At 48.6% G+C, this 142,812-nt stretch overlaps 3 protein-coding genes and 2 non-coding genes across 9 annotated transcripts in view; 3 read left to right on the forward strand and 2 right to left on the reverse strand.

Moving 5' to 3' along the window:
- Positions 1-8,994: 8,994 nt before the first annotated feature.
- On the reverse strand, positions 8,995-90,372 carry ARRB1 (arrestin beta 1). 5 transcript variants are annotated; one of them, XM_037840687.1, is made up of 17 exons: positions 90,230-90,372; positions 37,980-38,010; positions 36,019-36,079; positions 32,856-32,900; positions 31,845-32,041; positions 29,033-29,092; positions 28,112-28,179; positions 25,813-25,948; positions 24,706-24,790; positions 24,202-24,274; positions 22,333-22,470; positions 21,167-21,250; positions 20,007-20,030; positions 17,717-17,787; positions 16,728-16,779; positions 16,513-16,581; positions 8,995-15,386 (listed from the first exon to the last, which is right to left on the reverse strand). In XM_037840687.1, the coding sequence occupies exons 1-16, from the start codon at positions 90,247-90,249 to the stop codon at positions 16,560-16,562; spliced, it is 1,167 nt and encodes a 388-aa protein (XP_037696615.1). In that variant the 5' UTR covers positions 90,250-90,372; the 3' UTR covers positions 8,995-15,386; positions 16,513-16,559. The 5 variants fall into 5 exon arrangements, with proteins under 5 accessions (XP_037696615.1, XP_037696614.1, XP_037696611.1 ...); XM_037840686.1 differs by having other exon boundaries at positions 16,513-16,633; XM_037840683.1 differs by lacking the exon at positions 16,513-16,581.
- A 35,281-nt stretch (positions 90,373-125,653) lies between these two features.
- On the forward strand, positions 125,654-130,685 carry RPS3 (ribosomal protein S3). The gene is made up of 7 exons (XM_037840714.1): positions 125,654-125,717; positions 126,873-127,003; positions 127,202-127,295; positions 127,809-127,903; positions 129,313-129,500; positions 129,917-130,113; positions 130,591-130,685. Exons 1-6 carry the CDS (start codon positions 125,688-125,690, stop codon positions 130,108-130,110), a joined length of 732 nt encoding a protein of 243 aa, XP_037696642.1. The 5' UTR covers positions 125,654-125,687; the 3' UTR covers positions 130,111-130,113; positions 130,591-130,685.
- LOC119538909 lies at positions 126,573-126,721 on the forward strand. Its single transcript, XR_005217692.1, has one exon. It is a non-coding gene; the product is annotated as a small nucleolar RNA SNORD15 (small nucleolar RNA).
- Positions 129,663-129,808, forward strand: LOC119538907. The gene has a single exon (XR_005217691.1). It is a non-coding gene; the product is annotated as a small nucleolar RNA SNORD15 (small nucleolar RNA).
- Positions 130,686-139,625: 8,940 nt separating the features above from the next.
- Positions 139,626-142,812, reverse strand: part of KLHL35 (kelch like family member 35) — an 8,176-nt gene continuing 4,989 nt past the window's right edge. The window contains exons 4-6 of the mRNA XM_037839955.1: positions 142,586-142,774; positions 140,893-141,081; positions 139,626-139,964 (exon numbers count right to left, since the gene is read on the reverse strand). Of these exons, the coding sequence (XP_037695883.1) occupies positions 139,776-139,964; positions 140,893-141,081; positions 142,586-142,774 (567 nt within the window). The 3' untranslated portion in view covers positions 139,626-139,775. The remainder of the gene's footprint in view (positions 139,965-140,892; positions 141,082-142,585; positions 142,775-142,812) is intronic.

A 142,812-nucleotide genomic window follows, 5' to 3' on the forward strand; every position in this document is an offset into this window, starting at 1 on the left:
CCTTCACAGAGTTGGAGACAGTGTCTGAGTCTCCATATATTCTCCTAGCAAATTCCACCCCCCCTTCTCTTTCCTTTTGGGAAAGGGTTAAATCCTCTTGAAGCATTTCCATCTGTTAGTAACCTTCAAAGGGGGCCCTACCAATCCCTCTAGGACAAAAAGGCGATGAGCTCTCTAACCCAAGGTCACCTCCTGAGTTGCAAAGACATGCCCTCTGGTAATGTAGCCTAAGACTGCAATAGGTTCTGGCAAATAAAACATGCTATTAGCTGTGGGTTTGCGGTCAGCAAAAATCTTTGAGGTTTTTATATGTGAGCTGCTGCTAAGAATTAGTGGCCTTGGGCCTTATGGGACCATCAACAGGTTCCCGGGGGCCCTGAGCCTTGCCTCCTTTGCAAATCCAGCCATTCATTCAGCCTTTGCTGAACACAAACTCTGCCAGTCCTAGAGAAGCTAATGATCCAGGAGAGAAATCATATTTAATCAAGGTCTAGAGAAAAGAAAAAGGGCCTCTGACCCAGCCTAGGGAGACTTACTGGAGGAAGTCATGTTTGAGCTGGGTTTTGAAGAATGAGTAGGAGTTTGCCAAGCAAAGATCAAAAGGCTCAGCTTGTGCAGTGGCCTAGAGGCAGGAAGGTATTGTTAGTCTGAGGATTGGAGAAGACCAGCAATGGTGGGGGGCAGGGAGGAGGATGTGCATGTGGGTGAGATGGAGCTACATTCTCCACATTCTGCTCTGCTCTGCAGGGGGAGGAGAAGTTATGAAGTGGAGAGGTGGGATATGGGAGTCAGGAAAGCTGCACTGTGCCTCTTACCTGCAGAGCCTGGTTGTTGCTTCCTTCTCCCATCCACTTTGTGCCAGTGTTCATGCTAGACTCGGGAGATGTAGAGTGGAATGAGACCATGGAAGGGACCACTATGGGAGCTCAGAAGAGACCTTGGAGGTAAAGGTAAGATGAGGTCCAGCTGGGCCTGCCCTGACTCCCTGATGCCACCCACCCACTCTGCAGTGCCAAGGCCCCGCTGAATGGCCAGCCTCTCCTTCTGATCAGGATGGGTCGGGGCCCAGAGACGTGGGGCCACAGTAACCAAGTGCCGGGGGGAAAATCTACCTACAGGATGCCCGTTTAAAGAGCAAGGATGGTAGAGAGCAGGAGAGGGAGGGAAGGGCGTGTGACTATCAAAATGTGATAGACAGGAAACCAGCTACAAACTTTGAGAAGCACGTCAGACTTCCCAGGGTTCTGTGACCCTGTAAAAATTGTGAAATTTCTTTCCTTCTGAGTTAGAAACCCAAAACAAAAGGAAGCCATAAGGGCTGTCTTGAGAAACCTCTTGCCTCCATGATACCTGTGATCTGGGGTGGGAACGGGGAGGGCTCAGCTGGAGCCTGGAGGCTTTGGTCCTAGGTCCGTCAGCATTACCGGTGGAGTCTGTACTGTGCATTGGGTGCTGGGGATTCAGAGCCAGCTCCTCCCCTCATGGCCCCTGTCCTACCCCGTGACCCTGGACAGCTGCCTGCCTCTCTCTGGCTTCAGGTTCCTCTTCAGTCCAGGCTGGGGACTGGTGTCATGACCTCCAAAGGCACTGCCTGCTCTGACTGAAGTCTATCTCCTTCTTCATTAAGTCTCTGCCTGGCAGGCTTGAGGCCCTAATTGATGGGCATGGCCTTTTCCTGGCCTGGGAGAAGTGACAGGAGCAGTTAATATTCCTGTGGTAATGCACTTGGCTGCCTTCAGAGTCCCCCACCCCCATCCCTCACCACCCCCTCACAGCCTCTGCCCTCTTCCCTCAGCCCTGCCTCAGGGCAATTAGCCTGAAGATGGCCAGCCCCATGGAGACCACTCTCAACTAACCCTTAGTTGTACTAGTGAGACGATGGAGGCCCAGAGAGTCCAGAAGCCCATCTAGTTCATGCATGTTGTCAGGAGCAGAGCAGACCCAGAGCCCAGGGTGCCACTCAGGCTGTCCCTTCTCTGCTCTGGTTCTGAGTATTGGGCAGGGCACCCCCACCTCCTAAATTTGTATCTTCGCCCCTATAGGCACTACCTCCGGTAGCCAGGCTTTACCCTGGAGATGAAGAAAAGAAAGTGAACAATGACATGTGGGGATTGTAGGCTGGGGGGTATTGGGGGATTCTTCAGCCTCCATCGGCAGCTACTAGCAGGACTTGGAAATCCCAGCCTCTTGAACGCAGCAACCCTGCTGGGGGAACTTTCTCAAAAGAAGGGACATATCTACCCCTCCCTGAGAGGAGAAACGGGCTTGTTCTGGACTCCCGGGTTCAAGGTCCCCAGTCATTCAGTTCATTCTTCCTGAGCCTCTACTCCCTGCTAAGCCCTTGCTGTGCCCAGGGCACACACAAATGCACCGGATCCTGCTCCTGTCCTCAGTGAAGACAGTGACCACTCAGGGTCACTGTGATAACGGGAATCACAGGGGACCCAAGGAGGCCCCTAACTGTAGTGTCCATTTAATTTGTCATCCAAACTGGGAAAGGTTAGGGAGTGAAAGGGGGCACTATGAGTAATTACACTGGGACAAGAATAATCTGGGACTGGACCAGGCTAGTAGGCCCTGAACTCCACTAAGGCTGGTCAGTGACTTTTGACAAAACCTGAAGGGGAAAGAAAGATGTTCTAGACTAGCTAGTCAACCGAACCTAGAGAGCTAATGCCCTCCCCTGCTTGAACCCTGTTTTCCTGCCGTGCTAACCTACTCAGATGTTAGGGACTGTGCCCAGCTACTTCACGTCCCTGTGCCTTTGCTCAGGCTGCACCCTCTGCCTGGGGTGCCTTCCCCAACCCGGAGAACAGTGAAGACAGCTCCAGACTCCCCTCTCCTTTCCTGACCTCCTGAGGAAGAAATGATCTCACCCTCTTTCTCCCGCTGATGTGCCATCCAGTCCTTTATGCTCCCACAGAATTACAAAACCCTGGGAAAGAGGCCTCAGCAGGTGCCGGGGCCTCCCTCAGCTGCACGTGCTGCACATCAGATGCTCTCGTCCTTTGACTCCCACTTCACTGAACTGAGGTTGCAGTTACACAGGATGCCTGGATGGCCAGCTCTGGTGATTACTGTTACAGAAAATGACTCAAGAGGAAGAAAATTCAGTTTTAGGATGTGTGATGCAAACATAATTTTTGTTTCTTGACTTTGTAACACAATCATACCTTTCTGGCTCTCCATTCAAGATTCTTGTCCAGGGTCTTATCTGGACCACGCCCGCCATCAGCTCCGCCTGTCACAGGCTTTGGCTCCTAGCCCCAGCATGCTGCAGCGACATCTGTTGGCCAATATGTATTGGAGCAGGGCCAGCTTTTCTTAGCATATATGCGCCATCTGCTGGCAAGGATGGGGAAATGCCTGCCTTCATGCAGCCACCTCTTCAAGTACAGTATTAAGTGCCTGCCGTGGGCCAAGCACTATGCTAGAAAGAAGCTGGGGATACAGTACTGAAGACAAATGACAGGGTCCCTGACTTTGTAAAATTATAATAATAGTAGCAAACACTTAAATAGGGCTTACTATGTGCCAGGGGTTGCAATTGGCACATTAACTCATTTTATCCTGGCGAGAACTCTATGATGTAGGTATTATTATTATCTCTCCTTTAAAGATGAAGAAACTAAGGCACACAGAGATGAATAACTTGCTCAAAGTCATACAGCTAATAAGAGGCCAAGTTGGGCCTAGAACTCTGCAGTCTGCTCCAATGCCTGTGTTCTAATTCCACAGTAGGCAATAAATAAACAAGATACTTTTTATGAGGGAAATAAACAAGGAGATGCGAGAGTGATGGGGAGGGGCCTCCTTTGAACATAATAAGGAAGACCTCTCTGAGAAGGCGAACTACCCTGAAGAATAGGAAGGAACAAGCTATGTAAAAAACCTAGGAAAGGTCAACCCAGCAGAAGCAGCAGTGAGTATAAAAGTGCTGAGAATTCAGCTATCAGATGGGAGACAAGTTCTGCCTTTCTACCCCTAAATACCTTTCCAATATATCCTTCCTCTCCATCCCCTCTGGTTCCAGCCTCCACGTCTCTTAGCTAGATCCCCACCTCATCTTCCCTGGTCCCCCTGCCTCCTGACTCCCCCTCCAGTCTGTCCTCTGCATCACAGAGCGGTCCTGAAAATGCATGAACCTGATGCCTCTCACGCCTCTGCTTAAAACCTGTCCTGCTGTCTTCAGGATAAAAGCTAAGTTCTTTGGGCTGATATTGCTTGTAACTACCCTTCCCCATGGCCATGGTCTGCTCCCATCTCCTGCCAGCTCCCCAGGCTCCCTTCACTCCAGCCACACAAAGGCCTTTCAGTTCCCAGAAGTTTCTAGGTTATCTCACCCCCTTGAGGCTACCCATGTGCTGTCCCTTCTACCTGGAATGTTCACAGCCCTATCTTACCTACCTAACTCCTTTTCATCCTTCAAAACTTAGTTCTCGGATTTCCTCCTCTGGGAAGCCTGCCTAATTCACCATCCAACTACCCCAGCTGATCGTGGAGTGTCCTTTCTAGTGCTCCCGTGGTGGGCTGTATGTGTGGACCCCTCTTTCCCATATCTCTCTGCTGCAGTTCTAAACCTCTGTCATCATGCCTATTCCCCCCATGAATCTGTGAGCTCCTTGAAGGAAGGACTGTCATTCATTTCTGTGTCTTCAGGGGCCAGCACAAGCACCAACAAATGGACATGCAGCTTGTGAAAGATAAATTGCTCAGATTTTTTTATTTCTTTTTTTTAATGAGGTATATAATTTGCATATAGTAAAATGTACTCTTTTTTGGTGTATAGTTATGTGAGTTTTGACCAAAGTACAGGACAGTTCCACCATGCCCCCCTCCCCAAATCCTTCCTGCTGCCCCTTTGTAGCCAACCCTCCCCCTAGCCCCAGTTGCTGTCACCTACTGATCTGTCTCCTGTCCCAACGTTTAGCCTTTTCCAGAATGTCACATAAATAGAACCATACATGTGTGTCCTTTGGTGTCTGGCTTCTTTCACTCAGCATAATGCATTTGAGATTCATTCATGTTGTCATATGTATTGGTAGTTCACTCATTTTTTTTTAGCTGTTCTTTATTTGCTTTTATTTTTAAACTATTTCTCATGGGCAAACACTTTGGGATCTGCTGGTTTCATTTTTTTTTTTTCTGTTACTTTTTTTTTGCATTCCATTTTATGGGCTGTACAACAGCTTATCCATTCACTGTTGAAGGACATTTGGGTTGTTTCCAGTTTTTGACAATTATGAATAAAAGCCCTGTAAATATTCACATACAGATTTTTTGTAGGAACCTAACTTTTCATTTCTTTTGGGAGTAGAACTGCTGAGTCTTTTGGTGTGCTTACATTTATGAGAAACTGCCAAACTGTTTTCCAGTGTGTCCTTACCATTTTACCCTCCTGCCAGCACTGACTGAGAGTTCTGGTTCCTGCAGATCTTCGCCAGCACTATTTGTTGAAAACACAACTAAATACTTTTACGCCTTTGTCAAAAATCAATCAAGCACATATGTGCAGATCTATTTCTGGATTTCCTGTTCTGATCCATTGGTGTAGGTGTCTATCCTTTCACCACTATCATTCTGCCTTAATTACTGTAGCTTTACATATGTTTTGAGAGAAAGTAGTAGGATTCCTCCAACTTTGGTCTTCTTTTTTTAAAATTGTTTGGCTATTCTAGTTCCTTTACCTTCCCATATAAATTTTAGAATGAGCTTGTCTATAGCTACAGAAAAAAGAAAAGGAAAATCCTGCGGAGAATCTGTGGCAGTTTTAGGAGAAATGACATCATAACAATATTGCATCTTCCAATGAACACTTAGTTGTCAGAGCTGCTATCATAAATACCACACAATTGGTTGGCTTAACTAATGCGAATTTATTGGCTCATCGTTTCAGAGGCTAGAAGCACAAAATAAGGCATTGACTAGACCATGCTTTCTCCCCCCAAACTAGCATTCTGGTACTGGCTTGCCACAATCCTTGGGGTTCCGTGGCTTTCATCTCCGCTTCACGTCACATGTGATGGTCTCTCCTTTCTGCTTTTCAGGATTCCACTAACTTCTGGCTCCTGGCTCTTTATAAGGTCTCCAGTAATGCAGAATAATACCCATCCTCATTCAGTTGGGGCACACCCTAACTAAAAATAACTTCCTCAAGAGACCCTATTTTCACTGGGTTCAGACGCACAGGAATGTGGATTAAGATTAAGCTCATGTCTAAATCAAGACACATAATCCAATCTATCCCAACACAATGTATCTCTCTATTTGTCTACTTGGATTTCTTTCATCAGTAGTTTGTACTTTTCAGCATAGAAATCCAGCACATAGTTTGTTAGACTTATACCCAAGTATTTCAGTTTTGGGGTGCTATTATAAATAGTTTTGTCTTTCATTTCAATTTCCAATAATTCATTTATGCATATTGATCTTGTATCCTGAAACCTAACTCACTTTTTAATTCAAGTAGCTTTTTTTGTAGATTCCTTGGGATTTTCTCTGTTGTCTGTGAATACAATTTTATCTCTTCCTTCACAGTCTGTAGGGCTTGTATAGCTTTCTCTGGCCTTATTGCCCTACCTACAACCTTCAGTGTGATGTTGAACAGGAGCGGTGAGAGTGATCACCCTTGCCTTATTCCTGATCATCAAGCAAAAGCATTCAGCCTTTCACCATTAAGTATGATGGTAGGGGTTTGATAAGCTTCTTAATTCTGTTATTTTGTCTTTCACCAAACTTGGGATTTGAGAGTCATAATTTCCTCAAATATTTTTTCTGCACCAATCTCCCCTCTCCTTTCCCTCTGGAAGTCCAAAGACATGAACCATATATTGTTCCACGGGCCCCTGAGGGCTCTGTTAATCTTTTTTCTATCTTTTTTTCTGTCTGTTTTTTCAGAATGAAATGTTTCTCTTGATCTATCTTCAAGTTCATTGATTCTTTCCTCTGTCATCTCCATTCTGCTATCAACCCTAACGTGATTTTTTTTTCAAATACTGTATTTTTCAGTTCTAAAATTTTCATTTGATTTGTTTTAATAATTTTTAAACATCTGTTGAATTATCTCCATCTATTTCAAGTTACAGCAACTATTTCAAAATCTTTTCTAATAATTCCAATATCTGGTCATCTCAGAGTTAGCATCTGTCGATTGTATTTTCCCTTGAGAACTGGTCACATTTTTCTGGTTCATTTTATGTTGAGTAATTTTGGATTGGATCCTGGACATTGTGAATATTTTATTATGTATATGCTAGTTCCAGTAACAATCCTCTATAGAATGTTGATTTTATTGTTGTCATTTGAGGAGGTAATCAACCCATGTACGTTCAGACTCTAAGTTCTGTCTCACCTTCTGGTCATGGTGGTTCTAATCTTGGGCAAAACCACAAGAGAAAAGAGGAGAATAAAGCAAAATTCACCCCATACATCTTGCTTCTCCAAATTTTGACTCCCATGCACTGTCTGACTGATTTTATTTAATTTTCAAAATCACTGAGTAGTTGCTTTCTTTATTTTTGCACAGAGATTTTAGGTGTAAATCCCTGGGAAAGATAGGTTTTAGTGGACTTATTCCATCTGGGCCAAAATTTGAGCCTCTTGCTCGGTTTCTTCTGATTTGCTGGAGTTTAGCCATGAAGCTCCAAACCACAATGAAGACAGTGACAGCAGAAGATAAACTGAAAAGTTGAAAGCTAGGAGGCAGCAGCAAATGCCTCTCCCATACTTAGAACTCCGTTCAAATGTCAGAGCATTCCTAAACTGCGATAGAATATGTGAATATTTCTATTTGTAAGATGAGAAGACTAAGGAAAAGCTGGTCATTTGCCTATTTGGTCTCAGATCCATTCCCTGCCCTTCTCCTGCTCTGTATTGCAGAGCCCTGGCCACTGCCAACTACTATTTCCCAAGATTCTTTGAGAGAAGCTTTTAATTAGATTCTGCCAGGAGGCGGCACTGGCATGAAACTGGAGGGACGGAGGAGAGGAAAAGCCAGAGTATTTCTCCCGCTCCCTGTGCTTTAGGCAGCAGCCCTGGCAATGGCTGTGCTTCTTCTAGGTTCTGGCTTCCTCAGATTCCACCTCCCCTCCCGGTGCTCTTGCGGGGCTGCCCTGGTCCCCAGCTCTGGGAACACCACCTCTCCTCCTTGTCCCTCCACCCCAGGGGTGGCAGTGGTTTCCCATTTACCCTTTTTTCTCTTCCAACATTTTTATAACCAATTACTCAAATTAAATTCCTGCCATTGAAATGATGGCATGGGCTCTGTTTGTCTAGAGTCTGAGACAGTCCAAGTAAGAGAGCAGCAGAACAAAAACTCTGACTCAAGTCCCCTGACTTATTGCTAATGTCCTCCCACTGTCCCACCCTGGTTGGAAGGGAACATCAGAGGGAAGAGACCACCTTCTGGCCAACATTTTGACCTAAGTTACACAATTTCATATACAATACGTTCTCTATGAAAGTCATCTTGCATTCATAGGCTTCTTCCTTATGTGTCAATACAGACATTAGCTATTAGAATTTTGAATCTTTCTCATGTGTACATATCTCTGCCCCTCCAAAGTGTTCTACTGCTACAAGCATCAGGTAACTCTTAGAAAATCCGAGCGGGAGATGAGAACTGAACAAGAACCAGGGCTGGGGATATGGTGAGGACTCCACCGGATGTGGTCATTGGTGCCAAAGATTGAAGATGGCATGGCTTCACCCAGAAGCAAACTAAAGGTCATGGAACCCAGTGGTATCTGATAGGGATCAGAGATTTGACAGCTTTCCCAAGGCCATATAAGTGGCAGGGGGTGGCAGTAGGGGAGAGGGACAAAGATTTGCAGCAGTCTCCAGAAGGGATGTAAGGACCAGGTTGGAGTTGAAAGGAAGAAAACACCTGATCCAGCCATGTTCCCCATTCATCAGTCAAGGGCAAAGAGGGTGGCATTTCCTGATCTGTGTCATGCCATGGGCCCATGAGACAAAAATAAAAGCACAGTCAGCATCCTCTGTCACAAAAGACCTTTAATGGTGTCATTATGGTTCTTTTATTCATTTGTCCTGTTAGAGTTGAATAAACTATAATAACTTATTTGACATAAGGAAGCCACAGGTATGACATATAAACCTGGCAAGTGGCCAAGAAATGAGGAGTGTCACAAAATAATCACTTAACAGAAGAGCCACAGACTTAGTGCAGGCAGACCTTGGTTGGCCCAGAGACCTGCCCCAGCCACCCCTCACCTCCCATGGCCAGGACACGCACATGGTCACCGTGCAAGGTGGAGCTCTGGCTTCCACTCAGTGGGAAGAGGCTGGCCCCACACAGCAGCTGTGGCTAGACCTTAACACTAAGCAAAGATGCCCCAGGAATGTGGTGCATCCTCCACTCATCCCCAGGCTGCTCTGCTGATTTCACAAGCAGGCCATGACCGCACCCTGAGTTTGTGAAGCACCGTGGACTTCTCACACACATCTCTCAAGTGATCCTTGCAGTAATCCCTGTGAGGTGGGCACAATCTGACATTAGCCCTATTTTTATACATGGGGAAACTGAGGCCAGTGGTATTCCCACAGTCACACTCAAAGTTAAACACCAGTTGGCCCTCTTTCTCCTATGCCATGTGGCTTGCTGTGCCTGAGTGAGAGCCTCACTTTTCACCTAGAATGTCCCAGGTGGAGTGCCAGACAGGATTCTGTGCCAAGGACTGGCCCAGGTCTCACCAAAGTGCCCACGGCATAGCCAGTCCTGGTGGCAGGTGTGGGCAGAGGGCCAGGCAGGCAGGGAGGAAATTTGGGGACTGCAGGGGAGGGCAGTAGCCAGTCTTCAGGCACCCCTTGTTGCCCACACATTTAGTTGTCCACAAATGTGGGAGCAGAATCCCATTAGAATTACTCGAGGGAAGTTGCTGTGTAAAAGGTCTCTGGGGGGATCCTACCCTCAGAGAAGGGGCTTTGATCATGAAGTCCACTTCCATGTGTCTTTTAAGGAAACCTGGATTTCACTCATCTGGCTAGATGTGGAGAAGAACCTGACTCTAGGTTTTGCTTCTCCCATTGCACTGCTCTGTCTGTTGTTCCACGGGCCTGGAGTAAGGAAATGGGGTGTCACCTGGGGGTGCAGACACAAATCTCAGGATGAGATTGGGCCTGCTTCCTTGCTCCACAGTTTTCCAACACTGCATGGACTAATATCAGGGTCAAGAGTCATCCTCACTGAGTGCCAGACTTAACCCAAATCAAACCCCGGCCACAGCTTCAGGGTGGGTTGGCCAGAAAACCATCAAATGTGTGCAGATACGTGTTCCTGTGTGTATACATGTCCATGCATATGTGTGTGCATGTATAGCATAAGTTCAAGCAAATGCTTGGGCCTGGGTCTGTGACCCAAGTTCCAATACATAGACACTTTGTCTTGGAATGTTGGAGCCATTCCAACAGGAAAACCAAGAATAGAACCTGGGGAATGAGGAATGCTGTGCTTGCTGGTCTAAGATCAAACCTCAGAATGTTGGTTTGAAGAAGTCTTTCTTCCAAAGAAAGTCTGAAGGTGAAAGCTCATAGGCAAGACAGGTAAAAGGAGAGCTGTTCCAGTGGAAGTGGGAATGGAGGGAGGGCTGGAGACCTTCCTTTGCCTCCACCCCATCTTCCTACCTTAGCAGCTTCCGGCAGAGCTCTGTGGAACACCAGGGGTTCCACAGCACCTGGTTTGAAAGCCTGTGTTAGAGTAGATCCTGGGTCCTTGGGGACCTGTGCTTTGACTTCCCTTTGGGGTGAAGAGTTGGGAGAGAGGAATGGGGGAGCATACCCCCTTCAGCAGGGCTTCTCTTTGAAGCCATTGTGCAGTGACCTGCAGATGGGTGGGAGAGGGCAAGGATTCTGCCCGCCAGGAGGCCATTTCAGTCCAGTAGAGCAGGAAAAACTAAAGTGGTGCCCAGACCAGCAGGGCACACGCCAGGCCCAATGCAGGCCGTATGCATGAGGGTGGGGGCATCTGTTTTGGTCCTCGTTCAGTTTAAAAAGAAAAACATCAGAACAGGCATAGGCCTATGTCCATGAGACCCCATAAGAGTACACAATTGGGGTCTAACCTCCTCCTCCAGGATGAGTGGAGAGTGTCCAGTCCCCAGCCCCTGGCAGGAGAGAAGCTGCCTTTCTGGGCTGCTAAGACCATTGGGGAAGTGATTGGCTGGGACTCGGCTCCAGGGTAAGAAGCCTGGGGTTTCCCTGGGCCCACATCCCTCCTGAGTGTTTCTAGGAAGTTCTGGCAACTCCCATTGATCCTGGATGGAGCTTTATACTTTGAGGGGAAGGAGCAGACAAATTTCTATTTCACCTCACCCTTGGATTTCTTTGATGGTGCAGTGGTGGGTTCAGCCTTCTCTGAGCCTGAGGGCTGGTGGTTCTCTCTAATCTGGGATCAAATCCAAGGCTTCTTGGCCTCCGGGGACTGAGAAATGGGAGATGTGGGTGACACCAGGCCTGAGAGGGCCCAAGATGCCCCCTCCAATCACTGACAATATCTGTGTCTTCCATCTCCATCCAATTCCTGGGACCACTAGCCCCTGAGTGTGGGATTTCTGAATACTGCCTGAATTTTCCTCTCAACTGGTCACCAGAGTCAGGTTGGCTGCATCTCATTCTGATTGACAATCATCTAAGTGAAGTGAGAAGGGGGTCAAGAGATGCAGACTGCTGAGAGGAGGGCTCAGCCCACAGCAAACTTCCTTTGCAACCTTGGGCAACTCCCCTGCCCAACTCCCCTGTACAGGCCTGTGCAGCCATTTGCAACTTTCAGAGCACTGTCCACTGACTATTCACAACAATTGCTTGAATCGGGCAGGGGAGGGGTAACTATCCCATTTTATAGTTAGGGAAACTGAGCCCAAGAGGTTGAATGACTTGCTGAAGGTCACTCAGCTGATTGGTGACAGCCAGGACTGAGAACCAGCTGGAGTTCTCTTCACAGCACCACGTGGGAACCAGGGTGACAGCAACACTTCCAATGAATTAACACCCCAGGTGAGTCCACCCTAACCTGTCTTGGTCTCAACGCCAAGGAGGCCAATGGAGTCTAGCCAAATAATTCAGTTCTTATCTTCACAGGGACTGTACTCTTCCCTTGGTTGGCATGCTGAGGAAGTCCAGCCTCTGCCTCAGGACTTTTCACCCAGGGACATGTCCTTCCTTCATGCCCAGACACATGGCCCACTGGGAAGTCCCAGCACAGAGCTGCTTGATCAGCAGCAGCCCTGAACGCTTGGCAAAGAAACAGCTAACATCGTGGCTGAGACTCCCCTTCCCCCAGTTTCTCTCCAGGGTCAACCTGGACAGGTTGACTCCAGAATGGGGAAGACCCTGCAAGGAAGCAGTCTTGCTGGGCATGGGGTGGGGTCTGGAGGTGACCAGAAGGATGGAAAGATGATCTGGGCCTTCCTCTTCAGGGAGACACCAGAGGAAACACTTTGGCCTGCATGTCCCACTGGGCTGCAGCATACGGCTGTGAAGGTTGCTTTCTGCACGAGGGTAACGGGCTAAGGGGCAACTGGGGCTAAAATCCATCCTGGGCGCCATTCATAAGGCTGTGCATTCTAGTGGGGGGCTGAATCCACTTGGAAGGGCACCATTTCCTAACTCACACCAAGGCACTATATGGGCTAGCAGCAGTTAGGGAGCCCTGAATGCAATGGCCCCCTACAACTTTCCCCTGACCATGACCTTCCTGAGGACAGGGGCTGGGACTGATCCATCACTGTGTCTCCAGGGCTCACCACAGAGCAGAGAAGTTGCTGGCAAAGGATGGATAAGCTGAATTCAACTGAGCTTGTCCACTTCCCTTCTGCAAGTCCTGGGCTCAATGACAAAAAGGACAGATGGGGCTTCCCTGCAGCTGGAGAAATAACTAAACAACCTGGGATAAACCCAAAGGGGTGAGCATAAGATTGAGGTGGAGGACGCTCAAGAAAGCAGCCTGAAAAATCTTTTGTGTGCACTCATTGGGGGACGGGGAGGAGGTTTGTAGGGCAGTGATTACCCCACATCCTAAGGGGTCTTCTTATATCAGTCCCAAAGATTTCAAAGGAAGACATTGGAGAGCATATTCATACCATGAGTTGTTCCAGCATTTCATCAACTCTTATAGCTGCCCAGATGGGGCACAAACTTCCCAGAATGATCTGGTAGGGGCTGGATGCCTGGGACACCTGTGGCTGGGACCCAGAACTGGACAGGGGAGGGTGACTGCCACAAACTGACGTGGTTCCATCTGTTGGGTCTTCAAGAGATTCAGAAGGGAAGGGTTGGGGGTATATAGTGCCAGACATGTGAACTGGGTAATTTCACCACAGGAAAAGGAGGCATAGCCCACCCCAGCAGGGGCTGAACTGAAAAGGGTTGAGACCCAACTTGTATAATAAAACGTTGTCTCCCTTTTCAGGCAGGTATGGGATAGCAGTGAAAAGGAGTAGGAATTGAAAGATTCTCCTTGCCCTGCCAATAAATAAAGCATAGGGTGGCTGCGTCCACAGTGAACAGTGAGGTACTGGGGCTCCTATCACAAGCTCCCCACCCAAGCCCCAGCAAATGCAAGCTCTGTCCCTCCCAGTAACACCCAGAACCTAAGGCAGAGCAGCTCACGCTTGCTAGGGCCATAGCTAAGGTGCAGAGTTTGACATCAAATGACCCTTCAGAGGCCCAAGAAGAGCCCTTCCCAGGCTTGGGATTGGGTATGGGGTGGTCAAGTTGGTCTCTAGGGCCCTGCCAACTCTGGGGTTCAATGAATCCCTTCTAAAGGCAGACAGACCAAGGTCAGAGGTTCCTGACCCACACACCAGAATATTCTAATATTCACAACTTCTCAGGAAGCCAGAGCTGGACGGACCCCTTGTGATCATCTGGTCAAACCCCATGGTTTTCCAGTAACTGAGGCCCAGAGAGGTGAAGGAACTTGCCCAAGGTCACACAGCAAGTTGGCCTCAAAGGCCAGATGAGGACAGATACCTTTTAACATTTTCTCTGAAATGCCCCAGGTCCCAAACTCATCAACACCAACCCATGAGTACTGGGTACCCATGACACTTGTTGCTGCTGGGGGTCACCAGCTCTCCAAGGAAACAAGCTACTTTGTTTACTGGTAGCTTCCTTGCTACCCAGAATCCTCATTCCCTTTGGGTGAGGCAGGCGAAGGGCCACTTTGACTGTGGACACGGTGACCCCAGGAGTTCTCTCCCAGACTGCAGAAGGGAGCAGGAGGACGCTGGTGGCACTGGCCCACTCTGGACCTCCAGCCTTGCTGCCTGTGTTATCACTGTTAAGTCCACCAAGGAAGGGACATAGGGAAGACTCTCATCTTCCGGCCCCCTGCCCCGTCTCTGTGAGCGCCCTCTCAGGAAACCTCTTCAGCAGCTCCAGCGCATTCTGCCACCTCTGGGTGTTTTCTGAAGACTCCCTCCCTCTCTCCCTCTGTGCACACACACATATATACAGGTGGGTAGATAGGTAGATCCACACGTGTAAGATACAAGGTAGCTAAGATGTTACATCCTGACAATACTGAAATATACTTGGGCTAGTTCACACAGCTTGCCTTAGATAAGTAACTGCTGGTAGGAAAGTCAGTCTAGTTGCTTTTCTCCACTCCTGAGGTCTACCAGCTGTCATCAGTGCCACTGTCAGACACAGAGGGACATGGGGCAGGATTTAGGGTGGAAGGGGAGAGGTCTTTGGAGGGTCCAAATTGCAAAAAGGTATTGAGAATCTGTCCATGGGTATGACCCTCCCAGCCAGACTCCCAAGCCCTGGTTCCTCCAGAGAACCATTCTGGAGAGGGGTGAACTTCAGTGTGGTCATCTTTTAGCTGCCAGAACTGTGCTGACCACCTGGGACTGTGGACATCCTCTCGTGTATCTTCAGCCCTCATCCCCACCTCCCCCAAGTTCCCTGCCCACTCATGCCCCATCCTCCCCTTTCTGCTCCCCATCTCAAGTCAAATTCCGAGGCCAGGGCTGTGGTGGCCTTTCTGGGGGATCAGTGTGAAAAGGAGGGGGGATGGAGAGGTGACTGAAGGGGTAGAGGGTTACGGTGGTACACTGTGGTCCCGGTGGCACAGCGACGTGGGGCCAGTCCCGAGGCCAGGGGCTCATCACCATGACCTCGAAGCGCACTGGAGCCCCCTGGTAGAAATCGGAAGAACAAAGGGGAGGGGGAATCGGAATAGAAAGAAGATGAATAAGCATCCTAGTGCACGAGAGTGGACCTGGAGCTGCCCGAGGGACGGCCTGGCCCCAGTCTATCTGTCGTTGAGCTGTGGCGAGCTGGTCCCATCCTCTTCTTCCTCCTTGTCGTCCTTCATACCTTTCAGTCTCTGGCGGGCAAAGTCCTCAAATACAATGTCGTCATCACTGGTGGGAGACAAGGGAAACGGGGTGTGTTTGCAGGGACAGGGAGGGTAGGCATATCCAGAGGGAACGTGCTTCCCCACCCCCTGGACCTCTCCAAGGTCTCTGGCCCCAGAGGCTGGCGGGGGGAGAGAGTCCTGCCATGTGGGCATATCCGGACGCCCACTGCTGGGGGGCGGGATGGTCATATCTGGCCTCTGGCCAGCTGTGGAACTCCAGAGGGGGCATGAGTTTGGCACTCATGTTGTCAGAGTCCAAGGGCTAGAAAAGTGAGCTGTTTTTGAGGAGTTGGTGGGAGGGGGTGTCAAATGGGGGCAGCAGCGTGGCTCCGTGGCTGGGCTGGGGCATCAGAGGAAAAAACGATGCCCACTGCGAGACAGTGAAGACTACCAGTGGCTTCACAGCATATCCTGAAACCCCCAGACAGGCTCAAGCAGTGCCCTCCGCCCTCAGCCCACACCCCACACCCCCACCCCTCGGGCAGCGTTCCTGTTTGTGAACAGAAAGCAGTGGGCCTTTCTCCTGGGAGGAGACACCCCACATTCCACCCTGAGCGATCCTGGATGGGAGAAGGGTGGGGCAAATCTCAAGGGGTGCAGAGGTGGAGGGGTGGGTGGGGAAAGGGGGTACCTGAGTGGGGTTTCAGGACTCCTTCTAAGGACAGAGTTCCCGTCTCCCATAAAACGTGTCCACTTAGCACCACACAGTGGCCCACCCAGCCCTCTGCACCCCGCAGTTCAGCCAGCCGCCTGGAGTCTCCTCATGGGGTGCTCTGACACCCCACAGCCCAGATCTCTCTTGTGGGACAAGGGAAGGGTGGCTTGGGAGCTGGAGCAAGAAAGCCGCTGGGCCCTGGAGGCGTCCGTGTGGCCGAACCAGGTCCTCCCCCTCTGGCCAGGGTCCGGTGAGGCGGGGCCTTTGGCCGCAGGGAAATCCGCCTTGGTCCTCAGGAGGCAGAAACAACAGGATCCCCGGAACCTCCTCCACCCCCCACCCCCACCCCGGCCTGACCCCACCGGGGAGTGGGCGGGGCTGGAGAGCCGGAGCCGGAGCCCAGATGCCCGGCGGGCGCTGGGGACGGACCAAGGACTGACGGACGGACGTGCAAGGGCCAGGGAGGAAGACAGACCAAATCAAGGCAGGAGGAGGAGGAACAGGCACGGAGGGTCCTTCAAGTCACATGCAGGCAAGCGGGCTGCTGAAGAGGCGAGCAGAGGTGGCTCTCAGCAGACGGGGTTAGACCAGCTGCTCTTCAGGGGTTAATAAGCATATATGCAAATGACCCCTCCACCCCGCCCGCCCGAGGCCCGCCCCCCGGACGTCTGCAGGCAGCGTTCGGCTTACTTGGTGTCAAGTTCTATGAGATTGGTATCTACTGGCGCCTCGTTTTCTGGAACTGAACACAGGGTGGGCGGGGCGCCCAGGGGTTAGTGAGTGGGTGGGCGTGAGGTCGGTGGGCACAGGTCCCCACCCGGGGAAATCAGGCTAAGGTTGGGAGGGCATTGGAAGAATGGCACTGGGGAAGGGGCTCGACCCTGATCTCAGAAATATCCCAAAGCATCCTAAAGCCAGGCAGGAACATCCAGGGAGAGACCCAGATGCCCACTGCGGCTCTGGAAGAATAGAAAAGCCCCTCAGCCTTGGCTCCTTTTGACAAGATTTCCAGCACGACTCAGGTTAATGTCTTGTATCCATGACTTTCACTAACTCTATTTTTCCCCCCAACTCCATTTTTTCACACTTTAACATCTCTGAACCTGGGATGTGTTTTACAGTCAATGGCATGTCATAGTTTAATATGGGACATTGTTCTTCCTTTGTGATAGCTTATGATGTTCTCTTTCAATTGGAATTGTCATGGATTCAGTGAAATATGATCAGACAATCTGGAATCATTTGGAAAAATTATGAGATGGTGTGTCCAGGGGCCGTCTTATCCATATAGCCCCTTCTCCCTACTTCCAAACAGGACCTAGCTCCATGCCTGGTTGCAGACTAGGGGCTCAAAGTATGGCCCGTGAGCTCCCTCCCCCACACCCAGTCTCCCTCTCCCAAGGGCTGAGGGTGTGGGGGTGCGGGGTGGGGGGAGGTGTGGTGGGAGAAGGGAGGAGAGCGGAGGAACAGGAGCCAGGCCTCTCTGTCTCCTGGTGGGGTCAGATGCAAATAGGGGTTGTGAGTCCCACGAACACTCTGGGGAGCTTGGGAAAAGGGGTGACACTGGGCTGAAGGCTAACTCAGAGGGAGGTGGGGTGATGGGGTAACATGACAGCTGGTGGAGAAGGTGGTCTGCTATCTGGAAACTCCCACCCCAGTGACCCACCAGCCCTGCTCACCTTCTCGATGTGGGGGCTCCTCCTGGGGCTTGGGGTGCATCAGGGTGAAGGGTAGTTCAACAGCCACATCGCTGAAACAGAGACCCAGACTCCGTGAGCCTCAAGCTGAATCTCAGGCTATGAGACTCAGTGCCCTGTTAGTCTGAGGATGTGGGAAGCTTTCCTTGTCAGAGACGGTAGCTCTGGGCTGGCCATCAGAAATTGGCCTCAAGCCCCAGTTGTGCTACAATCTGAGCCCACTTCCTCTAAGAGTTGAACTAGCCAAACTCTTCTCCTGGTTCCAAAAGAAAATGGAAGCTTCCTCCTTCCTGAGAAGGACCCTGGATTCCTACGGGCTGAGAGGAGGTATAGTGGTGGGAAAAGGATTGCCCAGGGCAGTGTGCACCTTGGTCCCTGGGTGGCTCAAAGGTGCCCTGGTCCCCTGCCTGCCTCACTCAGCCTTCCTGAGGCAGCCCGTCCCTACTTCCTGGTTGGAAATGCTCCCACCTTCACTCCATCCCACCTCCCAACATCTTCAGGAGTCCAGTGTAAAAATGTTCGGATGATCCTAGTCCCCTGCTGTGTGGATGAAGATCATTATATTAGTTTAGTCAAATTCAGGTTGGAGGGTGTCCCAGGCCCTGGGCTGTCTACACTGAGCATGGAGACTTCAACCCTTGTGGGGGACGGAGACCGGGGACAGTATTGGAAAATGGGGGAGATGCTGCCACCAGCCAGTGCTTCAGCTCAGACCTTCTCTCCACTTGACCCTGACGGACAAAATAGTAAAAGAAATACTTACAGGGTGCTTACTCTGTCGTCAAAAACTTTTCTAAGCCCCTTCTATAGAGTAATTGATTTCATCATCATAACAACCATATAATTATATCCAATGTATAGACTGGGAAATTGAGGCACAAGGAGATTAAATTCTCTTGTCTGGGGCCATCAGCTATTAATGATAGACCTAGGATTCTGGCTCCATAATTCACTCCCTTCACCACTATGTGATAAAGCACAGAATTGAGAAGGTGGTTCCCATCCACCCTCCACTCTACACACTGTCAAAAGCAGCCCTGAAGGCTCTTCCTCTCAGCTGGGAGCAGTATCTTCAGGGGGCCCTTCCCACTGTGAGCACCTCGAGGCCCTGAGGTCGGTGCCCAGGGCCCAGTGATGGGGAGGTGGGGAGGAAGGGGCAGTGCAGTGGACGTCAGGGGCACAGAAAGATCTGTCCCATCAACCCTACCACTTGCCAGCAGAGCACTTTACATCCTTGAGTCTCGCTGAGCTCGTCTGGAAAATGGGGATAACAACACACACCTTCTGGAATCCCTGGAACTTCTGAAAGATGCTGTAGGTACACGTCCTGGTTAAAGTGTGAAGCTTGGGTCTGGTGGTGTCATTAATTCCCCTTGATAGGAACATGGAGTTTATAAAGCTGTCAAAAATGGTGTGTGTTTGTTTGTTTGTTAATTTTCCTTTTTACTTCCAAACAGGATGGCTTCTCCAGGTTCACTTGGATGAGTGACATATCAGAATGGAAGCTGGTGGAAGAGTGGTTTTGCTAACCTTCACTACAGCCATAGGTGGAAGAATCAAAAGCTTACACTTCTACTGGACCGTGAGCGATCAAGGGCAGGGGTCGTGCCTGATTCCTCAGTGCTCTTGGCACCCAGCCCAAGGCTAGACACGAGGCTGGACTCAGGATATCTTTGCTGAATTACACCGAAATGAACTGAATTAATTTCACCTCTCAAACTGGACTGATTTCTTGGGATGAGCAATATTGCCATCTTGTGACAGGAGGAGGCAAAACTCCTGCCTCTGGGGCACATGCATTTTTGAAAGCAAATGGATCTAGCTGACAAGGGAACCATGTCTACAAAAGCAAATCTCCTAAGGACCTCCCCTTAACGACATTTCATCAGCAGTTAATTCTCATTAGTAGAAGTTTAAAAGCCAAGGAAGCCAGCATTTCTCTAAAACCCCCTATAATTCAGATCCTCAGTAATTCAGACTGCCCCCTTGGCGGCCACTCCCCAGGTTAATGAGGTTGGACTCTGCTGTCAGCCATGGTCCTTGTCACTTGGGTGGGATGAGAGAGCAAAGCAAGGTTTTTTCTTTAAGGGAAGACGGCATCTTCCTAGTCCCCCTGAAGAGGGTTCTAGTCCTACATATACCTGAGCCTGGCAATCTAAAATGACTGCTAAGATTTCTTTCAACCCAGTGCCTACAGTTCTAGGTCACTCAGGCCAATGGCCTCTGGGCCTTCCAGGAAAGTGACTGACCAGGTCAAAGAGAGGGACTTTACCTGCATGCAAGGTCTCCCAGCAGGCTGGGTGGGTCAGAGGAGGCGGGAGAAGTAGTCAGGAGAGTTTAGAGAGGAAGAAAACAGAAAGCACGTTCATTCACCACTTCTGTTGCTCATTGGGATAGATAAGACCCCCCAGAACATACTCCCACCACCCCTTGTGCGGCTCAGGCATGGCATTAGCCCTGCCTGGGGGTACTGAGATCAGACAAATCTCCTGTGTGGGCTCTCTGAGCCCCAGAATCCTCACATGCAAAGAAGATATAGAATCTGCTGCCAGCCCCATGGGAAGCTGGAATACCAAAGGCAGAAGGGAGCACTTTGGAATTCATTGAGGAGCACGAGGAAAACCGCAAAAGTCACAGGACATGAGATTTGGGATTTTGAGATGTCCTGTAATATGTGGTCAGTCTCACTGCCACCTGCATGAGGCCATATTCTAATTGTAAAGGGGACTCTGTCAATGTTTTTAAGCTTTGCAATCTTTTCATAGTAATTATGAACTAAATTAGAACACAGAATCCCTCTCACAAATCATAAACCACAATTCTAGGTTTATAGCAACGTATAGGTTCAGTATATTGGAAAACTCTTTTTGTTTGTTTGTTCTTTCTGAGGCTCCTCCAGACTGTGCTCCTGAGCAGGGGATATGTCTTGCCATTTTCTGTGTCCCTGGTACTGAGATTAGAGGAGGAGATTTCATGGAACTGTTCAGACCTCTGTTTCCCTATCTGTAAAATGGGAAAGTCAGAGCAGAATCCCCCTCAGAATCTAATCCTGGAATTTGGAACCCCATTAGCTGGTTCACCCAGCAGATCAGCAGGGGCATGACGGGGGTGGTGCTGTGTCCGGGAGGTGTGACGAGGGCATGACACCCACTGGGGGCCCCACAGGAAGGAAGCCCTCCACCCTGCACCCCCAACCTGGGGCAGGGGGAGAAGGAAGATGGGAGGACAGGGCAGGGTCTGAGGTCCTCTGAAGGAGGAGAAGGAAAGGGTGGGGAGTGGAGGAAGAGGAAAAGGAAGGCAGAAGAGAAGGGGCAGAAGCCTCCAACAGGTCCATCTTCTGGAAGCAGAAGCAGCTTAGAGTCCCCGCAAACAGGCGGAAAAGAGCAGCTGGCAGTGGGTCTTTGGGACCCGGGGCTGGGCTAGGGCGCTCACCCGCCCCGAGACACCACCAGCTTCACTTTCACTTTGTAGGAGACAATGATCCCCAGGATCTCCCGGTTGGCGCCGTCCCTCAGCCTGCAAGGCAATGTTAGGGAGGCTGGTTAGGGGAGTCTGCTGGGTAGGAGAGACAGGGCAGGGTGGGGGTACAGTGGGGGCAGTGGCACCAGGTCCGAGCAGAGCCTGGCTGAGGTGAGAAAGGTGAGCTCTGCCCTCGAGGAGCAGGAACTAGGAGCCCTGGACTCCCAATCTGGCTGTGTGACCCTGCTAAGTCCCCTTCCCTCTCTGGGCCTATGTCCTGGCAGTGTGATGAGGGGCAGGGCTCCTCCTACTTCTGATTCTAATTCTCTGGCACAAAATTTTATGCTCAGTAACTGGTGAGACACAAAAGGCCAGACTGGGACTGCAGAGAAGTTGAGGGCAGTTGGGAGGGTAGGGGTGGTCAGGGAAGACTTCTCGGGAGAGAAGTTTCAACTGTATTGTATAGATGGGTAGGATTTGAACCAGGGTGAAGAGGGCAAAGGCTTGGAGGTAAGTGGGTAGCATGAGCAGGGGGCAGTGAAAACGCCATCCGGCTGAGTGGTGGGCAGGGGAGGAGGCTGCAGAGGCAGGTCAAGGCCCACCAAAGGGCCAGGCCTCAGCAGGTAGGACCAGGTAGGTTCCCCATGCCCCAGCTCTCTGCTACAGCAGTGGGGGCCTCGGAGAAAGTCAGTGGTAACTGGGACAGGAGTGAGCAGATGACCTGAGATTCCTGCCTTTGACGGACACTCTCATCTCTGGCCTAGCCCAGGCCCCTGCCCCAACTTCCTCCTGATTCATTCTTTCCCACCAGAACCGTTCCAGAAGCCCCTCCCCTCCTCCTAGCCTTGCTCTGCCTGAGGGACACAGCCTTCTGCTTGAAAACACTAGGGATCACAAGCTGCTGCCTCTTGCAGGAAGCCTTTCTGGATTGCCCTCCCCTAGGCAAGTTGAGTGGTTCAGCTTGTTCTTTGGGTCATCCCTGGGTAGAGAAGGGAATGGAGAACAGGCCCTGGACAAGGCTAGGGGAAGCGGGTAACCCAGGTCTTGTCCTGGCACTGGTGGGAGGGGTGGGTGTCCGAGAGCTTGCGTCTAGGGAGAGCGAGCGAAAGGGTCAGAGGAGGAGGCAGGCAGGTACTCACAGCGTGCTGGAGGCCAGGTTTGTGTCTTCATGCTTGAGCTTCCCGTCCAGGGCAAGGCCCCGCTTCTCTCGGTTGTTGGCCAGGAAGGGGGTAAGTGTGTAGACTTTGCAGAACGTTGAGCTGGGTGCCACTGTGTCACTGGGAAGAAGGAAGGCAGCTGTGGAGGTGGCCCTCCTACAGACAATCCCAGCCCGAGGATGTCTAGCCTGGTCCTGCTTCAAAGGAGGTGGCCAGAGCCCCTCCCAGCCTCCCTCCACCCGTGGCAGGGACCACTTGGGCCAGGCCCCACTCTGGCAGGGAGACCACTGCCACCCAGAAAAGGCAGAGCTGCATTCGACACGCAAACAGGAGTAACTCCGGGTTGACCCAGTGCTTCCTGCATGATCCAAAGCTCCAAGCAACTGCAACTTTTTAAAAATTAAGTGTACTGCCTTGCACTTTGTGCTGGTTTTAGTGGAGAGAGCATGGACTTTATTTTTCCCTAACATCTGATTATGAAACATTTTCAAATATACAGAAAAGCTAAAAGAATTGGGCGGCAAACACTCATATACCCACCACCTAGATTTGACAATTAAAACTTTACTTGCTATATCACAAATTTATCCATCACATATGGGGTGTTTTGATTGTTCAGATTTTACTTGTTTTTTCTCCATCCCCAACCCCCATTTCAAAAGTAAGATAGCTGGCATGTGGCAGAAAGTGCACAAGTCTTGGAGTCAGATGACCTGGGTTGGAGCCCCAGCTCTGCCAGTGTCAGCTCTGTGATGCTGAGCAACTCACATCGCCCAGAACCCACTTCCTCACTTACATACTAGGGACAGCAGCAACCCCAACCCCAGAGGGCTTTGTGAGGACAAACAAGACTCTGAGTGTAAACACTGGCACAGCCGTGTGGGCTGACGGTGGTTATGTGCTAGTACTACGTGCTGGGCTTGGGGATTTCCCCTGCTTGGGGATTGTACGCTATTCTGCCTCTCGATTCACTTCATTCTGCGCCCCAGCCCTCATCAGGAATCTATGCATCACAGCTTTGATTTTTTTAATCCAACAATTGATATAAGAAATGTCCAACAATGGGGGAATATTTTATCCAATTATAGCATGCTCATCTCTAGGACGTTAAAAATTGTCTCAAAGACCGTGTAGTAACGTTTTAAAAATGTTTTTAAGTTGCAAAAATACTGACTGAAATTACATGTAAACAAACATATACATATGTGAAAAATTGGTACAAAATACAATTGTACCCCAAATTATTTGCATGGTCAGAAGAAAAATGTGTGTCTATATCCTTAAAGTAAGGAAAGATGTTTCACCTCAGATCTTTCCTCTTGCCTTAGGTGCTAAAAACTTGGGACAATGTTCCATTCTCAACTAGGCTTTCCTTAAGCCTAGTTTTGTTTTGTGTGCTTCATTTCCTTTTTGTTTTTGTCTATTCTCCACCCTTCCACACACAACCCCTTTTATCCAGTGAACTGGATTATTCTTTATCAGACACGAAAAGCTATGTACTTAGGGCCTTTCTCCTTTTGCCTTGCCTGCCAGGAAGCTCAGGGCAAAGTCTCTCCCCTCAACCTAGGGTAATTATTCTCTCCACAACCCCAGTCCTCTTAGCTCTTGTTTCAGCTGTCTAGTTTTAATGTTTTTCTCCTTGATTGTGGCATACATCAGGTGGGTGGTTTCTAAAAGGCTGCCCTGAATCATCTACTCTGAGCGGCAAGGAAGCCTGAGACCTGTCCTCTGCCAGGTAAAGAAGAGACACCTGAGCCTGCAACTGGACCCAGAGCTTCTCCTCCCCCCACCCTCACCCCCTAGGCCTCAGGCACTGCCCACCCGTCCAAGGCCAGGGTTGTGCTCACTTACTCAGCCTCCTCCATGGCCACAGGGCATTTGTACTGGGCCGTGTTGAAAAGGCAGATGTCCGCATACTGACGCACTGGGGTGAGAGAGGCAGACAAGGTGGCCTGAGCCAGGAATGCAGCGCCCAGAGGCACCCCAGGCTCCCTGCACAATGCCTAGTATCTGCTGGGGGCTTCTGGGGGAGACCACTGTCCTCCTCCACCTGAAGGGCAGCCCCAAACACACCACCCTCTTCCATAACCAAAAGTCTTCCCCTCAAGGACATCTCTGCCCAGAACCCGGGAAACCCAGGAGAAGGGGCAGCTTAAAGGATAAATACATTACCTGGCCAATAAGCAGCCTGTATTATCAGCCTCCAAAGCCTTACCCTTTGGCTGAGACCAGGCCCTGGGCTTCACCCTGGGCCAGTAGCTATTTATGAGGCTGCTGAGGGGGTCCCTTCAGCCACCCCCAACCCTTGGGAGGACTCCCTCTTGCCTGTGCCCCCCGACCCTCCCCCTGGGGTACCCGAGATCTTGATCTTCTTCACTGTCTTATTGGTGTTGTTGGTGACGTGAACATTGACACTGATGGGTTCTCCATGGTAATAGATCTGGGAGGCATTAGAAGGGAGAAGGGTTAGATGGGACAAGGATACCAAAGTTCTAGATAAGGGGCAGGGAGAAAAGACCCCACATGAATTGCCTGGGTTTCCCAAACCTTGGCCATTCTGTCACTCAACCCAAGTTCATTGGCTACTTCCCTAGGCTAAGGGGACACTGAAGTCACCAAGCATGTTAGATTCCTTTCTCTTGTGGGACCCTTGAAAGATAATTGAATTAGAAGGTGATATTCCTGGGCTCCAGTCCTGATTCGGTCACAAGTAATATTGACAACAATAATGATGGTGATGATGATGGTGATGATAGTGATGTGACCTTGAACAGGTTATTTAAGCCTCTGATTCCCCATCTGTGTAACGAAGGGGTTAGACCATGTGATGTCTCAAGTCCCTGGGCTCTGATTGCTAGAGATTTTGGACACTGGAGGATCCAGAATGTACAGAGGGAAAGCTGGGGAAGGGCTGACAAGCTCATTGAAGGAACTAGCTCTGAATCTTCACCCAAGGGCCTCAACTCACATCCTGCCCCAGACACTTGCCTTCAGCCGCCTCCCCAAGAGGGGGAGTGGGCGAACCCCTCGGGAAGAGGCCTGCCTCAGTGGTATTGTTCAGCTGGTTTTAATTCAAAGCTTCAGGGGGAAGGAGAAAACTCTCACAGTCCCCTTCCTTCAGCAGGCTTTGTTGCCTTACAGCTCAGGGTTTGGCAGAGATTTCACACCTCTTTTGAGCTGGGTGGTGTGGTCCTCTTACAACAATGGGCCTGAAGCAGGCAGTGGAGAGGTTGGGGAGATTGAGGCTTCTGGAGTCAATCACATCCTTTGAGCTCATGCCCCCCTCTGCCACTCCCCTCAAGTCCCCCAAGGATGGTCTCAGATTTCCTGTGCCCCTGTAGTCCTAGGGCTGCAAGGAGAAGCTCTTATCAGGGAGTCCACCAGAGGCCACAAGAGAGCTGAGATCTGAGGTCCAGACCCTGGTAGAGTAGCCCCATCCCCTTCCCGGTCTGAGCCTCCTACCTCCTTATCCAGGGAGGCCTCTAGGTGCAAGGGCTTGTCCGACATGAGGAACTGCCTGGTGGTCTCAGCTGTGGGCTGGGGGCCAGGCCTCTCTGGGGCATATTGAACCTTCCGGATGACCAGGCGCACAGAATTCCTGAGGGAGATGGGCAGGGTGAAGGATGACAAGAGCCACCTGCCTCCATCCCCTTTCCTTGACATCCTTACATCCCTCTCCTGCTCAAGAGGCTGCCATGGCTCCCCATTGCGTTAGGATCCAGTCCCATCTTGTCCCCAACCTCACTATCATATATTCCTGTCCCTGGCTACCTCCAGTTCCTCGTCACCCTTTATGGTGACACTGTGCTTGCAGCACTGGGCTCCCCTGCATAGAATACCTTCTTCCCACTTCTGCCCAAGTCTGCTTCCTTCTTCAAGGCCCAGTGAAACACTCCCTCTTCCAGGAAGCCTTCCTGGACCTGCCCACCCTGATCTTCTCCTGGCCTGAACTCCCACAACACCAGCGACATCAGAGGCTGAGCCACTGCGGCTGCACTTCATTTGGATCCATGTCTTGGTACCCAGCAGGATGGTAAGGAAGGGACTGTATTCTTACTTCCTGCAGCCCATATGCCACCTAATAGTGTAAGCTCCCAAAAGACAGATATTTGTGTCTAAAGTGTTCACTGCTGTATTCTCATCACTATGATAGTGCCTGGGATATAAGAGATGCCTATTAAATATTCATTAAGTAAATATATATGGAGGGGACAGGGCTTTATGAAGAAATGGGGCTCTGAGTGGTAATGGGGTTTTTAGAGGGGATGAAGATTCATTAAGAGGGTGCAGGCCAGTGAAGAGGATAAAGAATCAGAGGGGTTGGAGGCCCAGAGACAAGACAGGGGCTCAGGGAGGAAACAAGGACCCAGGATTTGGTGAGTGGATGGGGACTTGGTGAGCAGTCTCCATGCATGCTGGGGGTGCCATCATCCCCATTTCTCAGATAAGCCACCTCCAGTCTCTGGAACTGCATAGTCAGGGCTCAAGTCCTAGCTCCCCTCTTACTAACTACATAGCCATGATCAAGTTAACGTCCCTCTGCCTCAGTTTCCTCATCTGTAAAAAGGCAACATAGGAGGACCTAACTCTTAGTGTTGCTGCAAGGATTCAATTAGTTCATACACATCCAGCACTTTGAACAGTGCCTGGCACATAATAAGCCCTTGATAAGTGAGAGCTGCTATATCGTTATTAGTAGTAGCTCTTGGGCACGGACTTAAAATGTTCCACTGGTGGCAGAGTAAAAGTGGTGGCTCTCTGTGTTGCCTCCTCGTCCTTGCTCAGGCCCCCTCCCACAGCCCACGGCCCCCTTCTTTTCACCTGATCACAGCTCTTTAGAGGAGAAGAGGGGCAGGGAAGCAGGGGAGAAAGTGTCCCATCTTCCCCCACACATTAACGCTGCCCAGGCTGGAGATGGAGATGCCTGCAATACCAACCATAGCCACCAGGTGGAACACTTAGCCCGCTCCCTAAAGAGGGAGCTGCCCCCTTGGCCACCTGGGTCTAGGAACTGTCTCAGGGTGCAGCATGCATCAGAGTTGGGGGCTGAAGCCAGCCAAGCCAGGAGAGCGGGCAAGGCTTGACCCCAGGAAGGGAAGGCATGAGAAGGGGGCTGGGTAGCCTGCCAAGAAGTCAGGGCCAGCTGCTTCTGGCTACCTGCATGGACCTTTCCGTCTGCTATGGGCTGTGCCTCTCCAGGAGACCTTATCTCCTCTCTGAGATATGGGACTGACCTCCCCCCAATTCTCCCCTGAGTGTGTTCACTTTCTCATTTCCCTCCCTTGCTCAGAAGCCTTCACTGACACCCTGCCCTCCACCACTGCCTGCTGATCGTCTCCCAGAAGGAGAACTGGGAAATGGGGGTCTGGGGTGTGTGGGAAACATCTTACTCACTATTTAACCTTTTAACAATGTGAAATTAGTTGTTTCCAAAAAAAAAAAAAAGAAAAAGAAAAAATGCATTCTGGGGGTGGTGAGACTAGAAGCAGGAAAATGAGGGAGGAAGCTGGTACAGTGGTGCAAAGGCAGTGATGCCGAGGTCTGAGCCAACGTAGTTGAGGCCACCTCCCCCAGGAAGCCCTCCATGACCTGCAAGCCTTCCAGAGTGCCCTTCTCAGAGCAGCCAAGGCTGGAATGCAGAGCCACTCCTTGCACACTTCCAGGTATTGTTACTTATCTCTCTGGACTTTGCCCATCCTGTGTCCCTCCCTCTCCCAGTCAGCTGCCCATACCCGGGGCCGGAAGCTGCCGCTCTGCTCACCGCTTGTGGATCTTCTCCTCCAGATTCTCTGCACAAAAGGCTTTGACCTCGTAGTCCACACCGCAGGCCTGTGGAAAGGGGAAGGCTTGACCACAGGGCATTGGGAGCACTAAGCTCCCACAGACCATGCTGAAAGGGCCAGGCCCAGCCTCCCTTCTGCTGAGTCTGAGGCCCTGTGTCCAGTCCTGGGCCGTGCCGCCTCTCTCCACAGCTGCCTCCCCCATCAGAGCTGCTCCTCAATTTCCCCTAACATAGGACATCCCAAACCACCCCCAAATGGGCCCTGCTCTTTGGACTCCTTGTTTTGGTCTGGGTGGCCAATCTCATCAAGGCAGGGGGCTCAGAAATAACAACAGCACCTCAGCAGCACTGCTTTGGGAGCACCACTGGGTGCAGGTGCACTGGGCCCACTGCTTTAGTGTTTCACGTGACCCTCTCAAACCCCCGAGGAGGCAAAACCTAGGATCTCCACTTTGCAGATGAGGATGCTGAAGCTCCAATCTGGGGCCTGGGTGTGAATCGTAGCTCTGCCACTCACTAGTGGTGTCACTTCTCTCCCAGCTTCAGTTTCCCACCTGTGAAATGGCTATGACCACACCTCCAGATAGGGCTGCTGGGGGTTGAAGGCCATATCCTGAGAACACCGTGGTTATGTTGCATCCACCACCAGGAGCAATGAGAGTGACTCAGGAGGGCGTCAGGATGCATGACTGAATGTGGGAGTGAGGGCTGATACCATATCCATGGCCCTGCCTCAGAAGAGACTGGCTCCCTGCGATGGCAATCAGCCTGGCCAGGATACAAGGGAGCTTCGACACGGAGGGTGGGCCCAGGCATTCAGCACTTCCCAGGGAGAAAGCCAGGGACATGGGGACACAGGTATTCTGGACCCAGAGAGACACTCCCTTTGGGCTGACCCACCTTCCCTGTGTCTTCAGGCCCCGGCTGCAGTGTCACAGAGCATGGGAGATTAGTAGGGATCTGTTAAGAAGAGGACAGACAGAGAATAAGCCACCTTCACATCTACCACTGTCCCCTCCCATATACTCTCACACACATACATCAGTCCCACAGCTCTGAGGACAGGCCATGCCTCGCCATCAGACTCTGAGTTCCAGAGGATAGGCCACATATCCTCCATCAGACTCTGAGTTCCAGAGGACAGGCTGTGTCTCCTCCAGCAGACCATGCCGATCCATACCCCATGTTGGGCCAGAGCACCTCCAGTAAAGCCCAAGATTTTTTTTTTTTTCCCCTTTATCTGAAGGTCTTAGCCCAGCCCAGTCCTCACATAGCAATGGCAGAACAAGGTCTTTCCATGATGTAGAGGGCATCACAAGGCCCCCAAAGATGTCCACAGCCCAATCCCCAAAACCTGTGGCTAGGTTTCCTTCCATGGCAAAAGAGACTGCAGGTGTGCTTAAAATAAGGACCTCGGGGTGGGGAGATTTTCCTGCATTATCCAGGTAAGGCCAATGTAATCACAAGGGTCCTTAAAAGTGGAAGTGGAAGGCAGCACAGTGTCAAAGTGATGTAGCATTACAAAGACTCAACCAGCTGCTGCTGGCGATGGAGGAAGCCACAAGCCAAGGGTTGCAGGTAGCCTCTCGAAGTTGGAAAACACAAGGACACAGATGCTCCCCTAGAGCTTCCACGCAGCCCCACCAACACCTTGATTTTAGCCCAGGGGGACCCATTTTGGACTTCTGTCCTGCAAAAGATAATAAATTTGTGTTGTTTTAGGCCACTGGTTTATGGCAAATTGTTACAGCAGCAATAGGAATCAAATACACCTACACTAGAAAAGAAAATTCCGTACCCTCTCTCCAGCCTCTAACCCTCACAGAAAGGCAGGGTGATTTCACTGAAACACAGAATCACAGGTTCTTAGAAACATGAAATTTAAAAATCTAGAATCTTGGAATCTTGGAGGCAAAAGGTGGCAGAGCAGGGAAATCAGTTATGTATCATCTCTCATTTGTGGGTCAGGTTGAAGCCAAGCCAGTGGGCAGTTGGTCTTTGTGTCTGTTGAGGGTGGTGGGGCCCAGAAAAGAGGGGCTGCAGATGAGCCTCATGCTTTGTAGCTGTGCAGTTCCCACCCTGCAGGCTGCATGGTTTTCCTCACCCCACCTGCTGGGGGCCTCCTGTCTGTCTGCCATTAATGAGAAGCTGTCAGCGCCCAGGGCCAGACTCCGAGCCCCTCCAGGCTTGCCCCTTCGCTTCTGCCTGCATCCTGGTGGGCTTTTAGCTTCTGCACTGGTCTCCCAGCACCTCCCCTCTGAACTGCAGGCCAGGAGACCTTCCAGACGCAAGTCTTAGACTCACTCCTGCTCAAAACCCTTCTAGGGACCACTGATTCCCCACCCCCTACCACCATAAGCCCACACATCTTAACCCTGCATCTGGGCCTAGCTGAACCTCCTTGTCCCTAAACCACACCCCTGCAGTTCAGGAACCCCATACACTGGCCAAGCCAGCTGAATCCTTATCAGGAGGCACCATCCTGACCCTATACTTGGCTCCTTCAGCTGCCCCCCCAGCCCTGAAATCCCTCCTACCCACCTGCCAAGGCCCATGCCAGGCAGCCCCTCCTCCAGGGAAGGACTCCTGATACCCCCAGCAAACCGTGGTCTCCCTCCTGGGCTCCCCTCCAGGCCCTGGTCCAACTCACAGCTGTGGCTGGTGGGGCTGCCCAGTCTTCATTTGATCCAGACGCCGACTGTGGAGCCAGCCCTCTGCCATGCCAGTCCCCAGGCTGAGGACACAGACCCAACCGGGCCCAACCTTCCTGCCAAGGGACCCCGGCCCCATGGCAGGGATGGGCATGGAAACAGCAGCAACCCAACCATAGGATGGGAGCTGGGGGTGGGGGAGACCAGGAGGCTGTGAGAGCCTGGGGCGGGGGTGGGGGGGTGCACCTGGAAAGTCAGGAAAATTAGAGCTGAGTGCTGGTCATGAAGGGAATCACATTCCAGCAAAGGGAAGGGTGGGTTGAAGGCTCAGACAGAAGAAAGCCCTGGTCATTCAAGTTGCTGAAAGAAGTTCCTCGTGCCCAGAGGCAGGGGGAAGATCAGAGTGACTAAGGGTTGCAGGCAGAGGGGCTGCTGGGCCTGCAAGCTTTGCAAGCTGTTAGAGTTTGGCTCCCATCCTGAGGGCACTGGGGAGGTTTTAAACAGTGACATGATTAGCTCTGCATTTTAGAGATATCACTCCCCCTACCGGCAGGGAGGTCACACTGCAGCCTGCTGCGGGTATTTGGGCAAGAGATGGCCCCTGAGTTGGTGCTTAATAAATGCTGGGCATTTATTATCCCAGCTCATTGCATTCTGGTGAACTGAAAGGTTGAGATGCTCAAGAGGACAGGATTGCTGAGCCCTGGAGAGAGGGGCACACTTGGCTTTACCCAGGAGCCCTCACCTGATGGAGGAGACAGCCTTGGAGTGACCCAGAAGCAAAAAAGGGTTTCTTTTTTCTCTGCAGCAACCCCCCTGGCTTCCGTCTCTCCCACCCATGACCTGCACCCAGGAGGGTCAAGGAGGTAAGGGGTGACGCCCCTGGTAGTGGCCAGAGAAGACGCAGTTACCACGTAGTCTGAGTGACTGCCCCAGGTCCCAACGTACACTGGGAAACTGGGAGACACAGAGCTGCTGCCCCAGCTGCCCCTCTGCCACCCTAGAGGGCTTCCTGGAGATGGTGCTTCCTAGAGGTGACCCAGGGCGTGGTAGTTCCTGACCTCAAAGGTGAAAGGGTAGGCGTGCTCGCCCAGCTTCTTGATGAGGCGCTCCTGCAGCCGCGTCAGGGGCTTCCTGTCCTCGGAGGTGGGCGGGAAGGACTGCACGTTGGCCACAAACAGGTCCTTGCGAAAGGTCAGGCCCAGCACATCCAGGTCCTCCCGGCCATAGCGGAAGGCGCAGGTCAGTGTCACGTAGACTGTAGGGAGCAGGAGGCACTGAGGAGGGCTTGGGAGAGCAGCAAACACCACCACACACACACACCCCTGCCCCTGGAGTGCCAGGTGCAGCCCTGGAGACCACAGGTCTGTCCTAAAGCTCCTGCTGGGGAGGGCTGTGCTGCCCCCCTTTGGGGAGGGACAGTTGCCATCTGTGCTGGCGGACCTGAAAGAGCTGCCAGGGGGCTGGCCCCAGGGAGGGGGTGGGCACTGACTTCCGGGTCAGTTCTGTGCTTCTCCACCTCCTACTCCAACCCCGGGGATATGAGCAGGAAGAGAGGAAAGGGTCTGACTGGTCCGTGGGGGCTGGAGAAAGCTGGCAGGCCTGGGGGTGGGCCCTGGGGAAGGGGCAGTGTTGGAGAGAGGGGAGGCAGGGACAACAGCACCGGGTGGTGTCGGGAAGGCATGGGGTCTTGTCCCAGCCCAGCTCCTGTCTTCCTGCTGACCTTGGACAATCCCTTCACCTCCCCCGGGATCAGTTTTCTCTAGTGTAAAAGGAGTCACTAATCTTGCCCTGTTTGTACCCCCAGTTCATGATAGTCATTGGATACTGATGTGAAAAGTTCTCCCAAAGCAGGGAGGGGCAGGGCTGCCCTGGGCTGGAGGGGGCCGTGGAACCCGCTGTGGGGTGTTCCCTGGGGCTGTCTGGGATGGACAGGGAGAGGCAACAAGGTTAGCCGATGTCCTGCCCAGGACCCGGGGAGATCGGGGCCCTGGAGGTGGGCTGGAAGGCAGTGGAGGAAGAGGAGGCGCTTGACAGGCTGTGGGGGGTGGGGACAGGTGGGAGAGCCTCACCTCTCCTCTCCTTGAGATACTCAGGATCCACCAGGACCACACCGTCTGGGAGAAGGACAGAGAGTGAGCAGACCCTCCCAAATTACATTGAAACACCCCCAAGCCCCGGACCCCGAACACCCACCTAAATCCAAATCTAATGGTCTGTCTGTCCAGAAGCATCATGACAGAAATGGGAAAGATACTGCCTATCTTGCAGCCCCATCTCCACCATGCCCCCCAGCCTAGGCTGGCCTTGAGACCACAGTCCTTTCACCCCAGACCTTGATCTTAAGAGGGCAGTGGGGTGCAGTGGTGAAGAGCCTGGACTCTGGACCAGATGGCCTGGGTTCAAGTCCTGCCTCTGCCACTTCCCACGAGGTGACTTGGGGTGGGTTACTTAACTTCCCTGTTTTTTCATCTATTAATAAGTATAATAAAAAAGTCTGAAAGCCCTGACCCAGGTATACTTTGAAATTTAGAAATTTGGATTTATAGAAAGCTAATATGGTGCATCTTCTGTATGTTCTATAACATCCACTGCAGGATCTGGGACAGTGCCCCACAAGCAAGTCCTTTGATTCCTCTGCGAGGAAACCCCAAGAAGGTAAAGAAAGGGCATGAATAGCCTCACATCAGTTCAGGTCAGGTTTTGTCACTTACATGAGTTTTGCATCAAACTTATGAATAATTTTATATTTTCAGAGTTTTCTGGCTCTGGGATTGGTGGATCAGGGTCTAGTGATCCTGCAACCCCTACCTTATAGGGCACCTGTGAGGATTAAATGACTTCCTATGCGTGAGGCACTCAGACCACTCCTGGCACAAGCAAATGCCCCGAGGCCAGTCCTGGGAAGTGTAGAATGCAGCTGGACAAGAGGCGTTTTCTCTGCCCCGCACCTCCGGAGGCCTGGAGCGCTGGCTTGGGGTCCCTCCTTGCCTGCCGTCCCCAGTTCATCTCTGGCCAAACCTTCCCCAACCTTCCCCACTGGACACCGCTGACTCCAGGTGAGGCTCTCTCCCTTCCTGCCCAAAGCCACCCCACGGCTACTCCACAGCTGCCCCGGCCCATCTTGGGGACCCTCGGAGGCCTTGTCTGGAAGCGAGTGCCCCAGCCCTAGTCCCGGGCAGGTCACAGGAACAGCCGGTCCAGGGAGTGCCCTAAACTGTCCCCAGAACCTGCTCGTGTGTCTTCCTTCCTTTTTATTGTGGTGTCTCCTTTGTGCCACATCCTGCACAGGGCACCCCATCTAACCAGGGCATCAGGGACAAGTAAGGGCAATTAACTAGATGACTAAGGAGAGGGCCAAGGCAGGCAGTGGGGACAGCATGGCCCTGGGACTTGGGAGAACGGACTCTGGAGGCCGGGAGAGGAAGAGGGCAAGGAGAGGAAGCCAGGCCTCATCTTAAATGTCCTGTCTGCCAGGCTAGGGAGCTTGGACGTACCCCTGGGTCTGATAGGGAACTATGGGGAGTATTTAAACATAGATACATCTAACATTTAATATCTATATTTAAACACAGATAGACTCATAATCAGATCAAGTTAGAGCATGATGTCATGATGGAAAAAGCATTTCTCACTGCAGGTCATTCAAGCAGCTCTGGACATGCCCCAGAGCTCTCTAGGACCCCTGGTGCCTGGCACAGGGCCTGGCACTAAGTAGGTGCTCTGTGAGCACTTCCTGCACAGCTCTCACCCTCTCCCAGCCTCTGCGCCACCTCTGCTGCTGCCCCTCACAGGCCCATGGGTGTGGCCTCAGAGAACCCAGCGGAATCTGCAACTTCAAGCAGCCCACAGGTGAACTTGGGATGCTGGCTCATCGCCCCTGAGGGGCCAGTTCAGGGAGAAGATGCAAATGGTTGGGGGCAAAGACAGAGCTGGGGAGGAAAAGTGGGGTCCTGCTCTCCCCGGCCACAGCATCCCTGCTCCAGGCTGGAAGTGCTCAGACCCTGGACCCCAGAGTGGGCAGGGCCTGGACTAAGCGGGCCTCTGCAGCTGGGCCTGTTCACACCCCTGCAGCCCAGGGACCCCAGGATTCTCCAGTTCTCCTGCCCCAACTCTGCAAAGGTCTCCCCACTAGCGAGCTGACACCTGCCGCTGGGGTCTGCTACGCCCTGACGCTGCAACCGTGCAGATCACTCCTGTCCTCCTGGCCCCAGGACAGCCCCTGGGACGCTGAGAGAGACCATGTTCTCTGAGATTTTCCCCCAAGCAACACTCCCCAGTTCTTTCACCTGGACTTGGTTTCCAGTCCCCATTCCTCACAACCTGTCATCTTCTTTGGCTTCACTTTGGTTTGTTTATGACACTCTTTAAAAAAATCATTTAACTTCTGTAAGCCTCACTATCCCTGTTTGTAAAATAGGGGTAATTCTAGACCTCCTGCCCTCAAAGAGCCACAGGAAAAGGCAACAAGACTGAGGCTTTTCCAACAAGAGCAGTGGTTCTTCACCAGGGTGATTTTGTCTCTAGGGGACATTTGACAATATCTGGAGACATTTTTAAGTGTCACAACCAGGGTGGGGGGTACTCCCGGCATCTAGTGGGTAGAGGACAGGTATGTTGCTAAACATCCTACAGTGCACAGGACAGCCCCCGTGACAAAGAATCATCTGGTCCAAATGTCAGTGGAGCCAAGGCTGAGAAACCCTGAACTAGAACAAGACTGTGGACTGTGCCTTCCATCACGCCCCAAACCCCTGGTAAGGGAAGACAGCTCCTATTTCACAAGCTCCAAGAAGGATTTCCCTTCCGTCTCCCATTCCTGTGCCTCCCATCCTTTGCCTGGCTTTGAATCCAGGCTCCTCCACCCACTAGCTCTGTGACCTGGAGCAGGTCACTTAACCTCTCTGTGCCTCCTTCTCCCTCGTCTACAGCAGGGATAACTATAGAGGCTACCCTCAATGTGTGGTACATAATAACAGGTGGTAGCTGCTGTCACCGTCACCATCAGGACCACTTCCCCTTTTCTAACCCTGCTCCTTCCCGTGATTCCTTCTCCCATGGACCTTGGCTGAGTGGGCAAGTAGCTGCTCAGAAAATGACTGACGCAGGACGCCATTCACCACCTGCTCTTAGTGTCGGCCCCTCTGCAGCCCTGAAAGCGATTCCTGGGCGGCTTCCACACGCCCTCCCCTGGAAGGGGCCCGGCCAGCCCCTCCCCCCGGCTCAGGGACTCACCCACAGGGTCCACGAGGTTGATGTGGTCCACAAAGTCCCGCTTTCCCAGGTAGACGGTGAGCTGGGAGAGGAGAGGCACAGGGGACGTTAGCAGCTGCGGGCCCAGAAGGCCCATGCCTGAAAAAACCACTGGCCACTGCCCCGGGGGAAACCCTGGGAACTGCCCTCTAGAACCCCTAGACCCCTGTCCTCCTGCTTATCTAAATTTTAACCTGCAGCCCTAATACTAAGAATAACAAACCCTTGTAAAACGTTAAAAGCACTTGTTTATCTCAAAATCGTATGTAGGTGTTATTGTTTCCATTTTACAGTTGAGGACACTGAGGCCTGGAGAGATGAAGGACACGGGGCAGCAGCGGCAAAAACGTGTGCTGAGCATGTGCTGGGAGCTTCCAGGGAAGGAGAGGGACACAGACCAGGGCCGGAGGCTCGGGGAGTTCTGGGTGTTCTGAACACTGGCCTCTGCTTGTCCATGAGCGTCACCCCTGCACAGTCTGGCAGGGACCCGCTTATGCAAGCACTTGTCCTCTGAGGCAGGAGGAATCGGGGAGCTGTGCCCCACTCAGTAGCCAGAATTCAGGAAAGAACTCCCAAAACAGGATTCCAGGAACTCAAAGCTAAACCCAGGGTGTTAGCCGAGAAACGTCCTGCTCCCCTAACCATCCCCAGATCTTGATGATTTCACCTCCATCACATTTCTCAAATCTGTCCCCCCCTCCATACCCTCAGCGGCTCGTGCCTGAACTCCTGTAACACTCACCACTCCAGGCCGTTCTCCCTCCTTAGACAGACCGGTCACCTCAAACTGCAGACCTAACCACGCTACTCCCCCTCTGAAAACTCTTTAATGGTTCCTCCGTGCCCAGGGGTAAGAATGACAAATGGGTTTCATTCCGAGTGCCAACTCTGATGGATCGGGAGCCCTGCCTGGAGCTCTGGGCTGAGAGGGAATCTAAGGCCGGTCCCGGCTCAGTGGGAAAGGGTGACACGGCCGATTGGTGATGTCTGCTGTGGGCACAGATGGGAGTTGTGGAAGCACAGGTGGTGCTATTCACCAACCCAGCCAGGAGCCCAAGCTCCTAAGCCCACCTACAAGCCCCTCCAACCTTGTTCAACCTCCCCAGCCTCAGCTCCCCCCACCTTCTGCCTGCCTCTTGGCACTCCAATATTGAACTGCCGGTGATCCCCTCACCACCTTACAATTTTGTGCCTAGAATGCCCCCTTTTCACCTTGCCTTGCCTGGAAACACAGCCCTCCTATGGGAAGCCACCCCCGACCACCCAGGGCCCTTCCTCTGTGCTCCTGTGGGCCCTGGGCACCCCTTGACTTCACACTTGCTCCTCCGTATTGAAATGATTGATTTCTGTGTCTGTCTCCCCCATTTGGCTGTGTGTGGCATGGGCTGTGACTTATTCATCTCAGTACACCCCACTGGGCTCAGCTCAGACCTGGCATGGAATGATGTCAGTAATAACTATTTGCTGCACAGAGAGGAAAGCAGGATGGAGCCTGGGGCCTGTGAGAAAAGAAAGGGGGGCAGGCACCGGGAGCTGCCCTGGATTCCTAGGTGATCCCCTGGGCTTCAGCACGAGAGGCTCCAGGGGCCTCCTACCCAGGGGGAAGCTGTCCCTGGGCCTCCACACCTACTGAATCTGCTTGTGCTGTATTTACCACACTCTCACCCAAGTCTCTGCCACACCAGGGCACAGGTTTCCTAAGGTCCAGGGGAGCTATGCCTCCTCCCCCAGACAGGAAGTTTCCTGGGTCAGCCCTCCCGCCCCTCTTCGGGCTGAGGACGCCTCTGGACAGGGTTGTCTCTCCCTCAGACAGGGAGCAGCACCTCCTCCTTCCCATGGGATGCTGCACGGTCAGTAGACATCCCATTTCCTCACCATCCCAAGGGACGACAACAAGCATTTGGGGTCAGGGAGGGGCTGGGGTGCGGCTCCCACAGACTCACCTTTCCATTGGGGCTTGCCTTCTTGAACACTCTGTAGACAGAAAGAGAGGGAAGGCGGGAGTTAGCTCTGCAGCTGACTGAGGCAGGACCATGGACAGGGGGCCTGAGGTTCGGCCTGGAGTAGCTCACAGGCACCTTCAGGCCTGAGCAGATCTCACCACCTCCAGGGCAACCCTGCCCAAGCGGCTGTGAGCGCTCCCTGAGTGAGGGCAGCAGCCCCTGCAGTCTGTTCTTCACCCAGCCAGAAGAGGGAGTGTTTCAAAATGTCACGGGACCATGTCACTCCTTTGCTTCTAGCTTGCACTTAAGAAAAGCCTTGAGTACTCTCCAGCAGTGCTTCCTGCACTCTCTCCCCAGCTGGGACTGGGGGGCCTGGGATCCCCTCATTTATGCCTGATTATCTGGCCCCAAAATTTCTCAGAGTAATTGTGGGGAGGAGGGAAGAAAAGTAAAAGATAAAGGCAGAGGCCTAGAGATGAGAGATGTTGGGGAAGAGAGAGGAGAGGAAAGGGACATGGCCCTAGAGGTGTGAACATAATGGGTGGGGGGAAAATTGAAGACAGGGAGAGAGAAACAGACACAAAGAGATGGGATGGCACCCACACACGGCTGAGAGGTGTCCAGGCCACCCAAAGCCTTCCCTGGGGACAGGAGGTCCAGCAGGCACCCAGGTGGGCAAGGCAGGGTGAGGCTCCCCGATGTCACAGAGACAGGTCATCTGAGAAGGGGAGTGGGTGGTGGATCTGCACTTGCTCCCTAGCTCCTGCTCAGCTCACCCAGCCCCCTCACTTCTGGGGCCCCCGGGGACCACTGATGGGGCTGAGCTTTGTTGGCAAAGAAGGGCCTGGCACATCCCTTCCCCATCTCCCCTAGGAGTCTGAGCTTTCCTCCGGCTCATAAATATTTATCAGCGTTTGGAGTGTGAAGATGCCACAGTCGGCTGGGGTGTGATAATTGCCAAAGTGGGAAAAAAATATAGATCACACGGTTTGAACCAGCAGCTTCCTGGCTGGGGCTGGACCCGCAGGGAAGACCCAAGAAGTGGCACAGGCCACAGGGACCAAAACTGCTGCCCAAAGCCTCCCAGGAGCCCTGGGTCTGAGGGAAAGGAGAGAGCAGACTTGCAGGGATGCCAGGGCATGCCTCAGGCCACAGATAACTGAGTCAGGGAAAGCCACTCCAGCGACCCCTGAGAGAAGGGAGGCCTGCCCTGGTCCCAGAGCGGGACTGGGGGCTGTACTAGGGACGAGCAATAATCAAGCAGGAGAAAGAGAGAAGGAAATAGCATTTATTGAGTGCCTAATTTTTCTCACAACAGCACTGAGGTGGATATTATACCCCATTTTATAGATAATTAACTTGAGGCTCAGAGAAATGCAGTCATTTGCCCAGAACACACAGCAAGCAAGGGGCCAGGTGAGGATTCAGACCCAATTTTGTCCATCTGCTTCCAGAAGCATTCCATCCAACCCCACTACCTTCCTAAAGGAGATGTTTTTATCAACATCAGGAATAACAGGGAAGAGAGGAAATGAGGACAAAGCGGCGGGGGTGGGGGGGAGTGGACGAAGGGTGAGTAAAGGTGACAAGGGCCAGGAAGCCTGGCCAGCAGTGGGGGATGTCCAGCCACTCACCACATCGGCACCGGCACCAGGGCCACCTCCTTCAGGAAGCCGAAGACGCTAATGGCTTCCTTAAACAACAACAGCTGTGCTGCATTCCCCAAGAGCATGTCATGCCTTAGACTTATCTCTGGGCATTTTCCCCAGAACACTGCTGATTCTTGCATCGATCCCATTTCAGAGATGAGGAAACTGAGGCTCAGAGAGGCAAACTGGGGCCTGCCTGTTTCCAGAGCCCATGTCCTTCCCACTCTGTCACGCACCCAAGCCCTCCCTGAAACCACTCTGCTGGCTTCCCTGACTCCGAAGCTTTGGGAGTGTTTCCAGTTTAGGGGTGCATGAGCAGCACCACGCACATGGCTCCCAGGGCTTCTGCCTCTCCACTTAAACAGTGAGAACAAACTGTGGTCAAAGCCAAACTTCCCCAATGTGGGGAGGGCTGGGTTTGCCCTCTTCCCCAAGTCCTGTCCATGTCCCACAAACCTGATCCTCAGAACCAAGGCTGGGTCCTCATGAAGAAATGCCATCACTGTTCTAGCTGATTAAGGCTCATGGCAAACAAGGAACAGAAACCCACCCAGGCTAGCTCAAGAAAAGTACAGAGACAAAAATCTCACGGGAAGCAGATGCAGGCAGGACGCAGGGGGGCTGGATGCAGGAATGGGGAAGCCATCAGCTGCTCAGGCGGTGGCTCTCTCTCCCCACCTGTCCCTCTGGGGTTGCATGTTCTCCCGTCTGCGCTGCTCTCTGTACAGCGGTGGCATCCTCCCTGTCTGTGGACCAGCTCTCTGCTTACTCAGGGCTTTTCTGCTCCTCCATCCTTCTGGCTTGCATGTGGCTCTCACTTCCACCCTGTTTCTACTCTGCCTCTAGCTCAGCTTCACACTGCTAACCAGCTGAACGGCCCAATTTCAAATTCCCAGGAGAGGAATTTGATTGGTCAGCTTTGGTCAGGTGTCCCGTTTGTGGGCCAATCAGCCACATGCAGGGTGTGCCATGTGGTCCACGAGGCTTGAGCAGAAGAGGGTCTCCAGAGCAGTGTTTTTCCAACCAGGAGTCACAACCCATTAGCTGGTAATGAAATCAACCTAAGGACTGCGACCAGCATTTTTTTTTGTTTTCTAATGGAATGGAGTAGAACAGAAAATAAATGCATGCATTGCAGGTAGCAAAGGTATTGTAGATATTACAATATTTATCAGAATCCGGTTGCCCCCAAAAGCTGGGCAAATGGGAGAATCACACACTGTGTCAGTTTGAAACTGTTAAGTACCTCCGGAAAGGCCATGTTCTTTTAATCCAGTCTTGTGGATGCGGACTTATTGTGGGTGGGACCTTTTGATTAGGTTGTTTCCATGGAGATGTGACCCCACCCAACTGTGAGTGAGAACTTTTGCTTAGATTATTTCCATGGAGGGGTGACCCCACCCATTCAGGGTGGGTATTAATTAGATCACTGGAGTCCTTAAGAGAGCTGAGAGCCCGCACAGACCCAGATGCTGGGAGACATTGGGAGATGCAGAGAGAAGGACATTTGTAGATGCTAAGTAAGTGAAGCCCAGAGTGTGCCCCCAGAGAAGGTAAGAGAGGAACCCCAGAGGCTTAAAGAGAAACACCCTGGGAGAACAAGGGAGATGCATAGAGGCTAAGAGAGAGAAGCTAAGAGAGACAGAAGCCCAGAGACATTTTGGAGAGAGCCATTTTGAAACCAGAACCCAGGAGCAAAGGACCAGCAGACACCAGCAATGTGCCTTCCCAGCTGACAGAAGTATTCCGGATGCCACTGGCCTTTCTTCAGTGAAGGTATCCTCTTGATGCCTTAGTTTGGACACTTTTATGGCTGTAGAACTGTAAATTTGTAACCTAATAAATCTTTATAAAAGCCAATCCATTTCCGGTATTTTGTATAATGGCAGCTTTAGCAAACTGGAACACATGCCTCCAGTCCTATGAAGTTAGGCAGGCCCATGTGGCTTGCTCTGGCCTATGAAGGATGAGCAGAAGCGCCAGGAGTCACTTCCAGGCAGAAGCAGTTAAGGGCTGGTGTGTGAGTCCCCTTCTCCTCGCTATTAGTTTTCTAGGGCTGCTATAGCAAATAGCACAAACAAATAACCACAAACTGAGTGGCATAAAACAACACAAATGTATTATCTGACAGTTCTGTTGTCCAGAAGTCCAACATGGGTCTCAGTGGGCCAGAGTCAAGGTATCAGCAGAGGTTTGTTCCTCTCTGGAGGCTTAAGGGCTGCATTTATTTCCTAAATTTCCATAAAAATTTACCACAAATGGAATGATGTAAAACAACAGAAATGTATTCTCTCACAGTTCAGGAGACCAGAGGTCCAAAATCAAGGTGTCAGCTGAGTTGCTTCGTTCTGGGGGCTCTGATGGAGAAACTGTCCTTGTCTCTCTACTAGTTTCTGGTAGTTGCTGGCAATCCTTGGCATTCTTTGGCTGGTGAACACATTACTCCACTCTCCACCTCCATCTTCACATCACCTTCTTCTCCGTGTCTGTGTGTCCTTTACTGTCTCTTATAAGGACACTCTCATTGGATTTAGGGCCCAGACTAATCCAGTATGAACTCATCTTGATCTTGCCTTAGTTACATCTGCAAAGACCCTATGTCCAAATGAGGTTCCAAATAAATGTGGACATTTATTTTGGGGACATACTATTCAACCCACTACAAGGGACAAATTTGTTTCCTTGCCCTTTCCAGCTTCTAAAGGCCCCACCCACATTCCTTGGACCATGGTCCTCTTCCTCTATCTTCAAAGCCAGCAACGGCAGGTTGAGTTTTTAATCACATCACATCATTCTGATTTCTTCTGGCACCCTCTTCCATTTTTAAAGAACCTCGTGATTGCCTTGGGTTCCCCTGTATAATCCAGGATAATCTCCATGTTTTAAGGGCAGCTAATTAGCAAACTTGATTCCATCTGCAACCTTAATTCCCCTTTGCCATGTAAGGTAACATGTTCACAGTTTCCAGGGATTAGGACACAGTGTCCTGTGGGGGAGGAGGACATTGTATTGTCTGCCTACTGCACCCCCCTTCCTCTGCCACTGCTGTGAGCAATGACCAGGACAGTGGGGTCTCCATCAGTCTGGGTCCCCAAGCTCTCCTGCTACATGACTGATGTGTAGCTTGAGCATGAAAGAAAGCTTTTAAACAACTAGGATTTGGGGGTTGTTTGTTACTGCAGCAAAACCTGTCTTCTCCTGACTGACACAAAAGAGAAATAATATTTAGTGACACTTTTGTTTTAGATATGCATATGCCCTGAATTATGATGTAAAATGAATTCCAAGCCAGGAATTTACAAGTGCTTATTTTAAAAATACACAAGCTGGATACAAACTTGCTGGCTGTTGTTTTCCGGTTCCGTTCCATCAGATTGATGCTGCAGGTAGATAGGAAGGTCATTAATCACACTGTTGGCTGCACCAATGAACCCACCCTTCACCTGCAGCATGAGGGACCTATTGATCAACTTTGACACTAATATTCTTCAGCTCTTCTGTGAGCCATCAGTTCTCCAAGCACCCATTTGTGTCAGGGCCGGACACCCACCTGTCAGAGGGGGGCCATAGGGAGAGGACTGCACCACAAGGGCCCCAGAATGAAGTTCATTCCAAAACAGATTACCCAACAGCCAAGCTTTATAATTCTGTGTGGTAAAGCCATACAATAGGATGCTTCATTTTCCTGACTGCTGAAGCAAATACCATGCAACAGCTTGGCTTAAACAACAGGAATTAATTGGCTCACAGTTTTGAGGATAAAAGAAGTCCCAAATCAAGGCACCATCATGGCAATGCTTTCTCCCAGAAGACTGTGGCATTCTGGGGCCAGCTGCAGTGAGCTTTGGTCCTTGGCTTTCCTGTCACATGGCAGTGCACACGGCAGCCTCTCCTGGCTTCTCGCTTCTCTTCCAGGTTCTGCTGGCTTTCAACTTCTGGCTGCTCCCTGTGGCTTTCTCTGTCTGACTTTTACTCTGCATATAAAGGTCTTCAGTCATCTGGATCAGAAGCCCAACCTAATTCATTTGGGCCACACCTTAACTGAAGTAACATCTTGAAGAGATCTGATTTACAATGGATCCACACCCATAGGAATGGATTAAGTTGAAGAACATGTTTTTCTGGGGGACACAGCTCCAAATCATCACAGGATATTATATAGCATTGAAATTATGCTTGTATCTTTCATAAAAGGGAAATATCTATGATAGAATATCAAGTAGAATAAATTAGGAATCAAAACAGCATATTTGGCATGAGCACAACATTGTACTCGGTAAATATCCAAAAGAAAGCATGGGAAGACTTAATTGATCTATGTATTCAATGCAATCCCTATCAAAATCCCAGTTGGCTTTTTTTTTTTTTTGCAGAAATTGGCAAGTTGACGCTAAAATTCATATAGAAATGAATGGGACTCAGAATAGCCAAAACAATATTGAAAAAGAACAGAGTTGGAGATCTCCTACTTCCCGACTTAAAAGCTTACTATAAATCTACAGTAATCAAGACTGTAGGGTACTGGCATAAAGATAGACATATAGATCAGTGGAATAGAATTGAGAGTCTACAAATCAATTTATACATTTATGGTCAATTGATTTTCAACAAGGGTACCAAGACCATTCAATGGGGGAAAGAGCAGTCTTTTCAACAATTGCTGCTGGGGTAACTGAATATTCACATGTAAAAAAATGAAGCTGAATCCTTACCTCATACTATATACAAACATTAACTCAAAATGGATCAAAGACCTAAACGTAAGAGCTGAAACTATAAAACCCTTATAAGAAAATATAGGTGCAAATCTTCATGACCCTGTGTTAGACAATGTTTTACATAAGCAACTAAAGAAAAAATAGATACATTGGACTTTGAAATTAAAAACCTTTGTCCTTCAAAGATCCCTATCAAGAAAGTGAAAAGACAACCCAAGAATAAAGAAAATATTTTCAAATCATGTATCTGATAAGGATCCAGTATTCAGCATATATAAAGATCTATTACAATCCAACAACAAAAGACAAATAACCCAACTGAGAAATGGGCAATGGATTTGAATAGACATTTCTCCAAAGATATACATACAAATGGCCAATAACTACATGAAAAGATGCTCAACATCATTAGTCAGGGAAATGCAAATCAAAACAATGACAAGCTACTTCACAGCCACTAGGATGGCTAGAATCAATAAGTGCTGGTGAGGATATAGAGAAAATTCATGTTACCACATGGATGAATCTTGTAGACATTATGCTAAGTTAAAGAAGCCACATGCAAAAGGACAAATATTGTATGATTCCATTTATCTGAAATGTCCAGAACAGGCAAATCCATAGAGACAGGGGCTGGTGGCAGGGGGAACTGGGGAGTGACTGCTAATGGGTACAGGGTTTCTTTTGGAGGTGATGTAATGTTCTGGAATTACATAGCAGTGATAGTTGTACAACTTTGTGACTATACTAAAACCACTTGATTGTACAATCAAAAGTTGAGTATTATGGTATGTGAATTATGTCTCAATTAAAAAAATAAAACTGATCTCTTTTTTGATTCAAAGTGTGCTACATTCCAAAAGTAAAAATTTTAACCCTCTTCTGAGAAGAACAAGTCATTAGTAAGAAAAAATTCTCCAATTCTAAAAAAATGAAATAAAATTTTTAAAAATGAAGGAATGAAAGCAAAGGAAATGTGCCTAAATATTAACAGATGTTAAGGATGACCCCCCCGACACACTTCTTGATACCTCTTGTTTTTCCATGTTGTACAATGAGCATAAATTACTTTACAAAGATTCTGGCACTTTCCTAACAAGATTTGACTCAAGACTTGGTGAACAGAGAATTTGGAAAAAAAATAATTTGGAAAATATTTGGATCCTAAGACTCTGGATCCTTTGATGTAAGAATCTTTGCCTCTGTGATTTTACAATCCAGAGTCCATATCTTTGTGATTACTGAGCTCCCTCCCCAGGCCTGCTGTGTCAGCTGTTGTAACTGCTGTGCTGCATCTTACACTCCTCTCTCTTCCTCCAGGAAGCCTTCCCTGACTTCCCCCAGTATAAGCCTGGCCCATGGCACACAGTAGGTGCTCAATACATAAATACCAGTTGAATATTGTTGAATGAATAATCTAAGAGATGTAGTTATGAGTGAGGATGAAGTTTAAAAAGATGGTGGGGATGATTGTTTTTTTGTGGGTGAGTGGACTCCAGGGATTTAGTCTTCTATCTATACTTCTCTTCATTGTCAAAACCAGTAGTCATGAATCTAGATCCGGCATTGAGGGATGGAGAACATCTTCTTGACCAAAAGGGGGATGTGAAATGAAATGAAATAAGCTTCAGTGGCAGAGAGATTCCAAAAGGAGCCGAGAGGTCACTCTGGTGGGCACTCTTATGCACAACATAGACAACACTTTTTAGGTTCTAATGAATTGGAATAGCTAGCAGCAAATATCTGAAACTATCCATCTACAACCCAGAACCCTTGAATCTTGAAGACAATTGTATAAAAATGTAGCTTATGAAGGGTGACAATGTGATTGGGAAAGACCTATGGACCACATTCCCCTTTGTCCAGAGTATGGATGGATGAGTAGAAAAATGGGGGCAAAAAAAAAAAAAAAAGGGGCCCAGTGTTCTTTTTTACTTTAATTGTTCTTTTTCACTTTAATTTTTAATCTTATTACTTTTGTGTGTGTGGTAATGAAAATGTTCAAAAATTAATTTTGGTGATGAATGCACAACTATACATAATAGTACTGTGAACAATTGAATGTACGCTTTGTATGACTGCATGGTATGTATGGTATGTGAATATATCTCAATAAAATTGAATTTAAAAAAAAAAACAACCAATAGTCATAGGGATTAGAAAAGGCTAACAGGGGCAGAGTCCCAGCCACCATCAGGCTGAGCCCGGCCTGCAACTGATACACCAAAATGAGCTCTGCTCAGCTTTGGCCAACAGCTACCCCATTTATTCACTCACTTACCCACCAAACAGTTACACGGCCCCCACTAGTGCCCCACTCTGGGGGCACTAAAATGAACAACTCATGGTCCCTGCTGACCACAAGACCACGATATAGTCAAGTTAGACAAACCCACCAAGGACAATGGCCACTGTGCATCCAGTTCTCCCCATGAGCCATGCACTGTGCTAAGCACATCACATATGCTGTTATATGATTTTTATATTATTTATATATATATATATATGTATATATGCAATATTTAAGAGGAGAAACCTGAGACTCAGAGGCTCTAAATAACTTGCCCAACATCACACAGTATCAGAAAACACATACAGGAGAGAAGCCCAATCAATGGAATACCTGTGAAAAATCATTTCAACAAAGCACATGTGTTATTCAACACCAGAAAACTGATTCTGGAGAGGCTCTCTGTGAATGCAAATTCACTATCAGGGAATTGAGAGCGCCCGGGTAACAATTCATTCCTTTGTGAGTGGCAGAAAAGCCACGTTAAAGAAGAATGTTACAAATGCAGTGAATGTGGGAAGACTTTCAGTCATTACTCAATCTGCAATCAACATCAGAAAACTCATCCAGGACAGAAACCAAGTTCCGGCTACTGCTCTAAGTGTGTCACAGGTATTAACTCATCTCCTCCTCCAAGAACCCTACAAGGAGGTACTACTGCCATCCCCATTCCACAGAAGAGGAAACTGAGACACAGAGAGGTTAATTAACTTGTCCAAGGTAGCACAGCCATTAAAGAGGAAAGCAAGATATTGGAACCCAAGTCATCTGGCCCCAGAGACCATGTTTTAACCACTCACAATACTGCCTGGAAGAGATGGGATTGTGTGGCTCTGACTGGGGAATGGGGAAAGGCTTCAAGGGAGGCAGTAGCAAATGAGAAGGACCCTGGAGAATACCCAGAGGTGACAGCATTGCAGGAGGAGGCCTGGAGGGGGCGACTGAGTCCACAGGTGCTTGGGAGATGACAGGCTGCAGTGCGTCCTGATGCCTGGGAGGAGCCCCAGGTGGCGAGGCTGGAGGGAGAATGGCCCCTCACTCCTCATGCAGTCAGTGCCTCTGTGCCGGGCCCATCAAGGAGGTGGTGATGGGCCTCAAAGGCCAGGCTAAGGGACTTGGACTGTATCCAGAAGGCAATGTGAGCCACGGGCATTTGGGGGGAGGAGGAATGACCGACCAGGGCCCCAACCGCGTAACTTTTCCCAGCAGCCGTGGCTCAGGGGGGTGGGGCTGGGCACTGTGCAAGGGGGAGTTAACTGTCAGGTGCAGCCGCCCTACATTCTGACCCACTTTCCTGGGTGTGAGAACAGCCATCAGGGAGCAGGGAGGCGTGAGGAGCAGGTGGCTGTGGCAGCAAAGAGGTTTCTAGGGCCCTTATCACGTTCTCCCCAGTAGCAGAGTTATTTGTGTACAGGCTTGTCTGCTCTGCCAGAATTAAACAACCCTCCCCGGGTCAGAACACTGCCCGCCTGTTCACCGCCACGAGTGCAGCTGGTTCTCAGGACAGCCCAGGAGGGAGGTGTGGAGGCAGGGAGACAAGAAATGTCACCCCCATTGCACAGATTTAGGGAGACAGAAGGAGCCTCAGCACCCCCTCCCTCATTGCCCAGATGGAGAAATCAAACCCCAAGTGAGAGAAGAGGCTGGCATCAGAGCCCGGAACCTCGGGCTCAGAGCACTCAGCTGGTGAGCCCAGAGTGAGCACCCCAGGCTCCAGAGCTCCCGCCTCCCACTGTACCCCTGCCCACAGCCCCACCACACTCCCTGGGGCCTCGGCACGGTGGCCGGGGGGTGGCTGGCGGAGTCGGGCTCCTGGGCTCTGGGCTTCCCAGAGGCTTCAAGGCAGACAGCAATTCCTCCAGCTTCCTGCCCACATCTACGTGTTTGTTTTCCTGGCCCTGATCCCTATTTGTGAGGATTTTCAGGGGGTGAGGAGCAAGAAAGGAGGGGAGCCACCAGGTGGCCCTGGACAGAGGGACGGTCTCTTAAAGGCGCTTGGACCATCTCTGGTGACCCATGAAACTGGAGATCTGAAAATCAGAGGTAAATAAAAATGTCATTGAGTGGGCTGGCAGCTGGATCCCAAACAGTCCACAGGCCACACCTGATGGCTCTCCCCTCCTCCCGACCACAGGCAGGGGAAGGCTGCCGGCAGAGGGAAGAGCAGGGCCCAGCCCGAGTCCTCTGTGGCCTTGGGGGAATTTTGCATCCTCTGTGAGGCTCAGTTTCCCTGGTCTGGAAAATAGAGGCGATATTCACCCTGTAGGCTGGGGATATATAGATAAAAGACTGTAGGGATTCAACAAGGGGAAGTCGAGGTTGTTGATATTATAATTATTATTATCATCATTACCCTGGTCAGCTCTCTGCCCCATAACACCCCCTCCCCTTGTCTCCAGAGGACAGTTCTAGGCCTTGGGAGTGGGAAGAGATGGTCATGTTTCCCATGCTGGAGAGAGAGAAGTTTTTTTAGTTGTCTGTCTTCCTCCCTGTCTCAGATGGAAACAACAGTTTATGATGTCCTCTCCCAGTTCAGAGCCCCACATCCCAAAAATTTCCAGAGATATATGCTGCTATTCCCTTTTTGGACTACCCTTCCCATCAGTTCTCCTATTGTGATCCTTCCCAATGCCACCTCCTCCAAGGAGCCTTCCCTGACTACTGCAGCTTAAAGCGCTCTTACCCTGGCCCCATCTTGGGGCTTTACTTATTCCCCCACCCTCCCTTCCTTCCTTCTTTCCACCCCTCCATCTTTCCTTCTCATCCTTTGTGCTTTCATTTATTTTCCAAAACTCTGGGCCTGGCACTGTTTTGCTTCCAGGAGATACAAGCCTCAGGACATGTACCCTCTGGAGTGGGAAGACAGATACTACACAAATAAAAAGCCTCCCTGAAAAGCATGGGGTGGGGGTGTGAAATGAGGCGGCATGTATGATGTGCCCGGCTCAGCTCTGGGCACAGAGCGGCACCCAGCGCCTGCTGTCACATTTCCCCCCGTCCTGCCCCACTGCCCCCAGCCTCCACAGGGGCCTGCACGTCGCCCCCACACCCTTGGAACTGAAACGAATGACAACCTCTAGAGAGCAGGACTGCATCCTTCAGTCATTTATTCACCTCGGTACACAGTAGTGCTTAATAAATATTTCGAATGAATGAACGAACAAATGAGAGCCACGCCCCAAGCTCAAAGCTGGGAAAAAATGGGACCTGGGCCCAGCCAGGAGGAAGGCGGGCGGCCTCGCCACCAGGCTGAAATGCGGACCTGCTCGGCCTCATCAGGAGCCCGGTAGAGACGCAGCGGCCCCAGGCACAGAACTGACCGTTATTTTCTAGTCCGTGTCTTAGTTAAAGTTGTTTTTTGATTGTCTGTTTTTACCAATTTGAATGTATGAACTTTAAAGGATATAGAATAGCACATTATGTTAAAATAAGATACTAATCCAGAAACATTACTTTTTTCTCATTCTCATGTTTCATAAAATATCAGAACAGACCCGGTATGGTGGTGCATCTCTGAGCTTTGCGTGGACTACTCCATGGATCAAAGCCAGGTTGCTAAGAGAGCCCTCTGAGCGAGGGGCCCTGATGGACAGAGAGCTAAGGCCTAAGGTGGTGTCACTTTCCTGAGAAAGAATTTGGGGGAGAAAATACATATGGTTTATATATATTTATCTTAATATATATAAACCATATATTTAGCCAGATATGGTGCCCTTGGTGTGCTGGAGGCTCATAATAGCCGATCCTCAAGTTTTCAGAAATGAGCAGGTTGTTAAACCTGTTTCCTGAGCAGGCTGTTAAACACACCATCACCAGCAGTACTCAACCAGGCGTGAATCTGTCCCCCGGAGACATCTATGGTTGTCACAACTGGGGGAGGGGGTGCCACCGGCATCTGGTGGGTAGCGGCCAGGCGTGCAGCTGACACAGCGCACAGGACATCCCCACGACAGAATTACCCAGCCCAAAATGTTAGCAATGCTGAGGTTAATCCCGATACAAACTTACACTAAACAGATTCTATTAAAATCAAGAGGAACACATAGTCAAAACTCATTGCTTACTAATTATCTCACTACCGTTTGCTCTTTTGCTCTTGAGGTTACTTATGCGACTGCATCTGTATGGCGGGAATACCATAAAGTGGTGTCCTGCTGGGTATCTCTTCCCAACTCCATGTTCACTGACATCACGTAGGTGGCGTGAAATCCGTGGTGCGAGAGTTTACACCGCAGAAATCGGCAAGCTCTACAACCCCTGCCCCACTTTTTTCCCTGGAAGACCTGCTGTTAAACATTTAGCAGCGGGTTATGCCACTGGGTGCAATCCTAAGTAGAGAACAGGAATTCAGGAGCCTGGAGGATCCTTCCAGTTTCCAGCCCACGCAGATGCCTCAGCACTGACAAGCTCTACAGCAGAAGAAGAACCTGACTGCGGCCACATGCACAAACTCTATGCACACACATGCAACACATGCACACGACCTATAGCACATCCACAGAACCACACACCACACACACAACCACACATACCATGCGTATACACAGAGATAGCAGACAAACCACACAGACACACTCCCAGGCTCACACCACAAACAATTCAGATGCACACACACACAGCACACACATTAGCCACATACTCATATACCACAAACACCTTACACAGCATATACATACCACGTGCACACACATGCATATCCCAGACATGCATACCCAGATACATGCATGCACACACCACATATCACAGGTACACCACCCACCACACAGACACCACACTCAATATACATACATACCCACAGCTATCACATACACCACCCATACACACGGAGACACCACACAGACACACCCCCACATCCGCATGCTCACACTACATACAACACACACACATCATACACATACCACATATTCACCCACACACACCTTGTATACCTCACACACCTCACACACCACATTCGCACCATGCACCCATATACACACACACCACATGCATCTCCATAGTTGCCCTCTAGGCAGCGGAGTACTAAATTGAATAATGAAAAAAATAAACAAAAAAATACTAATCTGATTGGCCACATTCTTTGACATCTGAGCGCTTTTACTCCCTCCTTCTCCTCTCGGGTCCACACGCCCCACACAGCCCTCCACCTCCAGCCCACCAAGGCAAAGTTTTCAGTATCCCCCAAGGAGCACCAAATCCAGGGACCCCATTTCTGTGCCCACTCTCCTTGGCCACTGGAGCCCCCCATCCCTGCCCTGCGCCCAGCTCTCTGTAGGCTCCCGAGCTGAGCCCAGCTGGCCGTGTCCTCCAGGGCCTGGCCTCCGCCCCCTCCCAGAGCCCATGACAAGCAGCTCCCTGGGTGACTCCAGCCACCCGACCGCTTCAGCTGCCACCGAACGCTGATGAGTCCAACCCTCCATCTCTAGCCTGACCCTCTGTGACCCACGAGACCACCAGCGTTGGGGCATCTCTACTCCATGCCCCAGCTCCCCAGGTGTCAGATCCCAAGCGAACTTCCTCCTCCACACCTGTTCCTCCATGGCTCTCTGCCCCTGCCACACACAGGAAGTGCTCAACATACAACTGATGGATGAATGAATAAATGATGTAAATCCCCTTTTAAAAAACAAAATACAAACAAAAAAAAAAAACAACTCTCCCCGTGAGGCAGATGGGGAGTCTTACCCCATTTCACAGATGAGCCGGGAGTTTCAGCAAACTTAAGGAGCAGCGGCCAAGGCTGGGGAATGAGGGGCGGGGTGGGTGGCAGGAGACCCTCGTGAGACCCAGGGCTGGGAGCCCCAGGCAGCCGCAGTCAGGACAGGGCAGGCCCTGCGGGATCAGCTCGCCCCAGCCCCGAGTGAGGGGGTTAGTTACAAAGAAAAGGAAAAGGCGTTCCTGATACGCGTCCTGTTTCCTCTCCTCCTCCGGGCTTCTCGGGCCTCGGCTGGCGGATGTCTTTGCGCTGGCAGCCCTCGGCCTGTACAAGGACAGCGGACAGTGAGGGTCTCCTGGATCCCTCTCCGCCCCAGCGGTGTGGCCGGCACTGAGGCAGGGCTCACTGAGCAACCCCTCCACTTCCATGACCCCTTCACAGTCTCCACCCTTTAATGCCCAGCGGATACTGGTCACAGCCAGGCCCCTCCTGTCCATGAGAGTGTCCCATAAAGGCACCTCCTCCAGGAAGCCTTCCAGGTCACCCTCACTTGCTACAGGGTCCCCTCTACAGTCCCTCCTTTCCCCTCCCCAAGCCCCTCAGCAGCCAAGTCTGTAACTCAAACCAGCTCTCTTGGGCTACTTCTGGGCTCTCCATGAACCAGGTGGGGTGAGGGGAGGAGGTCCCCAAAGCCAAAGGCCATCAAATGAGACCTCTCAGGTGAGAGGACAAACTGAGCCTCCCCCATCAGGGGCCTCCCTGAGAGCAGACAACATGTCTCCTCTATCAAACAGGGGTCTTTCTGAGGGAAGTAGCCATGACTACGACTCCTCCATCAGACAGGAGGCTCCTCCAGGACAAAGGTCACGCCTCCCTCAGACAAGAGGGCTGTGTCACCTCCGTTAGATAGAGGGTCCCAGAGACAAGGTTCCACGTTCCTTCCCTCCTCTCTCCCTCAGGCAGGGCTTCTCTCCCCTGTCAGACCAGAAGCCCCTGGAGGGCACAGTCTCTACCTGCCACCCCCACAGTGGTCCCAGACAGATTTCGGCTCCATCTAAGACTCAGGGCAGAGCTTTCCTCTGGAGCAGAATGGGGGACGCGTGCCTACATCCCCCTTGGCAAGGGGTACCATGACAACATCTCCCTCACACTCTCAACTGCACCGAAGCTGCCGCACCGTACATAAGACGGCCGTGTGTCTGTGCAGAGCCAGTGACCACCTGTCCCTGCCGTGGCCGCAGACATCCTGAGACACGGTGACGGGAGCAGCCGGAGGATCCCTGATGAGACGATGCCCGGGACAGGCCATCGCCCAGCTCTGGCCTGGATATGACAAAATGCACACCCTGGATGGGTTTCTACTCCTGGCCCTGGGACTAACTGGGCAAAGCTCTTCCTTCCATAGCCACTAATAGCCTCCTCCTGCCTTCCACCCCCTCCACCCATCTCCAAATCTCTGTCAGGCCAGGAGGCATCAGGGAGAGGGGGCAGCAGGGTCCTTCCTAGGTCCTGCCTCAAGGGCAGCTTTGGCCTCCGCTGGGTGCCCAGCCCTGAGCCGGGTGCAAGCAGCTTCCTCAATCTTCTCGCCTGCATGTGCCAGCTCCAGGGAGCTGCTATTAGTTAGCATCGATCCACAAAGTGCTTTGTTGACAATTTTTATGAGCTCAGCCTCACCTAGGGCCCTGGGAACTAGGAGTCAGAAGCAGAACTGAGGCCCGGGAGCCCAGGCCACTTACTAGAGGGAGGGAGCAGCTGAGCCAGCCTTTGAAATGAGGCCCCAAGACCAAGGCCCAAACAAGCCCAGGGCTGGCCCTCGGTAAAGGTTAGCTGAACGAATGAATGAAAAGCAATTTGACAGGATTTGGGTAGTTTAATCTGGGTATATTTTTAAATTAATAAATAATAATACAACTAACATTTATTGAATGCTTACTACAAGCCAGGTACTATTCTAAACACTATATTAACTCAATTAATCCTCCAAAGAATCCTATAAGGTAGACACTCTTATCATCCCCACTTTACATATGAGGAAACTGAGACACAAATAGGTTAAGAAATTTGCCCAAAGTCAGAGCAGGAAGTAAGAAATGTGAGCAGCTCAAACCTTCTGCCTGATAAATCAAGAAGCAAAAACCTTATAAACAATGCTTCTGAATTTTAAAAGAATTAGGTACCTTTGAGAGAGACTGTTTATCCTAAATGTGTTCCAAGTCAAATATGTTAATTATTGGATATACTGTGGTATATTTTAGGATGTGAGGGACTCTACAAAAGAGTAATATTAAAATGCAAAACACATGTTTATCTGTCATCTTAATATCATAATTATCCTTCTTTTGAAAACTTGGACTAAATAGTTTCATGAAAATTAAAAAAAAAACAATCAAAAAGAAAAAAGCATAATGATTTTTAAATTCCCCATTTGTTTATTAAATGCTAAGTACCTTACATATTTATCATGTTTAATCTTCAGGACAACCCAAAGGAAAAAAGGCATTAGCCCCGTTTTACAAGAGTGGGAACTGGGGCCCAGAGAGGTGACGTGAAAAGCCCACAGTTACCCAGCTCCTAGGTGGCAATGCCAGTCTGTCCGTCCCCAAAGCCCTGCTCCTTCCCCTGCACCTCATTGCAACTTGTGCTCTCAGAGGGTGACACGGGAGGTCAGAGGTCCAGCAAAGGGTGCGGTGAGCACCATGGGGCCTGGTGAGCTGGCCTGCAATGGAAGAGAACCCTGGAGGGAGTGAGCTCAGGTTTACTGAGACCGCTGTGTACCCAGCACCCTGCTCCAACACTGTCTCCTTGGGAGCTTCCCCTGCACCACCTTCCTTGGTGGGCATGATCCAGGTGAGTGTTTGCCCCCCTAGGATGAGAGCTCCTCCAGGGCAGGGGCTGTGCTTGACACGGGAGAAAGTACAGCATAAGGTAGTTCAGGGCAAGGCCTGGGGTTAGGCAGCCCTGTTGCCTCATTGTCCTGCACGTCAGCCGTGTCGAGGGTTGAAGGAGGCCCTGGCATATAGGCTCCATGAATGGTGACACCACCAATCCATCACCACCACAATAACCAGACTTGCTGGTGGCCTTGGGCAGCTCGCCAGCTGTCAGGGAGCACCATGCTATGTCATAGGGGCCTGAGAAGCTGAGAGGAAACAATAGGGGAGACCACAGTGCTGGGCAGAGACAAAGGCCTGTTATTAGGACAAGGCTGAATTATCGAGCATTTTTAGAAATGCACTCCCATTACTTCCAAGAACATACAGGCTTTGCAGATGAGGCAGGCATGGCAAAGCCAGCCAAGAGCAGCTGTACCCATCTCCCACCCTTCCCCCAACCACACCCTGGGACTTGGTAATAAGCACCCCAAGCCCACCCCAATCCCTCCAACTGCTCCTTAAGCCAAGTCCCTCCCACTGTTCAAGGGGGGTTGTGAGGAACAGTGCTGGGCCCTCTTCAGCCACCAATCTGTCTGGAATGAGAACTCCAGAGTCAGCTCTGCTTGTTCCAACTGAGATACTCAGGCAAGCTTACTCCAACCCCAAGAAGGGCCATGCAAGCAGTGATGGGTGTGGGGAAGAGCCACCAGGGACCCAAGCTGGTCTTGGCCGTGGCACTTATTGGCTGTGTCATTTGGACCCGGCACCACACCTCAGCACACTTCATTGTCCTCACCTGGATGATGGGATAACAGTACCTACCTCCAGGGTGTTGAGGGGAATGAATGAGCTGATGTCTGCAGAGGCCTGGCACATAATCCAAGTTTGACATATGGTAGGATCCGTGCACTGACAGGCACTGGGGAACACCATGACAAACAAGCCTCTCAGGGCCCTGCCTCCATGGGGCTTATAATCTAGTGGGGAAAAGAGACTTAAATAATCACACACAAGGTCACATGGGCAGGTGGTGGTGGAGCTCCTGACCACCATGCCACACTGTCTCCCAATATTCATTTGGCACTCTGTGTACCTGTGGGCCCCAGGCAGTGGGACACAGGTCTCCAGGGGGAGCATAGAGTATGGTGCACGAGCCTGTGGAATACTCTTCCTTAAAGCCTGGACAACCTCTCCCTCAAGACTCTCCCCTCCCTTGACTCAGATTTCACCCTCTTCAGGAGACGTCATGCCTGACATGGCTCCCTTGGGGTCCTGATGGTCAGAGGGGCTCTGGCCAGTGGGAACGAGCACTCATGTCATGGAAAGGGAGGGACTGTTGTACTCAGATGAGGCCACCTGCTCTTACATCTGTCTCTTGTGAGTCTGACTGATGGGAGTTTGTCATGGGGTCTGCTCAGTTCTAAGGGCTGGACTGCCATGTGGTGACCCTGGTCAGGCCCAACCCCACCCCCAGGAGGTCAGCTCCCCCAAGGCCACTGCCAACCACAGTGACTCTGGGAAGGGAATGAATCCACTGCCCACATATGTTGGGGAAGACAGACAAGCAACCAGAAACTGCCCTATAGAAGGCACCCCGAGGGAGGGTTAGAAAGAGGGTCACAGTAACTCTGGGGAAGGGTGCTTGGTTCTGCCTGGGATGGAGAAAGTTATGGACAACAGATGACATCTGAGCCGGGACTTGAAGGAAGGTAAAGACTTTGCCAGTTTAGCAAGGTGTGGAAGAGAGAACATCAAAGTGCTGTGCATAAGCATGGAATTACACATCCTCATAGAGCTGGGTGTACATTTCAAAATCATCTCAAAATCACTGTCTCAGTTGATTCTCTCAAATCCCAGAATGGTGTTATTACCCCCTCAGCAGATAAGTGAGGTCCACTGAAGGCAGATGACGAGCTTAAGGGCACATCAGAGGGAGCAGGGGGTATGGACCCTGGCAGAGACAGCCCTGTCCCTTGGAGCCAGGGGGTTATCTCTGGTTTTCTGTCCAGCAGCAACCTCCCATTTCCACCCCTGCAGGCCTGTGACCCCCGCCCCAGTGTACATACACAGTCCTGCGACCCCCAGGGCCTCAAAGACGGGCCAGCGAGTGAGGGTGGCAGCAGAGGAACAGGGCAGCTGGGCTAGGGCCAAAGAGATTAGGGAAGTGCTGATGGTTCTCCCAGGCCCAGCTCGGATGCCCTGCCCCACCCTCTCCCCACTCCAGAGCGCTGATAATCTCGACCTCTCCCTCTGTAAATATCCTCTCCTGGCCTCTCAGTGGCTGCGCCAGCCTCCCCTCCCCCTCCTCCCTCCACCGCCCGCCCGCCCCCTCCCCACCCCTCCAGGGAGCAGTGAGCTCAGTCTTTCCCATCAGCTATCCCTGGGAATGATGGAAACGCATGGCCGGGCCAGGACCTGCGGGGAGGCCTGCCCCGGGGAGGGAGAAGGAGAAGGGCGGCTTTCCCCAGGGCCATGGGACATCCTGGGGGCAGGACCAAGGCTACTGCTTCCTGTGACCCCCCAGGCCAGGCCAAGGGCACCGTCTGCCTGTCAAGACTACTCCCTCTAGGTGAGGTGGGATGGGCCTGCTGGAGCTGGAAGGAGCCTCAGTTTACAGCCGGGGAGAGACAGGCCCTGAGAGGAGAGAAATTGGGTGTATTGAGACACTGACAACCCTGTCCCAGGCACTGTGTCAAGTCTTTTATATTTCTTATCTCATTCCTACTGTACAAGGTAGAAGTGGCAGCCGAAGGGTGGTCCCCAAAGACATCCATGCCCTAATCCCCGGAACTTGTGACTAGGTTACATTATATGGCAAAAGGAACTCTGCAGGTCTGACTAAATTAGGACTTTTGAGCTGGGAAATTGTCCTGGATTATGTGGGTGGACCCTATGTGATCCCAAGAATTCTTACAAGCGGGAGAGAGGAGGGTCAGAGAGAGAAAAGGTGACAGGACAACAGAATTAGTGAGAGAGCGATTGGAAGATACTACACTGCTGGCTTTGAAAACATAGGATGGGGGCATGAGCCAAGGAATGCAGGAGGCCTCCAGCCCCTGGAAAAGGCAAGGAAAGAGACCCTCCCCTAGAGATTCCAGGAGGAACACCACCCTGCCAAGCCAATTCAGGACTTCTGACCTGCAGAACTGCACAAGAATAAATGTCTGTTGTTTTAAGTCACTGAGTCTGTGGTAATTTGTTACAGCAGTCATAGGAGACCAACACAGTAGGTATCTCCATTTCCAAATTGCAGATGAGGAAACAGGCTCGGAGAAGGTACACGACTTCCCAGGTCCTACGTGCTGCTCTCCACACCACGCTGGCTGATGGGAGCCCCCACGGGCTCTTGAGCCTGGAGCCCCTCAGCCAGGCTCTAAGGCCAGGGAGGGTCTGTGGAGAGTCGGACAAGGAAGCAGGGTCTGATCCTGCAGGCTCAGGTTGAAGCAGGGAAGGGTTCTGGGGAAGATAAAGCTCTACGCCTGCCATGAGTTGTTATCCAGCCGGGCCCTTCCAGAACCCCTGTCTGAGTCCTGCCCCGCCTCAAACCAGGAAGCGGGGAGGGGAGTAGGCTAGAGGAAGAGCGCCGGCTGCGTGGCTGGGAGACCTAGGCCTGCATTTGCAGGATTAACTCAGATTAGATGATATCAATCCATTATCTCTTTTTGATCCTGGCAAAAATCCCTGGGAGGAGGGCTCATCACCCTTGTTCCCATGTTAGTGGTGAGGAAAACCAGTCCCCAGAAGTGCTCACAGCTAGTAAGTAGTGGAATGTGGGTATCAATATTGATTGATGTGATAAAAGGCATCACACCCAGTATGGTAGTTTAAGGCTCTATGCTCTCCAGAAAGGATCATTTTCTTTTAATCCATTCCTGTGGATACAGACCTATTGCAGGTGGGGCCTTTTGATTAGGTTGTTCCAGTTGAGGCCTGCCCCAGGTGTGGTCTTAATTCTCTTACTGGAGTCCTTTATAAAAGAATAAAACACACACACAGACTAAGAGATGAAATTAAGAGAAACTCACAGAGAGACACCCAGAGATGTTTAGAGAAAAAGCCACGGACAGAGAAGCCAGAAGCTGAAGCTACAAAACCCAGGAGAGAAGGAGCACGAGACGTGGCCAGGTGCCTTGCTATCTGACAGAGGAGCCCAAGCTCACCGGTAACTGGTCTTCAGACAAGGTATAGTCCTGTTGATGCCCTAATTGGGACATTTTCATGGCCTTAGAATGGTAATTTTGTAAGCTAGTAAATCTGCATTGTTAAAAGCCAGTCCATTTCTGGTATATTGCATTTCGTCAGCTCTGGCAGACCGAAACACCCACCAATACTAACGTTTATCGGATGCTTTCTATGTACCTAACACTGTGTTAGCTGTGACAGGCATTTGCTCAGTCATTCTAGGTACAAACCTGACCAAGTCCTTCCTCTGCCTAAAACCTCTTAAAGCACCCCACAAACCCAGCAGGGCCCCTGCAGCCTCCCTCCCACCACACTCCCCTGCCCCCCAATATCCCCAGCCCCTTTGTCCTTGGTCAGTTCCTTGCAGCCACCAAACTCCTTTGAAGCCAGCCCTGGGCCACATGCACACATGGTGGAGAAATCACAGGCCCTGGTCACCCCATTCTCCCTAGGGGTTAAGAGAGAGGGATCAGGGGCCTGGGGGCTGCCATAGATGGTAGGAGGCCTGGGAGGTATGAGCTAAGAGGGCCCAAGTAAGCTGGTCATTTCTTAGTAAAGGCACCAGCAGCCTGGATGGGACAGGGTGTGGGCGGCCCAAGCCTTGGTGGAGATGGGTCCTCCCGGAAACACAGACCCCAGGACACTGGAGCTGAGGGGACCTCATGGAACAGCAAGTCCCACCATCAGGGCATGCACGGGGACAGGGGAGCCTAGAGAATGGCAAGACTTGCCCCAGGCTCCACAGTGTGTCACTATAGGAGTCAATTCAGGGCAGCGGTTAAGGTTTTGAGATCTGGGTGACCTTGGTCAAGGACCACATCTCTGATCCTCATCTCTAAAATGGGAATAGTAATAGCTCCCCAATACCTAATAATAGCTTCTTGATTAATGCACGTGAAGCACATGGTGCAGTGCCTGGCATACGGAAAGCCCTTGATTAATGAAAGTCGCTCTTCCCATTCAGAGCCAGGCCTGGGCCTCGATGCCCACAGTGCTGTTTCCACCACCCCACACTGCCAGAGAGGAGCTCACCCCCTCGCTGTGACCTGTAGCTGGGTGGGTTTAATTTAACCCCCCATGGGCCAGCCCCCCAGGCTGGATGCCCAGTGGAAGATGCCCAGAGAGGTGGGGGCTCAGCTGTCTCAGGAGGCACCGCTTCTGACCCCCAAAAGCTACCAAGTCATTTAGCCTGCCTGATCTTCTCTAGGAAAGGGATTCTCAACCTCATGTCCCTTACATTTAAAGAAAGGGGCCAGGACACCCCCAAGCCTGGGGTCCCCCACTGGGTCCTCACTTCCAAATCCACAGAGGGGAAAGAAGGAATTAACTATACACCAAGCACTTCCAGCAGCCCAGATACAGTCCTGGGGCATCTATGCCACCATCTCCCTCCAACCTCACAACAGCCAGCGAGGCAGGATTACTGTTCCCATTTTGCTAAAGAGGAGGCTGGGGTGTCAGGAGGGGGTAAATAGCTTACTGCTCTGGACTCCTTTGGGTAGGGGCCCCATTCCTATGATGAAATGTTGCAGTCTGGGGTCTTTTTGAGGGTGAGCTCAGACCAGGGGCATGAGGTCACCGCCACCCCCGAGGCAGCCCCCTGACCCAGCCATCCTCCCTCCCAGGCCCTCTCACTTACCACAGCCTGCCTGGAGAGCTGTTATTAATAACTGAAAATAATACCTAATAATGCTGTTCCCTCCTCCTGGACAGTGTGCCCCCACCCCACCCCCATGCCAGTTTGGCCTCTCCTCCTTTCTCAGAGTCCTGCTCCTTTGGCACCTCCCTGGAAAGCCCTGCTTGACATCCAGCTAGGTCAGATCCCATGAGACCCTCTCCTGCACCCCACGCCTCCTCCAGAGCACCTGTCACAGGCCTCTCTCTTGTGGGTCTCCCTGCTCCAGACCACAAGCTCCAGACTACTATCTGAGTGGTCACTGTCGTATCCCCAGGGTGTGTGGGTGCAGGCACCCAGCCTCAGCACGTCACTCAATCTGCACCTGCCGTTACTCTGTGAGGGTGGGGGTTATCATCGCATACAGGGAGGACAGTGAGGCTTGTGGGGGGTGGGGGGAGGACTCGCCCGAGGCCACCCAGCTAACTGGAACACAGCTGGGACCAGCACCCAGGACTGGCTACATAATTTGCAGGGCCCAGTACAGCATGAAAACACAGGGTCCCTTGTTCTGATTTCCAGATGGCGACAGGAGAACATTAAACCAAGTGTGAGGTCCTTCTGAGCTCAGGGCCCTGGGTGACTGCGTGGGTCACTCACCCGGGAAGGCAGCCCTGCCAGCACCCATACAAAATGACTCCTGGCCCAGAGCCAGGGTCCTCTCACCAAGATGCCCTTTGTTTTGGAAGGGCAATGCTCTCTAAAGCAGTGGTTCTCACACTGAAGGATCACCTGAGGACTTGCTAAAATCCAGACTGCTGGGCCCCATCCTTAGAGTTTCCTATCCTATAGGTGTGAAGTGGGTCTGGAAATATGTATTTCTAACTGCCAGCAGGTGACACCGAAGCTACTAGTCTCGAGAACCTGAGAACCACTATCCTAAGGAATGATGATTTAACTGGGGGATTCAGAATCCAGGGCCTTCTAGAAGGAGAGATTTGGGGGTGGGTTGTCTGGTTGGAGGCTGCCCAGTGTCCTTCAAATCGTACTTGGGCTTCAGTCTAAAGGGCCAACCCCTCTAAGGAGGAAAGGGGGTGGGAGAGGAAGGGGAGAAGCAGCAGAGGAAAAAGGAAAACTTGACACAAGTTGCCTTGCTTAATTTCCATAACAATCTTGTGAGACAGCGTCTCTTATCCTTATTTTAGAGGAAACTGCAGCACAAAGGGGTCAACAATTTGCCCAGGGTTACTCAGCCACGAAATTATGGAGACCAAATTTGCACTTGGTTTTGTCCTACACACCGTCACAAAGCCTGCTTCGACCTCGGCCGGGCCTGGCAAGTTCTAATCCCACGACCTCTTAGCCCAGGGCAGCAGAGCCAGAAACCTCCAGAAGGATTCGCACAGCCCCAAGCCCTGGCGAGCTCCAGTATCCTACCCCCTGCACACTGCCTACCCTCCCAGGGCATCAAAAAGACCTGGAATCAGCCTAAGGGGCTAATTGCTGGTTTCATTCCAGCCATCCAGGAGCCCAACCCCAGACTGGAGGTTCCACCCTACCGGGAATTAAATCATGTACCCCCAGTTCCTGTGGGGGTGGGCCCATTTGTAAACAGGACCTTTGAAAGTGCTGTTAGCTAAGGTGTGCCCACACTCAGTGAGGGTGAGCCTTCATCCAATACGGCCGAAGTCTTATAAGCAAAGGAAACTGGACATGGAAGGAGCCATGGGAAGCAGCCAGAAGGTGGAAGTCAGCAAAGCCTGCAAGAGAAAGGAGAAGATGTTGCCACATGCAATGCCACCTGATGGAAAAGCCAAGGACCAAGGACACCAGTAGCCAGCTCCAGTACATCACAGTCTTCGGGAAGAAAGTGTCACCTTGCTGATGCCCCAGTTTTTGACTTATCCTAGCCTCGAAACCGCGAGCCAGTAAATTCCCATTCTTTAAGCCAACCCGATGTATGGTATTTGCTTTAGCAGCCAGGAAACTAAAATACTCCCACAACCAGCCCCTTCTCTCCAGCCTCACCTCTGGCCACTTCCTCAAACATACCCTGAGCTCTGGTCACACTCCCAGATCACACCATGTGGTTTTCAGCCTTTGCACGGGCTGTTCCTTCTGCCTGAATGCCTTTCCCATCCTGCCTATCTGTCCAACTCCTGCCCATCCTTTGAACTCCAGTTCAGCTCTTCCTCATCTGGGAAGTGTTCCCAGCACCTTGTTGGACGTCACTGGTCCATCGTGTCACCCTCTGCTTCCAAGTCTGCTCCTCCAACCATTCATTCCACAGATATTTATTGAGCAGCTGCCCTGCTCCAGGCCCAGTGCAAGGTGCTGAGGATTCAAGGCTGAGACTGAGCTCCATCAGGCCAGGGTGTGGGTTGCTTCATCCCTGTGAACCCCCTTCCAGGAGGAGCAAACAGAGAGGGGGCCAGGGAGGGTCCCATGGGGGTGATGGGACCCCAGCTGGGGCTAGAAAGGCAGGAGGCATAGAGAATATTATACACTCCAGGCCCCAGCCAAGCATGTCCCCCAGGCCTGGAGTAAAGATCTTTGGCAAAACAGCACAAAAAATACTGCCAACAAATACCAGGTGCACCATGTGTCTCTGTGCCAAGGGGACCTGCTGGCCATGAATTACCCAGGACATCAAGGCCCAGAGGGGGAAGGTATGAGCCCAGAGATCCACCTGGAATCCAGGAGACTTGAGGTTTAGACAGTGGAGGAAGAGAGGAGGTAATGTGCCCCCACCCTGAAGGACACGCCCCGCAGACCCCTCCATGGCTGGAGGCGGTGGGGGGTGTATTAAGGACACACTCTGGAAAACCATAGCCCACAGAAGCCCCAGGCACGAGCAGGATGGCTGCTGCCTGCCCAAGGAAAGGAGGGGGCTGGAGTGGAGCCAGGCTGGCAGAGGAAACATCTTGAGAGGCAACAGGGAGGAAGGGAGGAGGACTGAGAAAGGAGGAAAGAGCCAGACACGCAAACACCTCCGCCTCCTCTTTCCAACCCAAACAGAATCCCCAGCAGACTGAGACCTGGGAGGGAAAGAGGGAAAGGAGCTGGGGCCTCAGACGGGTGGGTGGCGGCGGTAGCCGTCCAGGGGCCGGAGCCTCTGGAAGCTTCAGGAGCTGGGCAGCCCTGCCAGGGGTAGGGAGGCCGCATCTGGCGTCAGGGACTGCTGAGGGCTCAGGAAAGAGGAAAGTGGGCTCCACCTGGTAACTCCTGTTCCTCCTTCAAGACCCTACTGGGGAATCAACTTTTCCTGATGCCCCCAGACTCCACCTCTGGGCTAGGCTGGGCTCCAGCACAGCTTTCATATGAGCTCAGAAAATGCTGTGGAACAAAACTGATGTGCTGGGGGAAGTCAAGGCCTACTCTACCCCTAAAGGGGTCTCCTGACTGATGGAGAATCAAAGCGTAGCCCTTGGAAAGCCCAAGGTCTCCAAAGGAGGGAGCACTGGCACAGAGACGGCTCAGGGCTCCCAGACGGCCCAGGGACGGGCACGCACATCAAATCAATCCACAGAGCCTTAACGGAGGCCTCCCTCTCTGGTGGGACAGGACACTGGACGAGGAATCCAGGGCCTTCTAGAAGGAAGGGGGGCCGAGGGAGGCACCATATTTGCCCCCACCTCCAACACACACACACTCCGCGCTGGGGCTGAGGGGCCTCCAGGGACCTGGGTTCTAGTTCCGGCTCTGTGACTTAGACGAATCCCTCACCTTCTCTGGGTCTCTCCGCTCCCTCACCAGTAAAATGTGGGTTTTCCTGTCCCCCGTTCCTCTCGGGAGAGCCGTGAGGTAAAGGACAGGCCTCCAAGTTGGTAAGAAGCTGTATGACGTCAGCGCATGGGAGAGAATCCCACCCCCTAGTCCTATACCTCCCACCCCGACGGCACCCTCTTTCCTCAGGCCTCCCCCAGGGTGCAGTGTGCCTGAGAGGCAGACACCACAGTCGCAGAGCCGGGGGCAGGCCTGGCCCCTGGGGGAGGAGTGGCTCCCGGGGCAAATCCATGTCCTGTCCAGGGTCTCTTCTCTCCTTTCTCTCTCCCCACCTGAGAGGACCACCCTCTCCACCACCACGTGAGAGGCTCTGTTATGATGCCTCTTGTCTGTGCTCTCCCTCACTGCTCTCCTCCGAGTTGCTCTAAGCTGCTGGGATTTAGAGGTCTTTCTTTCATTCACTTTTTTGTATCACAGTCAACCAGTCTGCCTTGGTTGAAACCTCCACTCACCAGAGGACGACAGTGAAGTCGCTTCCCATCACTCAGCCCGTTTCCTCATCTGTGCAGTGGGAAAACCCCATAGGGCTGTTTTGAAGATTAAATGAACACGGTGGCTGGCACCTAGTAATACAAATTAGCTCTTAGTATTAAAAATAATAATATTCAACAAATATTTGTGAAGCTCCTATTGCACATCAGACACCGTTGGCCACCAGAGACAGACTGGTGAAGAGGGCAGATTCATGCAATGGACCCTGTCTACGTGAAGCTTACATTCCAGCTGGGAAGACAGCAGGGCCCCACACTGCACAACTCCAGGGGTGCCAGGGTATGGACCACAGTGGGAATGATGTCCCCTGGAAGTGTGCAATGCAGCCACCCTGCAAGACAGACATCAAACAAATAAACAAGTAAGAGATGGCTCTTAAGATAAGTGCTGTAAACTGCTCCAAGAGCACAGAATGGGTGACCTGATCAGGCTGGAGAAGTCAGGGAAGGCTTCCTGGAGGAAGTGACATCTGAGTTGGAGCAGAAGAAGAGCAGTAATGTCTCTGAGAAGGGGGTGGGGTGGAGATGTTGCACTGAGACAAAACAAAACCTGTGGAGAGAAGGCTCTGGGGGGAGGAGCCAAACTCAACTAAAGGTGTTGAGTGAGATGGGTCGGCAAGGTTAGTAAGGGAAGCCTGGGTGAGGAATCTGGATTTTACTCTCGCACTGTGAAAAGACGCTGGGGGGATTTCAGCAGGGGAAGTGACACAATCTAGTTATACTCTAATATTCTCACTCTGGTTGCTGGGTGGAGAATGGGAAAGGCCGAGAGGCTAGAGTGGAAACAGGAAAACCGATTACGGGGCAGACTCAGCGTCAAGATTGTTCTGGGTTCAAATCCCAGATCCACTATTTATTAGCTGAGAACTCACTCAGGGTCTTAGTTTCCTGTTCTGCAAAACAGGGATCACCATAGCACCTAGTTGTGGTGATGATCAAACGAGCAACTTGAGGTATGTAAAGAACATGGAACAATGCTTGGCCCATAGTGAGTGCTTGTAAGCATTTGGCTGGTATTGTTCATCTAGGTGAGAAATGAAGGTGGTCCAGATGAGGGGCACAGCAATGAGAAAGAGAGAGATGTGAACAGATTCCAGGGATAACATCATCAGGCCTGGCAACAGGCCAGCTGTGTGTGTGTGTGTGTGTGTGTGTGTGTGTGTGTGTGTGTGTGTGTGTGTGTGTGTGTGTGTGTGTGTGTGTGTGTGTGTGTGCCTCCCAGATCTCCAATCAACTGGGTGGACAGAGATACCTTCCTCTGATATGCTGAACCCTAGAGGAGGAGGACTTGGTGGATAGGAAGGAAGATTGTTAAGTTCATGTTAAACCCCATTTTATAAATGAGGAAACTGAGCCTCAGAGAGGTTATGTAATTTGCCCAAGGTCACACAGCTGCAGCAGAGCTCACCACCTGGACTCCGTCTGGGTAGTCCAGGCCTGGCTATTTCCGAATCAGGCTCACACGGCAATCAGATGCCATTTGCTGAGCACCTTCTGCATTTTGCTTGATTCACAGACCTTTCCTGGGTCTTCCTCAGCATCAGGTCTGTGTGGCAGCTGAGATCTAGTGATGGAGCAGACATGGTCCCACCTCAGGGAGCTCTTGAGAGGGGAAGCCAGATACAAGAGCTCTCCTAGGCAATAGTGCTGTGACTCTTGATCAGATCCTGATCAAAAAGACCCAGGAACAACTGAGGAAATTTGAAATTTGAATATGGACCAAGTATCTGATGAAAATGGAAATTATCATTAATTTTCTTAGGTGAGATAATGGTACCAGATATTTTTCCTTATTTCTAAGAGGTGTGTGTTTTAGTAATACGGGGTGAAGTTTCACAATGTCAGCAACTAACTTTCAAATGGTTCAGAAAAAAAATTTTTTATAGATATAAAGTAAATATGGCAAATTGTTAACAATTATTCACACTAGATGGCCAGTATACAAGGGTTCACTGTACTATTCTTTCAACTTTTCTCTATGTTTAATTTAAAAAATGGGGGAAGAAGGACCATGGTCACAATGAATGAGTGCTGTATTGGGTCCCACTGGGAATACAGGGAGGGTGTGGTCAGTTCCACCTGGGGTAGCAGAAGGGTGTTCAAGATGCTATCCCCAGAGCCCAGTCCAGAGGGATCAGAAGTGTTGCAGGCTGCTTCCATGTATAGCATCTCCCAGAATCCTACAGCAATCCAGGTGGGGGGTCTCTTACAGAGGGACCTAACCCACCCACAGAGAGAGAGCCAGCAGGGCAGGCTGAGGTTGGTCTAGTTCCCAAGTACATGCTCTCTCCACTGCACCCTTTAGTTCAGGCTGTGACCTCCCTCCACCTTGGGGCCTGATCTACCCAGGAGGAAGACTGTATTTTCCAAAGGCAGTGGCAGCAATATCTCCCAGCCGCCCAGTTCTTCTTAGACTGTGGCTTTGATGTTCCTCTCATGGTAAGGTGGAGTCTATGACCCCCAGCCCCTGAAAACCTGGCTCAAACATTCGTGACAGCTTCCATCAATACAGCACAGCAGACATGACGCCATGTGGCTTCTGAGTTTAGGTCATAAAAGGCCTCGCAGCTTCCACCTCGCTTGCTAGAACATTCGTGCTTAGAGCCCTGGGCCGCCATGCAAACAGTCCAACACCTATCAGGGTGACGTGCTGTGAGGAAGCCCAAGCTGGGGCACACGAAGGAGCCACATGGAGAGATGCCACAGAGAGAGAGACACACCTGGCCAGGGTGCAGCTGCCCCAGCCCCCATGCCATCTGCAACACAGGCCAGCCCCGAGCCAGCATTGCCCAGCTGGGCTTGTCCCAAAGTCTTGATCTACAGAAACCATGAGAGATAGTAAAACGATGGTTGTTGCTTGGAGCCACTGTGTTTCGAGGTGATTAGTTATGTGGGACAACCAACACTGACTGAGATTTATCTGGAGACCTAGGGTGACTTAGGAGCCAGGAGGCGAAGCAGCTGAGCGTGAGGGAAGGGAAACTATGCAGAGGAAGGAGAAGGGGCAAAAGCAGAGCCTGGGACCTCTGTAACTTCCAGGATTCTGCCCCTGGGAAGCAAGCAGAGAGCTTCCAAATTAATCATTTCAGCTTTATTTACAACAGGAAAAAAAAACCTGGAAAGAACGTCAATGGCAAATAAGGGGATGGTGAAATAAATTACGGAGCACCTCCATGAGATACTGTACGTGGTTGCTGACAAATGTATATTCCATGACAAGCTAATGGCATGGAAAATGCTGAAGGAAAAATAAAAGAGCAGTATTTAAAATTAAATATACAGTTTAATCACAATTATGTTTGCATGCACACACAAAGCAAGAAGGCCAAACACCAAAACTTCAAAATATGTTCTTTCTAAATGTCAGGACTGTGGATGATTGCTATCTTCTCCTCATGCAAATTTTCTAAAATGTGAAGAGATTTTGTTGTTGTTTTTAATAATTACTAAAAGGTAAATGTTAGTTCTTTCAAACACCCCCTCAGAACTCCACTGTGCCTCTCCGACCCCCACCCTACCTGCCCAGTGTCTCTCGGGCAACACAGCCCTAAACTGTGAGCTCCCCGAGGGCAGGGAATCTTGGGGCTTTGTCCACTGCCTGAGCCCCAATACTGGGACAGTGCCTGGCACACAGCAGGTGCTCCATGAGTGTTTGCTGAATGAATGAATGGCACTTAGACTCTCCTGCATTCACCTGCGTCCACGGCAGCCTCCGTCACCAGCCATGGATGGGGAGGAGGTGCAGTCCCCGCTATGTGCCCAGCGTCCAGCACTGGGCCTGGCATCAAGGACATGTGGGTAAAGACCCTCAGATAAGTGAAGGGCTGAATGAATGAATATCCACCACCCGAAAAAGCCCTCCCTGATCTCCAGGACTGGAGTCACGCATGTGACAAGTGCGAGAGAGGATATGAATATCTGGGGCTTTCTGAGAACCCAGAGCCCTTTGTCTGGTCTGACAACCTCCTCCTCAGCCTGCCGCCTCAGGCCCCTCCCCTTTCAGCTGCAACTTTGCCCACCTGGCCCCCTCCTTTGACCACAGGGAGGAGTTCTGAAAGGCTTGAGTTGCTGCAGTGGGGTGAGTGAAGTGTCAGCCTCTGTGACAAGCATCTGGGAGGGAAGCCAGCAGGTGGAGACTGGGAGCTCTGGAATGTGAGGTTGGGGAGTGGGGATTGCAGGTGCTAGAAAGGGCAGTGCTGGGAGGTAAAAGTATGGGGTGTAGAGGGCAGAGGAATGACATTGCTGGGAGCCAATGGGGGAGTGAATATGTGGCCAGGTGACAGTGGGGAGTCGGGGGGAGTGGCTATCTCAGCAGGGGTCTAGGTATAGGACAGTGCTGGAGGTACAAACGTGGGGTGTGACCCTGTTAGGGTGAGGGGCTGAGGGCAGCAGTGGAGGAGGTATAGACATGGAGGGGTTGACAGAGAGGTGAGGCGCAGCAGCTGGAATCAGATCATTTTTGTCGAGGAGGCCTGTAGTCAGACTCCGAGCTTGAACGAATGCTGGAGGGGTGGGGGAGGCCAAGGGGAGAGGCCAAGCCTTGCCCAAACAGAGGCAGAAGCCCAGTCCCTGCAGGCTGCAGATCAGGCCAAACCCCCTGACCCCACCCCAACCTCTTCCCTGACTGCCTAGAATACTAGCCCAGAAACAACTGTCCACTTTTTATAAATTATATCTCAACAGACAAGACACTTCTGCTTCATCCCGAAAACAAACTAATGAATTCATGGCCCTCCTGATAAAAGTTATGGGCTGGGGGCGCCCCTATAGCCTCTCCCCTAACCAGGCTTGGCCATTATTTTCCATGGCGCTCTCAGGCATGTCCCTGCCTCTCTATGAACCTCCATGGACCCGATCGAGAGCCTTCCAGACCTCACACCCCAGGCTCTGTGGTCTGACCCTGCCAGCACCCACACCGGCTGCAAAGGCCCCAGGCCCAATCCAGGCTTAGGAGCTCAGAGGCCTGGAGGTCAGATGACACCCGAGGAACCTCAGAGCTCAGCCAGCCTGATGTCTCACACCCAGGGCCTTGCCAAAGGTCCCTGCAAGACGCAAGCCCCCAAGCCATGGGTGCTTTCAAACACCACGGCAGAGCCCTGGCGGGCCCCAGGGGAGACCAGGCCATCGCAGGCAGCTCTGGAGGAGCAGGAGGTGATTTTCATTAACAGCTGAAGCTGCAGGCATGTGAGGGAGGGAGGGTGCGCCGGGATCTGACTCCTCCACCAGGATGTGAGGCTGCTCCTGGGACCAGGCGCTGAGTCACGCCTCCAGCTGGGGCCCCTGAATGCAGCCCAGGGCCTGGCTCAGCGTGGGCACTCAGTAAATGAACAAATAAATAAAAACATGAATGAGCGGGTAATCACATTGGCTAGCACTTACGTAGCACTTACTTTGTGCCAAGCACTGTTCTAAGCACTTTACAGATATTAACTCATTTAATCTTCATGAAAACTTTAAGAAGTCAGACATACTTTTATTTCCATTTTACAGATGGGGAAACTGAAGCAAAAAGACATTAAATAAGCTGCCCAAGACCACACAACTTTGAACGTGATATCATGTTCTAGAACTGTGGGTCTAGCCACTCTGCCAAACTGCCTCCCACTCTACACCTTAACCTGTCGCAGCCTCTCACCCCCACACCGTCCTTTCTGCAATAGCCTCACCCTAACCCCACACCCCATCTCCAGTGTCCCTTCCTAACAGATGCTGCCTCCTAATCCTCACCAGAACCCTGTGAGGACTTCAGTTTTGTCCCCATTTCCCAGAAGACAACTGTACCAGTTTTAATATATTATGTTCCCTAAACGACAGTGTTGATTAGATTGTAATTCTTTGAGTGTTTCCATGGAGACGTGACCGACCCAACTGTGGGTGATGACTCTAATTGGATAGTTTCCACGGAGGTGTGGCCCCACCCAATCAGCATGGGCCTTGATGAGTTCACTGGAGCACTATAGAAACACAGACAGAAGGAGCGAGCTTGCTACAGCCAAGAGGGACACTTCAAAGAATGTGCAGTAGCTGAGAAGAGGCGCTGCAGATGAGAGACATTTTAGAGACAGCCTTTGAAAGCAGACTTTTGCTCTGGAGAAGCTAAAAGAGGAAAAATGCACCAAGAGCAACTAAGAGTGACATTTTTGAGGACCTGCAGCCTAGAAAGGAACGAACTGGGAGAAAACCATTTTGAAACCAGAACTCTGAAGCAGACGCTAGCCACGTGCCTTGCCAGCTAACAGAGGTTTTCCAGACACCACTGGCCATCTTCCAGTGAAGGTATCCAATTGCTGATGTGTTACCTTGGACACTTTATAGCCTTAAGACTGTAGCTGTGTAACCACATAAACCCCCTTTATAAAAGCCCATCCATCTCTGGTGTTTTGCATGCCGGCAGCATTGGCAAACCAGGACAACACTGAGGTTCATTCGGGGTAGAGATAGAGACTTGTACCAGAGCCCCCCACCTTCCAGACCACAGTGCTCTCCCCTACAGCCTCAGGGCCAGGCTCCAGTTTGCTTGCTGGCGATGCGGTGTGGATGGCTCCAGGTGAGTCCCAGACTTCACTACGCCTGAAGCCACAGAGGCCCTAGGGGCTGCAGTCCCACCCTCCAGGACAAGCTCCTGCCCGGCCAAGGGATGCCAGGATCGGAGCCAGAGGCTGGGGCACAGGTGGGTCCAAGATGGGAACAGAGGCGGGAGCAGCCAGCTCCTTTTCCTCCCTGGGTCTCAGTTTTCCCATCTGCAAAGAGGGACGATGGCCCCCAGCAGGGATCAGCTCCAGAGACATGCACAGCAGTACTGTGTCATGTGCAGGAGTTGCTGGGCTAGAAGGGCCGTCAAAAAACACAGAACTGACAGCCCTGATGTGGGAAGGGGTAGGGAGCAGGACAGCCGGCAAGGTCTTCCCCCGTGGATCCGACATTTCCCCTCGCAAACATGATACACTAGGAAAAGCACTTCAACAGAGTCCCCACTATCCCTTCCTGTTGTGTAACCTTGAGACGAGCCTTCTCTGAGCCTTCTCTGCTGCAAGGCAGGGCCCGGAGGAGATCTTCAGATCCCTCCCAGCTCAAGGATCTAGAATTCCAGATTCTAGGTTGGGAGGAGTGGGATGATGGAAAAAGGCCCTTCTTGCTGACCACTTCCTCCACTCGAGCCATCTCTGTATGATCACTACAGGCCACCACATCCTGATACCCACACCACCCCTGAGAAAACCGCCTCTGCCACACATTAGCCTGTTAACGAAACCATTCGGGGGAGCTTCTGGCACTCAGTGTAGGGGCAAATAGACTTAGCCCAGTCTCCGATGGTCACCACTGCCTCCTCAGACCCTTACACACTGGGAAGGCTCTTCCTAGAGCAAGACAGGAGCCTGGCAAATATTTGTTGAATGGAATGAATGAATGAATGAATGACCGAACAAATGAAGGACATTCCCTTGCAGATTTCCCAGCTTCCGGCCTCTCTTCTCTAGTCCATTTATCTACATAGCTGCCATGTGAGCTTTCAGATTCTGCCACTCCTCTGCGAGCTGTGTTACCTTGGGCATATTGTGTAACCTAGCTGAGCCTAGATTTCCTCATCTGCAAACAGGGACTCTACTTCTAGGGTAATTAGGAGAATTGGAAAAGAAAGAACATGCACAGCACCTCAAGGGAAACAGGGAAAGCTGTGAAAGGCAAGGCTCTGCGCTGGTCCTCTGTGGGACCCCACCTCATCCCACCCTCATGCCCCTCTAATCCCCTAATCCCTCCCTGTTCCAAAGGCTGGGAGAAAGGGCCCCGCCCCTGGACTGGCCCCTGACTGTGTGTAAATGTTTACAACAAGCCCAGACTCCCAGGAACAAGTTATTTGCTTTGCTCATAATTAACTGCAGAAGGCTCGGCTGGGTAATAAACTCTGCTGGAGAAATATAAACAGTTTGCACAGAGCTCCAATTCCATTGTGAGGCCAGAAGAGAGGGTCTGTCAGGAAAGGAATGTTCTCCCCAGTCTCCTCCCAGCCAGAAGCAGAGAGGTGGCTGAAGGTCAGAACTGGGTGGACCCCTGAATCGGAAGGTCAGAACTGGGAGGGAGGACCCTGGAGATCATCTGAAATCAAGTGGCTGACATTCCTGGGCGCTTACCTTGTCCCAGGCCCAGCTGAGTGCTTGAATTATCGAGTACATCTATTTCCCCCTTTCCAACAACGAGAAAACTGAAGCTGAAAGAGGCAGGGTGACTTGCCCCAACTGGAAGTGCCTGGGGCTGGGAGTTGCACCAGCTCTGACTCCAGAGAAACGAATGAAAAGGGCAGGACTTAATTTAACAAAAATGTAAGCGTATCCCCCCTGCGCCAGGCACACAGAGCTGGGGACATCTCCCAGGGCACTTGCATTCCAGTGAGGAGAGGCAGACCTTAAACACTGAGCAAAGAGCAATTTGACTTCAGGATGTGCTGAGTGCTCTGAAGAAAAAAAAGGAAACAAAGTCAGTGACACATGGCCATTTGAGCTCTGCAAAGCAGGGACCACATAGAGGTCCTCAGGCAGCAGTACACAGTAGGTATGGAGTAAGCGAGTTTCCGTCAAAAACTTAGGGCTTTGGGGGGCCAGTGCAGCTTCTTGCTGTGGGGTGGTGGCAATGGATGAACAATGCACAGTGTCTGCCCTTGAGGAGCCCACAGTCCAACTGAGTAAAGGGGTAGGGCACATGGCACAGTTTGACAAGGGTCATGGGGCTGGAGAAGGGGACAATCAGCATTTATTGAGCACTTACTGTGTGCTGGGCACTGTGCTAAACTCTACATTATCTCATTTAAGCCTTACCACAGCCCTATGGAGGAGGGGAAGGGATATTATTAAGCTGTTTTAAAGATAAGGAAACTTGTAACCATCCCAAGGTCACAAGCAGTAGGGGTGAGATTTGAAACCCTGCCTGACCGACACCAACGCTTGCTCATTCTTTCCTAAGAGCCCCCATCCAGCCTCCTCCTTTCTCCCCTTCCTGAAGTGGGAGCTGATGTTGGGGAAGGACTGGAGGCAGGAAATTGCAGCCACCAAGCTTCCCTTCCCTGACTCTGCAGGACGGGCAGCGCACCCTGCCGGCCCGGCTCCTCTTCCGAGCAGGGAAGATCAGCTCAGCCTGCCCTGGAAGCTTCTCTCGGGTGCAAAACTGAGCTGGAAGCAGGAAAGGCCAGCCCAGACTTCTACCCTACCCCATCCCCATAGAAGGCCCCATGCAGTTTACGAGATCCCCTTCCCAGGCGAGCTGTATGACATAGGTTACAAATGCTTTCACCCTGTTAGCTCGTCTGAGCAACCCCACTCCAGCAGCCTGTGTCCTCAGCACCCAGCTCGGCACATAGCAGGTGACAATGATGAACAGGGGAACTGGCTCCATCCCAGCAGAAGGGGTGGGTTCTGCTGAGCCATCTCCATCCAACTTCCACCAACCTTTACTGAGTTCCCACAACAAACCTAGGGCTGGACAGGCAGTTTCACCTGTGGCATACTACTTAAGACTTTCGACAACCTTTCCCGGGAGGTATTATCTCCCTTTTGCAGATGAGGAAAATTGAGGGCAGAGAGGCCTTCCCAGTCAGCCTGGACCAGAACTGGCTCCCTGGGAGGCCTCCAGGTCCTGCCTCAGCAGGGAGGGCTCTAACCGATGACCATCCACACGGGGGTGGACACCTCCCTGAAGATCCGCAGCAGCCATGGCCCCAACATCTGGCACAGGGAACCACCTGGCCAGAGCAGGGGCAAGTCCGGGTTGTGGGGCCTGAAGTTCAAGTCATTTGTGAGCCCGATTTAAGAAAAAAAGGGTGCAAAAATATCTTCTTTTGCAAATTTCACAGAAACATGTGGATGCACCGTCAGGCCTTGCAACGGGCCCTGAAGCTCAAAGGGCCTGAAACGGGAGCTTCCTCAGCCTCATGGTGAACCCGCCCCTGGGCTGGAGGAAGGGCCCAGAGGCGATCCTTGCACAACCCGCCTACACAAAGGCCCTGCCTCCAGCCCAGCAGACGGAGGAGGCTCGCAGGACATTCCTTCTTCTCGGCAGGATTCTCGCAGCTACGAAACCCTTTCTTGCAGTTGGTTCTGCCTGTCTCTTGCCATGGTTTCAGAAGAAGCAGAGCTTCAGGCTCTGTGTGCTCATGAAGACAGCACCAGTGGATTTTACTCTGATCCTGGAGCACACTCCCGAGAGGATCCTTCCACGCCTGTGTCAGCAAGCTCAGCTCCCGCCCTGAGCCTGCATCCCTGGGCAGGCAGGAGCAGCCCTTTCAAGAACCCCATCCCCTCACTTTTGAAGGGTGTGGCACAGTTTTGTGAAGCATTCCCACATCCCGCTTCCCATTGGGCCCTGGGAGGTATCAGGGGCAGCCTTTATCATCCCCCTGATTTAGAAGGAGACACCAACAACACTCCCTGGGCCCCTGCTATGTTCTAGGGACTGCCAAGGGGCTCTCTACAAGTGCTGTCTCATGTAGACGTCAGGAGGAAAGACTGTATACCCAAGGAACAGGTGGGAAAACTGAGATCTGTCCTCCCACCTCCCAGTCCGGGCCTCTCACCCAGTCTCATCTGGGTCTAGAATTGACCCCCAGAGGAAAATGGGCAGGTACGCCAGGACACAGTGAGTGAAGAGCCTCCAGCCACCAAGGCAAAGACGCAGCTGTGAGCTCACTGCAAGTCTTCCTGGGAAAAGTGGAAAAAAGCCATCGCCTTCTCTCTGGATGTGTCAGAGCAAGAATGCATGGACTTTGGAAGCCTGGAAAAGCAGTGTGGACCTCTTCATCAGTTTGAGCCCTCTCTGATGAGGCAGGACCAGAAGCTATCCGGGGAATCGTTTCTGGTCCAGGCTGAGACCCCAGCTCCTGCTTGTTGTGTACATAAGAGACTAAGAAACCTCTCTGCCCTTAATTGTCTTCATCTACAAAATGGAGTTAATAAGCAATAGCCTTGTTAGTTCAGGGCCTTATGCCTTCCCCCCACCCTGCAAAGGCCACATCCCCACCTTCCACTGTCCACCTGCTGGGCCTTCCAGACCCTTCAGCTACTTCCTCTCTCACAAAACCACCTGCTACCCCACAAGCCAGCCACTCAGTGCTCACTCTTGCCTGCCCAAGTCTCACACCCTGTCCTTCACTTGTGCTTAGTTCATTCACATATGCATTCAACAGTCCTTTATGGAGTGCTACTTTGGGGTGACCAACTGTACTGGTTTGCCCAGGACTTGAGGGGCTTTCCAAGATCCAGGAGTGAGACAGTGCTGGGAACCGGGATGGTCAATCGTCCTGATGGGTGGGCATGGAGGACACATTAACAAACTACACGTGATCGCTGCCCTCAAGAAGCTACCCCTTGATGAGTAACCACTGTCAAAGGCATCCTGCTCAGTGCCTCACACACGTCATCAACCACAACCTTATGAGGAGAGGATTATCACCTCCGTGGTACACATAAGAAAACTAAGGCTCAGAAAGGTGGCATGACCTGCCCAGAGTCACAAAGCTCTAAGTGACACGCCAAGATTTGAACTCAGATCCAATAAGACATAAAGGAAAGGGCAGTTTCCAGCATGAACAACATTAAGAAGACCGAAAAATAAAAGACACATCTTATTTAATGCATTTTTGTAGCCTGGTGTCAGGAAATACATGGAAAATAAATGAGCTGTGCCTCATTTAACTGTCTCCAGGCGAGGAGATCCCAACCCCCAGTTCAGAGTGTTATACATTTCCCCTTTCAAAGTCAGTTTTGGCTGTTGTCTGTCAGCACCAGAAGCCAGGAAGGAAGTGAGAAGAGGAAAAGAGTGCTTCTCCTTTGGGACAGCAGTTCAGGGCTCACTTCCCCAAGGCATCTTCCCTGACTCAGTCTCCCACCCAATTCTGGCCCCCACTTACTTGAGCACAACAGCCACATGGTGTGTGTGTGTGTGTGTGTGTGTGTGTGTGTGTGTGTGTGTTTGTACTACTGCTTCAATGCACTTCTGCAAACCTGGATGGCATTCACCGTGTGCAAGCCCCTCTCAGGAGCTGGGGGTCAAAGAGGCATCAGACACACAGCTGCCCCACAGCAGAAGCAACAGGCCAGTCAGCAGCTAACTACAATACAACGGGCAGTCAGGGAAGCCTGTGAGGTGGTGAGGGACAACGGAGGAGGGGGCTTTCACCTGATTGGGCAGGGAGCAGAGTCAAGGGCACGCTTCAAGAAGGAGGTGGTATGCCTGGAGCCCACAGCACATGCCCAGAGCAATGTATTCAATTGAACTGCATTGAGGTGACTTCAACCTTAAAATGTAAGGAAGATTTCACCCATCAGAGGAGGAAGGACATTCCAGGCAAGGAGACCAGCCTGGGCAAAGACACAGAGGTATGGAAAGTACGAAGCCTATTGAGGAATGTCCAGAAAAGTCCGTGTGACCACTGTTGGCTGGTGGGGAGAGTTGGAAAGACTGGGACAGATCTTAAGGGCCTCAAACAACACCGGAACAATGTAGACTTTCCTTTAGGAAAAGGGGTGCAACTTTAAGCTGGGGAAGGACATGGTCAGGTGTGAATTTCAGAAAGATTACTCAGGCAGTAAGAGGCCAGGAGGTGGTTTGGAGGGTTTAGACTGAACAAAGGGATACCAGCCAGGAGTCCACATCAGTAGTGGGGCTGGCACTGAGCCAGTGGTGATGGGAATGGGGAGAAGGCAAGTACTTTGAGACACCTGTATCCACCTCCATTCAGGTTGGGTACCCCGAGCTGGGGCTGCCCAAGGAAGGGGATGGGTTTCTCCTATCCAGGAAGCTCAGAGCACACATGTCCTGCCACCCCCACCCTCCAGCTCCACACTTCCAAAGAAAGTGAGGCTGGGAGAAGCTGGGTCAGTCTGTGGCCTGGGTCAGGGTTCAGTCTGGGGCTGGATCATAGTTCTGTAATTGAGAGTTCTTCTTTCTAATGTCTACGTTGAACATACTATTCCTGCAAAATGGTGAGCATCCGAGATTGCTGGATTGTTTCAAGTAAGCACTCCGAATCGCTGCCACTGAAGAGTCAGCACTCTAATTAATGGGAGAAATGAATATGTGCATATTAACACTTGATTACGATGCGTAATCATCTCTATCATTTTTAGGATATTTAAAAAAATCTGTTGCAAAAAAAAAAAAATGTTCTCTTTATTGAGTTTTAAAATGCCTCCAGATTTCTTCCACTGCTCTGGGGCTACCCAGACCCATAATAAAATCAACCATTTGGTGAGCCCTGCTAATGTGCTGGGCACTTTCATTAGCACAGATATAGCAGAGAAAGGATGGAAACATGATCCCAGAGGCTGAAAACCTCTCCTGCCGGCGGCTACAAAAGCTACCCGTAAAGAGGAGGTGAAATCTTGTCTGCCTCTCTCCACCAGGCCTGGAGGGCCTCAGTGCTCCCAGAGACAGCACCAGGAGCCCCCCGCTGCCAACCCACACTGCCAAAGCCTAGAGCAGTTTCTCATAAGACATGGCTTCTGGCTCTTTCATGTCCATCAGCTCCTCTGCTGACAGTCACCAGACCTCTGCAGCTTCTCCTAGGCTGGAGGGAAGCCTTTGCCTGCCACCCCCACCCTCCACCAGAGATGGGAAACCCTGGTTTTCCAACAGTGGGTCTGCTGAGCCTGATGTCTCTTCATTTACCTGCTGATTTCCTCCATCCGTGCCCCAGACATTCACCGTGATGCCTTGCACAGAACATTCACTTTCTTCCTACAGCTTTGGCCCTAAAGTAGTCTCATTCCCAGGATGCCCCGACGGACAGCTGATGAGCCAGTGCCTGGGAACACCAGGCCCGGGACAGGGTGGGTCCTTAAGAATCCCAGGAAGGCAGATGGTCCAGAGATACCGCCAAGACAAGCATCACCCCTGGCTCACCCCAAGTTCACCTTCCAAAGCCTGCTCAAGCGAGCCCTCTTCTGGGGAGCGTCCTCTCACCCTTAACCACGCCCTCCTCGGGGCTTCCTCTGCTCCCCGGTATAAACCGATCCCCGTTTCCCTCTTCTCACAGCGTGCTGTGATCATCTATGTCCTCATCAGCTTCTCCCCAAAAACACTATGAGCATCAGGAATGTAGAGACCTGTCTGCATCTCAGGTGCCCAGCACAGGGCTTGGGATGTGGCAGATACTCAGAGAAATGTTTATTCACGGGGACCTCCGCTGGAGGGTGAGGGGGGCCCAAGAGAAAGGAAATAAACCAGTTCTGAAAACTCCTAGACCAGAGGGCCCCAGGAGCCAGTGTTCCCAGTCATAGTGTTCCTTGTCACCCCAGAACCCAGAAGGTGTTCCGGGAGAGGGCACAGTGTTAGATAGCAGAGCTGCTCCTCAAATCACCTTCCACCAGCAGAGAGGCACCCCAGTGGGGTTGGCTGGGAGCGGAGGTCCGGGACTGGCGCACAGCAAGCAAGAGAAATGTTTGTGGAACTGAACGGAACACACTGAAAAATGCTGGTGATCTGTTCCTCTGGCTGCAGAGAGGCCAGCTCCCCTCTAGGGGCGGTTTGCAGGCAAATTATCTCAGGACACGGCCTGTTTCCTCTAATGAGGCTTCTCCCCTTTTCAGTTCTGCTCCCCGGAGTGTGGGGAGGCGGGCCGCGCTCAGGGTCAACCCCAGAGGCCTGCGCTCCACCCGATATGGTGCGGGGAACACGTACACCCTCCCCTGCCCCCCCAGGCTGGAGACGGCGACCACGATCTTTCCAGCCCAGGACTGTGGGGAAAGCAGCGCCTCCGCGGAATGGAGGAAGGGAGCGGGGAATCAGGCTGTTACGTAACCAGCTTCCTTGGAGTCAGAGGCCCTGGCAGGTCACAGCCCAGCGCTCAGAGCCGAGAGCCGGGGGAGGGGACAGGCCTCTTTCCTCCCCCTTCGCTGCCTCTCCTCCAGACCTCGGCAGACCTCTGCGGCAGGCACCGCTTTCCAAATGCCCGAGCTCCACGCAGGCACCTCCCGCTTGGGGCTGGGAACCAGGAAGGGCTGTTGTTTTCTGAGTGTGTGAAACAGTGGCCTGCTGGCTTCCCTGGCAGCAAACCAGGATCAGGGCTCCGCACTGGGGGGCGGGGGCTTGGGGAGAGAGGGGAGGGGCCAGGATGCCCAGGGCCCTCCCCAACACCACCACGCCCCCAGCTACCCGCCCCCCACCCCAAGTTCTCCCTCCTTCCTCCTAGAGAATATGCCCTGGGTGAGAGGTGAGAAGAGAGGGCTGTGGGCGTCCAACACCACAGGGCTCCGGCCCTCCCCTACTCCTCCTCCCGACAATCTCACTTCCCTTTCCTGCCATCTTCTGAGTTTCTCTTCTAGCAGGGAGTAGCCCCAGCCCCCAGACACCCGCTCACCCTCACCACTGCTCCCCAGCCCCATGCACCCAACTGCGTGCACAGTCCTGGGCAGGCTGGGAAGGGAGGGCGAATGGGGGAATGTGGGAGAGAGGAGGGCAGAGACAGAGAAGCCGAGAGATCCACCCCAGTCTGAAAGAACACTGACCCTTTGTCAGGCCTTTACCCTATAGCCCAGCCCTGCGCTAAGTCTGCTAAGTCTTCACAACAATCCTATGAGGTAGGTGATATTATTATACCTGTTTCACAAATGAGGATACTGAGGCCAAAGAGTTTAAAACCCACACCCAGGGTCACAGAGCTAGTGGACAATTCAGCTGGATCATAAAGCCTGGTCTGTCTTTAAATCCATACTCCAAATCCTCTGGCTCTACCCTCAGAGAGCCCTCCCCCCACACACCCTGGGGGTCCTACTTGGGAAATTCCTACACTGGAGGAAAAGATACTGCTCAGCCCTGAAGAGGAGCCCCAAGCCTTAAACAGTCTCCTGTTCCCTGAGGACGATGGTTTTGGGAACCACCAGACAGTTAGGAGGACAGGGCAAGAGCAGGGTCAGGAGCAGGCCCGGGGGCAGGTTTTGCTTGGAGAGGGGAGCCTGCCTGACTGCTGTTCGCACCCTCTCCCCTTCCAGCTGCAGAACAGAGAGAAAAAGGGTCTCAGAGACCTTCTAGGTCAATGCCTCTCCTACTTTCTGCTTGACACATGGAGAAACTGAGGGCCAAAGAAGGAAAGCAGCTTGTCCATGGTGTTACACAGACAGTGAAGAAGTAGGGTCCTTGTCTCCCCCATCAATTCATCTCACTTGGGTGCTGTCCCCAGGTAGCCCCCATTCTGCATCTGTCTGTCAGCCTCCCTCCCTGCTCCTCACCCTCTCTCCCCACTTCTTGCTTCCTTTTCCCAGCTCAGCTCAGAAGGCCCAGTCTCAGAGCCCTCTCCACATCTCTCTCCCTCTCCATCTTACATCTCCTTCAAGCCTCACCCACTCCCACCTCCCCTCCTTCCACTCCACCAGGCCAAGGAGCAATTCTTCGGTGGTTTAATTAGCTGAGTCTGACCGCAGCCTGCTAGTCCAGTGCCCAGAATTCTGTCCCCACTAATTAGGTGGGCTCTGAGTCCTTGCCCAGTGGGAAACCTCCTGGCCAAGGGAGGGCTCTCCAGCTGCACAAAGAGCTCCTTGATCACTGGTGGGTGATCGGAAGCCTGGTCACTTCCTCAGGCCAAGTCAGACCACACCATTGGACACACAGTAGCCAGACCCAGATGTCCACCCTTAACAGGGGAATCCCTTCTCACCCATGCCATTGCCCAGGCCCAGAAAGGCTGGACAAATGTTTGAGAATGGGGAGCCTTGGGGAGCCAGGGAGAGGATGGCTCCATGGCTGGGTCAGGAAGCAGGATTTGGACATGTAGAGAAGAGCTAGGGTGGTGTTCTAGACTGAGGGAGCAGCAGGAGCAAAGGCACAGAGGCTGGAATGAGCCACCAATCCCCTTGCCAGCAGCTCTCCTGGTCAGAAAATACATTGCCTAGCAAGGTGATGTTGGCTGTCCAGTGACCTCCATCCTTTGGGTCACAAAAGGATGATCCAATTCTTCCGGTTCTGGACGACTTTTACATATTTTGAAATCAGCAGTAATGTCCCATTATCCTTACCAACACACTGCCCACCCACCCCACCCCACAAGGATATCTTCTCCCAGTGCAACATCGACATTCAGCTTCCTTTGCTTAACAAATATTTATAGAGCTCATAGCCAAGTTTGCACAGGTGCTGGGGACAAGCAGACTGAGGCCAGGTGCCCTTGAGAAGTTCCTGGCTCCATACAGAGGCTATCACAAGTGTACAGGTAACCAGGACCCAGGTAGGGAGAGAAAGGCGAGTGCCACGAGAGGGAGAGAAGATGGTAAAAGGGTCACAAAGCACTTGGAGATCAGGGAGGACTTCCTGGAAGAAGGGGTCATGTATGATCCAGGCCGTGAAGATAGGAAGGCCATTGTAAGGGTTCAAGTCACCAACCATGCACTGAGGGCCAACAATAAGACAGGCGTGTGCTGAACTCTTCGGTGCCTCAAAAATAAATCAAACAAGGTCCCTCTCTGAGGGAGCTCACAGCCTTGTGGGGAAGTCAGACCCAGTAACAGGTCATCTTAGGAGCTAATACTCAACTGACCATGAGTCAGGACTAAACTGCATGCTCTACCTATTTTTATTTAATCCTCATAACCCCCTATGGCATGGGCACAATTTCTGCCCCATTTTACAGACGAGGGAACAGCACTGGGGAAACGATAACAAGTGACAGAGCAGGAATTTGAAACCAGAAATTCTGGTTCTTTTTCAGTCCCAACTGCTGTGCAGTCAACTTCTAATCACTGCTATCAGATCACAGAGGGAAGGCAGCCTAGGGGGCTATGGGAGCCCAGAGAAGGGGCCCCATTTGGCCTAGAGACTTACAGAAGGTTTCCTGGAAGAGGTGATCCCAAAGCTGAGTCTGGAAAGGGAGAAGGAGGAAGGTGTCTATGGGGAGGGAATAGCCTGGGCAGAGTCGGCTGAAACTGCCGAGGACCTGCTGGTTACTGCATATGTTTTGATGTTCTCCAAGGACCTTCAAGCAGGGGATGAGGCCCAGGTGGAATGCTGCCGGAGCAAAGACCTGATCCTATGGGAGAGAGCACAAGTCTTTCAGGCAGGAATGGACTCCTTCCTGATTCTCAGCATCCCCCATCTCACCCCCACCCAGGGCTCAGCTGTGATCTGTGCTTGAGGACTGAGCTGCCCAACCCCCAACTTCTGGCCCCTCAGAAGAAAGGTTACCCCTCAACCTGCTAGCAGAACATAGGAAAGGGGTGACTTGGAGAGAAGGACCTCAAACATGCTGGCTGATTTCATGTCCATAGGGACACCAGTACCCAGAGAGGGTAATATCATGCCCAAGGTCACAGAGCAATGTGTAAGCATTAAAGCCTACTTCTGGGACCCTCCTGATATGAACATCCCAGCAGTCCATGGCCCACCTTCTCCCCTAGACATTTGTCAAACTCATCCATACACACTGATTGCACAGGCTGGGGGAAGGCAGTGAAGCTGCAAAAGGAACAGCAGGACCATTTGTGGGGTCAGAGGCCCAGGCCCCGCGTGGAAGGGAGCTCCTACTTCATCCAGACCCGAACAACATCAGTCTCTGGTTTTCTTGGTGCACCCTGGAGGGACAAATGCTGCTGAGCAGCTCAGCCCTTGAGCAAGGCCCCCTCCTGCTGACCTGACATCGGCCCACAGCACCCCACCTTGCTCAAGCCTCTTCAGAACAACAGACCGATGCCCTGGGAACCAGCTGTGGTCTCACTTTGTGGCTTCGCCCAGCCCTAGGCAGAGGGAAAGTTGCTCAGTTGCTGTGGTGACCTCTGTCCCACAGAACACCAGGGGCACAGCTGGTCCTGTCCCTGGGGCCTGGACTCCTGGAGGCCTCGTCTGGCACCAGGGCTCTGCAGAAGGAACAAGCAGTTCCTCTGATGTGAGACGAAAGACGGGGCTGTCCCAGGAAGGAGGCGGGGTGTCTCCCCAGAAAAGACCCAGCCTGGGCCCCTTGGGGAGGGGAGAAGGGGGCTGGGACAACAGAGTCCTTTGTTCCCCTTGCAAGAGCACCCCCCTGACCTGCCCCCACCCCTCGCCCACACATCCTACTAAACCTCAAGACCCCTGGGACAGGACCCATCTTGCACACAGGAGGGACGGAACATCCCCAGGAACCATCTAATCCCAGGGCTTGTCTAGGAGAAATGGCCCCACCCTCGGGAGCCCCAAGATGATAGGCGAGACATCCTTCCCTCGGGAGCCTCCAGGACGATGTAGGAGACACAGCTCCCACCTGGAGAAGCCTTTCTGATGGAGGAGACGGAGGCCTTGCCCTCAGGTGCACCCAGTCTGATGGAGGAATTTGATGTTGGGCACACATTGGCATCCATTAGCTTCCAATCTGATGAGGGAGACTTGCCCCCTTGGAAGCCTCCAGGTTGATGGGGGAGACTGAGGCCTCGGCCTCAGAAGCACATTCTGATGGGGGTTGCACACCCCCCTCCTTCAGGGGTTCCCGATCTGATGGAGGAGATACGACCGCCACCCTAATGAGGGAAACATGGTTCCATCCTTAGGATCCACCCTACCCCCCAGGTCTTATGGAAGAAACCTGATAAACCTGATTTCAGCACTAGGGGAGCCCCTGGGCTGACAGCTGAGGCAAGAAGGGAGGAAAGAGTTCAGTCCAGCTCAACAAACCCCTGCCAGGTATCTCCTATGAATCAGACCTGGGGGTGGATAATGGAACAACAAACAGGAAACAGAGATAGCCCTGAACCACAAAGAGCTCACCAACTGGGGAACAAAGACAACTGGGATATGCATACATAAGTAAGAAAGTGCCTTGAAACCCCTAACTCAGCACCCAAGGCCTGCTCACCAGGGCTGACATATTCCTCTGCAGTCTCACCCCTCAGCCTCCCGCACCTGCACTCAGAATCTGCACTTTTGCATAGACCTCTCCTTCTGTCTAGAATGCCTCTTGATCCAGGGCCCAGCTCAAAAGGTTGCCTCCTCCAGGAAGCCTTCCCCAAGTCCCGCAGCCTGAGCTAGATGCCCCTCTTTTCAGAAACCAGCACAGTGCATGCCTTCCACCATGAGCAGCTCACGTTCCACCCATGTCTCCCCACCCCTCAGGGTCATTTGAATGAGCCTGGAAGGCTGAGCACAGGGAGGTGGTCTCCTGTCTCAGCCCACATGTCAGAGGAAGGGTGGAGGGGTGACCCCCCACTGTCTCCAGCCCCCACCACCCTGAACCAGGGTCTCCCACCTTCCTCCAAGTGGCTCACCCTTAGCGTCAGGCATGTAAAAAACAGGATCTTTCCCCCCTCTCTGCCCCTGTGATCCAGCTTTGCCCTCCCTCTCCAGCAAAACCCCTCTCACCAAGGTCACCTTCTGGCTAAATCCAAGGGGCCTTTTTCAAGCACCTCCTCTGTTGGTCCTTCCCTGATTCTTTGGCTGCTGGGACACAGCCTGGGATGCTCCTCTCCACCTCCTAATGGGCTCCTATGCATCTATTCCCCTCTCAGGCATCGGGGCTCTCCTAGGCCCTGGCTGTCCCTGGCTGTCCTCTCTCCAAACCTTCTCCTTGCATGACGTCATCCACACTTGCCAAGTCAACTGCCACTTCTACCCTGAAGACTCTCAAATCCTCACCTCCCACCCTGACTCCTGTCCTGAGGTCCAGATTCATCTATGCAGAAGTCTCCCCACATCTTCCCCAACTGGCCCAAAGCAGACTGCCCTGCAACCTGCTCCTCCCCTGCAGGACTCAGCAGGATGGCACCAGTGGAGGACGGTTATTCGGGGCGTGCTGACTCCCGGCCTGTTCTTCCATTTCCACAGCCCCAAGGTATGGGGGGCTGCGGCCAGCCCTGGAAGTGCAAGTCACTCAGGACCCCTGACCCAGGCCAATGGGACGCTTTAATCTCAGGCAAAGAGGCCTAAACGTGGAAAGAAGAGTGCCACGGAGAAGTCTGAAGCCCAGCATCCCAGAACCGGGGATCAAAGACAGTGGGTCAGGCTCAATGCTCCTGCTCCCAGCAACCCCAGGAGTGGCTCTGGCAAAGCTACAGGATTTCCCCATATCCCAACCAGGTGGGTCACACAGGGCTTAACCACCCAGAGAGACAACAACCAAGGTTCATGCACAGCTGGTGATTATGTGTCCCCATCACATTTTCCGTCTTCTTACCCAGGAAAAAAAATAGGAGTTCATAAGGTGAGAAAAGAAATTCCAGTCCATCCTAGTGCCTTTTAGGAAGTCCCTCCTGTTGTCTGACTCAGATCCTTTGTGCTGCCAACTGAGTTGGTGGAAACAGCAAGGCCCAGAAGCAATGCACAACTTGAGCAGGGGACTGTTGGGAGGCCAGCCATGTGCCAGACAAGTCTCCCTCCTTCTGGGTGAAAGTGGGGCAGCAGAGAGGACTTTAAGGGCAGACAGGCCTGGGCTCAAGTCCTCACTGGCTGACAGCAGTGGACGAATTACTTAATTTCTCCTAGTCTGTGTTCTCATCTGCAAAATGGGAAAAACAACCCCTACTTTAATAGGATCCTTGGAAGAATCAAAGGAGATCATGCATGTAAATCTCTTGATATACACCAGAGGCCCAACAAAGGTCCAATCAACCAGCAGGGCCGATGGGTTCCACGTCCTTACTAATATTTCTCAATTCCATCCACGGCCTTCGTTCAGATCTCATCTTCTCTCGGGCTTCTCCCCAGTCTCCTCACTTGTCTTCCTGCTTTCAGGCCTGCCCCTCCCATCCACTCTCTCTGCTGCTGCCAAAGGCATCTTTCTGAAACAAAAATCTGTTCTATTCCTCTCCTGCCTCACACTCTTCTCTGAATCACTGCTGACTTCAGGAGAAAATCCCTCTCCTATGCTTAACATTCCAGGCTGCTGATGACTGGCCTGTGTTTACTTCTTAAGGCTCATCTATCATCGCTAGCTCAACCTCCAGACCATGTGTGTTACTTTGTGCCTCTGAACCTTTGCACAGTCTGCACCCGTGGCCAGGAATGCCTTCCATCCCCTCGGCCCCTCATCCTTCTAGATGAAGCTCAGTAGCTCCAACACCACCTCCGTCCCAGGAAAGCTTCCTTCACCATGCCCTCTGCCTGGGACAGGATTGGGGTCTCCTTCTTAGGCTTCCCACAACATGTTAACTTGCATTATAATCACCTGCTCTTCCCTAAGCCCTCTGGGGGCGGAGTGGAGTCGTTCGTGTCTGAGCCCCAGTGCCTGCACTCAGAAGGCACTCTGTCAGCATTTGTTGACTGAATGTGTGTTTGATCCCAAAGCACCTTGTTACAGCAGCCGTCACACCACCTGCCCTGTATCAGCCTTATCCAGGTGTCTGTCCAATCCCTTCTTTCCCCTTTGACACTGGGAGTCCCTTGAGGCCAATGACAGTTTCCAATTAATTTTCATTGTCACTTTCATAATGGGAAGTGTGATTTAAGGAGGATGGATGGATGCAATGACTCCTGATCCTTAATGTATTGGATATTTGCAGTTTCCTCTTCTAAGTCATAAGTAAAGTAGAATCACATGGTTTACAAAACAAGGCAGTCCGTTATTCATTTTGCTCTTCCACATTGCTCAAGAAACCTATCTGGAAAAGGGGAGAGTGGCCTCCTGAAGCTGCTGGGGTGCCTGCAGGGGAGGGCAGAGCTACCACAGGTGGGGTTTAGCCAGGCCTGGGCACCATACTGCAGGCAGTGCATCCTGCCCTGCCCATAAAATTCAGTAGACTCAAGAGGGCCCCGAGATGGAAGTATAGATGCAAAAACCAAGGTCCAGAAGGGAGAAGACAATTGCCCAAGGTCCCCCAGTGAGTTAAAGGAAGATCGGGGGGAGTCATGGAAAAAAACCTGGCCCCAGAGACAAGGTCTCCAACAGGTGCCTTTGGGGCCTGGCTGCCCATGGTGGCCCCATCCTGCTGACAATCCATGAGAAGCCAATGACACTTCTCCCCACGATGCAGAGAGGCAGACCAAGGCCCAAGAAGGCTGAGTCACCCTGATCCAGAGGCAAGAGCGGCAGAGAGGAGCAATGGCTGCTGACTCCCACCATGCCCTGCAGGAAGAAAAACCAGACCTCAGTAGTCGGGAGGGTCTTTGCTCCAGGGAAGATGCACGTGGCAGAGGAGGGGGTCTGAGGGCAGAGACCTGGGCCACAGGGCTGGCCAGGTTGGCTGAAAAGGAGAACAACTATCACATCGAAAGCAGGCTGCTTGTGATCTTCTGCAGTCTCCTGCACAAGCCTGGGCCCACACGCACAGAGCACAGAACCCCATCCTGGCCCCCAAATCCAGGGCCCACCAGGGACTTGGCAGTGCCCAAGGTAAGCCACAGAGAAATGGACCAAGGGGTTTCCAGCCCCTGCCCTGCCTCTGACCCTTCTTAGCCATAAGCAAGTCAGGTGACCTCTCTAATGCACTGGTTCCTCTTCCGGAAAACAGGAAGAAGAAAATTAACCTCACAGAGCTGTCAAGAGGATGGCTGGCAAGCAGTTTCTAAAGGCTAAAAGGATAAGTTATCTCTGAGCCTCAGTTTCTTCTTCCAGAATTTGGAAGTAATTCCTGGAGCACCTTTTTCATGCTGTTGAAAGAGTCTCAGATGGCAGTGGGTGAGAAATCACTTTGACCGTGGTCCCGAAATACTATGCCCACTGGTATGGCTCTCTCCAATCCATTAGCACATTCAGGGAAGGAATGTTTCTGTGCACCTTTGATCCCCATACTTTGCCTTGTACATAGTAGGCTCTCGATAAATAATTGTTGGAAGCAAGGAGAGGGGGGAGGGTGGAGAAAGGGAAGGGAGAAGGGGGACAGTTGGCATGGGACACAAGGATAGGAGAGGACAAAAAATGAAACAAATGAAAGGCGGGCTTGCAGAAGCAGTAAGAGGAGGAGAAAAGGGAGGGGCTTCTGTCAGAACTTAAGGGGGTGAGCACCAGACCAGGGCTTGTCTTGGTCCTGCAGGGCAGTCCCCAGGGGTCACCCTGCCCCTGTGTCCTCCCCCCTTTTGCCCCAGTTTCCCATGTCAGAGGCATGGCCACTTCCTTCCCAAAGAATTTCAGGGCAGGTTCCTCTGAAGATAGGAGCCCCTTTTCCCACCCCCAGCTCAGAGCAAATCCTGGCCAGCCACCCCGGGCCTCAAGAGGTCAGAGAGAAAGGAAACAGAGACCACAGATCCTGTTTTTTCCCATGCCCCAGGCAAGGCACCCCACCCAGTGTGTTTGTGTGTGTGTGTGTGTTTCCACTTCTCACCGTGTGGGGACTGGCAAGAGGTCAGCAGCCTTGTGGGTCTGTGAGCTTGCACCCATGGGGTGCCAGTCTGTGTGGCATGGGCATTAGTCTGATGTGTGTCTGCATGGGTCAGTGTTGTTATGGTCCGGCATTCCACTGTGTCAATGAGATATGTGACAGCACAATGTGTGTGTCAGTGAGGGTGACACTGTGTGTATGCCAGCAGGGGTGTATGCAACAATTAATGCAAGAGAGTGTATATATCAGTGTGTGCCAACATGTGTGTGCCAGTATGAGGGTGTGTTACAATGTGTGTTGGACTGTGTACGGGTGGATACCAACGCAACTAGCAGCATGAATGTGTTGACAATGATTGCATACATTGTGCACACCAATGAGTGTGTGTTGGAGTGTGTCACTGTATGGGATGAGTGTGTGGTCGTGACTGTCAGTGTGTGTGCCAGCATGAGTGTGCCCTTGTGTTCACATGAGTGTGTGTACCATTGTGTGCCAACCTGCCCGCGTGCGTCTCTGCCTCTACCCGCCAGTGCTGGGCGTCAGCGAGGGAGTGTGTGTGTGTGTGTCTCGGCGTGGAGCTGCGAGTCAGCGGGGGCGGACTGGTCCTCGCCCTCTCGGTACCCTGGCCCACGACCCCTAGCAGGGACCACTCGAGAGACCTCGGGCGGAGGAAAGCTGGGAACCAGACATCGGCAGACCCGGGGCCATCGCGAACGCAGCGCCAGGACGCGGACTAGAGGCCCCGCCAGTGCTGTCGCCCAGGCCGGCCCCATGCGCGCCAAGCCGGGCCGTCGCTTGTACTCACCGTGTCCCTTTGTCGCCCATGGTCCCCGGCAGCCGCAGGGTGGTCCGCGGCGTCAGCGCCCAGTCTGGAAAATCCCCGGCCGGCAGGAGGAGCGCGGGCCAGCCCGCTCCCGGCTCCCTGCTCCGCCTCCTCCGCTCGCCTGGCTGCCGCCGCCCCCGCCCCCGGTCCCCGCCCGCCGCCCCGCCGCGCCGCGCAGCGCCAGGGCAGCGGCCAGGGGCGTGGAACCGTGCGGGTGTGTGTGTGTATGTGTGTGTGTGTGTGTGCGCGCGCGTGCCTGTCTCTCTGTGCCTTTGCCTGTGTCTATGTGTGTGTGCACGAAGGCGCGAGCACTGGGCTGTGGTACGCGTCAAGACTCAGAGGTCGGCGTTTGGGGATATACACCGGCATATGTCAAGCTAAATGCCTATGCGTGTGCGTGTGTGTGCGTGTGTGTGTGTGTGTACGTGAGTGAGGACGCTGGATCGGGTATACGTGCGCCTGTGTGCACGCGAGGGTGTGTGCCGGTGCGGGTACGTGAGCACGGCTGTGTGCGCGGGCCTATTAGGGAGTGTATTTGTGTGGATGGAGGGGTGTGCACGTTTTTGTGCAGTTATGCGTGTGTGGGCACCGCCGTGGGTGCGGCGGCGCACGCCGAGGGTTAGCCTTTGTGTGTGCGGGTAGGTAGAAGCCGCAGGTCTGCGGATCCCCAGTTCAAAAACCGATGGTGACGCCCGAATGGTGGCGGTTAGGGGTCGGGGTCGATGAGAGACTCCGGACGCCCGGCAAGGCCCTCGCGCTATGCACCAGCCCTTCCCTCGCTTCTGGAGAGAGAATAACGAACAACCCAACGGGGACAGGAAGAAGAGGCGGAGGGGGCAGGAGAAGGCAGCGTCGCCGCTGGAGATCTGATGAGGGTGGGGAGGAGACAGGAGGCGGCGAGCAGAGGCTGCGGGTGGCGGCCCAGAAGGAGGAAGCTGATAGAGGAGGAGAAAAGGAATACGGGAAGGGGGCACAGAGCTGGCGTGCTACGCGCCTGGGAGTCTGCCCTGCAAAGCACCCCAGCCCAGCTCCACTGCCTGCCTCCTGGGTGTCCTTGGTCATCAGCCACCTCATAACCCATTTCCAAGCCTGTAAAGTGGAGCCTGTAGAATTGTTTCTAGGTTGAAAGAACTCGCTTGTGTTTGCCAGGCTCCCCTTGAGTGCCTGGTACACAGTAGCTGCCCAGTAAATATTAGCCCACTCTCTCCAGGTTTCTTGGTGTCCTGTGAAGTGCTGGCTGAGATCCTTCTTCCTCCGAGGCCCCTTCCTGTTTTGCAGGTAGTGAGAGAGTGTGAGGTCTTCCCACCAGGTCGCTGCTGGGATTTGGCCTAATTGGTCCTGATGGATCCCTAATATTGGATTATTAGTGGGAGGAAAGGAAGCTATAATTTACTCTGATGTGACTGTGGGTCTGTAAACATCTCCTGTAATTATATTAAGAAATATATGGAGAGTGGAGGGGGAGGGAAAGAGTTGTGTAATGATATCCTAGTAACATTCAATATAATTACTACAATTATGTCCAGACTGGGGAGGGGGAGGAATGGGCAGGCAGGGTGGTCCAGGGTCAGGGTCAAAGCAATGTTAGTAGCAAAGAGAGTGTGGATTAGGGCCCAGAAGCCCCTCCCTCCTTGGCCTCTGTGCTCCACCCTCACCCCCACAGGGGGAGGAGAGAAAGTCACCTGCTGTCTCTGCAGGGGTCAGGGAGCTTGAGGAGCAGACCCGCGGCCTCCTTGATGACTGGAGGCTCACTCTGTGAGCCCGAGAGGACACTACCCAGGATGGACACCCTAACCAGGGACTACCACTCTCTGAGTTCAGCCTAACCAGAGGATCCCCAGTGGCTCTGCCCATGCTGATACCCAAATCCCAAGTATGAATTAGTTAAAAAATTCAGGTAAATTCCTCATTCTGTTCAATAAATATGTGTCTATTTTACTACAAAAACAATACTTTAAATTACTTTCAAATAAAACAGTGAGTCCAGGAAGATGCATCCAATGGTTGTAGGTTCCCGGGTTGGGAAGCCTAGTGCAAACATTCTGGGGACACTGAACAGATCGGTCAGCATTCAAGATTTCATGTTCATCCCACTAGCTTGTAGATTTCTTGAGGGAGGGTATGGTGTGCCTGGCACTGTGTGATGCCCACAATTCTGGGAGATAAGTGCTCTTTACCCTATTTTATAAATGAGCTACCTGATCCTCAGAGAAGCTAAGAAATTTGCCTGAGTCCACAGCCTCTGACTTCCCTTCTTCTGGCCCTTCCCAAAGGGGAGCTAATTCATAGCAGAACCAGAATTTGACGCTCAGTATAGCCTTTATTCAATAACTTTTTTAAACTTTTCTTTAATTTTATTTTTATTTTTTGAAGCAGTTGTAAGCTTACAGAGAAATCATGCAGAAGGTAAAGGGTTCCCATATACCGCCCTCACTCACACACTTTTCCCTATTATTAACATTTTGCACTAGTGTGGTACATTTGTTACAACTGATGAGCCAATATTATTATAGTTACATTATTAACTAAAGTCCATAGCTTACATTAGGGTTCACTCTTTGTATTGTAAAGTTCTATGAGGTCTTTTAATCATATTTTCTATTGTAGAATATAACATATATACATAGAAGTGATATCTTTCCAAGTGCAATTTAACAAGTAGTTAGAGAGCAAATTTCAAAGAATATTATAGGTTACAGTTCCACAGTTTCAGTTATCTTCTTATTGTGAAATATAACATATATACAAAAAGTATAGCTTTCAAATTATAATTTAACAAGTAGCTATAGAACAAATTTCAAAGGATGCAATGGGTTACAGTTCCACCATTTCAATTCTTGCCTTCTAGCTATTAATACCCTAGCAACTAAGAAAAACAATATTATATAGAGATTCAGTATTCATAATCCTTTGTTAAATTCTATCTTGTTTGTTGCTACTGCTTCCTCTAGTTTAATCACTTTCCCATGTTCAGGAATGTCTAGGCAGTGATCTATGGGTTTTTTTTTTTTTTTTTTGTATTTATTTATTGTGGTAACATGTATACAACAGACCATTTCCCATTATAACCACTTTCAAGTGTACAATTCAGTGCTGTTACTTACATTCACAATGTTGTGCTGCAGTCACCCCCATGCATTACCAAAACTTTTCTATCACCCCAAGCAGACACTCTGTTCCCACTGAGCATTAACTCCCCATTTCCCACCCCGCCCCTGGTACCCTGTAATTTTCTTTCTATTTTTATGAATTTGGATATTCTAGTTATTTTATATAAGTGAAATCATACAATATTTGTCCTTTTGTGTCTGGCTTATTTCACTCAAAATGATCTATGTTGTCAAGGTTCATCTATGTTGTAGCATGTTTCTGAACTTCATTCCTTTTTACTGCTGAATAATATTTCACTGTGTGTATATACCACATTTTGTTTATCCATTCATCCATTGATGGACACTTGTGTGTTAGTTTCCCAGCTGCTAAAACAAATACCATACAATGGGCTAGCTTAAACAATGGGAAATTATTGGATCACGGTTTTGAGGCTAGAAGTCCAAAGCTGAGTCATCAGCAAGGTAATGCTTTCTCCCTGAAGACGGTGGTATTCTGGGGCTGGCTGCCAGCAAACCTTGGTCCTTGGGTTTTCTGTGTCTTTTCCAGTTTCTGTTGACTTACGACTTCTTGTTTCTTCCCATGTCTCTCTCTTTCTGGGGCCTTCTCTATGAGGTTTCTGGTAATAGGACCAGCACCCATCCTGACTGAGTTGGCCCATATCTTACCGACGTAGCATCATCAAAAAGTCCTATTTACAATGGGTTCATACCCACAGGAACAGATTAAATTTAAGAACATGTTTTTCTAGAGTACATAACGTCAAGCTACCACACTTGGGTTGCTTCTACTTTTTGGCTATTGAGAATGATGCTGCTATGAACATTGGTGTGCAAATATCTGTTCTCATCCCTGATTTCAATTCTTTGGGGTATATATCTAGAAGTAGAATTGTCAGGTGGTATGGTAATTCTATACTTAACTTTCTGAGAAACCGTCAAACTTTTTTCCACAGCAACTGCACGGTTTTATTCTTCCACCAACAATGCACAAGGGTTCCTATTTCTCCACATGCTTGTCAGCATTTGTCATTTTCTGAATTTTTAAGAATAACCATTCTAGTGCGTGTGAGGTGGTATCTCGTTATGATTTTGATTTGTATTTCTCCAATGGCTAATGATTTTGAGCATCTTTTCATGTGTTTCTTGGTCATTTGTATATCTTCTCTGGAGGAATATCTAGCCAACATTGGCCCATTTTTTAATTGGGTTGTTGGTCTTTTTGTTGTTGAGTTGTAGGAGTTCTTTATATATTCTGAATATTATACCCTTTCAGATATTTGATTTCCAAATATTTTCTCCCAATTTGTAGATTGTCTTTTCACTTTCTTGATAATGTCCTTTGATACACAAAAGGTTGTTTTTTTTTAATTTTGATGAAGTACAATTTAAATCTATTTCTCTTTTGTTGCTCATGCTTTTGGTGTCATATCTAAGAATCCATTGCCAAATACAAAGTCCTAAAGATATTGCCTTATGTTTTCTTCTAGGAGTGGGCTGGTTTGAATCTATTATGCCCCCACAAATGCCATGTTCTTTAATTCAATCGTGTTAGTCTTATTACTCTTTTGATTAGGGTGGGACCTTTTGATTAGGTTGTTTCCATGGAGATGTGACCTACCCAACCGTAGGCAAGACCTTTTGATTAGATCATTTCCATGGAGGTGTGACCCCATCCATTCCAGGTGGGTCTTAATTAGATCACTGGAGTCCTTTAAGAGAGCTCACAGAGAGAAGGAGCTCAGAGAAGCTGAGAGAGACATTTTGGAGAGAAGCTAAGGTGTGTAATCCAGAGTTTGCCCCTGGGAGATGCTAAGAGCCAACATAGACCAGAGGCTTGGAGATGCAGACAGAGAGATGTTTGGAGATGCTAAACTAAGAGATGAAGCCCAGAGTTTGCTGCAGAGAAGCTAAGAGAGGACGATAAGACACTTAGAGAGAAATGCCCCAGGACAACCAAGCAGAGAGCTGAGAGAAGCTAAGAGACACATAAGCCCAGAGACATTTTGGAGAAAGCGATTCTGAAATGCAACCCGGAAGCAGAGGATCAGCAGACACCAGCCACGTGCCTTCCCAGCTGAGAGAGGTGTTCTGGATGCCAACAGCCTTTTCTCAGTGATGGTATCCTCTTGTTGATGACAGTTTGGACACTTTTATGGCCTTAGAACTATAAATTTGTAACCTAATAAATCCCTTTTATAAAAGTCAATCCATTTCTCCTGTTTTGCATAACGGTAGCTTTAGCAAACAGGAACAAGGAGTTTTATAGTATATATTTTTTCTTACACTTAGGTCTTTGATCCATTTTGAATTAATTTTTGTATATGTTGTGAAGTCCACTTTTATTCTTTTGCATGTGGATATCCAGTTTTCCCAGCATCATTTATTGAAGAAGCTATTTTTCCCCGTCATGTGGACTTGGCACTCTGTCAAAAATTAATTGGCCATAGATGTGAGGGCTTATTTCTGAACCCTCAATTCTATTCCATTGGTCTACATGTCTGTTCTTGTGCCCATACTACACTGTTTTGATTACAGTAGCTTTGCAACAGGTTATTTTTATTTTTATTTTTAATGTAATAGGTTTTTTAATCAGAAAATGTGAGTATTCCAACTTTGTTCTTCTTTTTCAAGATGGTTTTGGCTATTTGGGGCCCCTTACTCTTTCATCTGAATTTGATGGTTTGCTTTTCCATTTCTATGAAGAAGGCTGTTGGGAGTTTCATCAGCATTGCATTGAAACTGTAAATCACTTTGGGTGGTGTTGGCATCTTAACAATATTAAGTATTTCAATCCATGAACATGGAATGTCTTGCAATTTATTTAGGTCTTCCTTAATTTCTTTCAATAATGTTTCATAGTTTTCAGTGTACAAGTCTTTCACCTCCTGGTTAAATCTATTCTTGGGTATTTTGTTTTTTTATATGCTATTATAAAGGTAATTATTTCTTAATTTCCTTTTTAGATTGCTAGTATATAAAAACTCAACTGGTTTTTGCATATTGATATTGTACTCTATAACTTTGCTGAATTCATTTATTAGCATGTAGTAGCTTTCTTGTGGATTCTTTGGGATTTTCAATATATTGGGTCACATCATCTGTGAATAGAGATTGTTTTACTTCTTTCTTTCTATTTTGGATGCCTTTGAGTTTCTTTTTCTTGCTTACTTTGGCTAGAACTTCCAGTACAATGTTGAATGGCAGTGGTGTCTTCTTGTCTTTTTCCTGATCTTAGGGGGAAAGCTTTCAGTCTTTTACCATTGAGTCTGACGTTAGCTGTGGGTTTTTCATAGATGTCCTTAATCATAATGAGGAAGTTTCCTTTTGTTCTTAGCTTTCTGGGTGTTCTTATCAAGAAGGGGTTCTGAAATAACTGTTTATTGGAGACCCACTATGTGCCAAGCATGGTTCAAGGAGCTTGCAAATCAGTGATCAATAGGGAAGATTAGCTTCCATTCCAGTAAGGGATCTAGGATGGGGGAAGAGGAGTTAAGAAGGGTTCTTTTGCTTTACCTGTCAGGCTTTATGAACAATGTACTAATGTATTACTTATGTAATCAAAATTAATAGAAATGTAAAAATAGTAATGTTGAGAACTCTATAAATACAAACTATAATTTCAGACAGTAATAAATGTTATGAAAAAAAATAATGAAATATAGAGTGGCTGAGGTGAATGTACTTAAAGAAAGGCTCTTCAATTTGGGCTGAGACCTGCAGATAAGAAACCAGTGATGTGAAGAGTTAGGGGAAGAGATTCCCCAGCAGAAGGAGCAGCAAGTACAGAAGCTTAGCCTTTCAGAAGCACAGGAACAAGAACAAGGTGCCTTAACTGTGAGTGTCAGCATTGCCCATGCAGCAACTGTTCAAGGAGCTGAAAGGGAGCTCAGACTTCGATTGGAGATATGAACAAAATGGATTTGGTTGCAACGGGGGTAGATCAGACTAAAGAGTACAGGATGATATTGACTGTGTTTTAAAACATCAGCTTCTGTGTGGGACCAAAGGAAGAATTGTTTATTTGGTACAAAATCTATATTTTCTGTAGCACACTATATAATTTAACCTGCATGGTTAATTTACTCGGATACCATAATTACATGGAACCTTGAACAGGGAGTGAGATCAGGTTGATTTGTACAGGTTAGTGTGAAGTCCTGGTACATCCCAGAGTAATTTGGGCAGAGAATAAAAAGTATTTGCAAAGTCCCTTGAGGGACTGGGGGAAAATGTGGAAATATTAAACTTCCCCACTTGGGGAATTCCTGATAGTCTCACAAGCATTGGGGACTACTAGTTTAGTAGGCTGAGCCCTCAATCTTGGGGCTTGCCCTTATGAAGCTTGTTACTGCAAAGGAGAGGCTAAGCCTAATTATAATCGTGCCTAAGAGTGTCCCCACCAAGAACCTCTTTTGTTGCCAAGATGTGGCCCCTCGCTTTAAACCCACTCGGCAGGTAGACTCACTGCCTTCCCCCTATGTGGGATATGATTCCCAGCGGTGTAAATCTCCCTTGTAATATGGGACATGACTCCCAGGGATGAACCTGGCCCTGGCATTGTGAGATTGAGAAAATCTTCTTGACCAAAAGGGGGAAGAGAAATGAAACAAAGTTTCAATGGCTGAGAGATTTCAAATGGAGTCAAGAGGTCATTCTGGAGGTAACTCATGCATTATATGGCTATCCCTTTTTAATTTTTAGTTTATTAGAATAGCTAGAAGGAAATACCTGAAACTGTCTGACTGCAACCCAGTAGCCTTGATTCTTGAAGACAAGTGTATAACGTTATAGCTTATACAGTGTGAACATGTGATTGTGAAAACTTTGTGGCTCACACTCCCTTTACCCAGTAAATGGACAGATGAGTAGAAAAATGAGGGAAAAAAGTAAATGAATAACAATGGGGGAGGAGGGGTATGGGCTGTCTGTGGTGTTCTTTTTTACTTTTATTTTTTGGAGTAATGAAAATGTTCAAAAATTGATTGTGGTGGTGAATGCACAACTATATGGTGATACTGTAAACAATTGTACACTTTGGATGATTGCATGGTATTTGAATATATTTCAATAAAATTGCATTTTTTAAAAAGTGGAGACTTCCGGTGGGGGGGAACATAAAAAGAACAGTGTGCCTGGATTTTGGTGAATAGGGCAGGGTGTTGGAGATGAAGCAGCTAGGGGCCAGATTGTGCAGGGTCTTGAGGTGGAAGAGAGGAGTTGGAGAGCCAGTGGAGGGTTTAGACAGAGGAGTAATGGTATCTGCTTTACATTTTCAAAGGTCACTCTGGCTGTTGGATAGAGAAAACCATTATTGCAGAAGCCAAGAGACAGTGGATGGTGGTTTGGACCAGGGTATTGGCAGCAGAAACAAAGATAAGTCCAGGGGCTCAGATACACTTGGAGACAGAGCCAAAGCACCTGCTGAGGAACCAGCTGTGGATGATGAAATATCCAGAATGACAAAGAAGTTTGGGGCAGGGTCTGTTTGTTCCACTCTCCATGCAGGCCACCTGCCTAGGCATTTCTTCATGCAAAGAGATGGTTGAGAGGACTGAAGAGCTCCTGCCTTCCTGTCTCAACCCATTCCTAAGACATCCTCCACCTGAACACTAGAGTGATTTTGCTAAAAGGCAATGGATCCTCCTCCTGAGGCTCATAGGAGATGTCTGTCTCCAACTATATCTCAACTTGGGCCAGTCTTGTTCCTAAAAGTTGTCATTCATAATAATAATTCCTTACAAAAGAAGAAGCATTATTCCTGCTTCATAGGTGAGAAAACAGAGGCTTGAAGAAGGAAAGTGCCTTGGCCAAGGATATAGCAAATAAAAGGTAGAGCTGGGGCTCAAACCTAAATCATCTGCTTACCTGGTCAAATAGTTGATTATCATATTGAAGTGTGAGTGCCTAGAAGGTTAGTAGGTAGAACAGTTTTCAGCTTTCTGTACAAAAGAGGATTTGAGGCTGACTTATGCACTCTTTTGAGACATTAGAGATTAGAAAACTAAAGAGCTTCACTACATCTGCACCAACCAGAAACCTGGGTGTCCTTCTAGAATCCTTCCTTATTTGCTTCAATCCTTATCAACCCAGACTTGGACATCTACCTCCTAAATATCTCCCACTAAAGCTGGAGTCATAGGCAGGAGCCAGACCCTGCAGGGCCAGGGGGTCATGTTAAGGAATTTGGTCTTTAGTCTAAGGTCAATGAAGAGGTTTTCAAGAATTTTAAGCTGAGCAGTGACATGATCAGACAGGCGTTTTTGAGAAAATCACCCCGGCTGTTACATGAAGATTGCACTGGCCATAGGCCAGAATGGATGCAGAAGAGGCCATGTCAGCAGTTTAGGGGAGGAGTGATAACTGCATTCCAGGGAGAGGACAGACACCAGCTGCAAAGCTAGGGGTGAAGGAAAGGGCATGACACTTTGGGGAAATTCAGTTTAATCTGTGGCCAAAGCACAGAGAGGGTGAGGGAGGGATCTGGAAGGGAAAATGGAAGCCATATCCTGAGGAAATAGAATCAGAGACTGAGCAGCTCCCCAGTATGGCAAGGGTTGTTTTCGGTTTGTCTAACAAGATCCCCAGTCCCCATTTCCTTGTGCTGGGAGTACAAATATTCCTGGGTGGACAATTCAATGTTCTTAGTTGTAATCAATAAAAACAAATTCTGGCTGACATCAACATAAAAAGAATTTATTGGCAAGATATTCAGGTAATTGCTTACTGCTGAACAACGGACACCATGACTCACACCTCCATAACTGACAGCACCAAATCAAGACCCACTCCTGACCCAGAAGTTAGTTATGGCCACTGCCACTTCTGCTACCAGAATGGGTTCTTTGCTGGCCCTGTGTCTTGGAACCAAAGTCCCCAATGCATCTAAATTTCTGAGCCTAGGTCATGTGCCTATGCTCTAGGACATGTGACCCTGTCTTTGCTGTTAGGGATGCTGATAAACTATGTCATTGCTATTTATGACTTCTATACTGGAAGATAGGCTTTGACTCACTCCAAGACTCTTGGGATGGAGAATTCCCCAAACATAGAAAAGGAGTTCAGAGGTTGAGCAGCCAGAAAAATACAAATGTCCACTTCACTGGAAAATGCAGAAAGGGACAGAAAAAAATATACAAAAGGATAATGGCTGGAAATTCTGTAACTGGTGAAAACATCAACTTAAATATCCAAGGAGCTCAGACAACACTTAAGCACACCATAATCAGACTGCTGAAAACCAAAGATAATAAGAAATATCTGAAAAGCAGACAGGGGTTGGGGGGGACATTACATACAGATTACGTTCAGATTATCTACAGGGGAAAAGCTGAATTTCCCCAAACCCCTTCATTCTGAAAAGGAAAATGCAAATGGACTATACCCTTCCTGAAGTAGGGAGTGCCAACACTGGGGTTAGTGGTCTGGTTTAAATGTCACGATGGCAAAAGCGAGGACATCTACCTATCCTCAGCTAGGATCTCAATTTCTAGTATGTAAAAAGAAGAAATTAGTACCTGGATGCTCTTTCACTTCTGTTCCCCCACACCTTCTGACTTCTACAGCTATACTATTACCTTTGCATGTCCAAGATTTATAATATTTATTTATGAAATGTAACTGTAATTACATCTTCCATGCTTTATCTGGAGAGGATTTCTGATTATTTAAATACAAGAAACAGCATTTACAAGTTATGATTAGAAAAAAATCTAATTTGGATTCATAAAACAAGAAAGGGCTGCTAATAGCATAGATTAATCAGAAAATATGAAGTTCTGGAAAATTAAAAATATGACGGCCTAAACAAAAACCATAGATAAAAAGTCTAGAAGCTAGTACTAGAAAGTAAAGAAGCACTCAGAAAACAAAAAGATGGGGGCTGTTCTAATTTGCTAATTTGCTAATGCTGCCAGAATGCAAAACCAGAAATGGATTGGCTTTCATACAGGGGGTTTATTTGCTTACACAGTTACAGTCTTAAGGCCATAAAGTGTCCAAGGTAACGCATCAACAATTGGGTACCTTCACTGGAGGATGGCCAATGGTGTCTGGAAAACCTCTGTTAGCTGGGAAGGCACATGGCTGGCATCTGCTCCAGAGTTCTGGTTTCAAAATGGCTTTCTCTCAGGATGTTCCTCTCTAGGCTTCAGTTCCTCAAAAATGTCACTCTTAGTTGCTCTTGGGGTGTTTGTTCTCTCTTAGCTTCTCTGGAGCAAGAGTCTGCTTTCAACAGCTGTCTTCAAACTTTCTCTCATCTGCAGCTACTCTTCTCAGCTCCTGCACATTCTTCAAAGCGTCGCTCTTGGCTGTAGCAAGCTCATTCCTTCTGTCTGAGCTTATATAGTGCTCCAATAATTTAATTCAGGCCCACCCTGAATGGGCGGGCCAACACCTCCATGGAAATTATCCAATCAGTCATCACCCACAATTGGGTGAGTTGCATCTCCACGGAAACACTCAAAGAATTACAATCTAATCAACACTGATATGTCTGCCCATACAAGATTACATCAAAGATAACGGCATTTTGGGGGACACAATACATTCAAACCGGCACACGGGCATGTCAGAGGGACAGAGGCACTAACCAGAAAGAGCCCCCAATTGCTAAATCTGGAACAATTTGAACAACAGAATAAATAACATATATATCTATATACACACACAAATCTTTATATATTTATATAATAGCTATACGTAAGTCCATGCTGATCTAAATATATGAGTTGGATAAATACAAACATGGGGCAGAAGGGGCAAATCTTCCATCGGGTAGAATTCCAAATAATATATGGAGCTACTCTTCCCTCCAGGAGGAGGAGCTTAATCTCCCCTGCCGCCTTGAATACGGGGCTGGACTACTGACTTGAATACAAAGAACAGAATGTGGAAAGGGAAAAATTAGTAACTTTACAGTGTAGAAACCTGACCAACACTGCTTTCATCAGGTGATCACGGTCACCATCGCCCTTTGTGCTATTCTTCCCCAGAACACCTAACCCCAGTCCAAACTTGACTTAAAAAAAATCAAATTGAGGGACATTCCACAAAGCGTTTGGCTAGTACTCTTGGAGACTGTCAAGGTGATAGAAACAAGGAAAGACTGAGACATTGTCATCAACTGGAGAAGACTAAGGAGACGTGATGACTAAATACAGTGAGGGATTCTGGAACACAAAAGGACACTAGTGGAAAAACTGTTGAAATACGAATAAAGCCAAGAGTGTAGTTAAAAGTAACGTACCAACGTTAATTTCTTAGTTTCAATGTACTGTGGTTACGTAAGATGTTAATGTCAGAGGAAACTGGGTGAGGGGTATATGGGAACTCTGTACTATCTTTACAACTTCTTTGTAAATCTAAAAGTATTCCAAAATAAAAAATTTATTTTTTAAAAGGTCTAGAAGCAAAAGTCACGGATTCTCTAAGAACATAGAGATAAACGTTTTTAAAATAGGAGAAAAAATTGTGTCATAAAGAATCAATTTGAGAGGCCTGATACCAGTCTACTGAGAATTTCAGAGAGAACAGAAAAAATAGAGGCAAGGAAATAATCTGAGAAATGGTAGAAAATTCCCAGAGCAGCTAAAAAAGCTTGAGTCTTTAGATTTAAAGCACTCATTTGAATGCTGAGCAGAATAAAAACAAACAAACAATTGCTTACCTAAAAGTCTCATGGAATTTCAGAAAGCCTAACAACTTCTGGAAATTAAAAACAAGCAAACCAACAAACAGGTTATCTATAACTGATCTATAATTGATAAAAAATGAGTTAGCACTTGACTTCTCTACAGCAAGAAGCCTTGAAACAATGGCCTGCCAAGTTCTAAGGGGAAATGTTTTTGAACAACTGAACTATCAAACATGTGTAAGGGCAAAATACACATGGTGAGAAGGAATAAAATTCACCTCCCATACATTCTTGCTGGAAAAAAAAATTACCTGCGATTGTACTCCAGAAAAACAAAAAGGAGAGGTACGATGTGGTGCTTTGGTTCTCAAAGTGTAGTTCCAGGAGCAGCATCTGAGAACATATTAGAAATGCAAATTATTGAACCCCACCCCCAACCTACAGAATTAGAAATTCTGCTTGGGACCCGGCAATCTGTGGTTTAACAAGCCTTCCGGGTGATTCTGGTGCATGCTCAGGTGTGAGAACTCTTGCTGGTGACCCGTTCAAATCCCTTCACTGGTCTGGTGCACCCATCACCCAGCTGCTGTGAGTGTTGGCTGCACAATTTGCTCCCCTGCCTCAAGGTGGGACAAATCCAGAGCTTCCTCTGAAACCAGGCTGAAGATATCCCCCAGCCAAGAATACTTCCTTGCTTAGCCTTCTTCCCCGTCCCCTACCCTACTTCCCACCCTCCCTTTCTCCTGAGACCACTCCCCCAGTCAACCACTTTCACAAGCTCCCCTGTCTCAGGCCATGCTGCTAGGGAACCTGACCTCGCACACACGGAATCCAAGAAACAATGCAACTAACTGGGACACGCTTTGAAAAGAAACCCTAGGGTGATAACTGTTTGCCTAGAAGTGTTTGATTTAAATTGGAACAGGAAAACAGAAGGCTCCAATAACAAGGTCTTAAAACTGTCTTCAAGAAGAAAGTGAATTCCTGTCAACAGATAGTACAATTAAAAAGCTAGAAGCTCTTAGTCATGTGGTAAAGAAGGCATATGCTTGCCTCAGAAAAAAAATAGGAAAGGTGCCAAGAAACTCCAGGAAAAACACAAAACCGTACCAGAAAATTGTGATTCAATTATCAAGTAAACTAAAATGTGTCATGATTTTAAGCAGTCAATGATATGGATGGAAAGAGAAGCATATGATCTTAACATTTGAAATAGACTTTTTTTTTCCTTTTTTTTTTGGTTTTATTTTATATTTGTTATGGAAAAATTCAAACATACTGTGTATAGAAGAAAGAATAGCAAAATGACCTCCAGGTATCCATCACACAGCTTCAACAATTATCAAGACCTGGTTAATCCCATATATCCAGCCTGTTTTCACATTTCCTGAATGGCTTATGGTGTGTGTATGTATGTGTGTGTGTGTGTTTACACTTGGTTTGTTGGTTGATATGTCTCTCCCAGCCTATAGTTGAGCACTCCCTTTTGGACAGCACCAGTTCAGGGATTTGAGATTTCATTTCCTTCTCTACTGGCCCAATCACAATCTATCTAAGGGGATGGTTTGGAATCTGCCTGAAGGCCAATCCCTTGTCTCATTTCCTAACTGTCTCCTGAAATAACCATTAGATAGTCTTTGAATTCAGGCTGCTCCAACCTCTTTCAAATCTTTAGTTTCTTTAGAGTCACGAGTCTCCAATCTTAAAGGGCCGTTTCTTGGTGGTTCAGGGAATCCAGAAATTTGGGATCTCCCCATCCAGCATAAACACGGAACAGGTGTCCGGTGTCTAGAAACCTAATGTGCCTTTCTGTTTACTGAAGTTTATTACGAGCTCCCCTGGTTACATATGCTATGGATAGCTGAGTGCTAGATGGGATTAAAGATATCCAAACAATGCTCTGATTTATATCTGGATTGCTCAGAAAATCTAGCAAGTCTAGGTTAGGAGCCAAAAGCTGTTTGGAGCTGCAGCCACACAAAAGAGCCTCAGAAACAACCGGAAGCTGATGCTTAATTTGTACAGAATTTCTATTTAGGCTGATTGTAAAGTTTTGGAAAGGGGTGGTGGTGGTAGCCCATTATTGAGAGTGTAATTATCAACACTGAATTATACGGGTGAAAGTGGTTAAAAGGGGAAAACTTAGGTCATTTATGTTACTAGGAAAAAAATTAAAAGAATAAACACAGGAGTGTATAACACAGTGAACCCTACTGTAGACGATGGGCCGCAGTTAATAGTATAATTATAAGAATGTTCTTTCATGAATTTTAACAAATGTACCACACTAATGCGAGGTGTTAATTATAGGGTGGTATATGGGAAAACACACACCTAATGTAAATTACAGGCTATAGTTAACAGCACAATTTTAATATTCCTACATCAATTGTACCAAAGGTCCACACTAATGCAAAGTGTCAGCAATAGAGGGGTATATGGGAATGCTGTATTTTTTACATGATTTTTCTGTAAACCCACAACTTCTTTAATTAAGAAAATATATATTTTGTACCCACCACTCCCCAAAAAAATCCTCAGAAATAATCTGCAATGGTAGATCCCAGATTTTGCTACACTGGACTGTGGAGATGAAGTTGGTGACCTGACTTGGGCACACGAGCCTGCCATTAAAGGATCCCCGTAAATATCTTCTGCCTCTGGTCCAAGCCTGAGTCATGGGTTCTGGACCTTGCCCCTTCCCTCTCCTTTATCTGGGTGGTGGTGACAGGAGCAGGTAGGAAGGGCAGGTTGGCATGCAAGGTGAAAGGAGTTTTCAGCTCAGCTGCCCAAGATCTCACAGCTACTTACATTGTCCGGCCAGGATTTGGACCCAGGTCAGGGTGGCTCCATAATTTGTGCCTTTCTCCTTCCTCCCCACTCCCTGGGAGCTCGGGGACAGCCCTGGGAGAGACCCTGCCCTGACTTGGGTGTCCACCGAGGGACTCAGGGGAACGCTGGCAATCAAATGATCACGTTCCCTACAGTTGGTGCTGACTCAGACAAATATCAACAGACACACCCGGCAACATGAAACCAACAGTCTGCCTGCTGACTGACAGAAAGTTCCTTTTGACAGGACAGGGAAAAATCAGAATAGTCAACCTTCTCTATTGGCTGGGCACCTGGACACTCAAACACTAACTGGACATATTTTTTGCGGTGAGGGAGGGAGGGTGGCTATCTTGAGTAGGCCAGAAGCTGCAGAGAACCGGAGACTCCCAGATGAAAAGATGCACGCCCTGCCCTCAGGGAAACTGCTCCGGGTGCTCGCCTGTGAGCTGCAGCCCCTGAAGGCAGGGACGATGTTCATCCCATCTCTAACCCCATTACCAGCACCAACTTGTTGAATGAATTTCATTTCTGAAAATCAGCCCACTCTCTGCCACCCAATGGTTCTTCAAGTCTTCAAGTATCGGGGAAGGGAATTTAGAGGTGAAAGGTTGCATAGTGTTTAGTAGACATTTTTGTAATGTAAAGCAGAGGGTGAGGTCTTAGCACAGCACATGTGTATCTGCTGGGGGAAGGGCCTGGGATTTCTGGAAGACATGATGGGACCGGGCAGGGACTCGGCTGTCTTCTCGCGAGAGGCATTTGAGTCAGGGCATACAGTGGATCCCCAAGGATTCACAGCCCTGAGGTTGGGAACGAGGCAGAGTTTGGAATGATTGTCAGGGGCACATCTTCAGACTTCCAGGAATGGATTCAGCATGTATTTATTGAGCACCTAGTACATGCCCATCTTCTTTAAATCACTTGAGATGTAGGAATAAATAAAAGTCTAAAAAGAATCCTGCCCTAATGAAACTTACATTCTACTTAGGGGAGCAAGAAACATTTACTAAGTAAAGTAAAATTATAAGTGCACTTACCCCTTGACCTACCAATCCCACTTCTGGGAATTAAACCTAGAACTTCATCTACACAGTAAGAAATGATGTTGGTACAAGGTTATTCATTCATTGCAGTACTGTTTGTAATAGCAAAAGACTGGACACAACCCAAGAAAATATCAACAGGGGAGTGATTAAATCAATTCTGGCACACCATGTGATGGAATACTATGCAACTGTAAAAAGGAACGAAGATGCACTTGGTACTGGAAGAAAAGATCTCCCGTACATGTTATTAAGGGAAAAAAGCAACACGTAGAACAATCTATATAATATGCAGCCACTGGTTAGAGAAAAGGGGAAATATATGTTCATATTTGCTTGTATCTATATAAAGAACACCAGATGGATGCATAAAAAACTAACAAAAGAATGGTAACTCCTAGTAAGGAGGGGAGAATGGGGAAAAGAAGGGCATGCATGGGAATGAGACCTCTCACTCTATACCTTTTCATAAGTTTTGAACCATATGAATATATTATCCCTTCCAATTAAAACAAAAATTAAAAAATTAACATAGGTTTTATTAGGTGGTGATAAATGTGTTATGAGTAAGAATAAAGTAGGGAAGGGGGGTTGGGTAATGCTGGGAGGGGGTGTTGCTATTTCAAATTGGTAGTCAGGGAAGTCCTAACTGAGAGGATAACATTTGAGTCAAAACCTGATGGAGATGAGGATGTACTGAGGAAGTTTCCAGGCAGAGGGAACAGCTGGTGCAAAGGCCGAGGCAAGAGCTGGACTGGTGTGTCCAAAGAGCAGCAAGAAGGAGGGTGGGCTGGAGCAGCGTGCAAAGGGCAGAGGGTGAGAAGTTACCAGTGTTACGACCCAAGGCACTTTGAATGTGAGGGGCTGCAGCTACAGGGGGGCTCGTGGCCCTGGGAGACTCTTCTCTTATTGCTGGTGTCCCCAATCAATCAAACCTTTCCCCAAACAACACCTGGTCCTTTCTTGGATCTTCCCTGACAGCCAATGGTCATCATAAAGTGTGATGCCTGGAAGAGAGTTCTCAGCGTCCTCCAAGGAGACCGGCGCTGTCTCCAGCTCACCTGCCTGCTCAGCAGTGCTGCTTGTTGCAACACCTCCTAGAAACTCTCTTCTTCTTTGGTCCTCCTGATGTAAACCCCCACTTACCTCCATGACCATTTCTTCTAAGTCTCCTTCACTGCCCCTAAACATTGAGGTCCCAGGTTCTGCCCTTGCCCTCTTCTGCTCTTGCCACCTCTTGCCATCCCATCCCAGCCTCCTCCAGGAACTTCTGCCCACAATCTTCCCCCCAAGTCCAGACCCACAGTCCCCGGCCTCCTGGGCATCTGCCCTGGATGTCTCAGGCACCTCACACTTCACATATGTCCAGAGCTGTACTCGCTACCCACTGATCAGGCAGGTGCCTCCCCAGGTCTCCCACCACTGACGGGGCTCCCCGACTGCACCTTCACTACCTGCCACCCTGAGCAGGGACCAACTTGGCCTGTTGGCTGATGCCTGCCCAGCAGCTAACACAGCACCTGGCACCTAGTGAGTGCTCAATAAATAAACTTTCTCAAGTGACTGGAGAGTCTCATGCACCATCTCCAGCTTCTAAATCTGCACTCCTCTCCCAGTGACTCCCAGCCCAGAGGGTCCCCAAACGTCCTGATGCCCTGGCTGTCCCATATGGGAGAGGCCATGAGTCTGTCCTCGAAGCTCTCCCAGGCTCAGAGGTGTGCATCTTGCAGGAGAGTCAGACCCCAGGAGGCCCAGCCCTTCACACCTGCCTTCAGGAGGCTCCCTGTTACAGAGTGAGATGCATTCCTTTGGATTAAGGTGACTCCTATGTGTGTGTGTTGTGGTGGGGGAGTGGGGTACATGGGAAAGAGTGTGAATAAGGTCATAAAAACCCTAGGGGACAGCAGTGTGGGGAGGAGTTGGAGAAAGGAGCGGAATCAGGAGTTGTGGGCCCAGCCCTGCCAGATACCTGAGGAAGCTCCGCGGTTGAATGGTACCCTCTGCACAGGATCCTGTTGTGTTTGTTTCCCACAACTAGATTGTAAGCACCACAGAGCAAGGATCTCTTCTGTCCTTTCCATTGTGCCAGGTCCTCTATGGCAGTGGTTCTCAAAAGGGAGGGCTCCCTCCCCGCCCCATCCCACTCCACCTTGTAGGGTTGCCAGATAAAATACAGGCTGCCCAGTTAGATTTGAATTTCAGATAAATAACAAAACAATTACTTTGCATAAGTTTATCCCCTCCCAGTATGTCCCTTGGGATATACTTATATTAAAATATTATTCATTGTTTACCTGAACTTCAAATTCAAACTCAAATTTTACAGGATAGCCTGTATTTTTATTAGCTAAATCTGGTAACCCTATCCACAGATGACATTTGACAAAGCCTGGAGATATTTTTGGTTGTCACAACTGGGGACAGTGGTCCCACTCTCATTTAACAAGTAGAGGCCACGTCCTACAGTGCTCAGGTCAGCCCCCCCACCCCAAAAGAGAATTATTCAGCCCCAAATGTCAACAGTGACCAGGTTGAGAAACCCTGCCCCAGGGGTACCCAGAGCACACAGAACCTCTCACCCCACATCTACCTTTCACCCCCTCACCCACTTGCCTTCCTTTCCCCAGGCCATTAAAAGATGTGGAGGGAAACCCAGCTCCCATGGACCTGTCATGGATGTTGTTCTGGTTTGCTAATGCTGCCGGAATGCAAAACACCAGAAATGGACTGGCTTTTATAAAAGGGGGTTTATTTGGTTACACAGTTAAAGGCCATAAAGTGTCCAAGGTAACAGATCAGCAATCGGGTACCTTCACTGGAGGACGGCCAATGGCATCTGGAAAACCTCTGTTAGCTGGGAAGGCACGTGGCTGGCGTCTGCTCCAAAGGTCTGGTTTCAAAATGGCTTTCTCCCAGGACATTCCTCTCCAGGCTGCAGTTCCTCACAAATGTCACTTTTAGTTGCTCTTGGGGCCTTTGTCCTCTCTTAGCTTCTCCGGAGCAAGAGTCTGCTTTCAAAGGCCGTCTTCAAACTGTCTCTCATCTGCAGCTCCTGTGCTTTCTTCAAAGTGTCCCTCTTGGCTGTAGCTCCTCTTCAAAATGTCACTCTCAGCTGCACTGAGTTTCTTCTGTTTGTCAGCTCATTTATATGGCTCCACTGATCAAGGCCCACCCTGAATGGGTGGGGCCATGCCTCCATGGGAATATCTCATCAGTTATCACCTACAGTTGGCTGGGGTTCCAACTTAATCCCCACTAATATGTCTGCCCCACAAGATTGCATCAAAGATAATGACATTTGGGGGACATAATACATTCAAACTGGCACAGATGTTAACCACTGCCAAGTTCTGAAGTTAATGGGAGAAACATAGAACACAAAATTGTGTTATGCCCTCTGAACACTGCATAGAGTTCATTATGCATAAAACAATACAATGGAGGGAAAGATACTCAAATGTCAAGGTGGTTACCTTGGGCAATAGACATATGGGTGGGTTTTTTCTCTCACATTTTCTCATTTTCTGTTTCTTTTCCCACATTTCCTAAGGGCTATGTTTATAAAATATTTTTTAATGTTTAACTTTTAATCATATAAGTAATGCATGAATACACTCTCCTTGTGTTAAAAGAAAATTGCAATTAGCAATTTGACAGCCACCACTAGTCTGGCTCCCTGCCCCCAGCCCAGGACCACTGCTGTCCAGGGTTAACACTGAACTATGGGAATCAACAAAGGACATAAGGCCTTCCGCTTTGAATGAACAGTGGGATCGAGCATAGGGCTGTGCGTTTCACTAGATACCACCAAATTATTGTTGTTTAAGATTAGGCAAGGTTTTCTTTTTTTTTATATATAGACTTTATCTTTTAGAGCAGTTGTAGGTTTACAGAAAAATTACACAGAAAGTACAGAACTCCCATATACCACCCCCTCCACCTCACAGTTTTCCCCATTAATTTTGCATTAGTGTGGCACATTTTTTATAATTAATGAACAAATATTATTATATTTATGTTACTAACTAAAGTCCAAAGTTTACATTAGGGTTCTTCATTCTTTGTGTTGTACAGTTCCATGGATTTTTTTTAAAGTTTTTGTGTGTGTTAACATATATACAACATAAAATTTCCCATTTTAACCACTTTCAAGTATGCATTTCCATGGTGTTATGTCCATAATGTTGTGTTACCAGCACCACCATCAATTACCAAAAATTTCCTTCACCCCAAATAGAAAGTCTGTACCAATTAAGCATTAACTCACCATTCCCCACCCTCACCCCTACCACCAGGACCCTGTAATCTTTTTGTCTCTATGAATTGTGCATATCCTAGTCATTTCTTCAAGGTTTATCCATTGCCAAATTGTTTTTAAATTAGTCTTACCAGCAATGTTTGGCAGGACCAGAGTAAGCCAATACCTGATACCAGACTTAAAAATGCTGGCCAATCTGATAGGTAAAAAGTGAAATCTCATTGTTTTAATTTGCATTTCCCTTATTACAAAAGAGATTGGGTCTTTTCAGGTGGTCATTTTTATTTTTAAATTAATTAAATTTTAACCTATATATACCATGCACATTATACAACTTTGCAAAAGGGTAGTCAGTGAAAAGTCATTCTCTTTCCCACCTCTGAACCCCAGCCCTGCCCAAAGACTCCAGTCTTGTCCAAAGACTATGTCTAAAACCAATTTCTGGCATTTCCTTCCAGAGATATTCAATGCATACACAAGCATTTACATATATAATCTTTCTTTTTAGTTTTAAACAAATCATAACATTTTCCCCAGTGTTCTACATTTAACTCTTTTTTAACTTGGAACGTATTTCATGTTACTATGGGTACACAATTTCGTTCTTTTTAATGAGTTGATAGTATCCCATCAGCTAGACATATCACAGTTTGTTTAAAGGTTCCTAGTGTTGGTCATTTGGGTGGTTTATAATCTTTCACTACAATGAATATTCTTGTGTATATGTAATTTCTCACATATGGAAATATATTTGTGGGATAATTTCTTCAAAGTGGAATTGTGGGTCAAAAGGCAAGTGTATTTAAAATGTTTTATGGTTATTACCAAATTGTCTTCCATATTGATTTACTGATTATGTCATTTTATGATAATAAAGAAGCTATTTTTTTTAATTCAGAGAAAAATGTAACAGTCATTGTCTTTAATAATAAGAAACCACCGCTTATGAAACACTTCCTATGTGTCAGAAACTCTGCAGATACTGTCAAAAATACACGACACCTTTGATGCACAGTACAGTCAGCCTTTAGATTCAAGGCACCCACGCGGTTGGTGACAGAGCCAGAAATCAAAATGCAGCCTGCAGGGTTCCCAGCCCGGGCCTGGCCCTTGTCACCAGGCAGGAAGCGGGTACCCTGGCACGAGGACCTAGATTCCAGCGCAACTCACGGTGATGTCACGTGACAGGTGCCAGGATGGAGGCCGGAACCCAGCGCCGTGGGAACGCGGGCCCGGGAGCACGTGACCGGGAGGGGCCGGCGTGGGGAAGCTGTAGGCGCTCCATGAAGTGAGAGCTTTTTAGGTGAGGACTAATTAAAGATTGAAGAAATAGATTTTGCTGGTGAAAAGTAGGAAAAAGATGCTCAGGAAAGGGAAGGCAACATCAACAAAGACATAGAGCCTGAAAATCAACTGGGATGGGGTGAGGGGAGGAAGATGAGTGTGCACAGAGCGGAGGTTGCCTGGGGCTGAGGCTGGAAAGGTGGACTTCAGTCCTGCGGCGAAGGACGAGAGGGGCCTGCACACCCAGGCGCCTGGAGAGGCGGCCCTGGGGCGGAGCTCAGGCGCCGGAGCCAAGCTGTCTGGATTTACTGTGACCTCTACCACTTCCTGGCCCTGTGACCTGACTCCTCCTCTGTAAAATATAGAACCTAATTCATAAGGTTGTTATGGAGATCAAATAAGGTAAAGCAGGTTAAAAAAAAAAAAAGAAAGCACCTGGTACTTTGTGAACACTCAGTAGGCATTACCCTTTTATTAGTAAACAACTAAGCTGTTTTAAAAATGATAACTATGTTCTTTAAAATGTTTCTTAAAAAATTATCTGGCAGGGAGTGGTAATGGTGGGATCCATTTGGCTGAAGGTGGCAGGAAGTGATGCCCTACAAGTGTGCATGGTATATATAGGTTAAAATTTAATTAATTTAAAAATAAAAATGACCACCTGAAAAGACCCAATCTCTTTTGTAATAAGGGAAATGCAAATTAAAACAATGAGATTTCACTTTTACCTATCAGATTGGCCAGCATTTTTAAGTCTGGTATCAAGTATTGGCTTACTCTGGTCCTGCCAAACATTGCTGGTAAGACTAATTTAAAAACAATTTGGCAATGGATAAACCTTGAAGAAATGACTAGGATATGCACATTCATAGAGTCCAGGCCCCACTGACAAAGGTTTGATCAAAGCAATGCCAGGTCTATCTTGCTGGCAGTGCAGCAGCTGAGACAGTTCTCAGTAGCTTATATATTTTGCCAAATAATAATTTCTTTTAAAGCGTTGAAACACAGTTATGCAAATGTGGGTTTTTAAAAATTAACATTTATTTGGTCCTTAATATGTCCCAAGCACTGTTATAAGTATCTCCCTTAATCCTCACAACAACCCATTTTACAGGTGCAGAAACTGAAGCACAGAGAGAGGTTTAAGCCGTTTGCCCAGTTCCACACAGCTGGCAGATGGCAGAGCTGGGATCCACACCAGGCTTCATGAGTTCGGAGCCTGTTCTCATGCCCCCTGGAGATTGGCCTCTCTTGATGGGAAACTGGATTAAGAATAAAATTGTCATCCTCCCAATCATTGTACTCTTTTGAAGTTAAGCTATCTAAACTCTTGAACCTCCTGAATCCTAAACAGCTCTGGTTTTAGACCAGAATGAGCAGAGAGGTCGGGGGGGGGGGGGGGGGGGTCACAAAACTTTCCTAATCTGGGGCAGCTCTGGGGTAGCAAGGAGGAGGAAAGAGGTCAGGAGTATGGCAGCAGCTCCTTGGCACAAATATCCGACTGGGGGGATGGGGGGAGGGTCTGCCACTCAAGGTTTCCGGCAGAGCCAAGCACCCGGGGACGCTGCTGGAATCCTCGGGAGTCCTTGTCCTACAGGAGGTACTTACCTGGTTGAAAGGAAGTTTCTATAGCCACAAGTGAGTCCTTGAAATGTGGCTAGTCCAAATTGAGCTGTGTTAAGTGAAAATACACATCGGATTTCAAAAATCTAGTACAAAAAAAAAATGAATGTAAAATATCTCAATAATTTTATATATCGCTTACATGTTAAAATGATAGCATTTTGGATATGTTGGATTAAATAAAATGTTATGTTGTGCTACCATCACCACCATTCATTACCAAAACATATTCATAGTTCCAAATAGAAACTCTGTATATTTTAAGCCTTAATTCAACAACATTGTGAACATAATTAACAGCACTGAAATATATATATATCTGAATGGGATTAAATGGGAAAATGTTAGGTTGCGTATATGGTACTAGAATAAAAATTTTTTAAAGCCATGGAACTGCACAACACAGTGAACCCTAATGTAAACTATGGACCATAGTTAATATTACAATTATAAAAATGTGCTTTCATCAGTTGTAACGAAGGTGCACGTACAACATGAATGCAAGGTGGGAATTCTGTGTTTTATGCATGACTGTTCTGTAAACCCACAACTTTTCTAATAAAAAAAATTTTAATCTTTATCTTATATACCATCAATAACCTGTTAGAAAACATAATGAAAAAAGTCACATACAGACATATAACTTTGCATAAATTCTTAAATTTTATCACATGATATATATTTAAAGCTGTCTGTCATTTTTTCTTTTCCTTTTTCTTTGTTCTACTTTTCTTCCCTTTTCTACCACACTGGTATCACTAAACCTTTCTCCCTAGGAAATCCATGTCACCAACCTGATATGTATCCTCCCATATTTTTCTCTTTGCTTATATAATCATAAAAAGGCATGTAAAAGAATATACATACATTCACAAACATCTAGGGAGCTTTATAATTATTCTCGTTATAAAAAGGGGATCATATGCTACACATTTTTCTTTATCTTGCTTTTCTTACTCAAGTTTGTAAAAATCCCTTCAAGTCAACTAGTATACCTCTAATTTAATTATTTCAGTGGATGCATAATATTATATACTATAATTTTATTCTACAATTTATTCTACCACCATCAAATTGATGGGCATTTACTTTGTTTCCAGGTTTTCTGCTAAGAACAATTTCAATAAATGCTTACCTGTCCTTATACTCTGATGGCTTTATTTCTACAGGAGAAATTCTTGGGACTGATATTGATAGGCTAGTGTGTGCAGGTATTTTTAAATTAAAAAATATATATATAATTAAAATTAACATCACCTCTCTTTTTTTGTTTTTGTTTTTTGTTTTTTTTTTTGGTTTAAACATTTTAATTTATTTCTTATTTTGGCAACACATAATATAACATAAAACTTGCCATTAAAACCATTTTTAAGTGCATTAACAATTTTACCTGCACGTTTCAGGGTGCTACCATTGCCACTGTCCATTACCAAAACTTTTTCATCACTGCAAACAGAAACTCTGTATTCAGTAAGCAATATCCATCCCCCAATCCCCTCCTCACCCAACCCCTGGTAACCTCTAATCTACTTTCTGTCTCTATGAATTTGTCTATTCTAGAAATTTCAAGTAAGTAGAATCTTACAATATTTGTCCTTTTCTGTCTGGCTTCTTTCACTTAACATAATGTTTTTAAGGTTCACTGATGTAGTGACGTATCAGAACATCATTCCTTTTGATGGCTGAATAATATTCCATTGTATGGATAGACCACATTTTATATCTGTTGATGGACACTTGGGTTGTTTCCACCTTTTGACTATTGTGAATAATGCTGCTATGTGCTATACTCAAAATACCTGTTTGACTCTATGCTTTCAATTCTTTTGGGTATATATCTAGGAGAAAATTGCTGGGTTATATGGCAATTCTATGTCTAACTTTTTGGGGGGCCACCAAACTGTTTTCCACAGTGGCTGACAACTGCCTTTTTCACTTTTTCCCTCCCAAGCAACATATATTGATTTTCAAAATAATTTTTCCTGTTCAAATAATTCCCATGTTCATTCCCAGACATTTCTAAAAATTGCTGAAAAATATATATGTATAAAAAGAAATTACCCACAATCCCAGCACATACCCAGAGATACCAAGCTTTGCATTCATATTTCCAGGCATATATTATGGGTTTCTCTCTCCATCTTTCTTTTCTCCAACAATCTCACTCAAACATTAAAAACTAAACTGGAGAAAGAATGAGAAACCAGGTTTGGCCAGACAAACAACACCAACACTAGTACGGATTTTTCTCTCCTGCTGAACTCTGGGGAACTTGCTGAGTTCCCCTCATTCTTTCCCTCCAGCTGCTGTGCAACAGGGGCGTCATGGTAAGAAGTGGACACGGGCCACTGAGACCACAGGAGACCCAAGAACTGAGGTCCTACAAGACTCGAGGTCGGTCTGAGATGGACCAGAGGGGGCAGAAGATGTCTTCAGGAGACGGACGGTTTGAGGCTGGGAAAAAGTCCAAATGAAGGCATCCTCAAGGCACTGGCTGCTGCGATTCTTGGTCCTTGGCTTGTCACATGGCAAGGTACATAGTGACATCTCCAGTTCCATTGATGTTCAGCTTCGGGCTTCTCCCTCTGACTTTCTCTCTCCATTTTCAGTCTTTAATATATATTTTGCCTTTAATTATGTACTATTTCCAGCAGTCTATAGAAAAAGTTATTTACTTGTCAAACAGGCACCAATAATATATAACCATACATGAGAAACAATTATATTGAGGTCAAAAGACTTTGATGAAATTAAAGAACCATTTCTAACACACAGTCTTAATAAAAGAAATGGAATGGATGGGCATTCAATTTTCATGATAAATACTATTGACCAAAATAAAAAGGCAATTTTACCTTAAATAGCAAAGTAATAAACTATTTCCATGATCAGGAAATAAAATTGGAATGTCTGCTCTTACCAGTATTTTCCAGCATTGTTTTGACTGTTCAGTCATATTTAAGGTACATTTTTTCATGGTTTTTTAAAAATTCAGTTTCATTGAGATATATTCACATACCATACAATCATCCATGGTGTACAATCAACTGTTCAGAGTACCAGCATATAGTTGTGCATTCATCTCACCTGTCTCTTTCTTCTCTTTTAAGTGACTACTAAAAAACTTTAAATGGCATTGTGTGGCTCACGTTATACCTCTATTGGATAGCGCTGGCCCGTAACTTCCCTCCAGGCGACCTGCCTCCTTTCCGCTTCACGGAAAGCTGGTGGACTTGGTGGTGACAGCTTGGCAGTCAGATGTCTTCTCCGCCGGGCTTTTTAATTTGGGTTCCCCTCCCCGCCACGGGAACCGGGCTTGGATTCCCGACCCGTCTGGGTCCGCTGTGCAATGCCGCCCTCTAGCGGCGCCTGGGCCATCCTCCCGCCCTTCTGCGACACCCCAATTTGGGATTGTACCGGACGTGGAACTCCGAAACATTTTGTGATTACAAATCATTTCATTCAGCTTCTATCTGCTTTGATTTTAGTTAAATCAAAGCCGCTTACCATAAAGAATGTTTTAAATGTATTTTTGTCTTGTGGTAAAATATTCATAACATAAAAATCATTTAAGCCATATTTAAGTGTACAATCCTGTGACTCTAAGTACATTGAAAGTGTTATATGACTTTCCCCACTATGTATTTCCAAAACATATTAATCATCCAAAACAGAAGGCCAGAAGGAATTTAAGAAGACATCTCCTGGTTTCTTGTTCATTTTCTTCACTAATCATCCTGTCAACAGATCTCTGAATACAATTACGATGTCACTGAACTTTTAATTTCTCCAGCTATGGCTTCTGGTTGGTAGAAAGTTATCAATAACATCTGGAAAGTGATGTTGCCTGCCCTTTAAAATTCCTGGTTGTTAAGAAATAATTTGATGGGTGGGGATGGCTAGATTTTTGGTCTAGATAGTTTCCTTTTTCTGTAAAACAAGTTTATAGTCTGGTACTAGTAACTGTGAGGATTACGTAGCAATAATGTATATAAGGTACTCAGCACAGCACCTGGTATGTTATATGCTGTCAGTCAATGTAGATACTACTATGTGAAATTAATTGTCGTTTTTATAGCCAGCAATCTTCTAAGAGTGATATGGCTGGATACACTTCTGCTCCCTGATTCAGACCATTCTTGATAGGCAAACAAAAGGAAATGGGAAGGAACTAACTTTCAACAGATTGGAGAAAACACCCAGCTGGTTTGGGATCTTCCTGGAAAATTACCCAACCAGACCAAACCCAGTCAAATCTGCCAATCAGGTCAAGGAGCATGGGCAGAGAGGTCATGGACCAACTCCATAGAGAATCCTGGATTTTCCAGGGCACGTGAAAATGTTCCAAAGGTTATGTGGAATGGAAATACAAGTTCAAGGAGAAAATGGAACAATATAAAATGACCAAAAAAGTTCAAGAATTTGTTTGTGTATTATGAAAGTGGATAATTGTGGGTATCAAATCACTCTGGCATTAATATTCCTATGGATACATTTAGAAGAGTGACTAACTGTTTTCTTTTAGTGTTGACATTACAGTAATGCAGGAAATTATAGTCTCTGCAAGCTTATTTGAACTTACAATCAAAAGTTCTACAAATGTTAAAGTTTACATACCTTAAAATTATACAAAGAAAAACCACATCTTTCGAATTCTTGTAGCGAGAATGCAAGCACAGAATTTTGAAGACCAGGGCTCTAGGCTATATGCCTAAGAGTGGAATTGCTGGGTTGTAGGTGTGCGCAGTCAACATTCCTTGAGGATACCAAACTTTCCAAGGCTGCTATGCTAATTTACACTCTCTCCAGCAATGGAGGCGAGTTCTTTTGTGCCATATTCTCCCCAAGGCTCGACAACAGTGTGGAAGTCTGCAACACTGACCAGGCAGACAGATCTGTGTCTCTCTGCTGAAGTCCAAGACAAATCAGAGGTACCTGGAGTCAGAATGCAGGCCTCCTAAGCTGCGGAATCAGGTCTGGGAAACTAGTTTGGATGGTTCTAATGGCTTCTCTCTATGGACTCCCAAGCCACCCCTGGCTCCTGCCCCTGGACAGTATTGCCACCTGCCCATCCTTGGCACCTGCCCTCCCCTTTGCCTTCAAGTTAACCAGCTGCATGTTCATACATCTTGCCCCGAGCAGAGAGCTGGCAATTTGTAATTCAGGCTTGTTGCCATCTTGCTCCTGTCTCCAATCACCTCAGTGGAGTCACATGGTAGATTCACACAGTAAATTCAGTCCGTTATGTGTGGACTTCACTAGTCAAATCCTGGGAGTGCAGCCTCCTACCGCCTCTTTCCACGATTTGTGCAGCACATCCTCCTCCCCAGCCATGTACACATTCTCAGCCCTTGAATGGGGCTACCAGTGGTACCCAGGGGCTAGGAATCCAGTTGAATGGGTGAAGGGTGTGAGATGAAGAGAGCAGCAGCCCCACCCTTTTCTGGGAAAGGGTTTGACCAAGTCACTGTAGTTGCTGGTTACGGCCACCAGAGAGCGCAGTACACAAAGTTTTGGGAGAATCAGTTTAGGAAAGGGGGAACTCCCTCATTCTGAAATTAAACTGGACAAATTTATTGTCTTTGGGTACTCTGAGCGTTCCTGGTCTTCGAGCTGGGCTCGGTAACACCCCCCCCCCCCCCGAAGGGCCTCGTTGGCCTGGCCTCCCAAGCCTGCCCACACCCTCCTGGCCCACACTGGCCCTGGGCAGGCCCTTCCTTACAGCTGTCCTTGGGCTCCATCTCGGAGGAAACCTAATGGGGTTGGGGCCTCCTTGGCTCAATCTCTCTCCCTCGGCCACATCTTTCTGCTCCAGCAGTCTGATTCCTGGCCCACTTATTCCCACGGCTTTCCCATGAGGGAGCTTTCTCTGCCCTTTACATTATTATAATATGGTCCGTTTGTCCATAGTCAAATAGTGTACAGGGCGTGAGACGGAAAGCTGTGAAAGGTACTTGTGTCTCATGTTCTGCAAAGAGCAGAATGTGTTAGTGTTGGACAGCACCTAACCAAACTCAGCAAAGAGCAATGCAAACCCGAATGCCAAGTTAGTTGTTTGTGCTAAAGCAATGATATATCCTATTTAACAAATATTTTCCATGTGCAGGGCATGATGCCAAGTGTGTTACAGATACCATTTCATTCAATCATAGAAATCCTTTGAGGTTAATGTAACTTCTCCACTTTCCAGATGGAGAATCTGAGACTCTAAAAAGTCAATGGCTTGCCTCAGATCACAAAGCTTGTCCACGGCAACACTGGGATATAAAACTGGTCAAGCTGACTTCACAGCTCCCCACCACCCCTCCTCCAACTGCGTGGTCCACACACTCAGCACCCTTCATGCACAGCGCCAACATCCTGCCGGAGCTCTGCCTTGTGGTGTCCTTGTTGGTGTGACTTTGTAGGTCCACATCTACTCATCACTGTGTTTCTTGCTGCCTAACAATGGATCTGGAAACATATTCCCAACATGTTTATACTGTTGAGCCAGAACAATGGAATTCTAGGGTCAATATTATTTCCTTCCTTATACTTTTCAGTATTTTTTTATGAATGTCTGTTATTTTTTGAATTAAAAAAAAACAACCTGTTTTCATAATGGGAGGATAAATTCTTTTACTCCCAAAAGATATGCCCCACCAGTCTCACAGACATCTGAGTTTCTTTTGAGCCTCAGCTCAAGGCTTGGGGCTCTGTGATGTCTTTTCCAATACTGTGTCCTTCCTGCATCCCAGAAAACTGGTGGTCCCCCCATTATCTCACTTCTTTATTTATCTGTCTCTCTGCCCCCACCCCCAGCTCTGAGCTCCTGGAGGGCAGGGGCTGAGTCCCAGAGGCTCCAGTGATAATAGCTAATGCTAACTGAGCACTTACTATGTGTCAGGTGCTTTTCTAAACACCCTTAGGAGGTGCTCTAGTGGAGAGGGATGGGCTCTCTCTCTGAAGCCAGCACAGCCAGGTTTCCCCCCAGGATTGGCCCATCCCTGGTTCTTTGGTTGAGTCTTAGATGAAGTTGTTTGTTGGGGGTCCTTGTAAGAAAAAATATAAATCTATAAGCATGCAGCTCAGCTAGATGCTCACCCCATGAGAGGCCCTCAAGGAAGTTAAGAACCAGACTGGCGGGAGAACAGAAGAGCTCTGTCTTCCCATCCTCACTGAGAGCCACGCACTCCTGGAGCAGTGGGACAGGCACACTCACCCTCACTCATGCGATTTAAATCCTCTCTCCTTTTTTTCCCCAAGCCCCTCTATTTAGAGTCAAGTAAGTTAAATGTCTTCTTTGAGATTCCATTGTATTGTTCTCAAAAACTATGGGCTGTATTCCTTAACCAGGGCAAAATCCCCTTTGATTTTTAGGAATTTCAGGAAAAGTAACTTGTGGCACTCACGGGGCTGAGGGTACAGCCCGAGTGTGGCCACAGAGCCAGACATGTTCTCAGACACCCAGCCCTCTCATGCCAGTTCCGAGGACACTTCTGGACATCACGGGCTACATAGACACAATCTTGTTTACGTTTTGGATACCCCGTGTTCTGGTTTGCTAAAGCTGCTGAAATGCAGCTTGAAATGAATTGCCTTTACAATGGGGGTTTATTAGTTCACAAATTTACAGTTCTAAGGCCATGAAAATGCCCAAATTAAGGCATCAAGAGGTAGATACCGTCTCTGAGGAAAAGGCGGATGGCGTCGGAAAACCTCTGTCAGCTGGGAAGACACGTGGTTGTGTCTGCTGGTTCTTTGCTCTCAGATTGCGTTGCTTTCAGCTTCTGATTCCAGTGGCTTTCTCCTTAAGCATCTAGGAGTCCTCTCTTAACTTCTCCAGGGCAAACTCGAGGCTTCATCTCTTAGCTTAGCATCTCCAAGCATCTGGGTCTGTGTCAGATCTGCGCTCCCCCTCTCTCTCTGAGCTCTCTTAAGGACTCCAGTAAACTAATTAATACCCACCTTGAATGGGTGGGGTCATATCTCCATGGAAATAATCTAATCAAAAGGTCCCACGCACAATTGGAAGGGTCACATCTCCATGGAAACAACCTAAATAAAAGGTCCCACCCACAGTAAGTCTGCACCCACAAGACTGGATTAAAATAACATGGCTTTTCTGGGGTACTTAATGGATTCAAACCAGCACACCCCAGGAGGGTGTAAGTCACCTCTCCCAGTCCCAGCTCCTAACTAAAATTCACTTTATTGTGACTGCTATTATTTTTGCCATTATTTTAAATTCATGTCATGCTTATTTTCTTATAATAACCTTTGAGAAAACTAAAGGCATTATGAGAGAGACAAAGGCTTCTCTCACAGGCCTTCTCCCGGGGCCAGAGGACAGCACCCCGGTAGGCGTCATCCTGGTGTTGCTGAGGAAGGGGACAGACAGGCCACCACCAATCCTCAAGAGGTGGCTTCGCCTCAGAGAGCTGATCCTCAGTTTTCAGTCTCAAAATGTGGTTTTGTCACCATTATTACATAGAACTTTGAATAGGAAGTGAGATCTGGTAGGTTTGTACAGCTTAGTATGAAATCTTGATACATCCCAAAGTAATCTGGGCAGAGAATAAGAATGTATTTGCAGGACCCCCCCTAAGGAACTGGGGAAAATGGGGAAATGTTGGACTTTCCCACCTGGGTTATTACTGATATTCTCACAAACATTGAGGACTAACAATTTAGCAGGCCGAGCCCTCAACTCTGGGACTTGCCCTTATGAAGCTTGTTACTGCAAAGGAGAGGCTGAGCCTACTTATAATTGTGGCTAAGAGTCTCCCCCAGAGAACCTCTGTTGCTCAGATGTGGCCTCTCTCCCTAAGCCAACCCAACAAGTGAACTCACTGCCCTCCCTCCTACGTGGGACATGGCCCCCCGGGGTGTAAATCTCCCTGGCAACACGGGATATGACTCCTGGGGCTGAATCTGGACCCGGCATCATGGGATTGAGAACATCTTCTTGACCAAAAGGGGGAAGAGAAATGAAGCAAAATAAAGTTTCAGTGGCTAAGAGATTTCCAATGGAGTTGAGAGGTCACTCTGGAGGACATTCTTATGTACTATATAGATATCCATTTTTAGTTTTTTGTGTATTGGAATAGCCAGAAGTAAATACTTGAAACTGTCGAACTGCAACCCAGTAGCCTTGATTTTTGAAGACAACTGTATAACTATGTAGCTTACATGGTGTGACCATGTGATTGTGAAACCTTATGGCTCACATTCCCTTTATCCAGTGTATGGACAGATGAGTAGAAAAATGGGGACAAAAATTAAATGAAAAATAGGGTGGGATGATGGGGATGGAATGCTTTGTGCGTTCTTTTTTCCTTTAATTTTTATTCTTATTTTTATTTTATTTATTTATTTTTTTGAGTAAGGAAAATGTTTAAAAATTGTGGTGATGAATGCACAACTATATGATGGTACCATGAACAACTGATTGCACACTGTGGGTGATTGTATGATATGTGAATATATCTCAATAGAACTGAATTTTAAAAAAAAATTTGGCTTTGTGAGCATCCCAGATAAAATAGGACACTTGCAAAGAAATTCATACGAATAGTGCTGCCAGAGACTGATCTAACAACCAGAATCCATGCATTGATTTGTTTGCTCATCAAACTTTTACTGACATTGGGCCTGAGACAAGCCAAGACCTAGGCTCTGGATATGATGGTGAACAAGACAGGCTTAGTCCCAGCCTTCAGAGAGCTCACAGTCTAGTGGTAGAAACACATAAACAGCCCGTTCCAGCTTGGGGTCATTAGTACTACCTACAGAATGTTATGGGAGCTACTAGGAGAGGCACAACCCTAGAGGAAGTGACATATTTAAGATAGGGCTGGGGGAGGGAAAGAGCCAATATCAAGTATGATCATAAGAAAGGCACGGGATGCTCTCAAAGGAGCAGAACTAACTTGAACCAGATCACAGAGGGGAGGTTGGCCTTAAGCAGGAAGAGGATCATTTTCCTTAGCTGGGAGGGGAAGAGGGAAAGACATACAGGGATGCATACAATTATAGGTTAGATGGAGTCAGTTCTTGACTGTACGTCATATTTGGGGGGATGGGGATTAGGAGAGAGGGTGACTCCTGAGAATGAGGGGGAGGTTCGGGGGTTCGGTATTTGACAAAGATTATAATAGGCATTGTGGGAAGATAAGAGTGAAATCTGAATGAAGTGGCTCACCTGGCAGGACTAAGACACCAGTTGAGGTGGGCATCTGTGACTTTATTCTGACCGCAGCATGGAAGGTCATATGCTGTCCTGCACTCCCACATCCTCAGTGAAGTCACAGAGAAGTCAGACAGTTGAATTCACCAGGTGGAGGCTTCACCAGCCTGGCACCACTGAATGAACAGACCATGGAACTGGATGAGGGGGGAGTAAAGAGCAGAGGAAGACGACAGATGGAGGGAAAACCTGTTCCTGGGTCCCTCATCTTGGTGAGCATCATCACCAAGCATCCAGCACAGAAGCAGAAAACGGGGCATCATTCTCAATTACCCCCTTGACCTCATGCCTATGCCCAATTCATCAGGTCCACAGCCTCTCTCTCTAGTTCATCACTTCTTTCCATCATCTGTGGTCTCTCCGCTAAGTTTGCACAGAACTCTGTTTATTCCATGCTTAAAAGACAGGTCACTTTGCATCAGATTTATTTTAGTGCTGGGGTTAAAAACTCAAATGGTCACTGGCACCAGACAGAAGGTGCCAGGTCACACTGGAAAGCCCTCCGCCTTCTAACAAGGAAGGAAAGTCCTGCCCTGAGGAAATGTTGTGGGCTAGATCTTTCTACATTTTTAAGAAAAACTTAAATTGTTTTATAGAGAAATTTCCTGATTTTTAAATGCTAGCAAACTACTCAACTGTTGCTGAATTATTTAGGAGCGAAGTATACTGATGACTGCAACTTACTTTGAAATACATCAAAAGATGCATCAGTTGGATAGACAGATCAACATTTTCAACTTTTCTGTATGCTTGAAAATTTTCAAAATAAAATAGAGGAGGAAATAAAGATTGTAAAAAACAAAAACAAAAAAACAAACAACTGTAAGGACCAAAAAAGTGGAGCTGAATTGAGCTCGCACCCCTAGTTTGTTGGGCTTTACCAAAGTGAGGTAGTTGTAAATAAGTTAATACATACAGAGGTTAAAGACCAGTGCCTAGGACACTTAATAAATATTAGCAATTATTATTATAATTAAAAACGAAAGAAATGGACACACATTGGATGAGCTGGGGGCGCCTAAATGAATTTCACTACCAGCTTTCAGCAGATTTTCATTACAATGTAGAACTGTGAGTGTGGGGACAAGGGTTGCAGAGCTTTTTAAACTCCTCTTTGCAGCCTGAGCTTATATCTGTAATTTCCTTCTCTGGGCCTCACGTGGCTCATTTTTAAACTATGAGAAGGGGACTCTAAGCTTCACTGCAGTCCTGGACTGCTGATTAATTTGCCTCCTTCCTTGTTTCTGCTTATAGGGGTTTTCATTACTCTTCTCGCTCCCTTGACGCCTTTAAGCAAAAACTACATTTCCCATTAGCGCCCGGAGGCATCCACGTCGCGCAGTTCTTTGTCGTCGCGCCGTGCCCTTTATACGTACTTCCGCTCACGAACCATTTCCTTTTCGTTCGGCGGCGCGCGACGGCAAGATGGCGGTGCAGATTTCCAAGAAGAGGAAGGTGAGACGATGGGGCTCGGGCCCAGGGAATTGCGACGCCGCGCGGGTCTGGGGCTTCTCAGTGTGCCATTGCGTGGTCCGCAGCACCGTGCCCTGCCCCGAGGAGTGGCTTGGGACGTCAGAGGCCGCGGATGGCGGTGGATTGAGTGCGGGGCCCGACCAATGGGGCAAGGGGGAATGGAGAGATGGACAGATTTTTGCCGGTGCCAGGCGGCGTGCAGAGATGAGCACGGGGCTCCCTTCCTGCCCTGGAAAAGGCGCTGGTGAGCATTTCTTAGTCAACAAAATAGAATTTCTAAATATATGGTATTTGGTATTTTGAGGGCGTTAGCAGTTCCCTCGGATCTTTGGGAAGAGGAGGTGGCACTGTATTTCTGCCTTCTCACCGGTCGCGTCTGGGTGCAGCCTTTTGCCCCGAAAGACTTCAGAAGGCTGCTGACAGTTTCTTGCTCCATCTAGGACCCAGGGAAACGTGTCATGGGCCAACGGAGGGAGGGGGCGCAGGGACGACGCTTCTTCGGGTTTAACTTCTCATCTCTGATGGGAGAGAACTGTATAAAGTTCTTTTGCTTTAGAAATAGTTTGCCTTTCTGTAAACATACGCTGATGTTAAAGTTAAAAATACTTGGATTTGCTAGCTTTGTTAACAGTTAAAATACAAGTTAAGAAAAGCCAAGAGCACATGGTTGGATTTCTTCTGATATGTCAAGTTGTGACTGCAAATGAGTGTTTATAATTTTAGTCCACTGTTTCTTTCCTAAGTTATAAGCATAGTGAATGATCCTGCTTTGCTGAATGACTGAGGTGTGAATGTGTTTAATTTTGCATATATAAATATAAATGATAGTCTAAAACCCTTCAATGAAGAGATGATGACGAGTCTGACTGGAGGTGTTACCTTTGTCCAGGTGACCTACTCTGTGCTACGTTCTGTGGCACGGTTTTTAAGGTCCTTGGATCGAAGTAACTTCCAAAAGATGACCTAGAGGCATTTGTCTGAGAAGGGTTGCTACATTCTTGTTGGAATAAAGATAATGGAATGATTGGGGATAATTTGTTGGTCTTGAATTTTGAAGGTTGTTTTGGCTAAAATACTAAACCAGGTTCCGTTGTGCAGGGAAAAATGCCCTAATTTTGAACTTTGTTCTTTGGTTAGTTTGTCGCTGATGGCATCTTCAAAGCTGAACTGAATGAATTTCTCACTCGGGAGCTAGCTGAAGATGGCTATTCTGGAGTTGAGGTTCGAGTTACACCAACAAGGACAGAAATCATTATTCTGGCCACCAGGTAAAAACTCAGCTATAATTGTATGTATCCTAAAATGCTTTACTCTTGGAACTTATGGGACAACCAGTGAATTTGGCCTTAATGAAGGTAATTGTTTTTTAAAAGCTGCATTTTTAATCTAGATCTAATTCTTGTCATCCAGAACTTATACTTGCATTTATGAGAGTTGTGAGTTACCCCCGTTTCCCACCCTCCTAGGACCCAGAATGTTCTCGGTGAGAAAGGCCGGCGGATCCGAGAATTGACCGCTGTAGTTCAGAAGAGGTTTGGATTCCCTGAGGGCAGTGTAGAGGTGAGTGTTCCTGAGTTATGCCAGATGACTGTGGGCTTGGAAATGGCGTATTGGGAGGGGTACTTCTAAAAACCATTATCCTGAACATTCTGTTTATTCATGATCTGAATGAGTATGCAGATGGGTTGGTATTTTGTTGAAGTTCTCTTAATATGCTTGGGGTCTTAATTTCACAGGATTATTCTGCTAATTTCTGGTGGTTAAGGATATTGCTTTCAACTCAGGTACAGTAATGATACAACTGATGTGTCAACTATTCCCATCAGTCTCCTTGGTGTGGCTGTAGAAAGAGCCAACTGGGAGGGCAATGAGAAATGGTTTCAGCTTGTTACTGTGTGCTGTGTGGGGTAGTAGAAGTACTTTAGTTCTTGTAGGATACCACCGTAATACATATGATATAGAAAAGTTGCTTGTTTGATAAGAAAGGGAAATGGTATGAATGTGCTGACTTATAATTGAAAATAATGGTGCTGGTAACAAGTTTAAGGATGTATCTTGTTTCCTTCTTGAAAGCTTTATGCTGAAAAGGTGGCCACGAGAGGTCTCTGTGCCATTGCCCAGGCAGAGTCTCTGCGTTACAAACTCCTAGGAGGGCTTGCTGTGCGGAGGTAAGTGTCCTGAGACTTTTAATGTGTAGATTAGAGTATGGTGTGTGTCTGCTATTTTGTTAAATCAGCAGATAAACATGTTAAGTGGCAGGCCCTGCTAATCTCTGAGGGTTGTAACAATAAAATGATACTAACCCTAGCCCTCACTGAACTGGTATGCTAGCAAGAAAGACTAGTAAAAAAGCAAACACAATAAAGGGTGGACAGTGCTGTCATAATGGAGAAGTATTTTGGGTACTTTGGGAGTAGAAAAAAAATAAAACTCCAGAAGGATAAGAGGGTTAGGCTTCCTGAATGGTCTGTAGAAAGAGCAGTGTAAGGAGTAGGCAGTAAAAGCCCATTATTGGATGTGTACTATATATGTGGAAGTACTTTGGCACTTGTGGGATACCACAAAATTCAGAAGTTAGAAGTCATTCAGATCCATTTATGTGCTAGGTTTTGTGGGGACTGTAAAGTCCTGATGTGAGAACTTAAAATCTAGTGTCTTATCTCTCTAGGTAGTAGTGTGAAGAGAGGAGTGGTGAATGTATAAAAAACATGGAGAGGGGAGGTTGATCCTCAAACTGGGCCATGGTAAGATCTCAGTAAAAAGTTCAGTTTGTTAGTATTAATGAAGTGATTTGAATGCCATGCCTGGATGTTTGTAATGTTATTCAGTACTTAATGCCGAGCCCCGGGAGGTTTTTCAGCAGAGGAGTGAGGCGTGCACTTTCTGAAGTGATGATGAATAGTAGGGAAAGCTCTAGGCAAGGACTTGTAGAAGAGACTGCCTACCTGATTTGAATGCCAGTTCCACTACTTAAAAGAACAGTGGTCCTCAAAAGTTTGGTCCCTGGATCAGCATCACTATCATCACCTGGGAGCTTGTTAGAAATAAAGATCTTTGGTGACAACTCAGACCCCCTGAATCAGAAACTGGGGGAATGGCCCAGCACATGCTGAAGTTTGAAATTCTGAGACTTGAGCACGTTACTGGACTTCTGACCCTTGAATGCCTTATCTTTAAATGGGTGGTCATACCACCTTTCCTAAGGTATACATGAGGAGTCAGTGAGGTAATGTGAAAGCTAGAGTGTGGTGGAAGGTTTACTACGTGCTCCTTTACCTCCACTGTTGAGAGGGGCAGCTAGCTCTCCTGGGGTGTAAACTAATAAATGAGTTGGGGGATCATATTTAAAGGGTAGAAGGAGCTTGGCATTTGTTTCCTAAAGAATTAGCCTAAGATCGGGTGTGATGGGAATGGAAGAGAATTGCCTTCTTGGACTAGACTGGTAAAATTTACTAGCAAGGGAACATTGAAAAAGACAATGCAGACTAATGATAATGAGTCTTGTTTTTCTTAACTTGGTAGGACACAGGGTTGATAAATTTGTTAATAACATATATGGCTCTCTCCTCTTCCAAAGGGCCTGCTATGGTGTGCTGCGGTTCATCATGGAGAGTGGGGCCAAAGGCTGCGAGGTTGTAGTGTCTGGGAAACTCCGAGGACAGAGGGCTAAATCCATGAAGTTTGTGGATGGCCTGATGATCCACAGTGGGGACCCCGTTAACTACTATGTTGATACCGCTGTGCGCCATGTGCTGCTCAGACAGGGTGAGCACCTGGGATTGCATGGGGCAAAGGGCATTAGCAGTTAGATGTGTGTTCTTTGCACATCTCAGTGTCTGGGGAATTCATTTTGGGTGTAGTGGGGCATGTTTATAATCCTTGAGTTAAGAATTGCTGGGATCAGTCAAGTCTGAGAGTTGGTTTGCCCTTCCGTGATGACACGATGACGAGTCAGAAAGGTCACTTCCTGCTCTTGGTCCTTATCGGTGCCACGTTCTGTGGTGCTGTGCATGGATTCCATTTGCAAAAGGGTCCTGTTCATTGATTGATTTAGAGGCATTTGTCTGAGAAGGGACTAGACTCTAGGGTGCTTGGGTGGTCTATTCTTTTCCTTCTGTACTGTTATGGGGGGGGGGCATGGCTGGGAAACACTGTTGGGTCCTAATTGTGGTATCCTCTAGGTGTGCTGGGCATCAAAGTGAAGATCATGCTGCCCTGGGACCCAAGTGGTAAGATTGGTCCTAAGAAGCCACTGCCTGACCACGTGAGCATCGTGGAACCTAAAGATGAGATCCTGCCCACCACTCCCATCTCAGAACAAAAGGGTGGGAAGCCAGAGCCACCTGCCATGCCCCAGCCAGTCCCTACTGCATAAACGGTATGTCTGCAGGGGCAGGATAGGGTGCCGTTCCTCTGCCTCCCTGCTCTTTAATTTTTGGTATCTCACACTTGGTAAATAAAAATTGGGCTAGATACTTGAGAGAACCATAGGATGGTGCCAGGGGCCCATTTAACCCAGGATCCTGTTGGGAGGGGTGTTTCCCTTTGGGTCCTACCTTTGCTACTATCCTTCAAATAGAATTTTCCTCTATTGTCCTCCCTTACTTGCTCAGAATTTTCAAGGGCCCACTTCTCTTGCTAATATTTATTCTGTCCTTCAGCTCCCTTATAAAACAATACCAAGCCTATCCTGTGCCCAACACTTCTGTTTTTTTGTTGTTGTTTAGGTATTCTGTGTGTATGTTATTAGTCTTCATGAAAACCCTAACTAGGAGTGTATACCCATTTGATAAATGAAGGAACCTGGTACTGGGGTGAAGTTTTTCTTACAATGTTATGCTTTATTTGATTTCAGGGTTTCCTTGGCATTTGGATCTGGAGCCTCAATGTTGCTTTGTAAAGACCTTTAATAAAACTCTTTTAAAAGGCACATGGCCTGATTTGACTGTATGTCCAGTGTTCAGAATCTGAAAGTCATGTTGGTCCATAGGAGCTTGTCTTTCCTTGCTTGGTGCTTAGGGTCGCCTAGCTTAAGATGTTTCTGTGCTTTCTAAAGCCTTCTTGGTTTGCAAAGCTAACCAGAGAAGTAACTGGGGCAGTAAGTCTGGTGACAGTGAAGTCTGATTGCTTGCAGCACAGCACCTTCATTAACTGACCTGTAGTTCAGGGTTATAGGATCAGAAATGGGGTGTACATATGTAAGTGGAGTCATAGTATTTGTCTGTCTGTGTCTGGCTCATTTCACGCAACATGAAGTCTTCAAGGTTCCATCCATGTTGTAGCTTGTACCAGACCATTTCTTTTTATAGCAGAATGATATTCCATTGTGTATGTTTGTTTATCCATTCATATGTTGGTAGACACTTGGGTTGTTTCTGCCTTGTGGGTATTGTGAATAATGCTGTGAATATTGGTGTACAAATGAGATATTGTTAGGATGACTTTTGATGATTAAGGAAATGCATATTGCATGTAGAAAATAAATCCTGGCCATTATATTTCGGGTAATACCACGTTCTAAGTGTTGCATATTACATATATTCTTATGTAATCCTCAACATCTCTAAAGTGTAAAGAGAAATTGCTTGTGTCACTGAAGTATCAAAAGCATTTTTAAAAGTATAAAGAGCATTTAAGTTGTCTACAGCTTTACCTATCATGATAATGTTTTGAAGTGTTTTCTACCTATGTCTTCATTTTACATAATTGGGTTCTGTTAGTTTTACTCATGAAACCAGTGAAGTACAAGCTGGCATGGAAATTCTACAGGATTGATGATAAACTAGATTCTGATTTTTCACAAAGAGGGGATTTCACCTTCCTGGTGACAGCTGTCATGGGCCTGGAAGGCCAAATCAAATAAATGTACAACTGGTGGTGGCCTGGTTGTCCTAGTGGTGATCTCTCCTTCCACAGAGACCACCTAGTGAGTGTTCTTTTGGTTTACTTGTTACAAGAATAGGTACTGTGTACATCATATTTGTAAAGTTAACAGCACATAGTAAGGGCCATATATTTGAATTATGTTGAGCTCACTGACAAAGGTATTTGTCTGTCCTTGATGAAAGGGCCTTTGTATTGACATTTTAATCCCATCTCATTTTTATCAATGTTATTGCAGTTGAGAATGGGTCCTATTTTTCTTAAATTCCTTCCTAACCACTGGCACAGCTAATTTGTTAATGAAACATTTACTGTGTTCCAGTATCATGGGTAGGAAACTAGAGCCTAGGTTTGTCTGAATAAAACTACATTACCTCCTAGACATTATAGTCTTGTGTACTTTTAAAATTTAAGTGGGGAAGGAGACTTTATAGAGTATTTGTTGCTTGATCATATATGGCTTTGCTCTCAGAGCCAGGGCTGAACCCCATAGGGCACCTGCTCCCTAAAGGAGTGGTTCCCTGAACACAGCTGCTGTTAGAGATGGGGGGAGACTTCCTATCTTCTGGGACCCAATTCCCTCAGGGCATTGTGGCTCTTGGTGAAGCAGTCAGCCATTGCAAGTTCCTTCAGCAACAGCATCCAGCCTCACATAGGGCACCAGGCACAGCCAGAGATGTCGAGCAGCTTGCGGTCTGTGAAAGTAGATGGAAATTCTGCAGTAGTGATCATGGTCCCACCCTTGTGATGTAAAATGCCTAGGTTGTCCAAAGCCAGTCTACAGTCCCCTTGAAGGAAAATGCTGAATGAAGATTCCCAGAGCTCATCATTCCTCTAGGGACTTTCTACCTGCTATTTCCTCTACACCCATGTGACTTGACTCCAATAAAATTCAGTTGAATTTGGCCTCTGTGAATCCTTTCCTTATCTGCCCACTTCCTCTGCTCCTGTTGCCAGTTGAGATTGGCTAGAGGGACAAGGCTGAAGGTCAGGGGATCACACAAAAGCTCCAGAGCCATATTTTTTGCTTTTGCTCCACCCATCTTTTTCTTAAGATTTCAGATATAAAATAGGTCTGATAACTGATAAGGATGGTAATATATGTATTTTTATGCTAATATCTGAAAATCCTTTTCCCGAGTACCATATTTGCCCCAAATAATGTTTTTTTTTAATTTAATCTTCATTTTATTGAGATATATTCACATACCATGCAGTCATACAAAACAAATCGTACATTTGATTGTTCACAGTACCATTACATAGTTGTACATTCATCACCCAAATCAATCCCTGACACCTTCATTAGCACACACACAAAAATAACAAGAATAATAATTAAAGTGAAAAAGAGCAATTGAAGTAAAAAAGAACACTGGGTACCTTTGTCTGTTTGTTTGTTTGTTTCCTTCCCCTATTTTTCTACTCATCCATCCATAAACTAGACAAAGTGGAGTGTGGTCCTTATGGCTTTCCCAATCCCATTGTCACCCCTCATAAGCTACACCTTTATACAATTGTCTTCGAGATTCATGGGTTCTGGATTGTAGTTTGATAGTTTCAGGTATCCACCACCAGCTACCCCAATTCTTTAGAACCTAAAAAGGGTTGTCTAAAGTGTGCGTTAGAGTGCCCACCAGAGTGACCTCTCGGCTCCTTTTGGAATCTCTCTGCTACTGAAGCTTATTTCATTTCCTTTCACATCCCTCTTTTGGTCAAGAAGATGGAGAACTGAACTCTTAAGTACCATATTTGCCCCAAATAATGTTTTAAAACAAAAAATGGAGGCTAGAAGGAGGCCTCTTGAGCAGATACTGTCCATAGCAAATTAGGGATTTTATCTGCAGGCAAAAGGAGATACTGAAGTAAGCATCATAGAAGTTTATTAGGATATCAGGGAACATGGTCAAGTTATGTCTGAGGAACAGACCAGTTCAGGCTGTCACCACAGACTCAGCCATTCAATTGCCTCACTCCACTTAAGGTATAAAGTTTCAGGTGTGAGCATCTGATTGGCCAAGCCAAGTGGCTGTGACCCAGCTGCTGGGGGAGTGAGGAGAAAGATGACTAGTCCCTCTGGCTTCCACAGTGGAAGTGGGGTCAACTCTCCAGCCACCATCACTCCCCAACAGGCAAGGTATTGGTGCAGGGTACCCAAAACTATGAAATTGCCCTTGGAACCCACTGGTGAAAATACAGCTATTAGCAACATGGAGGCAAGTGCCGAAGCCTTTCATGGATGTTACATCAGGCACTGAAGAGTTAGGTTCTGGTCATTTGGGATTCCTGGCAGCTGGTAACCCAGAGAAATATCAAACATCCATAGAAATATCAAACAGGAGCTGGGAGCTGCTTCACTGACCAGCCTGCCCATCAAGCACCAAGAGAACACATGCTGGAAATGTGAGAACTTGAGCATAGGCCCAGAGGGAAAGCAAGGATTGGGGACCAAAACAGACTGCACTGTCAGTGCAGAGAGCCAGGAAAAGCACAGAAATGTGGGGGTCAGAGGACAGTGGGTAAAGGGTTGGTTTGAGGGTCGTCCCCCCAGACAGAATCTGAACTTGGAAACCTCCACTCGTTGCAAAGACTGCTGCATTCTGCACTCCCCTGCTATGATCTCACACTCCCAAAGGGTGGTTGGGGGGGGCGGTCCAAGAAATCATCCATAAACCCCAGCTCACCTCCAGGTGGTCAGTCCTCTGCCCTTTTATCTGGGCAATGAGGTAAAGGCTATGAGGGTATCAGGGCCTGGTAATGGTGGTGGTTATGGTGTTATTTATCTAATGTATTAGCAGACGATTTGAATTCAAAACCAGCTCCACAACTTAGCAATAACTGTGGGCACATCTAAAAACATCTCCATGCCTTTGTTTTGTCACCTGCAGGTAGAGTTCTTACCCACAGCAAGTACTCAGTAAATGCTAGCTCGTGTTATTACTACTTAAGCATACTCTCTAAGGACATCATTAATGGCTAGTTTTGTAGTAATCCATCTTTCCTATCTTAACTGAGGGGCATGCTTTCTGCTTCTGCCAAGAGGTGGGCATATCTGGGCAGGGATTAATATCCCCATTTTACAGGTGATGAAGTTGACCTTTTTACTGTGCCATCTTCCATCTAGTGATTGTTTCTGAGCTCTGAAATTGCTACGGAGAAATAACAGCTGTTGTAGGTCCTACCAGCAACAGAGCAGGAAAGCATTTTCAAATTTAAGGACTGTTTATATTACTATTTCTTCCTCAGGGATGTCATGTTTTGATATTATTTTATCTACTAAACAAACCATTTCCTTATTTGTTGTGAAGGCTACATTTACAACTTATAAGCAGTTGACCATGGTGAGAAGATAGCAAAATAATAATAGCTGTATTGAACTGAGCCTGCTGTAAGCATCTCATTTAATCTTCCTACCATCCCTGAAATGGACAGATGCCGTAACTAACCCCATTTTATAGTGATTTTAATTAGCCCACACAGTACATTGTGGGGAATGGGATTTCTTGTACGCATAAAAAAATATTCAGACTATCTTAAGGATTCCCACTTCTGATTTTGAGAATAAGTAATGTGAGACTCTAGGATGGGAATGACTTACCTGATCCTAAATCCTCATTTTTACATATAAGAAAATGGGGCTCTGGTAGCTCTGAAATTCAAATGAAACCAGGCTTCTGCTGCTCAGTCCTGCATTGTCCTAGCGGCTCAGCCTGACCAGGTGCAGCTGGGCCTCTGTCCACTGAGCAGCAAGTATTGCTGTGAGGTGGCCTCGCTGGCCGACCCTCCACTTCTCACGACCATCCTCCACTGGCAGCCCTTTGTGTGGTGAGCCAGAGGAGCTGGAGCTGTTCAATTAAGAATGTTTTTGCTTCTTAGAGGGAGGGGAAGGCAGGACATGGGCACAGTAATAGGAACCCTTTCCCGTGGGGAGCAGTCTTACCCTCAATATACCAGGAAAAATAGTCATCATCCTTTACTGTCTGGGTCTGATAGACCACCCCCACCCCCATTTTATATTTTAAGTCATTTTATAAATAATTTAGAGATGTAAGACTGAAGGAATAGTGAAAAAAAAATTTATAAAATTTTAAAACAATTTTTAAAATTTTAACAAGAATTCAAAAACATTACAACTCTGCACATATACTTAAAAACCATGGAATTGTACTCTTTAGATGGGTGAATTGTTTGTGGATTTTATCTCAGTAAAGCTGTTATATAATGTTTTTATATTTTAAATTTATATATATTAAACAGAATTCAAACATAGCAAACAATTCCATATTTCCCCAGTCTTGAAGGTGTGCAAACATAAACAATGCCCTTTGAATGCTGAACGCAACAATATACTTATCAGGTAAAATGTATCCATCATGCACCTATTAACTCCAAATATGTCTCTTAATAGGTTCTAGCTTATTGTTTCAGCTATTATAATTATTATTTTGGCACTTGCATTGTCAAAATGCAATAATTCTGAAAACTGATGGCTCAATTTTGTTGAAAGGATGGTTATTTTCTTTGCTCCATAATTACAAAATATTTTCATTTTTAGATTTATAAACACTAATTAGAATGACCTGTTTCCTTCCAGTCAGCTTTGTAAACATGCTTACCTTTTGCATGTCTCCATTTATAAACTGTATCAAGTAAATTTTAGTGCACAGGCATCATAAAAATGGAGTAATGCCACAGCACAGGCTGGCCCAGGTTCTTGTTGCAAAATATTGCATGATGAATGTCCTGTTGGATGACTTAACATGGATGAAAATACTATATTTCCTTTTTGTCTTTAGAAATACATTGTTCGCTCCCCAATTCTCAAGTTTGAGAAAATTCATCTAAGGATATTGTCATCTGAAGACTCATAGTCTGAGACTGCGTAGATGACCAATTTCAGCAGCATCTTTAGAGACTAGACTGTTCATTTTCTCATTTGTCTAGTGTGAAATGTCCTGTCAGTTTTCTTTTTTGTCATGAGTAGAAAATGAAAAATCTTGAGGTTTCAACCATTGTCTTCGGTTTTCTTTTATACGTCTTGAAAGATGATGCAATACTTTGGGAAACACAAAAAGAAATCTGAAGGATATTGTAACAGTGATGGTTTATTTCACTATTGTATTTCCTTCTAGGCAGTTCTGTCATTCTTCCATTTTCTTATATAGTTGGGAATAACTGATGAGTAATGTGAAATAATATTTAGGATGAAAAGATAGCAAGAATTTGAAGATATAGGAAAAATAAGACTATCAAAATTCGATAATCTATCTTATAAAAAATCCAAAGATCCATATGGATCTTTGTGAGATCATTCTTAGTTTTATTCAATTTTTTAAGAAAATAAGTAAAAATTTCTCTTTGTCCTATGGAAGACCACTAAGAAAGATAATAGTCATAAAATAAATAATAGTCATAAAATATCAGTCGTTTCAAATAGTTTAGAGCTACTCAAAAAAGAAGTTCAAAAACTAAATTTGGGTCCAGTGGATCCTGATACACCACGAGTTAACTATGTCCTCAGCTGGGGAGAGGCTGGAAAACGGGTGGCTGAGGCATCAGTGCTCAGGATTGTGGTCTGGTTTCCCTCTGGACTGTGACAGTCCCATTCAGGTCAAAAGAGCAGTTGATTAGGAGCCAGGGAGCCCCTCCATATTTGGTCTCACATTCTGACCAGTAGTTTTGGGAGATTAAAACACAAGTGGCATCACCTTTTGCATGTGTTCCTGTGGGCCTCATCAGGGACCTGAAACCATGGCTCCCCTTACTGGATTGGAGGTCCCTAAGGGCAGGGACAAAATCGCCCCCATTATGTTGGGATTTCCTGTGCTGGAGATGATGGTATCTCCTCCTTTTACACAACTCCTGTGTTGCACTCAACATTGTTTTATCAAATTAGCATTCTCAGATAAGTAGAGCCTGGGTGAGGCAGCATGGAGAGAGCAGGCTTTGGAGAAAAATGGACCCGAGTTTGAACCCTCCCTAGCCAGGTGAACTTGGATGAGTCACCACGTAGCTCTGAGTCTCTTATTACCTCATTTGTAAAGTGGTCAATAGTACCTACCTCACAGGTATTGGATAGAAATTCAGGAAATTTAGTATATTCAGTAGTGCCTTGTGCTGGGCACTGGGAGACAGATGAAAAACAGACATCTTTCCTGCCTCAAAAGGCAAATGCTGGGTGTGTCAAGGAAGACTAGAGACATGACATATAAAGGCCTGGTGATAGAAGAGGGGCAGCAGAGAAGGAAGGGGCACAGAAGAGAGTGGTCAACTCTGGAGGGGGTTTGGGTGGGGAGAGGTGTCAGGGCTGCCCAGACAAAGCAGGAAATGACACATGCACAAAGGAGCTTGGTGCCTTGGGGAATGGTCAGCTCAGGGATACAGTGGCAGCAGGGAAGGGTTGCAGGAGATGGAGCACTCTGCCTGGCACACAGGAAGTGCCCAGCCTGGATGAGATGCCTATTTCCTCTGGGAGAGCTTGCTCTGGATTTGCCTCCATCTTTCCCAGTTGGGCTTTTGCTGGTGAGGCAGCCTCTAGGCTTTGTCCTGGAGGTTAACAGTGGGGTGTGGGCAGGCAGGCTTAGAGGGGCCGGGCCTCCACCCCTCCCTCCCCCTTCTGCCATAATCAGCTGTGTCCAGATGGTCACAGCTCCCTAATCTGGGCTAATCGGCAGATCAGATCTCAACTGGGACTAGGGCCTTTGTGCTGGGCCTTGATGGGCCAGCCCCAGCTGGAGAGATCCTGCAGACAGGGCCTGGGGCTCTGGGAGATGGGGAGGGAGTGGGATTGGCCATGTACTGGAGGAAGATGTGAGGAGCAGATGATAGTTCCTTTTGAAAAGGCAATCTGAGTGCAAATGAGGGGGAGTCTGCATCTGGGTCCTGGCCTCGGAGCCGCAGGCACTGACCCTGAACCGCTGGTCTCTGTTCCTGGTGTCTTTTCCTGCTCTCTCCAGTGAGCTCACCCCTCCCTATCCAGCAGTTTTATGTTGCTGTCTCGGGGAGGGGGGGGGGGGGTGTCTCAGGCCAGAAGCAGGTGTTTATAATGACATCAGGGGCTCATGGACATTGGGGACCTTCCAGGTCCCAGGGCAGAGTAGGGGTGGGGTAGCTGGGTTCTCAGAGACCTGGACTTGCTATGAGCCTGACACGGTGGTTGCTCAGGGTTCCACAACTGTTTTTGTTCTGTTTGCTTCAGCCTCTTTCACGAGTGGGGGGTGTTGGGGGCTGGGGGGAGTCCGCCTCGGCCCTGGCTTCTAGCAGTGAGGCTGGTTTGAACTCTGTTTGCAGTCCTTTTATCCCACAGTGTCTGAGCCCCAGAGTTGGGGGTTTGGCCCTCTTCACCATTTTGCAGTTGTTTCAGGTCCTCAGGTGTGTTTGCTTGTTTACAAGTATATGCCTAGATCTTTTAGTTCTCTGTGTTTCTTAGTTTATATGTCATTACTAGGTGTTTAGATCGTGGAGGGTGGTTTAGAGAGAACATCCTGACCGGAAGTGCCTCAAAGATTCTGAAGCTTTGAGAAATCAGAAGGGTCATAGACTTTGCCACTTATGAAGTGTGTGACTTTGGGCGATTTTCTTCATCTTTTTAAGGCAGTTTCTTATCTGTAAAATAGGGATATTAATAACTATTTCACTAAAACTAAAAAAAAAAAAAAAAAACAACACTAATAATCTCAAATTTAAGGATAGTTTGATTACCAGCAGGAGGAGTGTAGGATGGGATGAATTTCGGAATGGACACACGGGCCTGCAGGCGATTCATAATGATCTGTTTCTTAAGATAGGTGGTGGGAACATAGATATTATTCTTAAACCTTATAAAAACGTGTGTTTATACACGTTTATCTACGTTTATTTTTTTATTCATGAAATATTTCAAAATTTTTTCACATGTCTACATTATTGTTACAAAGATAAGTGAGGTGATATTTGAAAATGCTCCTAAAAGAGTAAAAGCAAGGAGCAGCAACTGGGGATTCCTTCTGCATGCAAAGCAAGCTCGAACTGGAACACAACCCTTGAAAAATTATTTATTTGAACACAAAAAGGGGGCAATAAGTTAAGAGGTTATTTACATGACGGTGCCGTGAAGTGGGAAGAGTGGTGCACCTGAGTCCCCTTGCCCTTTCTGCCTCCTGGCTCAGGTCGTCCAAGTCACCTGCATAGGCTCTGGACAATGGTGATGCAGCCATGGGAACTGGTGCAGCGTTGCAGGGATGCCTGGGCTTCCAACTGCCCACTGCTGGGGTCAAAGGTGAACACCCTATCGGTGCTTTCCCCACGATCATCCCGCCCGCCAAGGATGTGGACCTTCCCATCACACAAAGTCACACCGCAGCTCTCCTGGGTGAACAACAGAAAGACAATCAACCATGGGGTGTAGCCTGGGACTCCCGCTGTCCCTAGCTGGCCATGCCAGGCAATAGAACCTTGACCCACAGAATATGAGCTGGCAATCTGGATCATTAGGGAGGCAAGAAATTGGATGGACCTGAGGTCAAAGTCTAGCTTGGCCTCTTACTAAGTGAATGGCCTTAGAAAGTCACTTAGCCTCTCTGGGTCTCAGTTTCCTTATCTGCAAAATGAGAATAATAATTATTCATAGTGTTCCCTTAACAGTTAATGGGGTTAAGCATGTAAAGCAGTTTACATAGTACGTGAAACACAGTAAGCACTCCAATGACAATAATCACCACCACCACCATCTCAGGATCTCAAGCTCCTAGGATCACTAAAGGTTATTGGCAGGGACTGCCAATCCAACCATACTCCTAAATAGTCTCTTTGGAGTTTCAGGGAAGGGGGGCAGAAGGTGTAGAGGGCTGCCGGGTGGGGTGGGGGGGCTGGCCCTCCCCTCTGACAACACTGGGGCAGGGGAACTCAGCAAGTTCCTTCCCCAAGCCCTACTGTGGGCCACCAACTGGTGACCTTCAGGGTGGGAAGAGACCTCAGGGTCATTTAGCCCAAACCCCACACACAAAGCTACATTTGGAACTGAGGTTCCAGGCTCTGCCTTTGCACGGACTAAGGTAATCTCAGGCCCAGGCCTCAACCTCTTTCTGGCTGATCTCCTCGTCTCTGAGCTTGAACAAATGTGTTGGTTATTTGACTGGTTATCATTGTGGGGATAAAACTAGAGAACTATGTAAAACCACCCAGCATGGAGTCAGACACAAGATTCAATAATTCTAAGACTTGCGTACCCTAGTATTGTGTTTTCACTCCTGAATGGAACCAGTGCCAGGGATGATGCCCAGGAGCCTCCACTTACCACAGGGCTGGGGAGGACAGCTGCCTCTCCCCAGACATCTGTGCCAGGGTCGTAGGTAAAGATTTTGCTCATGAGGCCCCCCACCACATAGATGGTGTCCTCGAAGGAGACAGCCTCGAGACACCGCTGTGAGAAGGGGGCTGGTGACCGCAGGCTCCACCGGTCCTCCTTGGGGTTGAAGCACTGCACCTGAGGGGTGGGAGGATGATGGTGAAGCCTCATCCCCCAACCTGCCCAGTGCCCACACCCACCCACCTCTCTTGGGATTGGGGTGGGGGTGGGGTGGGGGGACTCATTCAACACATTTGTTGATGTCTACAAGGCCTGCGCCAGCATCCAGAAAGGTAGAGACCCACCATCCCTGCCTTCCAGCACACTCAGTCTAGTTCCACTTTCTGTCCCCAGTCCCTGGGCTCCTTTTTTGAAAGCCTCTTGATCTTTCAAGGTCCAGCTCTAATGCCCCTGCTCCTTAATGCTCCTCTGGATCCCCCTGCAGGAGCAGTCTCTTCTTTCAGAGAGAAGAGTCTGCCTCAAATGAGATTTATCATCTGAGTACCCCATATCACGCTTGGAGAGTGTGCATCCCAGGGGATGGAGGTACCATCTGATTGGTGCTATAGAGGGTCCTCAGAGCAGGTCCTCATGGAGACAGGTTCTTGGCTTCAACAATGTCAACCCTCCTCTCTTCCAGGTGTGCTCTGAGGTCATGACCAGCCTCCAGCGAGGTTTCCCTACCTTCCTACAGCTGTTCACTGGCTTCCCAGCCCACAGTTGTTTAGGCGCCCTTCACAACTTCCAAGGCTCATACTGCAGCTGGGTATGAGGCCAGCTCACGTTTACTCCCCAGAACAGCCTATAGCAGATCAGTGCTGGAGGGAGCCGTGTTAATGGGGCAGGCCTCATTCTGCTGGTTTCCCCACCCCCTCCAGGACTGTTTGCTAAAGGAATGGATAGGGTTTAAAGGAGCAAGTAGGGGTGAGGGCACTTATTTTGGGAAAGATTCGTGTCCCAGGACCATAGGCCTGTGAAGCCCAAGGCAGGTGGGAGCTGCCATGACAAGATTAATTTGAACATTACACAGGCTATGAAGAGTTTCTCAATATGTGGAAAATGCTTACACTTAAATGTGAAGAATAAAAAGAAGACAAAGTTTTAGTATCTGTAAAAACAAACATAAAACTAAAATGGAAAAGCAAAAATCAATTCTGAGGCAGGCTGGAAGGCACTGCACCAAATATTAATAGCAGCAGTTATTCTTTAGGTGGTGGGATGATGGGTGATTAATTTTTTCCTTTTTACTTCTCTGTTTTTTTTTAAGCCTTCAATAGTGACTGTATTGTGTGTGTGTGTGTGTTTTTTTTTTTTTTTTTTTTTTGAATGAAGGGAAACCATTTTAACTAATCCCATCCCTCCCCTCCCCTCAGTTAATCTTTACAATCTATGAAACCCATATGGCACCAGCCCAAACGCTCTAGTCCAGCTGTGCTGCTGACTCGCTGTGCGACCTTGGGGTCATCTCGGAACTCATTTCCTTGCCTGAAACATGGGGACGACAAGGATTAACGGAGAAAGTGGGCGAACAGGGCAGTACCCAGCATGGTGCCTGGCCTACAGTAGGCGCCGCCGGTTTCCCTCGGCCTCCAGGCCCCTCGCCGCCCCCGGAGACTCCTGGCTCCGCAGGGCGCGCACCCACCTTGTCGGTGTTGACGCCGTCCTGGCCCGCGCCCCCGATCACGTAGAGCTGGCCCGCGCAGGGCGCCACCGCCGCCGAGCTCACCGCCTCCGGGAGGGGCGCGGCCGCCGCCCAGGTGTTGCAGAAAGGGTCGTAGCGCTCCACGCTTCGCAGGCGCCGCAGGCCGTCAAAGCCGCCCACGGCGAACAGCTGCGAGTGAGCACAAGGGGCGGGGTGCCGGCAGTCAG

The sequence above is a fragment of the Choloepus didactylus genome, chromosome 6 (genome assembly GCF_015220235.1).
Source record: "Choloepus didactylus isolate mChoDid1 chromosome 6, mChoDid1.pri, whole genome shotgun sequence".
NCBI lineage: Eukaryota > Metazoa > Chordata > Mammalia > Pilosa > Megalonychidae > Choloepus > Choloepus didactylus.

Coding starts and splice junctions, on each gene's coding strand:
- RPS3 (XM_037840714.1), top strand. CDS start 125,688: ATGGCGGTGCAGATTTCCAAGAAGAGGAAG. Junction 125,718..126,872: donor AGATTTCCAAGAAGAGGAAG/GTGAGACGATGG, acceptor TTCTTTGGTTAG/TTTGTCGCTGATGGCATCTT. Junction 127,004..127,201: donor ATCATTATTCTGGCCACCAG/GTAAAAACTCAG, acceptor CCACCCTCCTAG/GACCCAGAATGTTCTCGGTG.
- ARRB1 (XM_037840683.1), bottom strand. CDS start 90,249: ATGGGCGACAAAGGGACACG. Junction 20,031..21,166: donor CTGGTGGTGTCTCGGGGCGG/GTGAGCGCCCTA, acceptor TGACCCACCCAG/CCTGCTGGGAGACCTTGCAT. Junction 16,780..17,716: donor GGAGCCCCCACATCGAGAAG/GTGAGCAGGGCT, acceptor CCCTGTGTTCAG/TTCCAGAAAACGAGGCGCCA.